This window comes from Podarcis muralis, chromosome 1, assembly GCF_964188315.1.
Source record: "Podarcis muralis chromosome 1, rPodMur119.hap1.1, whole genome shotgun sequence".
Classification (NCBI taxonomy): Eukaryota; Metazoa; Chordata; class Lepidosauria; order Squamata; family Lacertidae; genus Podarcis; species Podarcis muralis.
This window is the reverse complement of record NC_135655.1, coordinates 119,271,646-119,393,541: the sequence shown is the minus strand read 5'-3', so window position 1 is coordinate 119,393,541 and position 121,896 is coordinate 119,271,646. Positions and strand designations below refer to the sequence as shown.

Here is a 121,896-nt window from a genome sequence, read left to right as displayed (position 1 = left end):
ATACCAACATTGAGAGGTATTGTGAATGATCTCTTAGGTTTCTCTAGGCAACACTGGAGGCTATGAAAAAACACTTCTGCTTCAATACTGCACCTAAGTTTCTTTTCAGACACGAATGCTTACAGTCAATTGCCAGCCTTTTTATTCTCTACCACAGCAGTAATTTATTTATTTTTTATTTTTTTGCATTATTAATAGACAAACTTTCATTGTGCAAATCTGTTACGGACAGAGCAGTAATATTTACCCTAATTATCTGAAAGGTATTAGCAGAGACACTACTGTTTCCGTGGCTGCCCCTGTGCAGGCACTAAAGTCAAGATTTCTTTCCCGACAAGTGGCTGAGGAGCGCAGAGACATCGACAATTCTCGGTCTCGAAACTTGAATGAGGTCCGATGTTGTGGCGTGTGGAAAGGGAATGTGGCCGGATACTGGGACGCGGGGCTTTTCCGGTGTTTTGAACCTTCCCATTAGGTGGGTCACCGTGGGCACCAAGAAGAGGGAATCCTTTGGACGACACTTCGTTTTGTATATCTTGACGCCACTAGTCTGGGATTTGTCTGCAAAATGAAAATATTGCTTTCTTATGCACCAGAGGAGCCGACTCCTAGAATATTTGAGGGGGTCACACTTTCCCCCCTCTCAGTGTTAGGATTTTTATCCATTTGTGCTGCTCCAGCAGTAGCACTATGTTTGTTTGTTTTTTTTGTGTGTGTGTGTGTATTACTATAAACACATAATTTTCTTAGCAAACAATATAACATATATTGGTCTTAACACTAAAGACCCAACCTCCAGTCTATTCCATATTTCGATTACATATTACTTATTGCCAATACACACTTTTATCACAATTAAACTTATTCTTAATATATCTAATTTCGTATATCTACCTTGCAACTATTACTGAAGTTCCTCGAATGCTGCAACAGAATTTAAACTAGTATATTTATTTTTCAGATATTCTTTGAAAACCTCCCATTTTGAAACAAATTCCTGTTTCGATTTATTCTTTATTTTTTCTGATAGACCATCTAATTCGGCATAGTCTGTTAGCTTTTGGATCCAATCTTGTACAGAGGGGATTTCATTACTCTTCCATTTTGCTGCGATCAGAACTCTTGCTGCCTCCGTCGCATATAAAAAGATACCCTTCCTCTTTTGTGGAATATCCAAATCAGTTATTCCCAGGAGGTAGGCCTCTGGTTTTTTTATTGAAAACGATCTTTAGCATTTTTTGCAGTTCTGCATGGATACTCTCGCAGAATACCTGTATTTTCCTACGTACCCACCACATATGGTAGAAAGTTCCTGAGTTTTGTGTATATCATGTGAGTGTCTGAGAGAGCGTGAGACAGGAAGTCTCAGTACTGTTTGAGTACTGTTGGAAGTTCGTTTCATTTCTGTTTGTGATGCTGTTCTGTACTGGTGCTGAGAGAGCACAGACATGCTGATGAAGTCTCTGTATATAGACTGTAAAATAAAGTAGTTTAGAGCTACTGATTGACTCTTTCTTCTGCTATGATATGCCAGAAGACGAGTGTGCTCCTCTCAGGAGGGAAGGGTCACTTATCACCGGTCTCTCTGGACTGAGGGAGATTTATAGCCAGGGAGGACCACTGGAGAGATTTTTCCAACACCCAGTTGATGGCCGTTGCCACTCAAATGGTGTGTGTGCCCCCGTCTTGTGGTCAATTTTGTGGGGCGCAGGGCTTACCTGGGACCCTCCAATATTTTATTCAAGTTGGCATCCTTTTTATGCACTGGCAAGTATAATAATAATAATAATAATAATAATAATAATAATAATAATAATACCTTTATTGTCAATGTACAACCTGTGTACCTCCCCCACCCAAACACTCAATTTCATTGCACTCTGTGTGCTTGTCGCAGCCCCGAAAGTCAGTTGCACTATATTATTTTCCGTTCAGCAGCCTAACAGCCCATGGAACAGAGGGATTCTTAAGCTTACATAAGTAAAGCATTTGTTTGTCTTTCCCCCTCTGAACTGTTGGCACCCTTGCCCTACAAAAACTGCCCCTCACTTGCAAAAAATAACTGCTTTGCTTTAGACCAAACTTGGGTCTCCAGCTGTTTTCGGACTACAATTCCCATCATCCCTGGCTGCTGGTCTTGCTAGCTAGGGATGATGGGAGTTGTAGTTCCCCCCTATACAGCTGGAGACCCAGGTTTGGGAAACACTACTTTTGACACACTGTTTGGATTGAGATGCAGCCCAAGCATACTGTACCCAGTTCTTTAATGGCTTTTTGCATCTGCCTCGGTTTGGTAGAACTTGTGTTTCTAAAGAAGAAAATCTGACACACCTGAAGTCTGGTCTACACGCAGGTAATGTGTCTGTCCCCTTCACGTAATGTCTAAAGATCAAGGGCCCCCCAGAACAACAGCTTGTGAAGTGTGAGGGATTGCCACTGGATGGCAGAATGGGCCCCTCAATTCTCTCGATTCTGTCCAGGTATAATCAAACTTTTATTTTATGTATTTGATGAGCTAATAGATATCAGCAGCCCCCCGCCACACATACAGTGAGATTTAACATGCTCGGCTTCTCATGCCCTTTGCTCTTTATGGGTAATTCAGAACTTCCTTCATTTGTCATAATACTGTATATTACCGTAAAAAGTAAGGGGAAACGTGTGTGCGGCTTATGGAGCGAATGCAGGGGGGAGGCAGGCAGGAAAAGCCCCCAAGAGCCACACACAAGCTCCGCGCGGCTCTTGCGGGCTTTCCCCCAGGAGGGAGAAGGGACTGACGCGACCAGTCAGTCCCTTCTCCCTCCTCGTAGAAAAGCCCGCAGGAGCCGCGCGCTCCTGAAAGGGTGCGCAGCTCCTGTGGGCTTTTGCCGGAGGTGGGGGAATTGCCATAGCCGTGCGCAGCCTCTCCCGGCCGGAGGGGCTGCGCATGGCTAAAGAAGCCAAAACAGCGAGCGGGATCCATCCATCCAACAGCGAGCGGGATCCATTTAAAATTGATTTCCCCCTCTTAAAACTAGGTGCGTCTTGTGGTCCGGTGCATCCTATAGAGCGAAAAATACGGTATATAGCTGAGCTGAAAGGGCAGAGCTGTCTAGCCAACGAGAGTTATTTCTGAATAAATTACCTCGTATGTGTATGGGAACTGCAGGTGGCCCTCCGTTTATCTCCAAACTGAAAATTTAAAAGGCAGAATGTTAGTAGTAGTCTTGACATATAATGACAAGCAGCAAGGACAACAAAGGATCTGTGTTCCAATTAAGCAATAGGCATTTAAACAATTACGGAAGGTTGTTTTGAACCTCAGCTCTCATTTCCAAACAGCTGGGACTTTGCTTACTTAAACTTTGCTTACTTAAATGAGTTTCTTGCTGGGGAATGTATTAAGGATCTAGACCAAGGTTTCCGTAACTTGAAACTGTTTTTGAACTACAATTCCTATCATACTTGACCACTGGTCCTGCTAGCTAGGGATGATGGGAGTTGTAGTCCAACAACATCTGGAGGGCCACAGGTTCCTCACACCAAATTTAGGCACCGGTCTTTAACCTCAGGAGAAAAAGAAGAAATCTTATGCACGGCTTGTTATATAATAGCCATTTCCTATTTATATCATGATATGTAATTGTAGCGCTAGACTGTAATCACCTTTCACACAAACTAGAATACGCTGTTGTGTTTATGATTTTTTCTGTGGTTGTACTGGGAAATTAAAAAATGCTTTTGTTTTACAGCGGTACCTCGCAAGACGAATGCCTCGCAAGACGAAAAACTCGCAAGACGAAAGGGTTTTTGGTTTTTTGAGTTGCTTCGCAAGACGATTTTCCCTATGGGCTTGCTTCGCAAGACGAAAACGTCTTGCAAGTTTGTTTCCTTTTTCTTAAAACCGTTAATACAGTTGCGACTTGACTTCGAGGAGCAACTCATAGAACACGGTGTGGTAGCCTTTTTTGAGGTTTTTGAAGACTTTGGTGATTTTTGAAGCTTTTCCAAAACTTTCCCGACACAGTGCTTTGCAAGACGAAAAAAATCGCAAGACGACAAAACTCGCGGAACGAATTACGGTAATTTCGTCTTGCGAGGATCAGTAAGATTTTCAGTACGTGAAAAGTGAGGGACTCAAAACCTTAAAAAGCAAACAAACCATAAGATAATTGAAAGGTTGCTAATTGTTACCTGAGAGCTGGAAGCCCAACTCTTTTTTGCCTCTTAAATTCTCTCACAAAGTCTGAATTTATTCTTGCATCCTTGCTAAGGTTCAGTATTAGCCTCTTGAACAACTTGGGCTTATTCCTACATTGTACTAGCAAATGGCGATATGCAGTTCGGTTGAATGTTAAATATCCCAGAGCACATGCCATAGATGTACGAACCTGAAAAAAAGAACCTCACTTTCAGGTGTCTTTTCCCTGAAGGATTTTATTAAAGCATAAATATATATATAAAATCAATAAAAGAAACTCATCTAAATAAAAACACAGAAAAAGAAAAATTAAAATGGAGAGTTATCTCTCAAAAGTAGAACTTGTCACGCCACAGAAAGTTTATAATTCGGCAGAATATTTGAACTATTTGATATGTAGATGTATAATTTGGAATATTTAATGAGATTTGATTGGATTATTAAATTAGAAAATCTAATAATTTAAAAAAAAAAATTTTAAGTGGTGGATCCTCCCAGCTCTTGCCTGGGAGATTTCCTTTCTGCTTCCAGACTCCCACTGTCTCACCTGGGAGATCTTCACTTCCCTGCCCATGTGGGAACAGGATACTGGACTAGATAGGCCTTTGGCCTGATCCAGTGTCAGGAACTGGCAGGCCTCGGATGACTTTTGTGGGCAGAGGAAAGAGGCCAGGGGATTGACCCAGGAGAGGGGCCAGATATTTATGGGGTTTGGCACTGCGGGGTGGCGCTGTGGGTAAAACCTCAGTGCCTAGGACTTGCCGATCGTATGGTCGGCGGTTCGAATCCCCGCGGCGGGGTGAGCTCCCGTCATTCGGTCCCAGCTCCTGCCCACCTAGCAGTTCCAAGGCACATGAAAGTGCAAGTAGATAAATAGGTACCGCTTTATAGCGGGAAGGTAAATGGCGTTTCCATGTGCTGCGCTGGTGCTGGCTCGCCAGCTGCAGCTTCTTCACGCTGGCCACGTGACCCGGAAGTGTCTTCGGACGGCGCCGGCTCACGGCCTCTAGAGCGAGATGAGCACGCAACCCTAGAGTCGGACACAACTGGCCCGCACGGGCAGGGGTACCTTTACCTTTACCTTTACAAGGCAGGAGCCTGAGCAGGTGTGTGTGTGTGTGTATGGTCAGAGATGGAGATGGGTGTGCAGGACAAGTCAAAGGAAGAGGCTGTTCAGGTAAGGGACAGGCCAGTCGAATCCCTGCCACCCCCTGCCCCGCTGTCTTCTAGGCCTGAGGGGCTTGAAAGAGGAAAGAACAGTGATTGCTTCCACATAGGAGAAGCCTCAGGTTGCATGGGTGCACCCCATCAGATGAGGGTACATAACCTGGAGGGTGTGTGGTCCCACTATTGCTACAATTTCTCTGCAGAACACAGACCCAGGAACAGCTGCCTAGAAGCACGTGTGTGTTTGTATCTAGGGCGTTATGGAAATTGCTGTTAGTGCATGTTTTCCCAATAAAGAATTAACTATCAGACTTGGCTGGGGATGCCTATGACATCCAACAGGGTTCTTCTTAAGAATGGTGAGACCTTGGGTGGGAAAAATGCTATAAGTAAGTCAGAAATTAAATTGTAATAACTAAAGACAAAACAAACCGCTATGTAAAAATAGCATAGAAATTATTTTGCTCTGTGGCGCCATCTGGTGTTGCATGTTTATAATGCATTCAAAACGTTTTTTGTTTTTTTTTTTTACTAATGTAGCTGAGTCCCTTGTAGGTTTCTTGCTACCCTTGGTCAATTATTATATTCAGTCAATTAAAGTGATGGGAATTCAGACCTTCCAGATCCCTGTTTACTGCGACAAAAGACTTGCACGCCACACCCTGGAATGTGTGATCCATGCTGGATCTGGTCTGTTCTTGTATTCTCTACCATGGTGTCTGGGAAGTCCACCTTCCATAGTACCTGTTTTCTACTTAAAGTGGCGGTGGGAGGTGATATAGGTTTAAAAAAGCTGGGGCTAAAATGCAGCCTTGCTTGGTGGCTGGTACAGGGCCTATGAGTTGGCCATTTGTGGAGGATCTTATGTACAATACAGTCTTTATATACAACACAATCTTTATATAGGCCATTAATCAAAAATAATAATTTTTTATCTATACTGGATGTATTCAATTTGGCCCAGAGTCTTACTCATGAAATCGAATCAAAGGCAGCCTTCAAATCAATGAAGGCTGCATATAAGACCCCACGGGCTTTCTTGGCGTATTTGTCAATAAGATGTGCTAAGACAAAACAGTGATCTATGGTGGATCTGCCTTGCCTAAATCCAGCTTGCTCCTCCGCCAAGATGGCCTCAGGGTCCATCCAACTGAGTGAGGTGATATATTTTAAATGAACAATTAATCATTGAACAGTTCCTGCTGCAGTGATATTTTAATTACAATTTATGGTTGTTGTATTTACACCAGCGTTTTCACCAATTTTCCAGGAAAAGACGGCAATACAACCAGCCTGTCGAGTCCATGATCTCTCCTGGATCTCTCTTAAAAAACCGTGTTACAAAAAAGATGGTCTTTAATTGAGCAATCTGAATTTGCTACTATGTGACTGAATATCAATCCAAAATAGCAACAGTCTGGAAGTACCCTGAGAGCATATATACAAAAAAAAACCCTCCACCCTTTCCCATTAATTATTTCTTGTTTTTTATGAAATTAACGCAGAGTGACTAAATGATGGCTTTAAAAGTTGGGTTTTCCCCACCATCACTGCCACCCTTCTAATGTATGCATATTGGCGAAATATGACTTCCAATGTGCATTACTGAAAAACCAATACTGTATATTGCATTCATTTTTGATTAATAATCTTAGGGTAAAAGGAGGTGATTATATTTTGATACTATTAAAGAGTTCACGTTGCTTATTTTCATCGTGTTTTATATTTCAACAGTTTAGTTGCATTAGAAAGTTAGACTGAATGGATCAAATGGGGGGGGGGGACTGAAAAAATAAAATAGCTGTACCTCTTCTTCCTTTGCGTATAAATGATAACAAAGACGCTGGACAGTTCCTAAGCATGTAATTGCTTCTGGAATACCTGCTCTTGTGTGAGCCAAACTAGCCAATAGCTTCCCTATAGAAAAAATAGATAACCGAGATTAAATGTTACTAGTAAATTGAGCTAAAATTATACAAAAAAAGCTTTTTGGTACAATTAACTTCAGCAGACAGATGTCCATTTCTGAACCATTTCAAGAACCCCAGTACAATTTCTATAGCCACACTTTGCAGTATTCTTTTTATTGCACTCTTAGAACATATTGACACTTATGGCTTTAGGTAAAATATGTGCTCCAATGTGCAATCACCATATTTTTCGCTCCATAAGACGCACTTTTTTCCTCCTAAAAAGTAAGGTGAAATGTCTGCGCGTCTTATGGAGCGAATGCGTGGTCCCTGGAGCCGAATTGCCCAGGGGCGAAAAGCAGATTGTGTTTTGTTTTTTGTTTTTAGAAAGAGGGAAGGGGGTGTTGAAACGAAGCCGCTGAGCAGCTGATCGGCAAGTGATTGGAGGGAGATAAGGGACTCTAGCGATAAAGGAGGCTGCCTGGGAGGGGGGAGGTAAAAGCACATGGATCCTCAGGATTTTTGCATTGGGCCACCCCAAACTCACAGTCAAATCACATATCATGTCTGTGGCCACAGCATGAACCACAAAAATCACACATCCACTGTTTTGTTCAGAATATTTTTTTTCTTGTTTTCCTCCTCTAAAAACTGGGTTCGTCTTATGGTCATGTGCATCTTATGGAGCGAAAAATATGGTAATTTAAATGAAGCAAGAACCTTTGCTGTATTGTCGGCTTGGGCAACCAAGTCAGATAGGTGGCATAGCAAGAATAAGAATAAGAATAAGAATAGTCTTGACAGAATAAACACCTGCCTCTAGAGAATAATAGAAACCAAGACAAGGCATATCAACAATCACATCCTACTATTTTAAGATTTTGCACTATTCCAGTGTTGTATAAGCATGCTGCCTTGAAAAACAGTGCTTTTCTTTGCAACATTACTTGCCTATTAACACCAGAGTCGCTGTCTTTTCCGAACATAGCAGGTCGACCAAAATAGAAACTCCTTTTGCAGACAGACTGACTTTATCCTTATCAACTATAATTCTGGCTAGTATAACTATCTGAAATAAAAGAAACATTTTTACACAATGCATTAATATATTAATCAGGCCTCACACATTCCCCCCCCCCCCATTTCTCTGCATTTCCTGCTTCCAGCAAAAATTGTTATTCTTTTTTTGTCCCAGTAAAAAGCAAGCATATTTTAATGAGAATGTGGCTTATGGCTACACAATCATAGGAATGGAAGAGAATATGTTTGTGTTACCTGCGGATGGAGACAAAGCACAAAAGCTCAGCCCTCACACTTCTGAGTTTGCAGAAGCATTTATTAGTCTATGATGCAAACATATGCAGACATACATGGGAGAATTTACACTAGAAATTAAGACATGCGTACACATTTTGCAAGTAAAAACACGACACCTTTTTCCATATTTCAAACCAATTCTTTAAAAATTGCAATTTTCCTATATTCTTTATATTTTACAAAGATATGCTATTGTGCTTATTTAGGTACATATGCCCTTGTTAGTGTATATAGGTTTCTCTGCAGACTAAAAATATGAAACTGCAACCAATGAAGTAACAATAGCAGAAGTACTTGAAGTGGGCACAGATTGAGACATTGGGCATAACTTTAAAAATATTGAGATCACAGGTTCCTAAGCAATGCCTTGAACCTCTCGGGCAAAAATGACTCTTCACAATAGATGAATGGTTGAAGGAACAATTGGGCAGGCTACGTTGACACAAGTCATTGATAACAGAAAAAGCAAAAATAGCCATGGTGGCCTTTAAGAAAAAAATCCAAAATCCACATTACATATGCCTTTATTAGACCAATGAAGAGGTCACAAAATATCTGCAAATTTTCAAGCTCTCCAGAACTCTTCACCAGGCTAGATGGTAAACAGAGTAGGAGTCAGGAGGGGAAAGTTGACTCATATAGAAACTATGGAGTCTTTATTTAATTGTGACAATCTTGAAATGTGGGAGGAGGTAGCAGGTAGTCTAATGAGGCTCTTTTGGGTACTACGCAGGTGTTAGGTTGTACCTATGACACCTGAAAGTGTCATAGGTTGTACCTATGACACTTTGAAAACCTTTCAAAGGTATTCAAAATGATAGATATATCGTTTATCGATTTGAGAAACGGAAGCTATACCAGAAAACTAACATAAGAAGAGTCCTTGTAGATCAGGAAAATGGTCCATCTCTCTTCCAGGACCCTATTCTCACAGTGGCAAACCAGATGTTTATGGAACACCCACAAGGATCAGAAGCTGCTGCCGAAAGGGAGAAGATGCAAATCTCCTTCTCCAATGTAGTAGATTGAGCAGAGTCCTTTGTATTTGAGCAAGAAGACAGAGGCATAGCATTCAAACAGTCCTTTATTGAAAACTCCATTTTAAAAAATGGCACACGCGTGCTTATGCATTCTGGGTGAACTCTCAGCGTGATCTCTGGTTTCGTACCTGAAAGGCAGCCATTGCTCTGTCTGTCTCTACTTCCGATTCCAGGAAAGGTTCAAATATAGACACAGATATTGGTCCGCTCTCTAAAATCAGTAACTGCTGGCTGGGATTATTATATGCAAAAAGGGCGATAGCATTTCCTGCTCGCAAACAGATATCCTTAAAACAATCAGAGAAACAAGTAAATTGTATTGACCGTGAAATATAAAGTACATAAAAACACACACACACACACACACACACACACACACACACAACCATGGGTGGTATTCAGCTACCAAGTTGTGTCAGTGCAAGAATTTCTGCTTGTGCAGTGGGACACAGACTCACTCAAGCAAGCACCCCACACCCTACCCAGACCTGCTCCAGAGGATTGGGGGAACCTTTAGGACAGATTTAGGGGGTGCACTTTCCATGTGGTATTATTAAATTCCAGAGGGTGGAATTACGCAACAGCAGCTGCCAGAATATTGACTGCAAAAAACTGGAAGGGGGAGAAAATCCCATCGCTATTAGAATAGCAAAGCAAACTCTGTGAGTTTGCAGAAATGGCAAAATTGATGGCAGTTATTAGAGGCCACGCAAATCAGAGAATAATTAGAGAGTGGTATGGAGTGAAGGAATACATGAAAAAATATGGTTCCGGAATGGAAATATTAATAGAGAATGTGTAAAACGTGCAAGGGTAAGCAAGAAAATAATAATAGAATCAATTGAACACGTATTAAATTATAACAACACAACAAGATGGAAGAAGTAAAATATTGAGATCACACATGGGTGAAGGGGAGTGGGGGGTATATGGGAACCTATAATATCATTTATAATATAATTTGTTAATTGTGTTGTATTTACATATAGCAAAGGGAAGCCTAGAGCAATTAGATATATTCTAATTTAGGTAATCTATGTAATAGGCTTATGTTAGAAAATGAATATGGATTTTGAATTTGCTGTTTGTAATTTTTTTTGGTTTTGAAATAAAAAATAAAATAAAATAAAATAAATTCCAGAGGGTGGCTGGGTAAATTTGTTGCAGTATGAAGAATGGAATCTTGCGCACTCTTGAAAGCCGACACATTTATAGCGGCATAAGGTTTCACTTGTTTGTTTTTCGGTGGCTCTTCAGGCAATCCTGTACCTGTGTTTACACATCAGGGAAGGGACAGTGGTGACAAGCATGGTAGCTCTGCCCCCATTCCCCTTCAGGACTTGGAAGGCGATCTTCTGAAATGGGGAGGCTTGTGAAGGCTGTCTGCATGTTAAAGGTAAAGTGACCCCTGACCATTAGGTCCAGTCGTGACCGACTCTGGGGTTGTGGCGCTCATCTCGCTTTATTGGCCGAGGGAGCAGGTGTACAGCTTCCGGGTCATGTGGCCAGCATGACTAAGCCGCTTCTGGCGAACCAGAACAGCACACAGAAACGCCGTTTACCTTCCCGCCAGAGCGGTACCTATTTATCTACTTGCCCTTTGACGTGCTTTCGAACTGCTAGGTTGGCAGGAGCAGGGACCGAGCAACAAGAGCTCACCCCGTTGCTGGGATTCGAACCGCCGACCTTCTGACCGGCAAGCCCATGTTGCAGAACTATAAATTTCCAGCATTCCGGGAAAGGGGAGAAGCTCTGGAGCCGCCTGCCGCTTCACAGGTAAGATTCACCTTCTGTTGTGTGGGCAGGACTGTCCCTCCCCTTACCTGGCCAATCCCCTGGCAACGCCTCCCCAGGCGGGATTGGGTGATTGGCTGAGGTAGGCGGAGACCTTCAGGTATCCAGCCTAGGGAGGATGAAGCCAGCCTGGACTACCAGGAGTAGCACTGGGATCCGGGGGGTTGCGCGTGACCACGCAAAAGGCGCCCCCATTTGATGTGGGGAGCGGTCATTGCAGAACTATAAATTTCCAGCATTCCTGAATAGACAGGGAACCTCCATAAGCACAGAAGGCTGCCCACTTCTTAAGTTTGCCCTCAGGGAGGGCAATTTGACTGGTGCTGGCGGGGGGTGGGCAGAGCTAGCTCTCTTGTCCCCAGTGCTCCCACTCATGTTAATACCAATGCAGCACACCTGAATATGGCTAGAGTGTGTCAGTGTTGTCTGTAGCTAGTATGATAGAGAGAAGGAAGAGGCGAAATGAGGCCATGAAATTCCATGCTCACTAAGAAACAATGGATCAGGATGACTGTACAGTGGTACCTCAGGTTAAGAACTTAATTCGTTCTGGAGGTCTGTTCTTAACCTGAAACTGTTCTTAACCTGAGGTACCACTTTAGTTAATGGGGCCTCCTGCTGCCGCTGCGCTGCTGCTGCACGATTTCTGTTCTCATCCTGAAGCAAAGTTCTTAACCCAAGGTAATATTTCTGGGTTAGCGGAGTCTGTAACCTGAAGCGTATGTAACCTGAAGCGTATGTAGCCCGAGGTACCACTGTATCATCATCATCATCATCATCAACAACAACAACCTCATTATTAAAATTTGTATACCGCCCTGTACCCGCAGGTCTCAGGGTGGTTGCAACATAAAATCACAGTACAAAAACACAAAATACACACTCAACAACAACAACAACCCCCCAATAACACCCCTCTCCACACACGCTCACATTTTAAAAGGGCATTGGATGTCAGTCAGCCAAAGGCATGGTCAAAGAGGAATGTTTTTGCCTGGTGCCTAAAAGGTGTATAATGAAGCTGCCAGGCGAGATTTAAGTGAGATTGGAATAATAATGGCACACGCTCAGATTTGTGATTTTTAAAATCGTTTGTGGCTCAAGTGTATCAGGAATGTAGATGCAGTTGCAAAGCATGGGTGAAGGTTAATTGTTAATTGTGCACTTCATAAGTGAACTAAGACACACACACAATCATGTAAAGTCTCTGTTCCCCACACCGTTAAGCCCAGGGTCTAGGATAGGGTTTCTCAAAACTTGTGTCTCCAGCAGTTTTTGGACTACAACTACCATCATCCATAGCTAGCAGGAAAAGTGGCCAGGGATGATGGGATTTGTAGTCCAAAAGCAGCTGGAGACCCAAGTTTGGATCTAAAATTTACCTAGCTGCATCACATTTGGCCGGTGCATATACTCATTGGCCCTCCAGCTTGCGGTGAAGTAAAGGAGGTCCCCTTTAATCTCTTGTATGTGTGCACTGGCTCTTCTATTCTAATGGCGGGAGCAGATCTGTACATGGAAAGGAGTATTTGCTCACAGCTTTGGGGAAAGGATCCGTTCCTGTAATCAGGCACTGACATTACAGTAGTTGAAACAAAGAAAGAAAGAATGCCAGTGCCTTATTACAGCATGAAGTGTATTTAATCTTTTCTCTTAAATGGGCACTATGATGTTCTCCAGTAAAGCCAGTACCTTCTCTGGTGCGTAAAGGAGCCCAAGGACGTCAGAATAACTAAAGCCTTCCTTCTCTCGCAACACACTCTGCAGGTTATCGTTCTTTAGAACAATGCAAGCCAAAGAATATGCAACTTCAACCTAAATAATCAGTTGAATGGAAAAGCAGAAGTTTAAAAAAGAGAGAAAATATCAGTTTTATATAATAGATTATATCCTATCCTATTCACATCAAAGTTCAGAATGGGATTCAGACATATACACTGCATATAAAGAACATTTTTACTGATTTAATAGGTGATCTTGAACACATTTTGTTGTTTAGTCGTTTACTCGTGTCCGACTCTTCGTGACCCCATGGACCAGAGCATGCCAGGCACTTCTGTCTTCCACTGCCTCCCACAATGAACACATTGGTTAAATTCAATTATTTTTTAGCCCAATACCAAATTTTCAGCCCCATTCCAAACGTCCTTCAGAGCTTGCTGACTATCCCTCAGTCACCAATGAACAATCCCTTTAAGTAACATGTAGCTGCAGTACAAGGACATTTACACCATAAAAAGCCACAATCTCGTCCAGAGTTGTTATAATATGTGCACTTAATATATAACAAACTGGACTCATGCTGTACCTCACAGCACAACAGTTCCACACTGCTTAATGGAGATTTTTGTCTTGCCCTGAGGTTTCCAAATATATTTACTGATAAACATAGTTCTCCTTCCCCTAATTGTATCCTCACTTGCATCCTCAGAGTTCTCCTTCCCCTAATTGTATCCTCCTTGTCCATGCAATTTTACCAGCCAAATAGCTAATGCCCCAAACAGCATCCTAGCACCTAATTCTCTCCCTTTCCCCACAACCTTCCCATAACCTCTAGTGAAACTTGCCACATGACATGGTCATCAAAATGCAAATCTCCCCATCCTTGCTCCACATAACTGGGTGCCACTAGTGGTTGAGTTGTATGATTAGAGGTCACAGGGGAGATGTTAGATATTATAGGGGAGAGAAGATGTGAGGATATCAAGCCAGATATGGGGATGTTGCTGTTGGCAGCTCCTTGTCTACAATAACATTGTCTACAATATCATCTTTAAGAACTGGAATGTAGCAAACAAAATTATTATAGCCATGTTACTTTTGTGAACATCAGCGTCATACAACTCTAACCAATTAGGTGCCAGTTTCCAAATATGGTTGGCTGTGACCAGCAGCTAGTTTCTTTGTATAGGAACATAAGAAGCTGCCTTATACTATGTCAGACCCTTGGTCTATCTAGATCCTCATTGCCAACACGGACTGGCAGCATCTCACCAGGGTTTCAGGTAAGGGTGCTTCCAAACCACACGGGGAGCGTTTGCATGCAAAGCACCAGCTCTGTCATGACTGAGTTGCAGCCCTTTAGCACCGCGCAAAGATGTATTAGCTTATATTATGTGCTGAACTGAAAGGACTACTTAAACCTACTCAAGAATCAGGGCTTTCCCCGCCCCCCCTGCTGGAACTCAATGGAACTCAGTTCTGGCACTTCTCAGATGGGCACCATTGTCATTATAAGAGAGTTTATGGTGAGTTCTGGCACCTCTTTTTCTAGAAAAATAGCACTGTCAAAAAGTGTTCTATCCCCAAGGATGTGCTTTATGGAGAGCTGGCTTCAGGTACCAGGCCTGTTGGCAGACCAACTCTGTGTTACAAAGATGTTTCAAATGTGACACGAAAGCTGGCAACATTAACCCCACCATCTGGGAATTCCTTGCAGATGACCAAAGTGCCTGGAGATAGACAGGTCACATATCTCCAGCAGTAACCAGAGGAAAAATGACTACCGGGGGAGCACAGAGAGAAGAAACACCATAGTTCATCTGCAGCAGCACAATCAGACGCCTTCATCTTCTCCAGCTGCAACAAAACACGTTTCTACAGCCACAGCAGGCGCTGTAATTCTCCAACGGTTTGACTTCTCCGCCGATGGCACACTTTTCCACTGTCCTCCGAGAAAGACAGATGCCAGCACTTAAACCTACTCAAGAAATGCTTTGGAGGAGGTCATCTCTATACTGAATAAGGCTACCACTTAAAACCCACCTTTATGTGAAGGGAACTATGATGTTTCAGTAAGTGGACCAATATTGGCAAGGCTCCTTCATCTACTACGTTGTCTTGACTGATTGGGTTGTTTATGTTGGCTTCACCTGAAGGTCCAACAAGTCAGGCAGAGAGCCCCACATAAGGAGCACAGGAAAAATTGAAAAGATAATCAGAAAATGTAATGTCAGTACAAGCAAACCTCATATTTGTAACTATTCTGTGTTCTTAACTCTTTAGACAAGAACGTGTTCCAAATGGCTACCTCAAGTCTAGGGAGCATTATCACAGAATGTGGAAGACCTGGAAAATTTCTGTGCCGTTTGGTGGGATTTCATTTCTTATGTCGAATTCAGACATATGAAACCCTGGGATCATCCCTACTTCTCCATGTCCAGCCACTTTCACTTGGGAAAACCTGCTCTTTACCGCTGAATCAGAACAAATGTCAATCAGGTTTTCCAGGAATTGCTGTTTGCTCTGATTTAACGGTAAAGAGCAGGTTTTCCTGGGGAAAGCAGAAAACCGCCCAAACCCGTGCTTTCAGGACAAGTGAAGTGTGAACGAGCCCTCTCTTCCTCCAAAAAATAGCAAAATTTGGCTTTCATTGTGTGTTTTGCTGCTTTTATTTTTCTACATTATCTGCTCCCTACATATTTGGAAAATGCAAAATGGGCAAACAGTATGGAGGCTATAACTCTGACTTGTTTGTTTGCATTTTTGATTTTACATTAATGAAAAATAACAATGAAATAAGATAAAAATAAAATGTGGGCTTTATAGAGTTTAGGTCCAGATGTGAGGTGTGTGTTCGCAGATAATTCTATTTTTGCCCTGAACCAAAAAGACCAAAAGGACCAAAAAGAGACATGGAAGGAAACTTCCTCCTCTAAGTTGGTGATTCAGTGTCAATTAAGCCTGAATTAAGCCAACGAAAACAATTCAAGGTAGCCTCTTGCTGGCTGTTTGTGTGTATTGGCCCATAGATAGCAACTAGGTTAGAGAGTGACAACGGTCCATGTTTCATAAAGCTCACACATCTGCATAGTCATGCAGTAGAAAGAGGCTCTATGCCTGCTCACCAACATTGTCCTTATAAAAATTTGGGGCACAAGCCAAATGCAGGTCACCAGCCATGGGTTGGCCGACTAGGCCTTCTAGGTAGTTAACAATAGGAAGTCAGTTTTGGTTTGTCTCCATTTCCAGTTTTCCCCATCTTAAATTCAGTTCACCACATTTCCACATCTGCTTGTGATTAGGGGAAAAAAAGAGTCCTCATGAAAATTCATCAGCAATCTAGTGTGAATTTCTTCGGCCAATATACACATTTTAATGCAACTTTGCCTAATATGCACATTTTTTGCCACCCACTTGTCCCTATTATTTTTGCATGCTGTTTTCACAAACATATGCATTTTTATGCAGACTAGTAAAAATGCATTTTTGTACCCATCACCTCGCTGGAGAACTGCATTGCAAAATTCAGAGAAGTGTGACTTTAGAAGGCTGTCTGTGTTCGCGTTCACCTACTGTTGCGAAAAATTGAGAATTGGGCAGGTTTGTCTTCTAATGTCAACTGAATCACATTTCTCCCCCATCCCTACTTGACAAACTCTTCTTGCAATTACAGACTGGCAAAACCAGGAGATTTATCAAGGCCCTGGTCAAATACCATACGCGCCTTTTGTTAATGGAAAAGACTACTTATATCACTAAAAATGTATTAGGGGTTATATCCGATGACAGTCCTACTTAGAGTAGATCCACTGAAGTTCATTAACATGACTAGCGTAGGCCCATTAAATTTCAGTGGGTGTAGTCTGAGAAGAACTTAGTTGTATACAACCCAACTTCCAAAGTTCTTGCATTATTCTAAACTGCTTAATTATTGTTAACTGTTATAATAAAAAAAACTGCTCCCTTTCCCTTATGGGGTATTCCAGAGCCCGCGCAGAGTCCTTAAGTGAGTTCCCTATCAGTAGGAGGAAACAACAGAGGCCAACCAGAATATATTTGAGAAGCAAAGCAGCTAGTAAGCCCCAAATGGGGGATTGTTATGAGAATTTTAAGGTCTCAAATATAGAATAAATATTCATAAATCCACACATATCTAAATATATGAACCATGTATCTGAAATAGTGGGAGAGCATTCCTGAAGCCATTTTGACTCTCCCAATGACCTCAAATATTCCTCTGCAGTAAGGGAGGCAAATGGAGAAAGCTTTCCAATTGTCGTTTTGCTTGCAAATCGTGTCTTAAGGATGTAGTTGTGTATGAATAGGGTGAGCCTGTGACCTGGAGTCAGAAACTAAATTATTAACCATCACAAAAGAATGGCCAGACTGCCCAGGTAATGCAATCAGTGACCATGATCAGGTATCCTGGCAGAAAGGATTTCTGCTATAGACCATCTCCTTCTGTTATTTCTGCTGTAGACCACCTCCTTTCTGTGATGTATGCATGGTGTTTTTGGAGGCAGTCTTGGGCTACCGGGTGGGCAATTTCAAAAGTCTATATAAGGGCTTGCACACCATTGTTCAGGGTTCTCCTCCCTCCTGTATGTGGTGAGTGGGGACCCTATCACAACAGTTTATTTTTCCTTCAATAAAGATCAGGCTTACTAGCCACTTTGCTTCTCAGATATGCTCTGGTTTGCCTCTGTTGTTTGCTCCTACTGATAGGGAACCTACAAGGACTCTATACAGGCTCTGGAATACCCCATAAGGGAAAGGGAGAGGTTTTTTCTTATAACATAACCTAAGTACAACAGAAAAGGAACTACAAACCAATACAAATGGTCCCCAAGGCTCTGATGACACTGAGCAGTGTGCCCTCTGCTATCCTTCCACTCCTCAGCAGCCGAACCAAAGGGGAAATTCCATTCCCTTCGCAGATCTGGTTCTGGTGAATTTCGCTCTCCTTGCTAAGAGCTATGACGGCTTCACCTCCTTCCAAAACAACCACAGCAACACACAGTTAGCAACCTTCAGCCCCATGCCCAGTTTTTCTTTCAGAAATGTAACGGAAAAGGTTGATGTCATGTCAGGGAACTGCCATCGGCTCAGAGGCGAGAAATAGAAGGGCAGTTGTGTTACAGGGAGCCTCTGAAAATCTTGCGAAGCAGTTCCTATTCCGGGGAGGAGGAGGAGGAAAGACCCACCTCCAGTGAGGATGAGGTGCAAGGACCAGAGGATGCTGGTGGGAGCCTTAACACCGCTTCTGGGCAAGCTGGTCAGGAGGGAAACACGCCCTTGCCATCGCCCATCCTGCGCAGTAGTTTGAGGCGCAGAGAAGGGGGGAAACGGTTGGGGGTAACGAAACTCTTATGTTGGGGGAGGTCCAAAAAAAGACCTCTCCCGGATTCTGCTAGCGACTGAGCCAGACATGAACTTTGGGGCTCTTCACTGTAAATAGTTTGCACCAAAATAAAGCCTGTAAAACACAGGTTGGAGTCCTGCCTGGTTACTCTCGAGCAACCACAACAGCCACCTGACAGTTGACTTACCAACACACTGCATTTTATCAGAGGGTGACAGCAGCATATCGATAATAAGGTTGTATCCAATCTGTTCTGCCATGTATTTCTGCTGCTTCAAGGTTTGCCCTGCCAGGGCCCAAAGTGTGGCAGCACCTTGTTCTTTAACTTTCAGGTGAAAAGCCTGCAGATTGGGCAAAATAATAATAATAATAATAATAATAATAATAATAATAATAATAAAAAAAAAATGTTCCTGGTTATATTTCGAAGCGTTAACGTCTGAGAGGATGTAATCCCAAGCAGGCTTCATCGTCAATAAGCTCCACTGAACTCAGAAGGACCAAGCTACAAAGTTATCCGGTGAGGTCAGATACCAGCCTCCTCAGCTGCTCTACAAATCCCAGAGAAAAGATGGGAAAATACTTGCCTTCAGGAGCTTCAAAAGGAATTTGGTCACAGACTTGGATAGAAATCTCATCTGGATGTTAGTGTTCCTTTCAGCGAGTGCCTCGATCGCCATTGCTCCTTTCACTTGGACGCTGATTTTCCTTCCTCTGAGAAGTTCAACTAGAGGGGTAATGACTTGCGCATCAGCAATGGCGTTCTGCATTCTAAAATTCCCTCGAGCAAGTTCTGCAATCGCTGCCGAAGCCACGGCCAGCAGCACATCTTTATGCAGAAAAAGATAACGAAGCAGTAAGAGCCAGCCACATGTAAGACCACAGCAAATAACAGCCCTGTTACTGTTTTCGCTGTTATTATTTTACTTTTCATTTGCAGATCAGAGATTTGATGTAGTAATAAACGTCTAGTATTCTTTTACCTAAGACAATGTTTGTTAAGCAATACTGCAGGGATGGGAGAGTTCTCATCGGTCCCAACCAGATAGGCCAATGGTAAGGGATGATGGGAGTTGTAGTCTGACAGCATATGGAAGCTCACAGGTTCCTTATCCCTGCAACATAGGCTCTCAACCGAGCCAGTAAATCCATAATCCATGTCCATGTGTAACCCAAACTTGCTACTTGGGCCTCACCCCTCCTTGATTTGCCCCCTCCCCTAAGAAGCAGCATCTCTAGAAGTTCTATCTCTGTGCTCAGGGGCAGACCTTGGTAATATGCCGCCCTATGCAAGGCCATTCACCGGCTTAAGCTGGGCTTTAGAAAAGAGGCACGAGGTTATGGCATGGTCCTAGGGCCCTCCTCCCACCTTCCTAAAGTCCAGTAAGTACTTGTCCAGCTTTGGGAAGGAGGCAGGAAGAAGAAGAGGAGGAGGAGGAGGTGTTTGGACTTGATACCCCACCTTTCACTCCCCTTAAGGAATCTCAAAGCGGCTAACCATCTCCTTTCCCTTCCTCCCCCACAACAAACACTCTGTGAGGTGAGTGAGGCTGAGAGTCTTCAGAGAAATGTGACTAGCTCAAGGTCACCCAGCAGCTGCATGTGGAGGAGCGGGGAAGCGAACCCGGTTCACCAGATTACGAGTCCACCGCTCTTAACCACTACACCACGCTGGCTCACAGGAGGATTCTAGGACTCTGCCAGAGCCCTCACACCTCCTTCCCAAAGCCAGGCAAGCATTTAGCAGGCTTTGAGAAGGCACCCTTCTCAACTGAACGCCTGGTGTGACTGCACCAATTGGACTGCCCTAAATCTGCCCCTGCTGCACCCCCAGTAGCCACTCCTTGCAGCTTAGATGGTCTGTTGCCCTCCTCCAAAAAGGGGGTCCAGGAGAACGTGCACTGTGCCCACTCCCCTGTGTATGGATAGCAGTCCTTGTGATTCTGCATTTTGTTCCTTTGCTCTACCTGAATCTGACTGCAAGAAGTTGACAAGTGGCTCAATGCCCCTGGCATCTTTCACTTTCAACTGGTTCTCATGGTTGTTAATGCACATTACTCGAATGCAATTTATTACGTTCACAAGCAGGTCTTCTATGTTGTACTGCAACAGATTGACAAGCGCAGGAATTCCACCCTGCAGGAAAAAGAAAGAAAGAAAAATAGTGTTGAAGAAAGCAGCGAGATCCATTCAGTCACATATATCAAACTGTCGATAGTGCAGACACGACTCTTGTTCTCTGTTCATCAGAAGCCAACTTTGAGAATGTTCCATCTTTATCTAGCCACAATTAGTAAATACATCTTCACACCCTCTTAAGGCTAACCAGTACTTCTCTTAACCTGGGATCTGAATCTCTTGGCTTGACGTGGGTTCCTAATCCTGGGTTTAGGAACAGAGGAGACTGGTGTTTATAGGGGCTGGTAGGGCAGAAGGAAAATCTCTATGTGGGACAAGAAGCTACAGTTAGAACTGGATATGGAACAACTGATTGGTTCAAAACTGGGAAAGGAGTACGACAAGGCTGTATATTGTCTCCCTGCTTATTTAACTTATATGCAGAATTCATCATGCGAAAGGCTGGGCTGGATGAATCCCTAGCCGGAATTAAGATTGCCGGAAGAAATATCAACAACCTCAGATATGCAGATGACACAACCTTGAAGGCAGAAAGTGAGGAGGAATTAAAGAACCTTTTATTGAGGGTGAAAGAGGAGAGCGCAAAATATGGTCTGAAGCTCAACATCAAAAAAATGAAGATCATGGCCACTGGTCCCATCACCTCCTGGCAAATAGAAGGAGAAGAAATGGAGGCAGTGAGAGATTTTACTTTCTTGGGCTCCATGATCACTGCAGATGGTGACAGCAGCCATGAAATTAAAAGACGCCTGCTTCTTGGGAGAAAAGCAATGACAAACCTAGACAGCATCTTAAAAAGTAGAGACATCACCTTGCCAACAAAGGTCCGTATAGTAAAAGCTATGGTTTTCCCAGTAGTGATGTAGGGAAGTGAGAGCTGGACCATAAAGAAGGCTGATTGCCGAAGTATTGATGCTTTTGAATTATGGTGCTGGAGGAGACTCTTGAGAGTCCCATGGACTGCAAGAAGATCAAACCTATCCATTCTGGAGGAAATCAGCCCCGAGTGCTCACTGGAAGGACAGATCCTGAAGCTGAGGCTCCAATACTTTGGCCACCTCATGAGAAGAGAAGACTCCCTGGAAAAGACCCTGATGTTGGGAAAGATGGAGGGCACAAGGAGAAGGGGACGACAGAGGATGAGGTGGTTGGATAGTGTTCTCGAAGCTACCAGCATGAGTTTGACCAAACTGCGGGAGGCAGTGGAAGACAGAAGTGCCTGGCGTGCTCTGGTCCATGGGGTCACGAAGAGCCGGACACAACTAAACCACTAAACAACAGGGCAGAAGGCAGGGAATACAGCAAAAGGTGGAGCCAGAGCCAGAGCCAGAGCCAGAAACAGGCAGAGCCAACTAATTCTGGTTTTGACCCCATTCCCCCTACTGAATTCTACAAAGGAAACACTGAGACTAAGGAGGAAGAAGCTGACAACCCAGTGCTTAGAGTGCCACCCACAGTAAGTTAGGGGCCAGGGAGCATGGTGGTGGCTCATGGCAGAATCTCGGAACAGCTTCCACCACTGAGGAGAACTCTAGTTACTTGTCAGGAATGAGCCAGCTGCAAGCAAAGGTTTGCAGCCAACTGCAGAAAGCAGCCAGGAACAGAGGGGCTTAGATGTTAGTCAGGCAGGGGAGAGCCGGCAGCTGCAGACCAGCTCTTCCTGACTTTGATGAGCAGGCTGATAAGGCAGTAGCTGAGAGCAGGCTGGAACACAGCCAAAGCTCGCAGGAAGTACAAATAGGCGCGAAAAGACTCAGAGTCAGCCTCACAGAACAGGAAGAGGTTGGAGCTGATCCACTGAAGTCTGAAGAGTCGGCGAATGGGAGGGCTGCTAGATAGGAAGCAACACAAGAGACTTAAGGGTCGTAAGTTCAATATCTTCTGTCAACGCCGGAAGAAATATTCAGAAGGGTCATCTTGAGTAATGATGCCAGAGGCTTTCTCAGACCTTTCCGAAGGTATCTGTTTGTTTTTGCAACAAATCCTCCTTTTTAATTACCTACGATTACTGTCTTATCAAGTTGGGAACCTGGACTCCTGACATTACTATTAGGAACCTTAAGCACAATTAAGATTAGTTTCAATGTACCTAGATGATCCTCAGGGTCCCTTACGGGTCTACAGTTCTATGATTCAAAGGAAGAAAGGGGAGTCTCTAAGGATACTTTTACAAATTGAACATACCTGAAGTAAAAGCAAACACTTTATTATTATTATTATTATTATTATTATTATTATTATTATTATTATAGTACATTTTAAAAAGGAGGGAATGAAAGACAATGCTAAGGTGGTGTTTTTTTTTTAGGGTTAGGCTTACCTGTTCAGCAATTATAACCTGATTGTTATCCAACTGGGCAATATCATATAAAAGGACAGCACAACGGGAAAGCAATTCAGGTTCATGAGTTGACAGTAGCTTAATTAACACTGTGATGCCTCCTGCTTCTACAAAAGCTTTGGCGATGGACTCGTGGATTGAGATGTTACTCAGAACTCCCACAGTGATGCACTCCAGGTAGATGATGCCACTTTTTAACAAGTTGATTAACGAGGGTATGGTACCTGCGGTGCAGAGCGCAAACGAAGGGTCAGTTACAGTTTTCTTTCACAAACACAACATCCTATGAATCACTTGAAAGTTCCTGACTTGTTTAGAAGAGAATAGAAGAATCTGTATGTGTTGGCAGGGGAGGGATGTATGAAAGATCACAAAAGCCCTACTTGTGCATGTAACCCTACACGTGAGCAAGACAGGGTAGGATTGAGAGCATTATGCTCCTTACACCCCTAACCTCACCATCCTTCTCGCTCTCAAACCCATGGAGGTTTCCTGCTCAATGGAAAATACAAAAGAGGGCTTTAAATCATGTGGGGACCCCTCACATTCTTTCACATGTGGTGGACTTGTAAAAGGGTTAAAGAGTATTGGGAAATAATCCACAATGAATTGAAAAAAAAATGTTTAAAATAACTTTTCCAAAAACAAACAAACAAACACGCAGAGTCCTTTTTGTTGGGGATAATTCAGATAGAAATTCCCATGTGTCAGAAAAGTTTGTTTATGTATGCCACTACTGCGGCCCATGTTTCGTTAGCCCAAAAATGGAAAACGAGTGAGGTCCCAACTTAAGAAGAATGGCAACTTAAACTGATAGAATATGCGTAGCTTGCGGACCTAACTCATAGAATAAGAGAACAAGAAGAACATACATTTAAAGAAGATTGGAAAATGTTTATTGAATATATGGAGGAAAATTGTGCACACTTGAAAACGTTGGCAGCATTAAGATAAATTCAACAGTGTAAACGAGTTTTGATAGATGTAACAATGGAATACTGAATGGTTTAGTTTATGCAGGGATTTATAATATACAAAACGAACCATGGAAAGAGAAGAAGGGAAGTCATTGACATTTTAAGGTTATTTAAATGAATATTCTAAATGGTAAAACAGAAAATTTAAATCTATCTATCTATCTATCTATCTATCTATCTATCTATCTATCTATCATCTACCAGCTCCATATGGTACGCAGGCTGAGACCCTACCTGCCTGCGGACTGTCTTGCCAGAGTGGTGCATGCTCTAGTTATCTCCCGCTTAAACTACTGCAATGCGCTCTATGTGGGGCTACCTTTGAAGGTGACCCAGAAACTGCAATTAATCCAGGATGCGGCAGCTAGACTGGTGACTGGGAGTGGCCGCTGGGACAACATAACACCAGTCCTGAGAGATCTGCATTGGCTCCCAGTACGTTTCCAAGCAGAATTCAAAGTGTTGGTGCTGACCTTTAAAGCCCTAAACGGCCTCGGTCCTGAAGGAGCGTCTCCACCCCCATCATTCAGCCCGGACACTGAGATCTAGCACCGAAGGCCTTCTGGCGGTTCCCTCATTGCAAGAAGTGAGGTTACAGGGAACCAGACAGAGGGCCTTCTTGGTAGTGGCGCCCGCCCTGTGGAACGCCATTCCTTCAGATGTGAAGGAAATAAGCAGCTATCTTCTTTTTAAAAGACATCTGAAGGCAGCCCTGTTTAGGGAAGTTTTTAATATTTAATGCTGTATTTTTTTAACACTTGATTGGAAGTCGCCAGAGTGGCTGGGGAAACTCAGCCAGATGGGCGGGGTATAAATAATAAATTATTATTATTATTATTATTATTATTATTATTATTATTATTATTATTATTATTATTATTATTATTTACAGTATCTATCTATCTATCTATCTATCTATCTATCTATCTATCTATCTATCTATCTATCTATCTCTCTCTCTCTCTCTCTCTCTCTCTCTCTCTCTCTCTCTATCTATCTATCTATCTATCTGTCTCTCTCTCACACATGGGGGTCATTCACAAGTACAAGAGGCCTGGTTCCCACCATCTCCCTCCCAAGCTTGGAGGGTGACGTGGAGTTCACTGCACTCATAGGATTGGGTATGTGGTTGGCATTGCACTTTTTGGAGGGTGGGGTCGCTTGGGATGGGGTTGCCTTGTTCCTCATTTATCTCTGGATCAATGGCTGAAGGATCACAGAAGCTATAGCATGGCCTTATGCTGAGAGAGTGCAGAGATTAGTGCAGAATTCATGGGTTTGAGAAGGAAGCTTAGAAAGCAAGGTGTATTGGGATTTCCTGCCTGTGCCAACAAGCATAGCTGGTTTTACTAACACGCATAAACCAACTACTTCAGGTATCCTGATTTTTGTAAATGAGCTCACAATATTATTTAAGATGGTGAGTTTATTTATTTGCATAAGGCATGACTTGTCTTCCTACAGGGTGCTTGAGGCAATTTATAGCAAAACTAAAAAAATACTGAAACTTAAATATTAAAATATCATTTTAAAGATGCCATTTTATTTATATATTTTAAAGGTTTTATTTATACTTTTCAAGTTTATACATTTCATTAATTTTACAATCAATTTAACATTTTAAAAATTGACTTCCTTCCCCTACTTTCTGCGGTTCCTTAAAAAAGTTTTTTTAAAAATATCTTCTGCATATCTAAATTCATTTAACTTGCTCATTTAATTATCTACTGTAAATATATGCTCTTGTGAAACTGCAGGTTATTACAATAATCCTGCTAATGTTTTTATCTGTTTGCAATTTATCTGTAAATATTCAATAAACCATTTCCAGTCTTTTATAAAAAAGTTTGTTATCTTGATTTCTTATTCTTCCGGTAAGTTTCGCCATTCCTGCATATTCCATAAGTTTTTGTATCCATTCTTCCTTTACTGGGACTTTTGCTTCTTTCCACTTTTGGGCAAGTAACATTCTTGCTGCTGTAGTAGCATATGTAAATAAATTTCTATACAACTTAGGTAGTTCTGTCCCTATAATTCCCAAAAGAAAAGCTTCTGTTTTGTTTTTTGAATAGAAGTTGTTTTGAACATCTTTTTCATTTCATTGTCCTGCCATTTTAAATCCATCAAGCCAATCTCCTCCCAGCAGCAAGGTTTTAGGGGAGGCTGTGCCAGAGGAGGAGAAAACTATAGAGTAGAACTAAACTATGGTTTACTGTTACATCTGAATGTGGCTGGTATCTACAAAAAAGTGAGGATACTGCAGCCCCCATACAGTTATGAACTGGGGCATTATAATCTACTGTTAATTCTGCTGAATCCTGCCCCCAGTGGTTTCTTTCAGCGAGGACATTCAGTCTTTCACAATTTCATTTAAAAATGTATTTGAAGAAGATGCTTCCAACATGTTAAGAGCTGCCTCCAACAGTTCACTTTATTTAAAGCCGATCTACTCCCAGGAGCAAAGAAGCAGAGAACTTTCCTGGAGTACACCCTTGTGGGATTTGCAGCGGATGGTGCTGCATAAATAACAGTTTAAAAATAAGTCAACACAGCTTAGGTATATCACCGAAAGAAATGCGGCAAGTTTGTCATAGCTTCTTTTTTTTTTTTTAAGATATTTATTAAATTTTCACAAATAAAAACAAACTTCACCATACAGAATAAAGAAAGAAGAAAAAGAAAAAAAAAGAAAAACACCACTCAAAATCAAAAAGAAAAACTCAGTAAGAAAAAAAACCCATCAATAGCAGTAGGAAAAAATTACCTAAGCCGACATTAATAAGAAAAAACCAATTTCTCATATGTTGTTCTCATAGCCCTCTTTCCGGACTCCCTCACATCTCCCTTTTCTGCGTTCCTTTTTACAAAATCTTATTCAGCAATACCTCATCTTCTTTCACATCCTATTTCAAACTATACGTTTCCGGTATTATGTCTCCAATTATATCCCATTATTTCCTTTTGTTTAAGTTTGACATAATATTGTTCTGGCTTCACCTTTGTTCTATTAACCATTTTTACATATACCTTTCAACTATATCACTAATACCATATTATCTTCATATCCCGCATCATTCTAACATTCATACAATTTACAATGCTTTTGCAAATATTCTTTAAATTTCTTCCAGTCCTCTTCCACCAGCTCATCTCCCAGGTCTCTTTTTCATAGTTATCTTTAAATAGATTCAAATTTTTAGCCGTCATATTCACCCCTAAATATTTCACCTTTTTAACCACATTTAACTCTGTCTCATTCTGAAACCTTTCTTTTTCCACATTTGTCAAGTTTCCCCCCCAAAATCTTAGTTTTTTGTTTATTTAGTTTAAACCCCGCCACCCGACCAAATTCTTGAATCAGTTCTAAAACTCTTTTCGTACTAGATTCTGGCTCCTGCAATGTCAAAACCAGGTCATCTGCAAATGCCTTTAGTTTATATTGTTTGGCTCCGACCTGAATTCCTTCAATCAACCGGTCCCTTCTGATCATGTTCATGAGCACCTCCAGGACCGAAATAAATAACAATGGAGAGATAGGGCAACCCTGTCGTGTTCCTTTCTCAATTTTGAACTCTTCTGTCACCACATTATTAACTATCAATTTTGCCTTTTGTTCTGAATAGATTGCATCTATACCATTTTCAACCCCCCGTCCCACTCCCATCCCTTTAAGATTTTTCTTCATAAAATTCCAAGAAATATTGTCAAAGGCCTTCTCCGCATCAATAAAAATCAATACTGCTTTTGTATTAGTGTTCATTTGTAATAGTTCCAAAATATCAATAATGTTCCTTGTGTTGTTAGGCAAATGTCTGCCTGGAAGAAAGCCTGCCTGATCTTTATGAATCACTTCATTTAACACTTTTTTTAGCCTGTTAGCTAAAATATCTGCAAAAATTTTGTAATCCACATTTAAAAGGGAGATGGGACGGTAGTTCTTAAGTTGTGTCTTTTCAGTTTCAGATTTAGGTATAAGTGTGATGAAAGCTTCTTTCCACGACTCCGGTGCCTTTCCCCCCTCCATAATCTCATTGCAGACCTCCTTCAGTGGTTGTATCAGCTGGTCTTTCAGAGTCTTGTAGTACTTGGAGGTTAGCCCGTCCGGCCCTGGAGATTTGCCCAGTTGCATGTTCTGAATGGCCCCTTCAATCTCTTGTTCTGTTATCTTGTTATTCAATAATATCTTATTTTCTTGAGATAATTTTGGTAGTCCATTATTTCTTAAAAATTGGTCTATCTCAGTCTCTTTTTGTGGCCCTTGGGTATAGAGTTGTTTAAAATATCTCTGGAAGCACTTTTGGATCTCCACAGGGTTCTGGATGTTTCTCCCTTCAATCTCTAAGTTAGTGACTGTGTTCAACTTCTGTCTTTTTTTCAACTGCCATGCTAGCAGTTTTCCACATTTGTTTGCCGATTCAAAAGTCCTTTGTCTCATTTGTTTAATTTTCCACTCAACTTCCTGGTTTATCAATTTTGAGTATTGTGCTTGAAAAAGTTTAATTTCTCTCAGAATCTCCTGTGACTTTGGTTTCGATCTTAGTTTTTTCTCTCCTTCTTTTATTTTTTCCAAAATCTTATCTTTTTTCTCATTCCGGGCTCTTTTCTTTACCGCATTCTGTTGTATCAGAAACCCCCTCATGACCGCCTTACTTGCATCCCAGATTACTCTTTTTTCAACTGTAGTTTTCAAATTTATTTCGAAATAATCACACAAATTCTTTTGGGCCTTCTTAACTATCTCCTGGTCTCTTAGTAAGGTATCATTCATCTTCCATCTATAGGAACCAGTTGAAGTTAGTCTCATTTCCATCTTTACTGCATTATGGTCGGAGCAGGTTTTTGGGCAGATTTCCACCTTTCTGATCTTTGGTGCCAGACCTCTAGTTATCCCTATTTGGTCGATTCTTGTCCAAGTCATTTTGGCTTCAGAGAAGAATGTCCCCTCTCTTCCTAAGGGGTTCTTTGTTCTCCAGATGTCGATTAAGTCCATATTGTCAGTTAATTCAAAAAAAGTCTTTGGTAGTCTGCCTTCTTTTGTTATACTTTGACTTTGTGCTTTGTCCATGTTCGTAGATACCACCCCATTCATATCGCCCATCATAATGATGTTGTTATAGTCCATATAGTCCAACATTATATCATGCAGCTTCTTGTAGAATTCCGATTTCCCCTCATTTGGTGCATAGATGCCCAAAATAAAAAATTTTTGCCCTTGTGTTTGAATTTCAATTGCCAAAATTCTTCCTTGCTCATCTTTAAATAGAAATTTAGGTGACAGGCCCTCTTTTGCATAGATCACAACTCCTCTCTTCTTCACTCTGTCAGATGAAATAAATTCTTGGCCTAGTCTCTTATTAATTAGCACTTTCCTGTGAAGCCTAATCACATGTGTTTCCTGTAAACATACAATGTCCAATTGTTCCTTTTTTAATAAATGAAAGATCTTCCTTCTTTTCTCTGGGGAATTAAAACCGTGAATATTCCAGCTTAAAAGTTGCAGAGACATGTTGGGCTGTTTATTCTTTCAACTGCGGTGGTATCACTTCCAATTCGTCAATACCCTGAGGTGTAGGTATCAAACTTGATGGTTCAGGTCCTAAGGCTCCAAGTTCTCCAATCCCTTTCTAAAGGTCTTCTCCGTAGTTGCTCAAAAATTTTTCCTTGTCGTCCACTGTCTTGATTTTAACTTTCTTTCCCCTAAAAGTAAAGGACAGTCCCTGGGGAAACTCCCACCTGAATGCAATTCCGTTGCTTCTCAGTAGTTTCGCCAAATCTCCTTAGCTAGATCTGAGATCCAGTAAGTATTTTGGTATATCCTTGTAAATTTCCACCTTCAAATCCTGAATTTCAAGTGTCTTTAGAAAATGTGCACTCAGTATCTTGTCTCTCTCTTCCTTTGTTCTGAGAGAGATCAGGCAGTCTCTAAACTTGCCTTTCCTCCCTCCTTTCCCAAGTCTGAATGCACTTACAATTTTAAAGTCTTTATCTTCTTCCAAAGACCAAAATTCAGTAAGTTCTTTTGTCAAATATCCAATTAAATCTCCTTTTTCGAATTCTGGAACTGATCTCAGTCTCAAGTTGTTTTCCTTACTCTTTAATTCTAGCATAGACAGGTATGCCTGGTGTTCGCCAATCTGTTTGCGCATAGGTTTTACTTCCTCTTGCACTGCCTCTGCTTTCTGTTTTGCCTCCTCGGCAATCTTACAATTTTCTGTAGTGGCCTCCAGTAGTTTCCCAATTGATTGTGCATTTAATGCCACTTGTTGAGTCAAATTGTTAACACTGGCCGTGTTTTGGTCAATTTTAGATGATTGCTCAGTCACTTGTTTACTCAGGCCTTCCAATTTTTCAAAGATTTTTTCCAATACTGAGGGAGAGTCTCCTCCTGAAGCCATTCCCTCCGGCCTGGTTAGCTCTAATTCTTCCTCTTGTGTCGCAGAGACAATAGGAACAGATGATCTGCGCAACTGTGAGATTAGGGTAGTTTGTTGTGATTTAGCTTTGGCTGATCTTGTTCTCCCAGTTCCACTCATCACACTTCTGTCTATGCGTCAAGGTCAGTCAGATTGCAATTCCCATGGGAATCCACAAGTCCACAGATAAACAAAGAAAAAAAACACAGTCCCCAGTAAGTGTAATTTCCCAAGCTCCTCTAGAGGGAGTTTGATTGTATCTTTAAGGGAAAAGCAAAGTTGTTACTTGTGCCAAGTTTTTCAAATTTCTCCAAGTCCCTTAAATGCTAGTAACGTTCATAAGACAGCCCAAAGTCCCAAAGATCCTCTAGATTTTTTATCTTTTGCAGAGTTGGCTTAAAGTACTTACAATGTCTCTCAGTAGTGCCAGTTTCAAAGTATCAGTTCAGTAGCATTCCAATGTAACAATCCAATGATACAAAGTCCAACAGTCTGACAGCTCTAGTAGTCAGGCAGCCCGACTGCCTGGGTTTCTTAAAAAATATTTGTAAATCCCAAAAGGAAGAGGTAAAACAGAGGAGTATTCAGAAATATAAGTGTAAAATCCACAGATGGTAATACGAAGTCCATTCAATTGATGCACGGGTTGTTTCCTTTTAATACTCTCGACTTCAAAGGTATTAGAAACTATTAAAGTCTTTGCTTAGAATCTTTAAACAGTGCCGGGAGACGGACTTCCTGGTTGCGTCTCCCGCAGCAGCCAAATCTTAAGTTAACTTTAGTCCCAAATTAACAAAGTTCCCCCTACTCACGGGATCCAATTTTTTAAAGCCGATTGTTCCCAGGAAGAGGGTCAGCGCTCACCGACAGCAGCTTTGCGGCTTCACTCCGCAAAAAGAGCGATCGACGCTCAGCACTGCGCCAGCCCTTCCATGCTCCGGAGCCCCTTACGGGGTTCCTTCGGCATTTCTGGGGGCGCTGATGGTGCCAGCCGAGTCCCACAGCCACAGGCTATTGCTGCCTGTGGTTTTTCAGAGTGGGTCTCCGCTTCTCCGTAGTGGACGACCCGTTTTTGCGGAGCTTCCCCTTTACAGAGTAAAGAGGACCGCCATTGCCGTTCGTGCCGCCCCGGAAGTCTTCAAGTCCTTTGATTTTTAGTGGGAACTAGGTAAATTATAAACAGATGAAAACATTGGCAGGATTATTGTAATAACCTGCAGTTTTGTAAGAGTATATATTTAAAGAAGATGAGTAAATGAGCAAATTAAGTTAATTTGGATATGCAGAAGATATTAAAAACAAAATTTAAGGAACGGCAGAATGTGGGGGAAGGAAGTCAAGTTTTGAAATGTCAAAATGATTGTAAAATCAGTGAAATGTATAAACTTGAAAAGAACAGATGATAGATAGATAGATAGATAGATAGATAGATAGACAGACAGACAGATAGATAGATAGTTGATTTTTAGTGGGAACCACATTCGTCTGGATCCAACTCTGTGTGTACCGTTTGCTTTAAAAAGGCAAGGATGGAAGGAAGAGGTACTATGTCTTCCTATGCATTCACATCAGGCTTGGATTAATCTCTTTTATTGTCCCCCCCCCCTTGTTATTATAATCGTAGAACAGTAGAGTTGGAAGGGATCCCGAGGGTCATCTAGTCCAACCCCCTGCAATGCAGGAATCTCAACTGAAGCATCCATGATGACAGATAGCCATCCAACCTCTGCTTAAAAACCTCCACCCCCTTCCAAGGGAGTCCATTTCACTGTCAAACAGCTCCTATCACCAGAAAGTTATTCCTGATGCTTAGTCAGAGTGTCCTTCAATGCTTGAAGGCATTGGTTTTAGGTCTTAGCCTCCAGAACAGGAGAAGACAAGTCTGCTCCCTCTTCCATGTGACAGCCCTTTAGATATTTGAAGGTGGCTGTCATTTTCTGCTCTTATCCAGGCCAAACATACCCAACTCCCTCAACCGTTCCTCATAAGGCTTGAAATCACCTTATATGGGCATTTAGTAGCTGCTGCACAGATACTTATATCAAAACCTACAACAGGAATGGGGAACCTCTGGCACCCCAAGTTGTTGCTGGACTCCATCAGCCCTAGCCAGACAGGCCACTGGTGAGAGGTATTATTGGAACTGTCATTCAACAGTATCTGGGGCCCCTCCTGACCTATAGCATAAAGACAGCAACATATCTTGTTCTGCTTATCTCACCTGCATCCAAAATGCACTTCCAGTAATTATCTTTGGCGAGACAAAGGACTTCCAAACACCGTATAGCCATTTCTTTCCTTTTCTGCTCTTTGCAGTCCAGCATACCTGTTGAGAATCCCCAAAGCAACCTGAAGACACTTGCTGGTTACCCCCAAAGGATGTATCCAAGCTGAACCTTTTTGCAATAACTCCAGTTTGCAGAATTGTTTTTCGTTGTAGTTTATCCAGCCAATAAATGGCCAGGAATGGATTTGTTATGTACTGAGATGAATAGGATCCAAAATGCAGCAGTCTGATTGCTCCTAGAACAATAGATTCAGAATGCAGCAGCCTGATTGGTCTTAGAACAATAGGATCCAGAATGCAGCAGTCTGATTGGTCCACAGGAGCCACCCAATCCAGCTCCACGTGGAAGTGAATCCGCAACCTGATTGGCCCACAGGAGAATCCCTGAATTAGCCAATCACGTGGGGCCCATTGTGTAAATAATGTATATAAAGCAGACGTTCTGGGGGAACTTCCATTCCTCCTCACCACTATGAGCTGAATAAAGAGCATGAAATCCACTCTCGACTCCGAGTTAATTTCAGAGGGGCAATTCGAGAATGAGGTATCAACAGTGATTTTTTTAAATATTTTTTTTGCATTTTGCCCTGAATGATGGTCAGGGGTGCTGCGGGCAACACTGGTCGCTGTTCCTCTTTCGTTCCCTCCCTCCTCTGATGCCCTTTTGCGTTTCTGCCTCCCAAAGGCTTGCATGGCTGTTTATTGCAGCAGCCCTGGCTACAAGCTCCTCAGGCAAATGGTGCCTCTGGGAGGCACCTCTCTTTGGGGCAGGGGTGGGGCAGTTCAGAGACCAGGGGCTGCAGCTGCAGCTGCCTGGAGGACTCCCAAGGAGAGGGGAGAGGAGAGGAGGCTGAGGGAACACTCCACAAGGGAGGGTGTTCGAAAAAGGGTGAGAGGCTGGCAGCTCTGCAGGCAAGGGGTGACGTAACTGGGCTACTGAGCCCCAAAGGGTTGCTGCAGAAAAAAATGTAGTCGGTTAAGGGAGCCGTGGACTCAAAAAGATTGAAAACCTCTAGATTATACCATTTCAGACTACAGTTGGCAGATTTTATTTCTTTTTAATATCCCCCTTCATTAAAATAGTTCCTTTTCTACTCAGAGCAAGCTTTAAAAACTTGGAGGCATTCAAAAGAGGTATCCCTCCTCACCATTATCCTGAAGCAGTACAGTTCATTCAAACAACATTTTAGTCTACCCAGGTCTTTAGTACTTGATGGCCAACATATTCAACAGCTAAAACTGTGTGCGTTTATTGTTATTTTGTTTTAGTTTTGGTAGTGTTGCGGTTTAGTCATGCTGGCCACATAACCCGGAAAGCTGTCTGTGGACAAACGCCGGCTCCCTCGGCCTGAAAGCGAGATGAGCGCCGCAACCCCATAGTCTCCTTAGACTGTATTTAACCATCCAGGGGTCCTTTACCTTTACCGTTCACCTTTTTAGTGGGTTAATATGAAGCATTTAGTCTGCCAATATTTCCTTGTCAGCCTGCTGAGTCCTATGCTGCCACCACGTGGTAGTTCAAAGTCCCTTCTGACAAATCCGTTACGGTGTGGGGGCTGCTATAGGACAAGTCTTTACAGAGTTCCCTCCAGCTTCTGCCTCTATTCCTATCCTGCCCTACAGCATCAGGTGTGTTATCACTGGGCTGTGGGAGCTGTTGCATCCTCCATGACCTGTTGCATCCTCATGAACTGAAACATCCCAGTGAGTCAGGGCCACCTAGAACCACTTTGCAGGGAAACGAACTGATGTGCTTACCAACAAGAGTTTTCCAAACCGGAAGATCAGGGTTGTGCAGCTCAACTAGATGCTTCAGAACCTCCGTGTGAAAGTTCAGCACCGCCAAATGAATGATATTATTTCCTTCGCTGTCCTTTTTCAGCCAGTTGGCTTCGAGAGAAAACAAATGCTGGATCGTATCTAATGCCCCAGATGTAGCCGCAAGCAAAAGTGGGGTGGAGCATTTTCTGTAGGAGAGAGGAGAAACATCACTGCGATGCAGATAAATACTCAGCGAAATAGGATGATGAAATGGATTTTATTTCATATACAGGACAAGCCTTGGTCATAGTTCACGGTTAGTCCAGAGAGAGCTAAACCCTTGGCCTGGAGTCATACAAGATGCTAAGCCAAACTATGATTGTGATCCCTTTCCCAAAGAAGAAGAAGAAGAGTTTGGATTTGATATCCTGCTTTATCACTACCCTAAGGAGTCTCAAAGCAGCTAACAATCTCCTTTTCCCTTCCTCCCCCACAACAAACACCTCTGTGAGGTGAGTGAGGCTGAGAGACTTCAGAGAAGTGTGACTAGCCCAAGGTCACCCAGCAGCTGCATGTGGAGGAGCGGGGAAGCGAACCCGGTTCACCAGATTACGAGTCCACTGCTCTTAACCACTACACCACACTGTCTATCTGCACATCCATGTGTTCGTGGTAAGCTATGTGCAAGCCAGGGCATTGCTTCTGCAAGTTAGCTGCCAAGTGACAGTAGAATCCTGCACACATCTATTCAGAAGCAAGCCCTACTGAGTACAATGAGATTCACTCCCAGAAAAGTAGATGAAGAATTGTGGCCAAAAATGAACAAATAAAAGTATGCACATCTCCCTATGTTCTCTAATAAGAAAAGCCCTATCATGTTCATTAGGGCTTGGTGAGATATCGATATATCATCAAAAACTGGTCTGAAGTCCATATTGTGATATCGGGTTCATCGTTTTTGACCTGGCAATATATTGCAAATCATGAAGGGGCTGGGCAATATAATCACTCAAAACTGGTTTCAAGTCCGTATCATGATACTGGTTTCATAATTTTTGACCTGGCAGCATATTGCGGATCTTGATGTGTGCGTGTGCGATGGAAAAATCACAATGTGGGGAAAACCGTGAAGCCAGCCAATGCCTCTAGATAGCTCCATCCTTATTTCAGACATTGTGATATATGTTAGGATATTTCCGTTCCACCTTAAGAGAGAGCAGGCTTGTGAGTCACAGAGTCTGCGTATTTCCTGTTGAGGATGTTTATGTTTGCTGTTTCCTTTCGATTTCAGTCGGTCGGAGTCACTGACTCAGAACGGTCATGTTTTCCCTTTGTTCTGTTCAACGCTAAATAAAGTCTGAAAAAATATGCTCTTCTGTGGTGCAAGCTTTCTGGCTGTGTTTTCTGCTGATAAAGAACAGTGTGCACAAGCCTGGAATGTGGCAATCTATTTCTGAGGCTTCGTGTCGCTAACTGCTGGATCTGCCTGGCTACGGGAGATCGATGGACGTCCGACAGCCGGCTTGGGGCCATGATGGACAATATCTCCCTGGCAGTTTCCCAACAACAAGGTTTCGGGCCCAGATTCACAGCACCTACAGGAGAGTAAAGCTGCAACAGACTGCGTTTGAGAGGTACGTGGGAAAAGCGAAAGGAAGGGAGGCTTTTCTGTTTTACCTCGGACGGAGCCTTTGAACTCCGGCAAGGCTTAATTGGCCTGGGAGCCGAGCCAAAAGGCATCGTGATTAATGAGCTGCCAAGATAAGGAGTCTCTGAATTTAAAAAAGACTCACGGCTAAAGCAAAAAGCTGGAAATGGAGTTTTTCCAAGCTTCTGAGGCAAATGCTGAATGCCTTAAGTTACATGGGCAGAATTATGAAACCTGGGCAAAATGGTGTGAGAGTTTGCTGCGTCAGTTTAGGGTGTGGCATACCGTGAGTGAGGCCCCCCCAGTTCCTCTGACAGAGAGATGGAAAGCCGATGATTCGAAGGCGATTGACGTAATAGTCTTATCCGTATCTCTTGAGGAAATTAAGACGCTGGCTGGCAACACCACTGCACGTGGAATGTGGTATGCTTTGATGAAAGCTCACAACTCAGTCGTCCCAGCCCAGAGTGTGAATGCATCGGAGGTCCTGGCTGTTTCCCAGAATGCGAGTGAATGCAGGGATGCTGAGGGCACCGGTTGCAAGCTGCAGGGGGAGCAGACTGTGATGTCATCCCAGGCAGCATTCCAGCCTCCAGGGGGAGCCAAGGAGTCGGCAGCTGAGAGCTCTGTTTCTCGTGAGAACCAAGGTCATCGCCTTTGCAGAGGCCGGAAAGGCAAAGGTAAACAGGCGTCTGCAGATGGCCAGAAGCAGAGGGAGGGTGAAGAGCCCACGCCAGTGGAAAACAAGGCTTTGTTAGCTGGCACTGCTTCACCAAAGGCTAAAGGCACGTCTGCTGACCAGAAGCAGGGGGGCAAGCTGCAAAAGCCCACGCCAGTGGAAGACAAGGCTATGTCTGCTGGCACAGCTTCACCAAAGGCTAAAGGCACGTCTGCTGGCCAGGAGCAGCAGGGGGGCAAGCTGCAAAAGCCCAAGCCAGTGGAAAACAAGGGTTTGCTTGCTGTAAAGACTGCTCCAACAGCCAAAGGCAGGTTTATTATCGATTCAGGTGCCAGCCGCCATATTTCGAAGGATCGCCACCTGTTTATCTCCTTCAAGCCTCAGGAAGGTGAGATCCACCTGGCTGATGGAAGGACGTTGCAAATTGCAGGAGAAGGGACTGTGAAACTTGCAAGTTTGCATACAACCATCAGTAATGTACTGTATGTTCCTGGAGCTGCAAGCAATTTATTGAGCGTCCCGCAGCTTACTGGACGTGGTTTTCAGATTTCCTTCAAGAGGAGCGTCTGTGTCATCAGTAAAGGCAAAGAGGACTATTTGCATGCAAAGTTTATGGATGGTTTGTTCCATATAACTTATGAGGACACTGCTGTTGTATCTAATGCTGATTCTTGTTGTGTTGCACAAACTAACAAAGTTCTTCATGCAGGTTGCATTCATGAAGCGCATCGAAGGTTTGGTCACCTCTCTTGAAAGGCACTGGCCAAGATGCCAGAGGTGGTTGAAGGTTTGAACATCAAACCCTGTAAATTTCATATGAAATGTGTATCTTGTGCAGAGAACAAGGTGAAGGTTGCTCCAAAAGGCAAAGTGTCTAGCAGGCAGGCTTCCAAGCCCTACCAGCTAGTGCACGCAGACCTAGTTGGGCCACTTACGCCCTCTTTGGGAGGAGCAAGGTTCTTCATGGTTCTAATTGATTCTTTTTCTAGGTACATTCATGTGTTTATGCTCGAGCAGAAATCGCAAGCGTTTCCTAGGTTCAAAGCATTCTGTGCTTGGTTGGAGAATGCTCACGGTAAACGTATTTCCTGTCTTTTTACCGATCGAGGTGGGGAATTCACTTCTCAGCAGTTTGAAGCTTTCCTGACTGAGAAGGGAATCCAGCATGACATGTCAACCCCCAGATCGCCATGGATGAATGGGCTTGCGGAGAGAGCAAATCAGACATTGCTGCAAGGAATGAAAACCTTGTTGCATGATGCCAATCTCCCTGATAAGTTTTGGGGGGAGGCTTTGGGGAATCTGGTTTACTCCGTTAATCGCAGATTGTCATCACCCATTGGTTGTACCCCCTATGAGAAGATGTTTGGCAAGAAACCCAACACCAAACACATGAGAATTTTTGGTTCTGACATGTGGGTACGCACCCCACAAACCAACAAGCTTGGGAAGCGTGGGGCACATGGTTTGTTCATGGGGTACGAAAAAGGTGCATACAGGGTATGGATGACTGACTCTAAATCCATAAAGTTCACAAGGAGTGTTGAGTACAATCCTAAGTGGGGGGAAAATGTGGGAATTTTCCAGAGTTACCCAGAGGAGGATGAAGGTGATGTCAAGCAAGCAGCTAAAGCTGAGGAAGCTGCTGAGGATGATGATGATGATGAGGAGGATGATGATGATGATGATGATGATCAGAGTTCGGATTCCAGTTCATTGGGCGGCGCTGCTGCTGATGTCAGTGAGAGTGATGACACAGCAGACTACAAGAGTGCAAAGGCCTCAGTCAGACCATCTGATGCGTCTGACAATGAACTGGAAGAACCACTGTTCACCATTGGTCACTTTTCTCCTAAGAAAGAGGAGATGAGTCCAGAAGACTTGCGTCTAGTACGTAGGTCTGAAAGGGCGACCAAAGGCAGACCTCCTAAGAGATATGCTGATGAGTTTGCTAAGACAGCAACTGCTGTTCTTAGTAGCTCAGAGAAGGTGTGGGAACCTTCAAGCTTCAAAGAGATTCAGGAGTTAACCTCTAAAGATGCTGAGCCTTGGCTTAATGCCATGAAGGCTGAAGTTGATTCCTTGAACAGGAACCAAACTTGGGAGCTGGTACCGGTAGTCCCAGGTATGAGACTGGTTGGCAGCAAATGGGTCTTCAAGGCTAAGACAGACCAGAATGGCAAGGTAGTCAGACACAAAGCCAGATTGGTTGCCAGAGGTTTTTCACAGGTACCAGGACAGGATTACCACGAGACCTACTCACCCACAGTCAAATATGAGAGCATTCGGCTGATGCTCAAGATTGCTGCGGAGGAGAAACTGCATGTTTCCCACCACGACATTAATACAGCTTTTTTCTACGGGATTTTGAACGAAGAGCTGTTTATGCTTCCACCTGACGGGATGCAGATACAGAAGGGAATGGTCTGTAAACTGCGGAAATCCTTATATGGTCTCAAGCAGAGTGCTAGGTGTTGGAACACAAAACTCACTGAAACATTGCTTTCTCTAGGTTTTCACCAGGGCAAAGCTGATCCATGTGTGTTTGTCAAGGAGGAGGGGCAAAACAAACTGTATTGTTTATGTTTTGTTGATGATCTTCTGATGTTTTGGAAGAATCAGGCTTTTTACCAAAGCACCCTAGCTCAGCTGAAGGAGCACTTTGACATGAAGGATCTTGGTGAGGTATCCAACTATCTTTCTCTGCAGGTGGAGAAGGACCAAGCAGGTAATTTTCTGGTACACCAAACACAGAAAATTGCTGATGTATTAACCAGGTTGAATTTGGTTGATGCAAACCCAGCAGACACACCGATGGTGACAGGTTACCAGGTAGATAGTACTGCTGAAGCGTTTTCTGATACAACGCTGTACAGATGCATTCTAGGCAAGCTGAATTTCATTGCCAGATGTTCAAGACCTGACATAGCTGTAAGCTGTAATCTGCTTAGCAGACATGCCAACAATCCTACGGTTCAGGATTGGAAAGCTCTGAAGCGCATAGCCCGCTATTTGAAAGGGACTATGCACTACAGGCTGAGGTTCACCAGTCAGAAGACTGGAGGTCTTGAAATCTTTGCAGATGCAAGTTTTGGGAGTGACACCACAGATGGTACAAGCACTTCTGGAGTATGCTACATGTACAACCACTGCCTGTTTGACTGGTTGTGCAAGAAGCAAACAACAGTGAGCCTAAGTTCCTGTGAAGCAGAACTCAATGCTCTGTCATTTTCACTCATGGATTGTGAATGGTTGATGCAACTGTTTAAGGACATCGGGGTTTCTGTGAAATGTCCTATACAAGTGTACCAAGACAATAGATCATGTTTGGCTTTGCTGAACTCCGAGAGTTGCAAGCAAAGAACCAAGTACTTGCAGATTAAGCTACATCGTGCAAGAGAGTGTATTCAGAAAGGACTGATTCGGGTGTCCTACATGGCAGGAAATGAAATTCCTGCTGATCTGTTGTCTAAGGTTGTTAACAAAGAACAACTTAAGGTTTACACACAGAGGTTGCAATTGGGTGAACCACAGCTACTACAGGTTACACGGAAAGGGGGAGGATGTTAGGATATTTCCGTTCCACCTTAAGAGAGAGCAGGCTTGTGAGTCACAGAGTCTGCGTATTTCCTGTTGAGGATGTTTATGTTTGCTGTTTCCTTTCGATTTCAGTCAGTCGGAGTCACTGACTCAGAACGGTCATGTTTTCCCTTTGTTCTGTTCAACGCTAAATAAAGTCTGAAAAAATATGCTCTTCTGTGGTGCAAGCTTTCTGGCTGTGTTTTCTGCTGATAAAGAACAGTGTGCACAAGCCTGGAATGTGGCAATCTATTTCTGAGGCTTCGTGTCGCTAACTGCTGGATCTGCCTGGCTACGGGAGATCGATGGACGTCCGACAGCCGGCTTGGGGCCATGATGGACAATATCTCCCTGGCAGTTTCCCAACAATATATTGGTATATTGTGATGTTTAACTGGGGATATATCACAGTGTTGAAAACCAGATACTGGCCAGCCCTAATGTTCATTGGGATCTACTCACTGGAATATAGGATTTATTGTTATTTTATCCTTCCAGACAAATTGCATGTAACAGAAATGCAGTTGAGCTGAACCGGGCTGTGGTGGGATAGTTTCTTTGCCTGCCTATCTTGCTCTCTTTACCTTCCCACTTTGCAACGTTGATTGCTCTAAAAAGGACTCTTATCAAGGATTCCAGGCTTGAACCCAGAACATGAAGGTGAACGTTGGCCTAGACTGCATTCTTAGGCTATCTGAAGGTCCTCCACGCTCCCAGTAGACTCTTCCAGGAGGATTTGATTGATATGGGACCTTTAGATTGATTAGAAGTCGACATAGCAAACATTTCAAAACATGTTCACACCCTAGAATAGCCTGTTCCCTTGCAGGCAAATGTAAGACCAGATAGTTATGTAGCCAGCTGATGGGCACATTATGAACCCTTGTCTCAAATTGATTGACCCAAGATTGGGCAATTTGGTGTTACATTATGCATAATCACTAAGCTTCAAACTCTGAAACTTGACAATATTTAGAGTTCCTTACTTGAATTCCAAAAGGAAACAAGGCGGCGTAAATTCCCATGCTGTTTTCTGCTTACTTACTCATTTCGTGTTTCAGACTCTAACGAAGCTGGGTGTTTTCGGTAGAGAATTGTGAAGCAGGTAACATTGTCATAGAAGGCAGCGTAATGTATAGGCAGCCACCCATGTTCATCAGGTATTTCGTAATCTGCTTTTAAGGCCAGGAGGAAATGGAGGGCTTCGACGGAGGAGCACTGAGCTGATAGGTGCAAAGCAGTGGGACCAAAACCTGACAGAGGGAACAAGACGCAATAGAATGAACTACACCGGGGTCAGCAACCTTTTTCAGCCGTGGGACGGTCCACCGTCTCTCAGACCATGTGGTGGGCTGGACTATATTTTGGGGGGGAAATGAACAAATTCCTATGCCCCACAAATAAGCCAGAGATGCATTTTAAATAAAAGCACACATTCTACTCATGTAAAAACACCAGGCAGGCCCCACAGATAACCCAGAGATGCATTTTAAATCAAAGGACACATTCTACTCATGTAAAAACACGCTGATTCCTGGACCGTCTGCGGGCCGGATTTAGAAGGCAATCGGGCCGCATCCAGCCCCCGGGCCTTAGGTTGCCTACCCCTGAACTACACAGACATGGTATGTTAAGTTGTGGGTGAACATATCAGACGACACAGCGATTCTTCAAACAGTTCTTGCTTATTCACAGGCCAGGACAGAACTGAACTGAAGGGTTCAGTCAGCCTGCTTATATAGAGCTCCAGTACAATGTAACTAACAATTTTCTAAAACTTTCCAATCACTGAACGTCACTTTCGATCCCTTATTTGCATAACTATCTACAGTATCCCCCTGCTGGCCTAGGGTGAGAACTTCAGTACATAACATGGTACACTTCAGCTGGCAAAATCTAAGGCAGAGCCCCCAGTGTTTGAATAATTATTTGCTAGTCGTAGCTTGGTTGCTGAATGCCTTGGAACTCATACGTTGCAGCTCCTGAACAATCGAAAACGGGAAGTGAGTGTTCTGGTTTTCAAACGATTTTCAGAAGCCGAATGTCCAGCGCAGCTTCCTCCAGCCAACCAGAAGCTGCACTTTGGTTTCCGTATGTTTTGGAAGTCGAACGGACTTCCAGAACTGATTCTGTTTGACTTCCAAGGTATATGTATGTATGTGTTGAATTTATAGCCCTTTTCTCCAAAAACCTCAAGGTGATGTCTTTGCTTCTCCCCCCCTCGTTTAAAAACCACGACAACCCTGTAAGGTAGGTTAGTCTGAGAGGCAGGGGCTGGCCCAAGGTCACCCAGTAAGCTTGAAACCTAGTGTCAGGGCCACCCAAGGTCCCAGCTCACAAGAGACCAACGCCCAGTCCAGCTTATATACAAAAGCTTTTATTGAAGAACAACATTGTCAGTTCACAGCCGAGGCGCGTGGCCCCACGTCTGTTAGGCTTAGACCGCTGAAGTCCCCTCTGAATCAGTCCCGCCTCTACACCAGTTTAAGAGGCTTGTGCTGGACCACCTCTTCCTGTCCTTCCTTTTCCGCAGGGTCTTTCTGCCCCCCTGGGTGCCCTCCCTCCGGGATTCCCCAGAAGCTGAATCCGCTGACGCCTGCTCCCCCCTCCTTCGTGCTTTGGGACCAGGCTCCTCCTCCGGGCTCTCCTCACTTCCGCGCGCCTCCACATTTGAACTTGGCGCGCGTACGCTGCTTCTGACCTTCCTCTTGACAGTTACACTGCTCTCGGTACTACTCTCCGCCCCTTCCGGCAGGACGTCTTGCCCCAATCTCCTTCCCCTCTCTGCTTCCTGCTCTGCTCCGTCTGACACACTGGGAACTCCACCCCCTTCACTCCGTTCCGGCGGAGAAGCCGGTCCCGATCTCCAACTTCCACTGGGGGTTCCCCTGCTGCTGCCCTGCTCCTGGCTACTCCCCCCTGTGGCTCCCCTTGGCCTGACCAGGGGCGCCCCCTTTTGGGAATCCTCCGATTCACTGGAAAGACTCATGGAAACCCTCGAGTCATTGTCATCCTCTTCCTCGTCGCCCTGGGATCCTTCCCCCTCGCTCTCAGTCTCCTCCCTCATCTGCTCCTCTCTCCCTGAACCCCTGACACCTAGTCTCTCTAAGGTCCTAGTTTCACACTCTCACCTCCCCACCACGCTGAATTTTCACAGAATCAATATTGTTTCTCTTTCCAGCACTAGAAAAATAGCATGTGAATTTATCAGATTTTAAAAAAAGCATCGAACATGCCATGCATTGTAGCATTAAAAATGGAAAACATAGCAAAATCTCTGCCCACCCCTGAATATGAACAGCATATAGCCCAGCCTTAGTGGAGAGAGAAAGAGCAACCAATGGCAACAAACTAAATAATTTTCATCAGCGTAGACTATAAAAAGGTAATGCTGTGGTTTTTTGCAACTCACCACTTTTCTCTCCTGCAATGTCCTTATCTTGGAAGCTCATTGTTCCTGAAAGAAAGCATATTTATTTAATCACTCCAAGCATGACATCCCTACATGCCAGTGTGATATATAGACATAGGTTTTTATTTTAAGATTAATTATATCATAGGTTCCAAAGCTATTGGCTATGCAGAATTTCCAGTGACGAAATACTATCGACTTCAGTGCAATCAATCTTTTTAATTATTATTATTTTATGTGTGTGTGTGTGTGTGTGTGTGTGTGTGTTTACAATGTAATCTCTGCATTAAATTTACTCCCAGAACAAAATTACAAAACTGCAACATGCTTAATGGATTCCGAAGAGATTTTCTTCCGATTGGGCTTACCTGTGCACCCCTTAATGGCAAGAGCAAAGCTCCCACTAACTCAAATATTTCATTGAATGAACCGTTCTAGTTACACTATAGAGCATTATCTCTTAAGGTACAGAAGCTGCAAGCCTTTGCCCTTAAACTTATAGCCCCTAGTTTTCCTAAAGCTAGCACAACTTTATTTTGTATACTTATATATATTACAAAAGTCAGAGGACAACAAATTATTTATCACTTACCCTTTGTATCAGATTTCTGGGGACGTTTCCCTAGGAAAAAAATGTATTTATTATGATTTGGCTATTGCGTCTTTCTTTCTTTCTTTCTTTCTTTCTTTCTTTCTTTCTTTCTTTCTTTCTACACTATCCTGCTTCTCACTCTAATGATGAAGGCCTCCTCCAAACAGTTATTTCAGAGATGAAGAATCTGTGGTTCTCCTCTCCAGGTGTTGATGGATTTCAGTCTGCAGGGCCAATGGTCAGATGATGGGAGCTGTTGTCCAGCACAGCAGCATATCGTGGGTTGCCAATGCCCAGGGTGGGTGGGCACGTATGCCAGGCGGGGGACAGAGACCGCTGCTCCAGCCCAGCGCCAAAGCAACCCTCCACTGGAGCCAAGTGGGACCACATTGCTCTGCCTGCTCGCCCACACAGGTATCTGAACTGGAGTCAGTAACAGGTCAGATGAGGGCTAACAGTGATGTCTGGAGCAATTAAGCATCTCACACACTTCAGAAAAGAAAATTGGAATCAAGAGGGATCTCCACAAAGGTGAACGAAGGCTTCCTCAAACTCAGCCCTCCAGATGTTTTTGGCCTACAACTCCCATGATCCCCAGCTAGCAGGACCAGTGGCCAGGGATGATGGGAATTGTAGTCTCAAAACATCTGGAGGGCCAAGTTTGAGGAAGCCTGATTTAGATATCTCTGGTTCTTGCACAGAGTCTTTTCTACAACCAAGAAAGGGGACAGGGGGGATGCTTTCCTTGTGGGAAGGACCCCTGGGAGTTGTGACTCTAATAACTTCTCAGCATATACTATTTCTTACCTTGGCTAACTGGGATGCTGCGCCTCTGGTTGATTGTCAGATATGATTTAATCAGCTGGCATATGATGGACACACGGTTGTAGATAGCAGCATAGTGGATAAGACCGTAGCCATGATCGTCTGAAAGAGCAAGGCTGGAGAGGGATGTCTTGCGGCAGAAGGTGAGGAAGATAGCAGCCAACCCTCTTTCAGCAGCAGCCCTCATGCCAAATGGCAGGCTCTAAATGTCACACGCCCAAAAGGCACATAGAAAAACAACAAGAATAGGAATACAGTGATTTTTCACTCCAGCTACTTTGATTTGGGCTGTGTGTACCATGCCCTGAAAGAAAGAGAACAGTTAAAACTCTGTACCAAGATAAATTGACTCCTGAGGCCAGCTGACTGCGGAAAGACACAGGGTCTCTCTTATTCTGTTTCGCATTATATAATTTTGTACTTGTTCTGTATCACACGTTCCATCCTGGCTCGTTAGATTGAATGGGCAAGGATGTATACAGGCCACTGAAGTCTTGGCCCCAACCACTGGATGCCAGTTTCAGTACTCAAATTATAGGGGGAAATGTAGAGAGGCCCTTAACAGAATCCGCAAGATACCCCCCCTCAACAAATTTTAGCCAAATCATCACCCTGCCAGTGGCATGCGGTCAGTGGAGTAGGGGGACTAGGCTAGTCCCCTAAATGTTCCCAGTAAATTAGAGTATTAAAGTATTAATACTCTGGTGCCTGCTTCTCAAAGCCTGGGAAGTTTCTGCTCAGCTTAGGGTGGGAGACATGATGCTCTGACCGGGTCCAAGAGTCCTCCCATCACGGAGGCATCAGGGCTCCAGCATCCTTCTCAAAGCCCAGGAAGCTTCTACCCGGCTGTCAGGGCCTGGGCAGATGAAGGAAAGTGGTGGAGACCACCTTCCCAGGAGTCTTCCAGAGAGGATGAAGGGGCATTTAGTATAGACCTCCATGTTAGTATTTTTCATCCTCCCATTGCTGTTGGATCTCGTGATCCACACTGTTTACATTCCATTCTTCTGGAAGTGTGAGAACGGAAACTCAGACACCGCATTTCCGTTCTCTGTGCTTTTGTTTTAGGCTCTTTGTTCTGTCTCCCAGACAGACAGGATGTTTGTGTGAGCTGCTCCTTGCGCTGTTGTTAATTTCTTTATTATGATTTGGTTTGATTTGATGTATAGCAATAAAATTAGCGATGCTACATATTTTTGCAGCCAAGCTTTTGTTTACTCTGCTGTTTGCATGCTCATATGAGCAGATACAGCATCTTAAAAAGCAAAGCAGAGACATCACCTTACCAACAAAGGTCCGTATAGTTAAAGCCATGGTTTTTCCAGTAGTGATGTATGGAAGTGAGAGCTGGACCATAAAGAAGGCTGATCGCCGAAGAATTGATGCTTTTGAATTATGGTGCTGGAGGAGACTCTTGAGAGTCCCATGGACTGCAAGAAGATCAAACGTATCAATTCTTAAGGAAATCAGCCCTGAGTTCTCACTGGAAGGACAGATCCTGAAGCTGAGGCTCCAATACTTTGGCCACCTCATGAGAAGAGAAGACTCCCTGGAAAAGACCCTGATGTTGGGAAAGATGGAGGGCACAAGGAGAAGGGGATGACAGAGGATGAGATGGTTGGACAGCGTTCTCGAAGCTACAAACATGAGTCTGACCAAACTGCGGGAGGCAGTGGAAGACAGGAGTGCCTGGCGTGCTCTGGTCCATGGGGTTACGAAGAGTCGGACACGACTAAATGACTAAACAACAACAAATGAGCAGATATGAGTCGCTGAGATACAGGACTGCTGCCAAACTCTTCATGAGAGTCCTGTTATCGGAGGGAGAGGCCCCATACTCCAGAAGTGGTTTGGCAGAGGGCACACTCCAGAGGAAGATGAGGGCAAAAGTTGGGAGATAATGGGAGATGAGGAGGAGGACTTTGAAAGCATTCAACAGGCAAAGCTTGAGCAGCAGTTGAATGAGACGCTGTCACTGGAGTGTCTCCCAGAAAACGTAGCTGCCCCCCAAACCAGGCGTTCGCTGAGGTTAGCAGAGAAGAAAGCTCAAAGGCAAGCAGCCCTGACCAGCCAGAGGCAGAAGGAGTCTGATAAATAGGGAAGCAACAGAGAATGGGCTGTTTGGGCCATTTCCACTAAGGTTGCCACCTTTGTTCTGGCAAAATACTGGGCAGGGTAGGGTGGGGAGAGAGAGGCGTTGGAGCGATTTTCTTTTCCACCTGGTGCATAAATGAACTCAAAGCAATCCATTACAATCTGTGGCAGCCTAACAGGATGGCTTCTCTGGAATTTGTCACATGCACAGAGACAGATATGCATGAATTTGTAAATCTGTCTGAGCTTTGCTACCTGTAACTTAAATACATGACTTTCACACACCCTTTCACACAGATAGATTTGGAGAGGAGCCCTAACTTGGCAGAGACAAGGGGGGGCAGGGGAGTGGAAATACAGGACAAACTGCACCCTGTATTGAATCAGCACAGGACATAGTATTTTGCACTATCATACAGGACGATCCTGTATTATACAGTGTTATGTATTCAGTGTTCTGTGTTTGCCTGAGCTTGAGTCTGGACTAAGGATTTTGAGTTCCTGTGTTCTGATTCGATACATGATATCCAATCACAGAACATTTCAGGATTTGGGCCTCTGCCATTGGCCCTTAAACTCTGAGTCATGATTCGCAGCTTGGAAGTTTAGATAGCCAATCACGTTGGGAGTGGGAGTGGCCCAGGCCTTCAGAAATGTATACAAGCAGTTGTTTGCCCCTGCTGTCCAGTTCTGTTAGTTCAATAAAGGTTCTTGCTGTTATCATTGTCTCTTGTCTCGTGGGAACCTATGCTTCATACAGGGTGGTTGGCAACCTTAAATTTTCCACCTGGCCTGAGAAGCAGGGCAGTCGGGTTGACTCCATCCACAAAGGCTGCTGTAACTGGAATGAAGCATGATTTTGAGCGACAGAGGGAGAGGAGCAAAACTGTTCTGAAAGAGCTGTTAAAGGAAGATGACCATAAATGTGGTGGACCTCACAGGGTCCATTCCCTTAAAAAAACAAAAACCATACCTTGCATTTAATAGCCTTCTTATAGCCAAATCTTTTCTTGAATTGGTCCATTGCTTGAATATCAGTTAATGGAAGCCTTTTGGGTTTAAGTGTGCTTACTACTTCGTTTATGGCTCCCCACCATTGGCTCTTAAAAAGCAGATAAAATGGTTCAAGTTCGATCCCGATTACATAATAGCTGGAAAATGCAGGGGGTGGGGGGACACACACACGCACAGTAGAAACTGGAATATTTTAACACATTATTTCATAGCCTATATTTCACAATGCCTGTAAAGTGAGCCTGAGAATCCTCTGACCCACCAAACCAAGGACATCCCAACCGCTTAATATGGTGGTCCACCAGGGGCTTATAAATATATATTTATTGCTGTCTCCGAGACTGCAAAATTGGGATCGTGGTTAAACACTAGGCAGGCCACAATACACAAAATCAGTTGCTGGGAGTCACAAGTGCTGTTACACTCATGTTCTGTTTACAGGCTTCCCATGGGCATCTGGTTGGCCACTGTGAGAACAGGATACTGGACTAGGTGGACAACTTTGACCTGGTTCAGCAGGTTCTTATGTATAGGACTTTATTAAAGAAAATCAAGCAGTAGTTGCTGCATTTAGCTCAGTGGGCCGCAGGTTGTGTACAGCTGTCTAAATTGGACCATGGCATACCATTATAATTCATTTTAATCCTGCCTTTCCTCTCAGGATGGCATACAGCAGCATACCCTCCTCAAAAATTATCCTTGCGACAACCCTGGTTGTTTGGGTAAGAGAGTGTGACTGGTCCAAGGTCCCCCAGTGAGCTTCATGGGTAAAGTGTCAATTTTAATCTGGGTCTCTCCATCATCCTAGCCCAATGCTCTACCCACTGCACCACACTATTTGTACAGTGGTGCCGTGGTACTCAAACAACTTGGAACCCAAACACTGCAAACCCAGAAGTAAGTGTTTGGGTTTGGCAACTTTTTGGAAGCCGAACGTGCTCTGTTTTGAGTGTTACGCTTCTGTTTTGAGTGTTATGCTGAGGTCTGTCTGTTTTTGCTATTTATTTTGTGTTTTTGGTTTTGCATCTCTTTTTGTTTTGTTTTTGTGACTGTGTGGAACCCAGTTCAGCTACTGATTGATTGATTGATTGATTGATTGTGTGACTACAGTACATTGTTTGTTGCTTTTGTTTTATGGATCAATGATCTCATTAGATAGTAAAATTCACATTAAATTGCTGTTTTAGGGGTTGTTTTTAAAAGTCTGGAATGGATTGATCCATTTTGCATTACTTTCTATGGGAAAGCATTCCTTGGTTTTGGAACGCTTTGGTTTTGGAACAGACTTCCGGAACGGATTAAATTGAGAACCAAGGTACCACTGTAGTATCCTTTTAACATTGCTCTAGTATCTGGGCAAAAGGGACGCGGGTGGCACTGTGGTCTAAACCACAGAGCCTACGACTTGCCGATCAGAAGGTTGGTGGTTTGAATCCCCTTGACGGGGTGAGCTCCTGTTGCTTGGTCCCAGCTCCTGCCAACCTAGCAGTTCGAAAGCACGTCAAAGTGCAAGTAGATAAATAGGTACTGCTCCGGCGAGAAGGTAAACGGTGTTTCCGTGCACTGCTCTGGTTCGCCAGAAGCGGCTTGGTCACATAGCTGTCAACTTTTCCCTTTTTTAAAGGGAAATCCTATTTGGAATAAGAGAATTTCCCTTTAAAAAAAGGAAAACGTTGACAGGTATGCTTAGTCATGCTGGCCACATGACCTGGAAGCTGTACGCCAGCTCCCTTGGCCAATAAAGCAAGATGAGTGCCACAACCCCAGAGTCAATCCTAATGATCAGGGGTCCCTTTACCTTTTAGTATCTGGGCACTGTAAAGATCACTAAAGTGTATGTTTCCCTAAGCCTGAAATAATGGAACCTAGGCATAAAAGATGGAGCAAAGGTGGTTCTGGGGGCTGGGGGGGGGGGACTTGATAGAGTAGAAGTACACTGTAGGCAAACTCAGCCCTCCAGATGTTTTGGGACTACAACTCCCATGATCCCTAGCTAACAGGACCTGTGGTCAGGGATAATGGGAACTGTAGTCTCAAAACATCTGGAGGGCCAAGTTTGCCTATGCCTAGTTTAGACTAAAGGGCTAACAGGAAGCACAGAAAATATGATTGTGTCATGCTTTATGCCAGACTGGATTCCATCTACAAGATTTTCACTACGTGACTGGATTCCCTTTATGATAAAGCACAGTGGGCAAAGAGCTATGGTCAAAATAATTTGTTTTTTAAAAGCAGCAAAACTCAATTCTGCATTCAATTTAAAAATCTCAATGAATAAATAATAAACATCCGTACTCAATCGTCAGTATGTCTTTTAGGCAAACTTATTTCTAATCAATTATTATTGCATACTGTAACATCTGCTGCATGTACACAAGTGTTTGCTGGCACTTATGTATGAGCCACTTTTTGACTCTCAACCATTAACTAGTGTTACGCTCCCAAAAACTCAATCGAAAGCCATCTCACGTGCTCTTTACCTCTTGCCTTGAAAATCCATTATTGGTATGGGGTAATGTTCTCTATAGGGTGCATCTGGGTCCAACAGCTGAGCGAGGTGATTTGCTGCACATGTATGCATTTCGTCATAGGCAGCCTACAATTAATGTTAAAAACAACAGACCCTATTTATGCTTGCAAAGCCTTTAAAACTTCCTGTATCAAGGCCAAGCACTGCTTTAAGTAGTTAAAGCATCTTTTCAGCAAAATATGCAGGCTCAAAATCTGCTAAGAGCTGAGAAGAGCTGAAAAACCCAATGGGTAGAGAACCACAAGTTCAATTCCTGTCTGGGCACATGGTGGAAACAGGTTTTTAGTTTCATAGAATCAAAGAACCAAAGTTATTTGACTTCCAACCCATAACATGTGAGGTTACAGTTCTACAACAGTCCTGTTCTTGCTACCGTCAAGTGATTACATGCTGAATTTCTTCAAAGTAAATGCTCTTTAAAATAAAATAATACAGATAAAAATAAATGTATTCTCTTGTAAAATATATTTTCTTGAAACAAATCAGAACTGAAGGGTGGTATTAAACTAAATTTTGCTCAGACTCATTGGCATTCATGAACACGGCTAAGTTAGACCCATTTATTTCAATGGATCTGCTCTGAGTAAAAGGAAGCTGACAATCACCTCCTACAATTTACTTTTCATGGTGTCATTTAATAATTATGTATGCACTTTAAATATGTTTATACTGCCTTTGCTTGAGAATGAAACCAGGGGCATTTACAATGCTGATATTGAAAGCAATTAATTGCAATAAACAATAACAATAATCATAAAAAAACTAGCAGACAAAATGCTAATCAGCTCTAAAAGGTTTAAAATGCTTAGAGTCCCTTCAAATCTCTGAGAGGTGTTTTTTGTTTTTGTTTTGCTTAATGCCTGAAAGAATGTAAAGTTGCTAGCAGGAGAGGATGCGCATGTTTTCATCATGGGGCCACCACAACAAAAGACCCTTCTCTATTTGCCATATGCCTAAATATAACAAGGAAGGTGCAGAGAAATGGGCCTCAGTGGATTACTTCAAAGTACAGGCTGTTTGATATAGGAGAAGCTGCTCCTTTCACCCATCCTACATGATGATGATGATGATGATGATGATGATGATATATGATCAAGGTGTCTCTCCTGCCAGGTAAGTAAGTAACAGGAAAACAGGAAGACACAATGAGAGATAAAGGAGGTGCTGTGGGATTGGTGGAAGTCAATGTCTTGTGGTTATTGTTTTAGTGTTTATAATATTAACTTATAAGATATGGATTTGTTTTTTTTGTTTTGTGTTTGTTGTTGCTTTTTTAGTTTTCGAATGTTGATTTTTGTGTGTTGTGTATTGTTATTTTCTGATATCTTTCATGTTGTTGTTGTGTGGAAAATACTAATAATTTTTTTTTTATAAAAAAGATAATGATAATATATTATTTATACCCCTGGGTAAAGAAATGCAACTCTAGATAGGCACTCTTCTTTTGTCCTATCTGAGTGTCCAGCTTTACCCGGCAGTAATTTCTACATGTACCATTGCACACCACCCTGGCCCCTCTGCATGCATTGAGGGAAGGTCCCCACAATAACCATAATTTTATTGTTTATATGCCGCCCATCTGACTGGGTTGCCCCAGCCACTCTGGGCAGCTACCAACAAAGTATTAAAAGCACAATAAAATGTCACCCATTAAAAACCTTCCCTAAACAGAGTAGCCATCAGATATCTTCTAAATGTTGTATAGTTATTTATCTCCTTGACATCTGATGGGAGGGCATTCCACAGGGCGGGTGCCACTACCGAGAAGGCCCTCTGCCTGGTTCCCTGTAACTTGGCTTCTCGCAGGGAGGGAACTTCACTTCTCGCAGTGAGGGAACCGCCAGAAGGCCCTCAGAGCTGGACCTCAGTGTCTGTGCAGAACGATGGTGGTGGAGACGCTCCTTCAGGTGTACTTAGGGCTTTAAAAGGGAGCACTAGTACTTTCAAGGGGGCTCCAAAGTGAATTGGCAACTAGCCGAACTGTTTTGACATTTTTCTGAGGTACAACCTGAACAAGAAAGTACCAAGGGAAGCATCCAAACCAGCTTCAAAGGCAGCCCCAGATGGAACATTTCACAGAAATCTGAAAAAGAGGTTGTCAGGGCATAGATGACTGGTTAGATGGCCTGTCTTCTGGAGAGGTTGTAGCTGCTGAACCAGACCCAGCTAGTGGTAGGACGAGTTTCTGTGGTGTCCATGCTACATCTTTAAAGCACATTTGAAGCAGGTTCTTTCCCTCAAAGAATTCTGAGCACTGTAGCTTTACCTGTCACAGATTTACATTTCCCAGAAAATCTTAACATTATCTACAGTGCCCAGAATTCTTTTGAGGGAGACTCTGCTTCGAATGAGCTTTAAAAGGTATAGTGCATATGCAGTCTTCATGAGCTTCCCATGACAAAGGAGGCATCCTAAGCCGTAAAGCTGAACCTTCAGTGGGAGCAAATTATTATTTTCCAGAGCAGGTGGAATGTACCATAATCCCCTGAAGCTGTAAATCCCCAACCCCTACAATCTCTCCTTATCGCAGGCTAAATTATTTCGAAAATGCCGATTTAGTACCTTAATCTCATCTGAAAGGTCTTCAACTGAAGGAGTACCAACATCATATTCAATGCCACCGTGGAGATGGAAATACTGATTCTGGGTGTATAGAAAATGCTGGCACTTAAAATCTGGTCCGAGCAAAATTGGAGGCAGTTCCCGTTCCGTTTTGACTTTGTCGTCTACAAAAAGGAAGAGCTGCTTTTTACCACAGAGGAGAAGGCAGCTGCCACTGCTCTCAGCGAATGACACGAATGAATGACATTACTAATAATATAAAATTATATGCCCAAACTTTAAGCAGCACTTTCAGAAATGCAGATTTCCCGTAGTTTCATCACATAATAAGGACTGGTTGGTGTCAAAAGAGTATGCTATGTAAGAGTTCCCTGGGAAGAGGAGTTGATTGTTAAACCACTCTGTATCTCCATGAGAGGAACGTGGGTCTCCTCACAAAACCATAAACTACAATTCTGATTATTCTTTGGGGAAAACCATGGCTATCTGAAGTGGTATAATATTGCTTTAAATGTATGGTGGAGATAGAGCCATAGTGTACTCTTTTGACATTAAGATTGACATTTTGGATTAAGAAGTAGTTCCAGTTCTTGTTCATTAGGAACAAATTTCATGGTGACTGGTTCCCTTTTATTTCCTTTATTAATTCTTGCCACAAGGAACCCCAATCAACAGTTATTCATTCATTTGGAGGGGGTCTGGTACCTTAATTTTAGCAGACCCTCCAAGTGTCCCTATTTTCAAGGGACAGTCCCGGATTTACAGAAAACTGTCCCAGTTTCTCATCTGATCCTGGAATGTCCTGCTTTTCCTTAGGATGTCCCTATTGTCATCAGAGAAATGTTTGAGGATCTGGAGTTATCCAGCCCCTGAGCCATCCGAAGGCAGCCCTGTATAGGGAAGCTTTTTTTAATGTTTTATGTGTTTATATATTTTTATATACGTTGGAAGCTGCCCAGAGTGACTGGAGCAAGGCTGTCAGATGGGTGGGGTATAATAATTTATTATTTCTACCCTGCCCATCTGGCTGGGTTTTCCCAGCCACTCTGGGCAGCTCTCAACTGAACATTAAAAACACAATACATTAAACATTAAAACTTCCCTAAACAGGGCTGCCTTAGGTGTCTTTTGAAAGTAAGATAGTTGCTTATTTCCTTGACATCTGATGGGAGGGCGTTCCACAGGGTAGGCGCCACTACCGAGAAGGCCCTCTGCCTGGTTAATAAATAGTAGAATTATTATTATGGAAAAGGACGTCCCTGCTTTTATCAGAGAAATGTTGGAGGGTACGTTTCAGGTGCATTGCCTCTTGTATGCTTTTGTTAACACAAAATTTCATTTGTTTTAGTCCATTGCAGGGTATACAAGCATGTCATGTCGATTGCCTGGCTTTTGTTTGTTTGTTTACTAAGCGTTACTTGCATTTCTCCTTACTTTTCTTTATGCTACTGTTGTCTAATGTGGATTGTGTGTGATGTATCATTGCTGGTTGGACTGATTGTAAAGTTGTTTGTTTGTTTGTTTTAAAAAAGCAGTTCTAGTTCTCACTGAGCTGTTAAACCTGAATCAGGACTGTACCATTTTAGACAACTGGTAAGGGGCTCGTAAAGGGACGCGGGTGGCGCTGTGGGTTAAACCACAGAGCATAGGGCTTGCCGATCAGAAGGTCGGCAGTTCAAATCCCCGCGACGGGGTGAGCTCCCGTTGCTCGGTCCCTGCTCCTGCCAACCTAGCAGTCTGAAAGCACGTCAAAGTGCAAGTAGATAAATAGGTACCGTTCCGGTGGGAAGGTAAACGGCGTTTCCGTGCGCTGCTCTGGTTCGCCAGAAGCGGCTTAGTCATGCTGGCCACATGACCCGGAAGCTGTACACCGGCTCCCTCGGCCAATAAAGTGAGATGAGCTCCGCAACCCCAGAGTCGGTCACGACTGGACCTAATGGTCGGGGGTCCCTTTACCTTTACCTAAGGGGCTCGTATGATTGTTCTTACAGATATGGCCTATATCGTGTTAATGGATTAAAAGCAATCTCTCAGCAAAAGGGTAGAACATAGACTTACCTGAATATGGCTGAAGAAGCCGACTTAAATTCGGGATTTTATTTTTCCTTTTTAAATTGATAATAAATGGAATAAGAAAACTCATCAGCTTGAGATATGCTATGTTTTTCCGGATCTCGACCTTTTTTTCTAGGTATTTCTTCACAAGTTTTTGTTGAAGAGCTAGCCTCTGCTGCAGCCTCTGGTACCCATGCATACTGAGGGTATCCTCAGTCATCCTTACCGCGTTACAAAGGTTGTATGCTGCATCAAACTTGAACACATTTTCATACTGCTGAACCTCTGTGGTGGCAAAAGTCAACTTAAGAAATATGTAGTCCGCAAACTGCATAAAGAATGCCTTTTCCTCTGGACTGTTAGGGTCATACGTTGGATCTTCATTCAGGTTTTCCTCATAGATTCCTTGGAAATCTGGTTCTTTTGAAATATCCATTAGACCTATATCATACATATGTACACAAAAAGATATATAAATATATGAAATAAAAACAGATCAGTTAAACTACAGATATTCCCTGTCCTACATGGATAAGGACCAGACAGTTAAGTCCAGTCAAAGGCGACTATGGGGTTGCGGCGCTCATCTCGCTTTCAGACCAAGGGAGCTGGCGTTTGTCCACAGATGGCTTTCCGTGTTATGTGGCCAGCATGACTAAACTGCTTCTGGCACAACGGAACACTCTGATGGAAACCAGAGTGCACGGAAACGCCGTTTAGCTTCCTGCCACAGCGGTACCTATTTATCTACTCGCGCTGACGTGCTTTCGAACTGCTAGGTTGGCAGGAGCTGGGACAGAGCAATGGGAGCTCACTCCATTGCGGGGATTCGAACTGCCAACCTTCTGATCGACAAGCCCAAGAGACTCAGTGGTTTAGACCACAGCGCCACCCGCATACCTTTTTACCTACATGTGTACCTACTTACACACATGTATATATATATATGAGCGCAAGTGAAATAACTGTAATTAGTATGTAAAAAAATCTAACACAAATAAAAGTTCACAGAAGTGGCTTTTTAAATCATACAGGATAACCTTGCATGTCAAGAGAACTCATTACTCCTCCTTACTTTAATTTTTGTCAGGGCTTTTTTTCAGCCAGAACTCACCAGAATTCAGTTCTGGCACCTCTCAGGTGCCGTTATAAGAGAACAAGGGAGGCATTCATGGGGAGTTCTGGAACCTCTGTTTCTAGAGAAATAGTGCTGATTTTCGTCAAGGAGAAATTTGGAAACTATTAAATTCCCATTTACTTCTGTTTTAAATACAGGCACCCAAATTTAGCAAGCAGCATTCCAAGGCACCCTTTGGTGGGTGTTGCCAATGCAGATAAGAATTTGGATGCTCCTCGTCTGTGCCACAGGGCTTATAACTAGTATGAGTAGGTACAAATTTCTACTTTAGGCAGCAACTTTTTTGTCCGGGCTTTGGATTTTCACCTCCTGAAATATGGCAACCCTCTCTTACCAGCTTGACAGAACTCTGCACAGGCAGTTCTTTCTGTTTGAGGGATGCCGTCTGCGTCAATATCCATGCTAGAACGCCACAGTTCAGAGAATCTGACGCGTTTTTCTTTGGGCATGTATGCCCCGTGCCACAAGGCTTTCAGCATGTAATCCACTGCGATCAACATTTGTCCGATTCGCGTGTCAAAGTACGCTGGAGGGAGGGAGCAAGAAGTACTTTGGTCGTAATTAGCATCCAAACTGATGGACGGAATTTGGTTCAGACAGTAAATCCCAACAGACAACTCTCTGATGATCTGATGGATTTCTCTGCAATCCAACTCTAAGTCGGGCTCCACGGGTGTTAGAAAAATAACCGTTGGGACATTTATGCTTTTCATTTGTCTCAGCAGCCCAGTGGGGAGGTCCAACGTTTGGCGCAAGTTATCTTTGGTTGCCAGCCAGCTACAAAACGAAGTGGTCAGTAGTTCCTGAAGCTCGCTTCGCTCGTACTTCTCAAAGAAGGCACTTGCGTTTCTCTGCGCAGCGAGGTGGGCTAAATAAGTCGCCTCATCTGCTTGCTCATTCCTAATCGCTTGCTTTTTTAGTGGTCTCAGCATCATATTGCCTCTTTTCCTGTTCTATTGTTTCCTAAATACTTTAAAAAAAAAGAGGGAGAGAGAATATGTAATGCACGTGAGTTAATCAAGTGGTTTATGGGTTGTTGGAACAGAAATATTCCTGTGAAGATAGGACTAAAACACAGAGCCTAAGTAATATATTCCTTGACCTTTAACAAGGCACATTTCGGAGCACAAATCAAAGTGTTGGTGTTGACCTTTAAAGCCCTAAACTGCCTCAGGCCAGTATGCCTGAAGGAGTGTCTTCACCTCCATCATCCAGCCTGGATACTGAGGTCCACCTCTGAGGGCCTTCTGGCGGTTCCCTCACTGTGAGATGTGAAGCTACAGGAAACCAGGCAGAGGGCCTTCTTGGTAGTGGCACCCACCCTGTGGAACATCCTCCCATCAGATGTCAAGAAGATAGATAACTACACAACTTTTAGAAGACATCTGAAGGCAGCCCTATTTAGGGAAGGTTTTTAATGGTTGACGTTTTATTGTGCTTACCCAAAGGCGCTAGGGGTGCGGGGCACCTGGGCGCCGGGCTCTCAGGGGCGCCAGGCCGAGAGTCCGGGGCCCGAGAGTTGAGTGTGGGGAAGACCCCGTCTGTCAGTCGGAGCGCCACAAGGGGCTTTTCTGCTGCGGGCGGCTCTGCACCGTGAGTTTGGGGGCGACTGAGGCTGCGAGATGCTGAGGCCAGCTCCACCTTCCTGCACGCCTGGGACTGAGCAACCTGGGGGGGGGGTGCCCCGGGCAGATCTTTGCACCCCGGCGCCACATATGCTTAAGACAGCCCTGCTTTTAATACTTCATTGGGAGCAACCCAGCCAGACGGGCGGCATATAAACAATAAAATTATGATTATTGGGGTGGGCATGCTCTCAATGTATGCAGAGGGGTCAGTGTGGTGTGCAACGGTACATGTAGAGATTACTGCCAGGTGAAGCTGGACACTCAAATAGGACTAGAGAAGAATGCCTCTCTAGAGGTGCATTTCTTTAGCTTTGGCCCAACCTTATTTCTGCGATTGTAATATTTTTTTTTTGTTTTTAATATTTTAATATTAATATTTAATATTGCCTTTTAATTGCTGTAATCTGCACTGGGGGCTTAGGGTGGATAGCAGGCAGTAAGTAAATAAATAGTAGAAGTTTGTAATAACTAAGCAATTTCTTATGGGACAAGAAAGTCCCCTGCCCTGACTAGGGTTGTCATATGTCTAGATAGCTGGGATTTGGCCTTCAGAAGCTGCGTCCAGGCGGAAATCACTGAAAATGTCCTGGGAAATCTGGAGGTAAGGCAACTGCCATGTTGGTATCGTAGATTTTGGCGAACTCTCTTAAAAATACCTCAAAAATGTCTCAACAACTTGGGGCAAAACTTTAAAAAGCTTGACAACTTTGCCCCCCTGCTCCAAAAAATACCTCAACAACTATGACAATCCTAGCCCTGACACCATTTTGAACTGGGCCCTTATGAAAGCTGCAACAATATTATTATTATTATCACCATTTCTATTTAAGCATGACCTGAAAAGTAAGGTAAAAGGGAAAGTCTACTTGGTTACTGTTTTTTTCTTTTTAAACTACCCACTGGAACATGAAAAGACTCAAGGGGAAAAACCACCTGCGATCTTGAACACCCATTCTAAACTGTATGTTTTCTGGATTGCGGGAGGTGGGTGTAGAGGGGGAGAGAAACAGAAGATTGCCGTAGTTAAGAAAGAAAGTGCAATATTGCCGAAATCTCAGAAGGAAAAATAGAAGCATAACCAGAAAAATGCTTTCCCAAATCCAGGCGGTGCATTCAAAAGACAAGTCTGCGCAGGTACCAACCAGCAACTGTGAGGCCTTGTCTCTTGACCCAGGTCTAGGGAGCACCCACTTTTGTTTCCCTCAGCTGTTGTGCAGTAGACAATGTGGGAAGAGAGGCTGCTGACTAGATGTGGTAGCCATGGAAACCAAAGAACAATGAGGGAAGTCAACAGTGAGGGAGCCTGTGGGATGGAGTCAGTAAAAAGAGTATTTTTACTGGGCAATTTCCACCTTTTCTGTGGGGGCAGACAGCTCTTCAGTGGACCCAGACAATGTCAATTGTATTATGTGCTGTTTCTGAGTGTCCCTTCTACAGTTCAGTATGAAATAAGTATGCTAGGAACTTCACTGTGCTCGTCTGCTTGCATCCAATGGGATTTCTGACTCTGAAAGGCTGCCCTCTTCCCTATTTCACACCAAACAGCTCGCCCTTTCCAAATAAAGAAGGATATTCGTGGCCACACTAGAATTTTCCATGGCCTAATCTAGGCAGCCTAGTCCAGGCATAGGCAAACTCTGCCCTCCAGATGTTTTGGGTCTACAACTCCCACCACCCCTAGCTAACAGGACCAGTGGTCAGGGATGATGGGAATTGTAGTCTCAAAACATCTGGAGGGCCGAGTTTGCCTATGCCTGGCCTAGTCAGTATATATACTTCAAATTCTTTGTGGTTCTGCCAACAAATGCACAGCTGTTGTTAGCAAGCTGAAAAATGACTCCTAAGAAATGAAAATCAGAGGAGACCCGAGCTTTCGGCAAGGAGCCATCCCGCTCATGCTAATCAAAAAAGCAAATTTCCTTCATCCTCAAGGCATTTCTTCCTATATCACCTCCTGTGTTGCAATCCATTCTACAAAATAGCTCCAGATCTGCCATTTAAAAATATTAAGAACGTCGGGTCAGCGTGTTCCATGAGTTTTACAACCATTAATTTTATTACGATCAACAAATCTCTTCAGATTACTTACAACCATTCCACTATTGAAAGAGAAATGTCTCTGCCATCAGGAGTAATCTTAATTTTATTTCAGGATCCCATCTCCTCCAAAAGATATTATTCCTGTGGCATGTTAACATAGAATCATAGAGTTGGAATAGACCACAAGGGCCATCGAGTCCAACCCCCTGCCAAGCATGAAACACCATCAGAGCACTCCTGACATATGGTTGTCAAGTCTCTCCTTAAAGACCTCCAAAGGAGACCCCACCACACTCCTTGGCAGCAAATTCCACTGTCGAACAGCTCTTACTGTCAGGAAGTTCTTCCTAATGTTTAGGTGGAATCTTCTTTCTTGTAGTTTGGATCCATTGCTCCGTGTCCGCTTCTCTGGAGCAGCAGAAAACAACCTTTCTCCCTCCTCTATATGACATCATTTTATATATTTGAACATGGCTATCATATCACCCCTTAACTTCCTCTTCTCCAGGCTAAACATGCCCAGCTCCCTTAGCCGTTCCTCATAAGGCATCATTTCCAGGCCTTTGACCATTTTGGTTGCCCTCCTCTGGACACGTTCCAGTTTGTCACTGTCCTTCTTGAACTGTGGTGACCAGAACTGGATACAGTACTCCAGGTGAGGTCTGACCAGAGCAGAACAGTAGGTTTTAATTCTTGAATTCAAGATTGCATTCATCTGCACAAAAAAAGTTGTGATCTGTTTCATGTTTTCCCCCAAGGCCCACACTGGCTTTTTAGTGAATTTGGGTTAGCTAGTAGATTACTTCTGGAATTAGTTACTACAGTGGAATTCTTCACTCTGCTTTCAGTTGCCTTTGTGCTGCTCTTCAAACATCAGTTGCATAATTTTCTTCCAGCTCAAGTGGGGAGTTTAGGTATAAGTGTGGGTCAAACAACCTGGCATCTGATCACTGTTGCAACAGTAATTTATTATCCACATTGAACAATACGATGACTGCAGCAAACCTTTGCTGATATATTCATTCTAGTGAGGTTTTCTTGGCGTCTGAACCAGTTTTGTTGTCATTTACATCAACATCTCTGCCAGCAACTGCACCATATCTTTATTTCAGGTGCAGCTGCAGTATGGATCTACCCAATAAAAATGCACTCCGATCTCGGACCACCACACCATCCTTCCCCTCGCTTATGCAAAGGAAACTGGTGGGAGCAAGACAGCAAGCAGCTATGATGTCCTTGAGAAGAGAAAGAAGATGGAACTGTCCATCATCAGACTCTTCTCCTCTAGCGCCCCCGAGGGCAGCTGCCAAAATTTACGGGCAGTATACTTTAGCAAAGATGCTAAGCAATTTTGGTCCTATTGGAAAATTCAGCACACCTGATCTATAGCCTTCATCACACAGGTACATGCTGCTTCTACACTCACAGAAGTATTTATTGCCAGTGGTTTTCATAAGTAATTTTTATTTGATTTTACAAGTGTAAAATTATAACAATATCAAATACACACTATTGTCATATTTTTCAACTGCATCTTATTTCTTCATCTGTATTTTAAGTCTCTCCATGTTATCCAATGTATTTGTTACAAGCGTTGTTAAAATCCTAAAGTTTTCATTTGCTTACAGTGGTCTCTTACATTATAAATCTTTCCCATTATTTCTTAAAACTTTTGCCTTCTTGGTTCCTGAGTGTTCCCGTCGGTTTTGCCATTTCGGCATAGTCCAACAGCTTAGTTTACCATTCTTATCTGCTAGGGACTTTCATCTTCTTTCCACCTCTGGGCTCGTAGCATCTGTGTGGCTGCCGTTGCATACATGAAAAGTATTTTCTGACAGTGGCACCCTGGGGTGTCTTGAAGGGTGGTCAGGGTGCCACGGGCAACACTAGCCTCTGTCTCTCCTCTGATGCCCTCTTGCATCTCTGCCTCCCAAAGGCTTGCACAGCTGTTTGTTGCAGCAGCCCTGGCTACAAGCTCCCCAGGCAAATGGTGCCTCTGGGAGGCACCTCTTTGGAGAAGGGGCAGCTCAGAGACCAGGGACAGCAGCAGCAACTGCCTGGAGGACTCCTAAGGAGAGGGGAGAGGAGACCGAGGGAACACTCCACAAGGGTGTTTGAAAAAGGGTGAGAGGCTGCCAGCTGGTCAAGGGAGATGTGGACTCAAAAAGGTTAAAAACCTCTGCTCTATGTGAAAGACATATTCTGCAGGAACAAAAAATGTGCACTGGGAATAACTGTACAGTGGTAAAAGGTAAAGGTAAAGGTACCCCTGCCCGTACGGGCCAGTCTTGACAGACTCTGGGGTTGTGCGCTTATCTCACTCTATAGGCCGGGAGCCAGCGCTGTCCGCAGACACTTCCGGGCCACGTGGCCAGCGTGACAAGCTGCATCTGGCGAGCCAGCGCAGCACACGGAACGCCGTTTACCTTCCCGCTGGTAAGCGGTCCCTATTTATCTACTTGCACCCGAAGGTGCTTTCGAACTGCTAGGTTGGCAGGTGCTGGGACCGAACGACGGGAGCACACCCCGCCGCGGGGATTCGAACCGCCGACCATGCGATCGGCAAGTCCTAGGCGCTGAGGCTTTAACCCACAGCGCCACCCGCTCGGGTTAAGTACTTAATTCGTTCTGGAGGTCTGTTCTTAACCTGAAACTGTTCTTAACCTGAAGCACTTTAGCTAATGGGGCCTCCTGCTGCCAATGCGCCGCCGGAGCACGATTTCTGTTCTCATCCTGAAGCAAAGTTCTTAACCTGAAGCAGTATTTCTGGGTTAGCAGAGTCCGTAACCTGAAGTGTATGTAACCTGAAGCATATGTAACTTGAGGTACCACTGTACAAGTATACAGAGCCAGCATTGACCAATGGCTCCTTATGGAGAGATACTTGGGAGCTAATACACTGGCATTGTATAACACTTTATTTACAAGGGTACAGCTTAAAATGTCTGCACACAGAGCAGCTCTATAACCTTTCAACTACTTGCTGGTTCCCTTTGTGGAATCTACTTGAGTGTCTGCTTTGATGCCCTTGGCTAAGATGTACGACTACATTAACGAATATACAGAGTCCGAGACTTTTAAAAAACCCTTTATTTTCGTTCATGTTCACAACACACAAACATCATTCAGAAACCAGGGAACATCTAGCTAGCTAGTCATGACAACGTTCCACTGAAGCCAACAGAATATCGTGGGTTGTGAGACTCCATACATTTGTTCTCAGCGGGATCTCTAGCACTGATCCTGCACACATTAACTCAAAAGTAAGTCCCAGTGCTGATCCCACTGGGGCTGACTCCCAATTAAGCACACTGGCTGTATCTGCCATTTCCTGGATTGTGACTACCATGTGATTGAGTTCATAACAGGCTTCCCAGAATCCTGTACGCAGCTACTCGACTGGAAGTGACTGGAGTCTTGTGCATTTGTCAGATGCCTTTTCGCTGCTGTTTTCCATTTTTGCAATCCTGGAACCAAACTGCATGGCCCTCTTTGGCAGGACCGACGAGGCTGTCAAGCCAAGCTGAGCCGCTGCCAGGCGGAGAAGCAATTTCTCCCCGATGCCTCGACGTAGAGTCAAGTTTGCTTTCTCCCAGATGGGAAGAGAATTGAGAAAAGATACTACTTCTTCGTCAAGAAACGGAAACCTAAAACAAAAAGAAAAGAAAACCAAGCAAAACTTATTTTTCAAGAGAATTCAAAAATAAATTGCGAAGAATCTTTTTGGAAAAATCCTTGAATCGACTTATTTGGCGGTTACAATCAGAGCTAATTAGTAGTTTCCATAAGTATCCAAATGTGTGAATTATTCATAAAGGTAAAGGACCCCTGACAGTTAAGTCCATTCGCGAACGACTCTGGGGTTGCGGCGCTCATCTCGCTTTACAGGCCGAGGGAGCTGGCGTTTGTCCGCAGTTTTTCCGGGTCATGTGGCTAGCATGACTAAGCTGCTTCTGGTGCAATGGAACACCAAAACCAGAGCAGCGCACGGAAATGCCGTTTACCTTCCCACCAAAGTGATACCTATTTATCTACTTGCACTTTTTGGCGTGCTTTTGAACTGCTAGGTTGGCAGGATCTGGGACTGAGCAACGGGAGCTCACCCCGTTGCGGGGATCCGAACCACCGACCTTCTGATCGGCAAGCCCAAGAGGCTCAGTGGTTTAGACTTCAGCGCCACCCGCGTATTCATACATACACATATTAAAAAAACCAAGCAGCTCAGAGCTAGACAAGCATACAGTGGGAAACTGTGGAGAGACACATCCTTCTGAGATGTGTAAACTGAAGGTCAATCCAGATAAGACAGAGGCACTGTGAGTGGGCGGTTCCTTAGACCGGATGGATGGGAGGTTGCCTGCTCTTGATGGGGTTACACGCCACCTGAAGGAGAGGGTACGCAGTTTGGGGGGGTACGTCTGGATTCCGTTGCTTGAGGCTCAGGTGGCCTCGATGACATACAGCACCTTCCATCAGCTTCGGCTAGTGGCCCAGCTGTGCCCTTATCTGGACAGGGATAGCCTAACTTGTCACCCATGCTCTGGTAAACTCTAGGATAGATTACTGCAACACATTATACGTGGTGCTGCCTCCGAAGATGGATCGGAAACTTCAGCTAGTGCAGAATTCTGCAGCAGGTTGCTCAACAGGGCAAGATGGTTACACCGATCCTGGTCTGAGCAGGCTGCCAGTAAGTTTCTGGGTTCAATTAAGTGTGCTGGCTTTGACCTATAAAGCCTTAAACGGCTCAGGACCATGATACCTCTCCCCATATGAACCAATCTTGAACCCTGCAATCTTCGTGTGCCTCCTCCACAACAGGTCTGGAAGACGGCAACATGAGAACAGGCTTTTTCTGTGGTGGCCCCCTGTCTGTGGAATGCTCTCCGGAAGGAGGTTCAGCCGGTGCCCTCATTGCATATACGGTGGTACCTCTGGTTACATACTTATATTGTTCTGGAGGTCCGTTCTTAACCTGAAACTGTTCTTAACCTGAGACACCACTTTAGCTAATGGGGCCTCCCACTGCTGCCGTGCCGCCGTCACACGATTTTTGTTCTCATCCTGAAGCAAAGTTCTTAACCCGAGGTACTATTTCTGGCTTAGCGGAGTCTGTAACCTGAAGTGTATGTAACCTGAAGTGTATAACCCGAGCTACCACTGTACAGTGGACGCTTGGGTTGCAAAAGTGATCCATGCATGTTCGCAACCTGCAGTGGCGTGTCTGCACATGCGCGAGTTGCAATTCAGCGCTTCTGCGCATGCGCGACCACCAAAACCTGGAAGTAACCCGTTCCGGTACTTCCGGGTTTCGGCAGTTCGCAACCTGAAAAAAACGCAACCTGAAGTGTCTGTAACCCGAGGTATGACTGTAGTTAGTAAAGGTAAAAGTCCAGTCAAACTTGACTATGGGGTTGCGGCGCTCATCTCGCTTTCAGGCCGAGGGAGCCAGCGTTTGTCCGCAGACAGCTTTCCGGGTCATGTGGCCAGCAGGACTAAACCACTTCTGGCGCAACAGGACACTGTGATGGAAACCAGAGTGCACAGAAACGCCGTTTACCTTCCCGCTGCAGCAGTACCCATTTATCTACTTGCACTGGTGTGCTTTCAAACTGTTAGGTTGGCAGGAGCTGGGACAGAGCAACGGGAGCTCACTCCGTCGCGGGGATTCAAATCGCCAACCTTCCAACTGGCAAGCCAAGCCCAAGAGGCTCAGTGGTTTAGATCACAGCGCCACAAGTTCCTGCATGTATTTAGGTGCCAGGCAAAAACATTCCTCTTCTGTCAGACCTTTGGCTAATTAAACAATCTATGGCCTTTTAAACTGATGGGGGTGGGGAATTGATTTAGTTTGTTATTATGGTATGTATTTTTTTCCTCTTTTTATATTAAAAACCACCTTGTGATCCTCGGATGAAGGAGAGTATAGAAATTTAATAAATCAACATCAACATCATCACTCCAACTTGCTGCACCTGAATGAAGTCATGATGCTAACAAAATATCCTGAGTTATGATGATTTTAAAAGAAATAGCCCAATAACTTCCCCCTCCAAACAGCTTACCTAGCTTCTTTGCCATGATCCCCAATAACTCTATCATCTCGGCCAAGGTTCCTAGATGAAATTCGCCCCAGTTCCATTTCCAGTTCTTCATTCAATCCCTCCAAACCATGTTTTTCAAAGCAAGCCCGGTGCCTAGAATAGCCGGCAAGCTGCTCATCTGCTCCAATTCCAGTAAGTACAATCTGCAACAGAGCACAACTTGCAGTCTTAGCATTTATTTACTCAACCAGCTGTACCCTAAAACACTTTTACTCTGCAATATTTTGCATTTACTTTGGTAAATCTAATTATAGCTACATCCAAATTAAACTCTATTTAGATTTAAATAAACAGTTTTATAAGGTTCAGTTCTGTTCCAATGAACAACTGGCAATCTATTTAGACAGAACAGCATTTTATTCAGCTGGAAATATGCAGATGACTATTACGACTGTGCCAGATTTCCATCCCATTTAAATCATAGAGCCATCATCATTACAAAAAGAATACAGTAAGCGGTGTTCAAAACTCCCATTGCTCTAGGTGCACTTCACAACTGGGAATTTCATTAGTGCAAGCAGATTCTGAGCTCTGGGCACAGTACTGCACCTAAGATTTCAGATTAAAACTGCAGTGGAAGGAAAGGAGGACCTTTTTCTGCCTCCCCACTTCTAGCTACTCTCTGCTGACTGGAGAAGAGACCCTCTTAAGAATATTAGTGGGGTGGGCAGGAGAAGGACTCAACCATGTGAAAAATGAACATATTTTAACTGCAGTTCATTCATTTTCGGCTTGTATTCTTGTTATAAAAAAGCATGCCTAGACATTCCGTTGTTGTACCCATAACTTAGGTTTAAGGTGCCATTTAGCTCCTAACTTTCGTATCCCAGTTTCTATCAGTGACAGTAAGCCCGTAGCTTACTTACACGCATCTAACTTGTCCACATTCAATTTTACATGTGTGGCAAAAGAGCTAATAAAATAAAAAGGAACTGCAAAGTTATGCCTGCAGTATAAGCAGGGCTCACTCCCTTGTAGGCTTAGGATTGCAATATCAACTATGCAGTAAAAACAGATGTGTGTTAGAGAGTCGTTAGTCATAAATCAATAGCTAGCTTTATACCTTCGCAATGCTTTTATATGGCCTTATATCTCCCTGACTGGTAATCAGGCCTTCTCCTCTGGAAGCAAACCACACAGCACAACCGATGCTATCATCCAGAACAGTGCCCAAGGGATAAACTAAATGACTTATGTGTTGTTGTCTCATTGCTTTTAACTCCTCAAGTGTAATGTTGATTTCCACGAAATTCCACGATCTGGAAGGACTGATGGTTTTCAGTTCTTCCAGCCCTGCCTTGCCAGTCATTCTGTCAGGCACGTTAAAAGATGACGAAGAGCCACATTTCACAATACCGGTGTCATCGAAGCATCCCTGACTAGGGGGCGACTGTTTTTGTTCCTTGCTCTGTTTCTTGGTGGAACTGCTTTGCCTTCCTTGGTCTGTTACCTTGAAGGCCACATTGAGAAGATCAATGGGTTCTTCTGAAGGAACGTGCCTGTCAGCAAGGGCTGCTATGAGAATGGAATCAATGCCCCCCGAAAAAAGCACCGCAACATGGGGTCTCCTCGGAGCTGCTCCTGACATTTCTCCTCTTAAATGATCGCCCTCTCTAGCCAGACATAAAACCCGTCTCTCGACTGCTCTACTCAACACGTCAATAAACTGGCGAACGAGTTCCTTCTTATGGTGCTCTGCAAGAAACATCTGCAGAACTTCCACATCTGCTACCTTGTTGGTAAAATCAAATAACCGGGACTCCTCCTGTGTGTTAAGGGTCTCCTTATTTAACGGAATGACAGGCGCTACCAACGTGTGTGATTCATTCACCACAAGAGACACGTAACTTGGGGAATATTTGGAAGCCATATTTAAGTCACCAAGGACAGCTTTCTCGGTAGCATTCTGTCTGGAAGGGTATTTCCAAGGATACAGCATTAAAGTCACCGCTTCAGATACAGCGCAGGCCTTGAGATCCAATCTGAAGATTCCTGATGCCGGAACTTCCTGCCACGGATTACCAGAGACGGCACTTACGGAAGACAGAACGAGAACTTTGTCTGCCTCTTTATTGAACTGCCACAGCAGACTGCGGCGGCCAAAGAAGTCTCTGCCGAACCACAAACAATGCTCCGACGCCTGATAAAAAACAAAAGACCATGGACCCTGAATGGAAGATAACACTGACAAAACATCCGATTCACGGCGGCACGTGCAAAGTTGCCGAAAAATAATTTGAGTGTCGTTCTCTTCAGCCGTTACAGGAACACCGCTGAAGATTTCTCCATTCCAAAGAAACACATTGCCAGTCGTAGGATCTTCCACAGGCTGTGGAGTCAACTGTCCCCTTAAGTGAAGCACGTGGCCAGAAAATAAGCAGTGGTACGGAAGCTGGGGTACAGTCTTTATCAGTTGTTGACTACTATTGGGTCCTCTTCTCCTAAGATTACATAAAATATCCTCTTTCAAGAAACAGCCGTCAGGGGGACGTACAGACAAGCTGACCACACAGCAAATTCCACACATCGTAAATGCGTGTTTGAGGCTTATTTCTTGATTTTGACTTTCTCCAAATTCTCCATTTCCTGATGTGCCTTCTTCAGTTCATCTAATGTGTCTGTAAAAAAGAGAGGAAACCTGTATTTAGCACATCAGCAAAAAACTGCAAAATAAAAGCGTTATAAAGTATTCTAAGCAGTCCATAACTGCATGCTCTAGAAGTCCAATTACTGCCAAATTTAATATGCACACTTTCAACTGCAGCCACGATCCAGAAATCTGCAATAACAAGTAGGAGGACAACTCCTCCAATCAAATGGACTGGGCAGGAGCAGGGAAAGGGGGGTGCCAATATGTAATCTATGTCCCAGCTAACAGCAGGGAAGGAAACACAACAGTCGCAACAGAAGACTCATTCTGCTAGTATTCTCATGGGCATCTGCACCAGAACCTGAAAATTCAGAGCTGAGGGTTACAGAACCCGTTTGAACACATGGTGAAGGTATGAATAAAAAAAAAAAAGAGGACAGGAAAACAGGAACTTGCATCACATAACTACATAGCATATTTTTCCCCACCAGATTTAATTTCATTTCTGTAAAGTTTAGCAACAGCAATATCTGAGCTTGCTATATTCCAAATACTGGTATTTTTGTATTACAGTAATGAACTCCTTTCAGATGATTTATGATCACATCCCCATGCTAAAAACTGGTATGAAGACAGTAGCTTCTTTTATATGAGAATTTACATTTTATAAAGAAACCCATCCATCATTTCACCCTGTATATTTTGTTGAGCTAAGCTAACTTCTTAAGTCTACCTTTTAAACACCATTCTAATTGATTTAACCTTAATCTCAACCACATATGAAGAATATTTCAATCTTCTTCCTTCTTAATATCAGAAACCCCGTAAATATACATCCTCAGTAAACCTGAGCTTTCTGATCTATCTATCTATCTATCTATCTATCTATCTATCTATCTATCCATGGCTATTTTCAGACTAGTGATATGCTTCGCACCATCACACGACACACTTTATAAAGGTCCAAGGACCAAAAATTCCTAACTGGTTCATGAAACACAGGCCCCGTAGCACTAATCATCATAAATATTTCTGGATGGTTGCCTACATTCTAATGATGATGATGATTACTACTTGTATTAAGGACATAATTGGGCATATATAAAGGAACGCTATCTGTACAAGTGCAATACCATGTAAAATCCGTACTATGTAACATCACGCAACTTCTCTACACCCAATCACAAATAAAAAATTAAGAGAGCCAAGGAACATACTTTTGCATTCGGATAGTGTTTGGGTTCTGTCTGCTAGAAAAAATATGTTGCTGTTGGGCTGCTGCCTGTAAACTTTCTGCAAAACAAGAAGAAAACAAGTAGGTTTAACTACACTGGGGAAAAATAAGTGTTCTTATTTCTGAGGTTTTTGTTATTGAATTTTGGTCTTAAATTACAATTGATTTTTTTTAAAAAATCAGAAACCACCTTATTTCTCTACCATTTCTCAGGGAGGGGGTGTATCTTACTAGATTATAAAAGTCTATAAGCAGGTTTAACTTAATTTTTTTTTACAAAGCTTTGACACAAGAGTAGCGTGTCATGGTTTTCATTGATTAGGATCCCACTCATTCAGCAGGCACAAAGGATGCATGTGTGATTAAATTTCCTGTTTCGACATTTCTAGGGACCCACGAAGTAGTTGCTGCTTTGCAGATATCTTTTAGAACAAAAGTGGAAGGTACGAAAGCTATCACAACTCAGTTTACTCTGTGCACTGCTGCAGTTATGCGCAAATCTGGACACCACATTTTCAAAGCTCCCTGGTTTCTTCATATACAGTTAGTTATAATTTAGCAAAAGGAATTACCCGGTTCTTCTTCAAGTTGGAAACTTCATCAACTACAACTTTTTGCTCTTTAATCTGCAACAAAAGGGAAAAGAAACTGAGAAAATGCAAATGTCCTGCTACTAAATTCAATACCACCAATACACTTGGACATTACAGGAGCACATAATAATAATAATAATAATAATAATAATAATAATAATAATAATAATAATAATTTTATTATTTGTACCCCGCCCATCTGGCTGGGTTTCCCCAGCCACTCTGGGCGGCTTCCATAGAAACCAAAAATACACTAAAATATCACACATTTAAAACTTCCCTGAACAGGGCTGCCTTAAGATGTCTTCTGAATGTCAGGTAGTTGCACAGCATGTGGATGGCCTTGAAGGCACACTTTTGAGTTTCTTTACAGCATTAATGGGAAGAAGCAACGTGGTTGCCCCTTCTGCAAATGCACAGTAATAGAAATTCTGCTTTACTGATGTGTGTTTCTGTGTTGAAGGCAGCAGCTATGCCTTTAGAATTACCAACTCCATTAATTACCGTATTTTTCGCACGATTGGACGCACCGGACCATAGGACGCACCTAGTTTTTTTGGGGAGAAATAAAGGGAAAAAATTTTCCCTTTATTTCCCCCCCAAAAGCAGGTCAGGGAAACCGAACCAGGTCGAGGAACAGCGGGATAGTGGCGCTGCGCCTCCCTGCTGTCCCCCGAGCTTGTGGGGCTGGCTGATGTCTGCCTAGCACGTGGGCGCTCTGCTTCAGGGCGCCCCACCCGCCGGGCGGCAGGCTGCTATCCGCAGCGTGGGGAGCCTTGCGGGGAACTCCTGCAAGGCTCTCCACGCAGCGGATGTGTTCCCGAAGCGCCGGGCGCTCTGATTTCAGGGCGCCCGACGCTCCGGGAAGCAGGCTGCTGTCCGCAGCTTGGGGAGCCTTGCGGGGAACTGCTGCAGGGCTCTCCACGCTGCGGATGTATGCCTGGTGCGAGGGGCGCTCTGCTTCAGGGCGCCCCTTGCGCCGGGCGGCAGGCTGCTATCCGCAGCGTGGGGAGCCTTGCGGGGAACTCCTGCAAGGCGCTCCACGCTGTGGGTGTGTTCCCGAAGCGCGGGTGCTCTGCTTTCAGGGCGCCCGACGCTCCGGGAAGCAGGCTGCTATCCGCAGCGTGGGGAGCCTTGCGGGGAACTCCTGCAAGGCTCTCCACGCAGCGGATGTGTTCCCGAAGCGCCGGGCGCTCTGATTTCAGGGCGCCCGACGCTCCGGGAAGCAGGCTGCTGTCCGCAGCTTGGGGAGCCTTGCGGGGAACTGCTGCAGGGCTCTCCACGCTGCGGATGTATGCCTGGTGCGAGGGGCGCTCTGCTTCAGGGCGCCCCTTGCGCCGGGCGGCAGGCTGCTATCCGCAGCGTGGGGAGCCTTGCGGGGAACTCCTGCAAGGCGCTCCACGCTGTGGGTGTGTTCCCGAAGCGCGGGTGCTCTGCTTTCAGGGCGCCCGACGCTCCGGGAAGCAGGCTGCTATCCGCAGCGTGGGGAGCCTTGCGGGGAACTCCTGCAAGGCTCTCCACGCTGCGGGTGTGTTCCCGAAGCGCGGGCACTCTGCTTTCAGGGCGCCCGACGCTCCGGGAAGCAGGCTGCTATCCGCAGCGTGGGGAGCCTTGCGGGGAACTCCTGCAAGGCTCTCCACGCTGCGGGTGTGTTCCCGAAGCGCGGGCGCTCTGCTTTCAGGGCGCCCGACGCTCCGGGAAGCAGGCTGCTATCCGCAGCGTGGGGAGCCTTGCGGGGAACTCCTGCAAGGCTCTCCACGCTGCGGGTGTGTTCCCGAAGGGCGGGCGCTCTGCTTTCAGGGCGCCCGACGCTCCGGGAAGCAGGCTGCTATCCGCAGCGTGGGGAGCCTTGCGGGGAACTCCTGCAAGGCTCTCCACGCTGCGGGTGTGTTCCCGAAGCGCGGGCGCTCTGCTTTCAGGGCGCCCGACGCTCCGGGAAGCAGGCTGCTATCCGCAGCATGGGGAGCCTTGCGGGGAACTCCTGCAAGGCTCTCCACGCTGCGGGTGTGTTCCCGAAGCGCGGGCGCTCTGCTTTCAGGGCGCCCGACGCTCCGGGAAGCAGGCTGCTATCCGCAGCGTGGGGAGCCTTGCGGGGAACTCCTGCAAGGCTCTCCACGCTGCGGGTGTGTTCCCGAAGCGCGGGCGCTCTGCTTTCAGGGCGCCCGACGCTCCGGGAAGCAGGCTGCTATCCGCAGCGTGGGGAGCCTTGCGGGGAACTCCTGCAAGGCTCTCCACGCTGCGGGTGTGTTCCCGAAGCGCGGGCGCTCTGCTTTCAGGGCGCCCGACGCTCCGGGAAGCAGGCTGCTATCCGCAGCGTGGGGAGCCTTGCGGGGAACTCCTGCAAGGCTCTCCACGCTGCGGGTGTGTTCCCGAAGCGCGGGCGCTCTGCTTTCAGGGCGCCCGACGCTCCGGGAAGCAGGCTGCTATCCGCAGCGTGGGGAGCCTTGCGGGGAACTCCTGCAAGGCTCTCCACGCTGCGGGTGTGTTCCCGAAGCGCCAGGCGCTCTGCTTTCAGGGTGCCCGACGCTCGGGGAAGCAGGCTGCTATCCGCAGCCTAGACACGGCTAGCGGAGCGCTAATCCCGAAGCTTGGGGCGTGCAGAGCTCAGCGCGCCCCAAGCTTCTGGGTGCCGGCAAGGTCTCCGCTAACTGGGTCTCCCACGGCTAGCGGATAGCTTCCTGAAGCCTGGAGAGCGAGAGGGGTCCGTGCGCACCGACCCCTCTCACTCTCCAGGCTTCAGCGAAAGCCTGCATTCGCTCCATAGGACGCACACACATTTTCCCTTGCTTTTTAGGAGGGAAAAAGTGCGTCCTATGGTGCGAAAAATACGGTAGACTCTCATGATTTGCAAGACATAGTGGTTGCATCAACAAGATGGTACAAGCACATGTTTCCTCAGAAGTAAATCCCACTGTGTACAATAGAGCTTTCCTTCTAATAAGTGTGTTTAGGGATTCAGTTGTAAGATAACAAACTGTTGACATCACGATGTTAAAATGTCACAGCAAGTTCTTTTATCTCTCGCTTGACAGCAGAGCTTAACGCCTGCTCAAGATTCTTCCACCAGAAACAATGCAAACACAGCAACAATTTAGGGCACCTCTGTGCGGCAGTTTCCCATGGACTTGGCGCTGCTCATGAACAGCGTTAGAAACTGAGATATGAAAGCTAGGAGCTAAATGGCACCTTAAACCTAGGTTATGGGCGCAACAACGGAATGTCCAGGTGCGCTTACAAACCTGAAAATGAATGAACTGCGGTTAAAATATTATGTTCATTTTTCACATGGTCTAGTCCTTCTCCTGCCCACCCCCCTAATATTCTTAAGAGGGTCTCTTCTCCAGTCGACAGACAGTAGCTGGAAGTGAGAAGGCAGAAAAAGGCCCTCCTTTTCTTCCACTGTGCAGTTTTAATCTGAAATCTTAGGCGCAGTACTGTGCCCAGAGCTCAGAAACTGCTGGCGCTAATGAACTTCCCTGTTGCAAAATGCGCCCAGAACAATGGGAGTTTTGAACACTGCTCAAGCATACAAGTTTTATTTTGTAAAAAGAACTGTTATTGTTTTCCACTAACAATATAACATCAACCAAGTGTAGAGAAACAGCAGAGCACAAATATTGCACCAATATGCTATATCAAGCCATACTCATACAAGTGGAGGTAGCTGACCGTTGCAGCTGCCCACCTCACAATGGAAAATTGCCACGATATATTTATAAAGAAGGCATGAAATGAAGGTGCATGCAAGTTTTACGCAACATCCACACAACGCTGTCTTCATGAAAACGCTGCCCCTCATTATTTCCCCCTTTAATCTGAGTTTACCATTTGCACAGAAATCCCAGCAAGTCTCAAAACAGCAGCAAAAAACAAAACAAAACAACAACAGCAATGGAAATGCTAAATCCTAATTAAATGGGGAAAACCGCAGCTTGGCCTTTAGGTGAGGACAATAACAGGTGGATGCTGCAAATAAATAAATAAAAACCAAAAAAAACCCCAAATCCCACATCCCCAAACCCCACTTGCATGCATGAACAGCACCGATTCCATAATAAACCAAAGTGTTGGATGACCATCTCCCTCTGTTAAGGTTATGCCTTTCCCATTCACCTTTCTGTTGAGCTCCTCTTTGTCATACAGCTTCATCTCCTCTGCCTTTTGTGGTATCTGGCTCGACATCTGCTTCAAGTCCGTGATATTCCAAGGCCACTCGCAGTCCTTCTTCGGTGCGATCAGAGGTTGCTTTTTCGATGGATGAAAATCGCGCCTCAAAACCAGCCAGGATCATGAGATCTGAAGGAAAAGGAGGGGGAAAAGCTTCAGGATCAAGCCAGAGGCCCATGTAGTCTAGCATCCTGTTCTCACAGTGGCCAAACAGATTCCTGTAGGAAGCACACAAACAAGACCTGAGCAGCGCAGCGCTCTCCACACCTGGGAATCACAGCAACTGGTACTCAAGAGTCACAATGCTTCCCACAGTGGGATGGGGAGATGGGTTACCAAAAGGGGCATCTGAACTGCAGTGACCTTGCTGCTGCCTCAGCCCCACTTCTTCCCCTCCTGCCTCCGTTAAGGGGGGGAGGCCAAGCAAGCAGCATCACCCAACTTCTGAGGGGAAGAAAAGCCAGTGCGAGTTTGCCAACTAACGCAAGATAAATTTAAACTAGAAGGACGGGATGAAAGAGGCACTCATGCCATGAGATCAGGGTTTCCACAACATGGGCCTCCGGCTGTTTTTGGACTACAATTCCCATCATCCCTGATCACTGATCCTGCTATCTAGGGATGATGGGAGTTATAGTCCAAAAGACAGCTAGAGGCCCACGTTTGGGGAACTCTGCATACTAGATTAACAGAAGCAGATTTAGGGGAGCGTGAATGGTTCACTCGCACTGGGTACCAAGCCGGGGGGGGGGGGGGGAGCACCGCAACAATAATGTAGAAGAGAAAGTGAGGGCAGGGGGACCAAATTTTGGCATCGCACAGGGTGTTGCTGAAAGCCCAAAGTCTGTTGCTGATATTAAGCAGGAAGACTTTTGCTTATGGTGGAAATGGGTTAAGGCTCCCTTTCTTACATTCAAAAAGAGACCCGCCCCAGCCCAGTCCATTTATACAAGCTGGATCTGTGGAAAATGACACCGTTTTTGCACATGGTGGAAAGTAAGGAAATGCAGCTTTCTGAATAATAATAATTTTATGATTTATATGCTGCCCATCTGACTGAGTTGCCCCAGCCGCTCTGGGCAGCTCCCAATGAAATATTAAAAATACAATAAAACATCCACTATTGAAAACCCTCCTGAACAGGGCTGCCTCCAGACGCCTTCTAAAAGTTGTATAGTTATTTATTTCCTTGACATCTGATGGGAGGGTGTTCCACAGGATGGGTGCCACTACCAAGGAGGCCCTCCACCTGATTCCCTGTAGCTTCACTTCTCGTAGTGAGGGGACCGCCAGAAGGCTCTTGGAGGTGGACCTCAAGTGTCCAGGCTGCATGATGGGGATGGAGACAGTCCTTCAGGCTGAATATCCATTTTCCACCTCCCCTCCCAGGCTAGAACTCCGGATCGCTTCCAGACTCCATCACAGGGCCGGCCCTCCCATGAGGCACACTGAAGCGGCTGCCTCAGGAGGCAGAACTGGGGCAACCCACTGGAAAACCCGCATGCCTTTGGCAGAGGAGTGGAGCGTTGGAGGCAGCAGCCATCACAATATCAAATGATTCTGATGTCTATGGCTGCAAACCTATTGCGCCCAGTTATCTGGGGAACAAGTCCCACTTGAACTCAGAATCTGATCCAACGAGCTCAGGGTTGCCTGAGACCTCCCTAGGGTTTCCCCACGGGCACCTTACATTTCACACGTGCAGCGTACCCGGCGCTCCGCTTCTTCCGCCATCCAACGACCCTCTCCGCCCACAGTGACGCGCTTCTTTCCTTGGGCTGGGAAGCAGGGTGGATCCATCGCGGTGGTTCTTCCGATTGGGTCGGAGGGATGACGGGCGTGTTGGAGAACCTATGAAGACGGCTTAAATCGGCTCAAGGGGGGGAGGGAGGGAGAAAATATGCAAACGGAAGGAAGGACTGCAAAGGGTCGCTGCGCTTTTACGCACGGAACGCAGTTAGGAAGTGGCAGGCTGGTTGGGGAGGGGACCAGTTTATAAGACTTTTAGATGGATGATTGCTGGGAATCCTGGCCTGCAATGTGGCCGGTTTGCAGGCTGCCGTTTACACTGGGTTGCTTTTCCTTCTGGAACAAACCCCGGCGCGTTTTTGCATGCAAATCGGTGGCTGACGCTGCAGCGCTCCAGATTTCGCTTTAGATTAGATGATTGCAAGGAATCCTGGCCTGCAATGTGGCCGGCTTGCAGGCTGCCGTTTGCATTGGGTCGCTTTTCCTACTGGAACAAACCCCGGCGCGTTTTTGCATGCAAATCGGTGGCTGACGCTGCAGCGCTCCAGATCTCGCTTTTTTAAACGGATTCGTTTGTTGCTCTAGCCTCGGTGTGCTTTCGTGCGAGGGACTCTTTTGGGTGGGTAGGGGATGCAAATCCCAAACAGCCGCTGTGGAATCGTAGAGTTGGAAGAGGCTTAATCTGACCACCCCGAGGCTTGAGCAACGCAACGCGTTGTGGCAGGTGGGGTGTTTTGTTCGGTGAAGGTAGCCAGCATAATTCAAAGATAAAGTTCGAACAATATTTTGAACTTCCAAGCTAAGCAACAACCCTTATCCCTGACACCTGTAATTCTAGGTGAAGCATCTTGCATGTCCCTGTGCTCTGAAATGGTACAGCCAAACACAGGCTTACCACTTGAAAGAAAGACAGGTTTGGAATATTAATAAATGGCACTTCATATACATTTCGAGGCAATTTACAACCATACAATAAAACACCTAAAGATAAGTTTAGGAATAATACAAATAAATGCCCGAGGCAGAGACTCTTTCCTCCCCAATCCTGCTGAAAAGGTTTGTCAGAAGAAAATGGTTTTTAATTTTTCCCCTGGAAATTACAAATAGGAGGCAGCTGTTGTGTTTCAACAGGTGTGCAGTTCCACAAAATATTCCCTTGGGGGTCCCTTTATAAATAAGATGTCAAGAATCATTAAAGAGAGTAGGACTACTAAAGTACCTAATTGATTTTAATGGCATTCTATCAGCATTTGGGGAGTGGGATAATTAGCTGGCAGAAGTCCCTTTTCGAACCACTTGAAAAGTTAGCTCAGGAATCCCTAGCCGTCTCTTAATACAAGTCTGCAGTGCCGTCTAATGGACGCCTTGGGATCATGTCAGGCTGTCAGCTTTAGAGCTGTGCGCAGGCATACCTAAAAACTGGAAAGCTTTTGAGATTTTTTCTGACGCAGGGTGGATAAGTTCTGCTTCTCCTCCCTTCCCCTCAAGGAAAACACGCAGCCTCTAAATCGTTTGCCTCTTCGCCCGTGTAACCCATACTTCAGGTAGAATACTTGACCCGTTTCTTTTCTCTGATAGTGTTTTTGTGTGTGGTCATCTGGTCAAATTTTAGCTCTTATGGCTGGGCTTGAAGCAGTGGCGTAGCGTGGGTTGTCAGCACCCGGGGCAAGGCAAGTAATTTGCGCCCCCTAACCCGTGGATTTGCGCCCCTAACCTGTGGATTTGCCCTAACCCCAGATGTTGCGCCCGGTGCGGCCGGCCCCCCCTGCACCCCCCATGCTACGCCACTGGCTTGAAGCTCTTGGAGATCTTTGCAACGAAGCCATGATGGATGGGTGGGGCTTCAAGGGTAGCAGCGAAACTGTCCCAAAATCAAACACATCTTGGTTTTCTTTTTAGCAAGTACGGTAACTACTGATTTGCAGCATAGCCATGAAACTTGCTGCATGTCCCCCTTTTGGGGAGTTCTAGCATCTGTGCATCAATAGAGTTTGATTGCACTGAAAAAGAGAGCTACATATGTTGTGTGTGTGAGAGAGAGAGCATTCCTCAGAAAAAGGATCTGTCTTTTGTTGTTAAGCTGTACAGTTCCCTGCACATTAATGGTAATATATATACGTGGTCAGTAGACTACATTCTTGGAGGCAACATACCACATGTAAAAGTCCAATAACACCTGCATAAAAACCACTCCATCAACACTCTGAAGTATCGCAAACTTAACAACATGAAGTTTTAAGTGTTGCAATGCGGCATAATTAACCCCTGTTCAGGATTCTGCCAACCCAGTCCATTCTTCCTCCACCCTCTGGTTTTCTGTTTCCTTCCCTCAACAGTCAGTCAACATTCTGTGGGGAGTGAGCTCAATCCTCTTTCGAATGGTTTTTTTGGCAGTGGGATGGGACTTTTTTTCACTGCTATGAGTTTGTGGGTGCCAGACTCCCCTGAATTCCCGGGTCCAGTAGGTGTTACAATTCAGAAGGCTTGGGGGGTTGAACTGGATTGTAGACCCAGCTTTCTGTGTTCAGGGAAATGGGACATTACAAGAACAAAGGAAAGGTAATGAGTCACTGAGAAATCAAAGACCCTGTGGCAGATGACAAATCAACTCAGAATTAGTTAGAAGACAAAGCCAGAGCTTGAATTAATGTCTTTAAGGTTGGCTGTGATGTGACCTAGAGGGGAAAAGGTTGCAGGCTGGTAAAGGGCAGCAAGCTGGAAAGAGGGTCAGAACAAGATGGTTGACTTATATCTGAATCTAAGGCTGCAGCTATGGGAGAAAGAAGACCATTTTGGGTGTTGATGCTGTCAACCCCTTCACCATGGGCTCAGGATGTATATGTGTGTATATAAACCATATATCATAAAGACACCACAGTCTCTGCTTTGCCTCATTTCCAAAAGGAAACATAAACGATGGGTAAGCACCTGGAACGCCTGGAATCTTGCCCCACTCAGATATTGTGGTGGTGTGCAACACTATTCTGAAAATCTAGGGGTTTCCTTAAGCCACTTGATACCTCCCTTTTTATGGGTGGTCCCATTATGGATCCATATATTATTAAGCATGGCATCATGTTTTTCCTGCTCTGGTTTTATAGGATGAAAACATTTAGTATCACCAGTGGTTATTTCAACATTACAACATAATTACAACGCAATGGGTTGGTTTTTTTAATGTCTCGATTTTTAATTTTTTATTATTTTTCAGGTTTGTAAAGGTAAAGTAAAGGTAAAGGTACCCCTGCCCGTACGGGCCAGTCTTGCCAGACTCTAGGGTTGTGCGCCCATCTCACTCAAGAGGCCGGGGGCCAGCGCTGTCCGGAGACACTTCCGGGTCACGTGGCCAGCGTGACATCGCTGCTCTGGCGAGCCAGAGCCGCACACGGAAACGCCGTTTACCTTCCCTATTTATCTACTTGCACCCGGGGGTGCTTTCGAACTGCTAGGTTGGCAGGCGCTGGGACCGAACGACGGGAGCGCACCCCGCCGCAGGGATTCGAACCGCCGACCTTTCGATCGGCAAGCCCTAGGCGCTGAGGCTTTTACCCACAGCGCCACCTGCGTCCCATTTCAGGTTTGTACATTTCACTAATTTTACAATCATTCTGACATTTCAAAACTTGACTTCCTTCCCCCTCTTTCTGCAGTTCCTTAAATTTATTTTTAATATCTTCTGCATATCCAAATTAACTGATATAACACAAAGGTTATATCAGTACAGATGGTTGCACTTTTTGTAGAAGGAAACCTAGCCACAACCAGCTAGGTAGTTTCTTCTCGGTTATTAGGGACAGAGCTGACATCTGCAACAGCCAGGAGCAGAACCCCTGTGTAAGGGGGGGGGTGCCCCTGGTATTTCCATTTTTTAATTTGCTTTTATGAAACTGAAAACTTGACATATTTATTATTATTTACCTTGCTTTTCTGTTTCTAAAAAAACCTGAAGCCTTTCTTTTAGGAATTCTAGGGGCCGAAATCCTAAGGGAGCAGAAAAGACTATTTATGTATGTGACCACGGCTGCGCGGATGTAATTAGCTGGGAGATGGAAATAAGATAAAGTCGCTACCAAAGAAGAACGGCAGATCAAGTTGATGGATTATGCCGAAACGGCTAGAATGACCGGAAGAATCAGAAATCAGGAAGACCAAAATTTTAATAAGGAATGGGGGAAATTTATAATTTGTCTTAAAAACTATTGTAAACAGTTAAAATCGTTAGTAGGATTGGAATATCACTTGTAGTTTAATGCTGAATTTTGGACACAGTGGAGAGGTAAAAGATTTGGATTATTATAAAAGATGCAGGAGGAAATGATTAACAACTGGACTCATAAAGGAGAAAAGGTAAGTCCAGGAGAGTCTTCGGAATCTTGTTTTTATGTTGTATATTCGATATGTGACAGTAAAATTTTAATCTGAAAAACCAAATAAATTTATTTTTAAAAAGAAAAAAGAACCTTGCCTTTCTGTTTTTTGTTTTTTTTTTAAAAGCACTTCTTGCAGCATAAATAGCAATAACAAGCATACTAAAAAGGATGTAAAATAAGGCTGGGTTCTGCATTATTAAGCAAACAGCCGTCATTTAATGGATTGTAACCCCCAAGCTTTAGTGAACAAACAGCATACAGAAATAAAACCAAAATGGCATGTAAAGCATCAAAGAAAACAAATCAAATGAATTTCAGATGATTTTCACACAGCTACACAATTCCTTTTCTGTTGCAAATTAGAAAATGATGTTTAAATCTAAAAGCTTAGCAAATACTTTCAAGAGTCACTCAAAGCAGTCAAAAAGTTAAAATAACATATTTTGAAAGCTGGTAGTTTTCTAGTTCAACATTGAACCAGGTTGCTGAAATTATGCAATCAGAGCAAGAAAAATAGCATGATTAATTTATACCCTTTGTGGTTTTCTGACAATGTTATTTACATCTGGAATTAAGTGTACATGACTGTTTAGATTTTATTTTCTCTCAGGCTACAGGAGCTTTGCAAATAAATCTAATATCATTAAGAGCTTTTTTTTTTGTAAACTGAAAAGTGCATCATTCAGTGACTAGTTGTTGATCTGCTAAAATCAACTTCACAACAACACATCTATTTCTTTGAGTCAAGCGGAAGAAAACATCTCGGCAAAGAAACAAGTTTCCATGCCACATTTGCAAGGGATTATTTGCCTTTCTGATAGGAAGGACTTTAATTCGTTTTAAATTCTATAATGGACCTTACTTTGCCATTTAAGCACTTGACTCAGGCATTTAAACCTAAGGCAAAACAGAGAAAACAAAGACTTGGGGGCCGTATGTTGAACCACATTAAGAATGGGACTGTAGAACCTCCACACTAGAGCATCTAAATTGCAACGGAAAAGGTCTCAAGTCTTATATTCAGCATCTTCAGGTTGACATCTCTGGGTCCAGGTAGGGGTGTCTGAAGAGCTGCTGTCAGTTCTGTAAAGACTGTTGTGCTAGATGGACCAATGTTCTGACCTGGTACGAGGTGGCTGGCTTTGTCTTATAGTGAGGTTTCATATCCTGAGGATGTTTTGGTGCCTGTGGGAAAAATAAAAATAAAACCCTAATGGCATCCTGCTTAGTGGTATGAATAAACAAAACAATTAAACAACTGACCACTTGTTGTCCTTTAATGGTACGCTAAATCTGCTGTCCGAGATGGGCTCCATCTCCCTGACTTATCATAAGGCTGAAAATCTGTAACAATAAATATAACTGATTGCTGATTTGCAGCTTGTCCAAGTTCAAGGCTTTATTTTATTCTATTTATATACCTGAAGTATACCTGAAGGAGAGTCTCCACCCCCATTGTTCAGCCCAGACAGTGAGGTCCAGCGCCGAGGGCCTTCTGTGAGAAACAAAGTTACAGGGAACCAGGCAGAGGGCTTTCTTGGTAGTGGCGCCCGCCCTGTGGAACGCCCTCTTGTCAGATGTCAAAGAAATAAGCAACCATCTGACGTTTAGAAGATATCTGAAGGCAGCCCTGTTTAGGGAAGTTTTTAATGACTGATGTGTTAATGTAGTTTTAATCTTTTGTTGGAAGCTGTCCAGAGTGGCAGGGGAAACCCAGCCAGATGGGTGGGGTATAAATAAATTAGTAGTAGTAATAGTAGAATCTTGGGAGAAAAGCAATGACAAACCTAGACAGCATCTTAAAAAGCAGAGACATCACCTTGTGAACAAAGGTCCGTATAGTTAAAGCTATGGTTTTCCCAGTAGTGATGTATGGAAGTGAGAGCTGGACCATAAAGAAGGCTGATCGCCGAAGAATGGATGCTTTTGAATTCTGGTGCTGGAGGAGACTCTTGAGAGTACCATGGACTGCAAGAAGATCAAACGTATCCATTCTTAAGGAAATCAGCCCTGAGTGCTCACTGAAAGGACAGATCGTGAAGCTGAGGCTCCAATACTTTGGCCGCCTCATGAGAAGAGAAGACTCCCTGCAAAAGACCCTGATGTTGGGAAAGATGGAGGGCACAAGGAGAAGGGGACGACAGAAGACGAGATGGTTGGACAGTGTTCTCGAAGCTACCAGCATGAGTTTGACCAAACTGCGGGAGGTAGTGGAAGACAGGAGTGCCTGGCGTGCTCTGGTCCATGGGGTCACTAAGAGTCGGACACAACTAAACGACTAAACAACAACAATAGTAGAATACAGGATTGTCCTGTACAGTATTTCAATGTAAGATGCTATGTACAAAGCCATAAACAACCGGAACCCTGGTTCCCTATGCTCTGACTTGATCAGCAAGATCTGCTGGGTTACTTTTCGTGATCCCTGATGCCCCTGAGGTTTGGATGGTGTCCACCAGGGACTATGCCTTCAATGTGGCAGGCCCTTTCTCATGTGCCAAGGAAGTGGGGCGAATTTGCCCATCCTGTCCTCCTGTGCCTTCATCCATTCTACTCCCCTGTGTGTTTGGGGGTGAGGATGTGGAAGTAGAAACCTGTGTGGGACAAGAAGGTTGTCAAAGAGAACGGAATGGAAGATTCAGTGGCTGCACACTCCCCGGTTACCTCAGAGGACTTGGAGGCGATGGAACCAGCATCTGAGGGAAGAAATATCAATCCAAGGCAGTGTTTGGCACAATTATGTGCCGTGCTGTGCCAGCGGCTTACCTTATTTGGATTGCTCTGCTGCTGAAACATGACAAAGGTTGCCCACGGAGCGACAGAGCCAAGTATAATTTCTCAAGTCATTATTCTTCGCCCATGCGGCAATAAACATCACCCATGTGTATTAATGGATAAATCATCGCTGATAAAAATGACCAAACCGCAAGCGGAACGAAGACTCTGGACCTGAGAAGGAGTCGTTTAACGTCTCTCCCATTCCCACATTTATTGATGTTTCCAACAGTTCCGAGTGCAGAGGGAAGGTTGGAAAGTCTTTAAAATAAATGCATTTCTAATGAGTGACTAAACGTCATAAATCACCACACCTCAAACAGCCATGATAAGCTAATGGTCTTCTTTTTATTTAAATACAATATATAACCAAGCAGAGTTCCCTGAGCTACAGGGCAATGTTGAAGCAAAGCGGTTTCTCCTTTCTAGGCCTTGAGCCTTAAGGCGGCCGTACACACCCTCCATTTAAGTAGGATATGAGTCAATGCAACACGTGTGCAACTGTGCTATTAAGTCGCCCTGTCCCCCTTCTGTGGGTATAATTTCAGGACCATAGTGTGTTAAACCATCGTTACTCATCCAGGTTTCATACAGGTGTTGGTAATACAACAGGGGCTGTAGGGTTGCCACCTGTCCTGTATAAAACAGGATTGTCCCGTATTTCAATGTAAAGTGCTATGTCCTGTACTGAGTCAAATACAGGATGCAGTTTGTCCTGCATATCCATTTTGCTGCTTCTTTCCCTCTCCCGCCGCTCTCTCTTTCTGCCAAGTTAGGAATCCTCTCCAAATGCCCATCCCAGCTCCTGACTTGGCTGGAGAAACCCCTTTATGCTTCTTTCCTCTCTCTCTCTCCCCCCCCCCACCTTCTATCTCTCCTCATCCTGCCCCCAAGGAGGAGCAAACCAGGGCAAGGATTTCATGTCGTCGCTTCCAGTTCTCATCCGCAGAGCTGCAGCATGAGAACACTGGGGCCCGTCCCTCAGAAATCAACAAGTTCTGGGGCTCCAGAATCAAGCAGTTTTGTGCCAGTGTAGCCCAGAAGCCCCCATTATGAACATAGTTACCTGCATGGTATTTGAGAGAGGAAGGTGGGGGAGAGAAGCAGGTCCCCACAAGACTTGCCCTCCTCTCCGCCACCTAATCTTTCTTTCCTCTCTTTCAGAAATTTAGCATGTGGAACAAAGTTTGTCCCTCACAGCGGTTCTCAACCTGTGGGTCCCCAGATGTTGTTGGACTACAACTCCCATCATCCCTGAGCTCTGGCCTTGCTAGCTAGGGGTGATGGGAGTTGTAGTACAACAACATCTGGGGACCCACAGGTTGAGAAAGGCTGCCTCAGCAGAATGTGCCCTCCTATTTCTTTATTTTTTGCCCCGACCTGCATGTCCTGCTGTACAGTACTGCATGCGTGCGAAAAGAGTTATGTGGAAAGTCATGAATTTCAGCTCTGGGTAGCAAAGCACAGACAGATTTACAAATTTATGTTTAGGTATGTGTGCGTGTGACAAATTCCAGAGGGGCCATCCTGTTAGGCTGCAATGGATTGTAATGGGTTGCTTTGAAGTTACTTCAGCACCAGGTGTGGGGGAAATCGCACCCCCAAATCTCATACCATCTTCCCGTTTTTTTTATCGCGAGAGCACGGTGGCCATTTTGCACCCCAGTCCCCCCCCCCCTTTTAAAAAGCACTTTTCCAGGCACAACACCCAAAAAGATCTGGTTGTAGTTATCTTAGGCTTTCTGACACCCATTCAGCAATGTTTACAGAGATTGCATGTTTTGTCCCATGGGCATACCTTTATACGCATGTATGACTAGAGTCAAAAAACAAGTGCCTTCCATGGTTGAGATTTAACTTGTAGAGACCTCACTTTGTTTTAAAAAGAAAGATATATCTATTGGGATCTGCTGCCCTTGTAGATCCTGCTGTCTGAGGCAGTTGCCTCACCTTGCCTCATGGGTAGGCCGGACCTGCTCCAGTTGGCATGAAGCTGGTTTGAATAACCATGCATTGAACAGTGGGATTTCACAACACAACAATTGTGTTTTTAATATTCTGTTGGGAGCCGCCCAGAGTGGCTGGGGTATAAATAATGATGATGATGATGACAATAATATATTATTATTATTATTACAGTCATACCTCGGGTTGAAGTAGCTTCAAGTTGAGTATTTTCAGGTTGCGCTCTGCAGCGACCTGGAATTAATGGAGCGCGTTACTTCCAGGTTTTGCTGCTTGCGCATGCGCAGACGCTCAAAATGACGTCACGCGCATGCGCGGAAGTGGCAAAACGCGGCACACCAAAACGTCTTACGTTTACTTCAGGATGCGAACGGGGCTCTGGAATGGACACTGTTCGTATCTAGAAGTACCACTGTATTATTATTATTATTATTATTATTATTATTATTATTACAACAACAACGAAAAAGATACAGTGGTTTACCAGAGACAGGTAGGAACTGACACTGATGAATAGGACAGCAGGATGTGTGGAGCAAATGATTGTATGAGCAGTTTTCTTCTTCTTCAAGCTGAATACTGCAATGTAGCCTGGATCTGTCTGCATAAACAGAACAATGTGACTATCTAGGTAACTTACCATCAAACGAGGACATACTTCACCACAGACTGAGACAATTTACTACAGCACGAGAAGCAGCGCTTTAAATTTTCCATTGCTTGGGCGTGAGAAGTAGGGCATTTCAATAACGCCGTGCTCCTACCTTCCTCTGTTTCCTTCTCATAAAGTAGCTTCTCGAGTGCTTCGGCTGCACACTGCCCCATGCCCCATGGCCCAGAAAGGCTGAGGGGAAGCTTACCTTTCAGCTGTTCCTTCATTTACAACATGTGAGTCAGGTCAGGATACAAGAACAATCAAGTATGCGCTGCCTGCTTGCTATCATTAACATTCATGAAGGGCAGATCAAAGTTCTGGACATTAGTTATGAGGAAAAATTGGGTCAAGAGAGCAACAGCATGGAAAGGGGGTCTCCATTAGGGTGCTTACAGACACAGACACCCTAACTGAGCTATTTTCCAGGGACAGTCCCAGATTTACAGAAGCCAGCCTGGTTTCTGATTTGATCCTAGAATGTCCTGCTTTTCCTTAAGGTAAAGGGTAAAGGGAACCCTGACCATTAGGTCCAGTCGTGGCCAACTCTGGGGTTGCAGCGCTCATCTCACTTTATTGGCCAAGGGAGCCGGCGTACAGCTTCTGGGTCATGTGGCCAGCATGACTAAGCCGCTTCTGGCGAACCAGAGCAGCGCACGGAAACGCCGTTTACCTTCCTGCCTGAGCGGTACCTATTTATCTACTTGCACTCTGATGTGCTTCAAACTGCTAGGTTGGCGGGAGCTGGGACCGAGGAATGGGAGCTCACCCCGTCACAGGGATCCAAACCGCTGACCTTCTGATCGGCAAGTCCTAGGCTCTGTGGTTTAACCCACAGCGCCACTCACATCCTTTGCTTTTCCTTAGGGTGTCCCCATTTTCGCCAGAGAAATATTGGAAGGTACGGAATAGGATGTCCCTATTTTCATCGGATAAATGTTGGAGGGTATGAAGACTGGGGCCTTACATCTCAAGCAGGTCACTCAGAACAGCCCCTCCAAGTGTCCCTATCTTTCAGGGACAGTCACAGAAAATACAGAAGCCATCCCAGTTTCTGATTTGATCCCAGAATATCCTGCTTTTCCTTAGGACGTCCCTATTTTCATCAGACAATCTAACCTCCATGCAAGCTTTGTGCAAGCAAACTGGGACGAACACTCAGTAAACAGGTAATCGGGATGCTATAAGGCTTTCAAATGAGTGATAAGTAAGTCCTGCACAGGTCTTCAGTGCTTTTTAAAAAATCAAGCCTGATGTTTGTTGCGTGATTACAACCCGCAAGATAATCCCCCACACTTACCATGTAGAGATCTTGAGAGGATGGCATGATTTGCACAACTCTGTAATATAATAATAATAATAATAATAATAATAATAATAATAATAATAATTTATACGCTGCCCATCTGGCTTGGTTTCCCCAGCCACTCTGGGTGGCTCCCAACAGAATATTAATAATAATATTTAAAATGTGATAAAACATCAAACATTAAAAACTTTCCTAAACGGGGCTGCCTTTAGATGTCTTCTAAAAGCCAGATAGTTGTTTATTTCCTTGACATCTGATGGAAGGGCGTTCCACATGATGGGCGCCACTACCGAGAAGGCCCTCTGCCTGGTTCCCTGTAGCTTTACAGTCATACCTCAGGTTGAAGTAGCTTCAGGTTGAGCGCTTTCAGGTTGCGCTCCGCGGCGACCCAGAAGTAATGGAGCCATTACTTCCGGGTTTTGCCACTTGCGCATGTGCAGACGCTCAAAATGACATCACACGCATGTGCAGAAGCGGCAAATTGCGACACGCGGAGATGCGGGTTGTGTTCGCTTCAGGATGTGAACGGGGCTCCAGAACGGATCCCGTTCGCATCCAGAGGTACCACTGTAGTGAGGGAACCACCAGAAGGCCCTCTTATGTAAGCCAAACCATGTCTACCAGGACTGTACAAACATGCAGGCTCCCAGAGAGGTGTTTGCAGTTCTTATGAGCTTCCTTGGTCCTTTTTTGTCCCATGACACTCTGAGCTAAGCCAAAGTTTGACTTAAGGCGTGTTCACATTACCACCTTAAAGTGCAGCGAAGCTGTTTTTTTACCGGTTTCACAGCACTTAACCCTCCCCCCTAGCTGTTCACATTAACACAAATTAGTGTCAGATGATGTTTCAGTTTGTATACGCACCAGGGGGCATTGACAGGGTGGGGGTGTCTTGATCCTCATACCAAGGTGCTCATGCCTTGGCTGCAGACAAATTAGGAAGACTCCAATCTCGGGCCAGTCCAAGACATTTTGGCAGCTGAGGTGAAGTGCAAAACAGCACTCTGTGTGAAGCTGGTGCGAAAAACAATGCATTGTGCAGTAGTATTTCACAACAAAGTACAGGGTGCAGATGCATTTTAGAGAACATTATGTGAACACAGAGTAAAAACCCGGCACTGTGAACACCGCATAGCTATCAAGTGTCCCTTATTTGAAGGGACAGTCCCTTATTCCAGCGTCATGTCCCGCTGCTGTCCCTTATTGATGGATGTCCCTTAAATGTCCCTTAAATGATGTCCCTTAAATTTCAAAGGAAGCAGCTCCTCTCCCTCCCTCCCTCCCTGCCGGCCAGGGAGGAGGGAGGCTCCAACTGTGTTGCTTGGCTGTGTTGCTCACCCAATAAGAAGTCTAAGAACGACTGGGGGTGAAGCTTGCATGCCTTGTGTGTGGCTAGTTAATGCAAGCTGAGGGGGGTTTTGAATGCTGGACGCCCTTTTGTTGCACGTGCTGCTGCAAACTTTGCAGTGCAAAGCCAGGCCGGGGAGCCATCTTAAGTTGAGGCTGCATAGGCCTTTTGGTGCATGTGATTCAGATTCTATTCAGTTGAACCTCTGGTCACAAAGTTGGTTGGACAGTGTTCTCGAAGCTACCCAGCATGAGTTTGACCAGACTGCAGGAGGACAGGAAGACTGGAGTGCCTGGAACAGGTGAGGCTGCAGGTCCCTTATTTTGGCTGCTGGTCCCTTATTTTCAAATCTGTAAGTTGACAGCTATGGAACACCGTGAGTGCACAGTAAATGAGAGTGTGAACACAGCTTGTGTTGTCCAAACTCAGACTCACAGTTAAGCTCTGTGCTCACCAACCGCAAGCTGTAGCCAAGATCAAACTGGATTTGTATGACACACTCAGTAAAACCAAAAACAATCAGGGAGGAACAAAACAGCTGCAGGTTCATCTCCCGGAGCCTGCATGTTTTGTGGATTCCAGGTGAGCCCTAGTTTGGCTTGGTATCTCGTGCGAACTAGGCCAATAGCGCCTACAAACTGGGTGTGCCTTTGGCGTTCAGCAATCTGTGGGGATGGGTATTGTTTGGTATTGGGAGTCGCTGGAAACAAAATGACTAGGTTGTGCTCAGGCGAGGAAGAAACGAAAGTGGTGGCAGAGAACACTCATCAAAGTGTCACAACACACACCTCTCAATAAAATGCACGAATGAGCTTCTACACCAGCAGTGCCTGAAGATGCATAGCAGGTTATTGTTACTATTTGTATTTTCTGTGATAAGGGGAAATCTGGATTATAATATTAAAAATACTCTGCCTGTTTCTCCTCATTCTTCTGTACTCTCAGCTCTGACCTGAAATGTCCGCATAGGAATATCATGGATAGGTGTGTAGCTGTGGCAGGGATACTTGGGTCCACATTGCTACATCAACATCCTGTGATTGACAGGTCAAGCCGGTTTGTCCTGCTGTGCTCCCTTGGCAATTGCAAGTGTTTAACTCCTTGGCAATTGTGTCCATGCTGCCTCGTTTGTTTTCGTATTCTTAAATCTATAAATCCCTACATTCATAAATACACAGCAAGGGGGTGGAATGTAACATATTAGGATGAAATCAACAACAGAGCTATTAAAACATCATTAAAAACTTCAATAAAACAAATAAATATCAATAAATGCAGACTGATTAAAAGAGGGGAAATGACTTTCATCACAGACTTGTCCTGAGCCTTTCGGGGGTTCCCTTGCAGTATTGTAGTTTTGTCTGTTGAAACAATCTCTTGATTGAGTGCTAAAGAGTGGGGGTTTTTTTGGGGGGGGGGAGTGGCAGAGAAAAGGTAAAATTGCTTCGACCCATGCCTAGAGACAAGTGGGAAACTGCTCAAATCAATGCTTTCTAGGCAGAAGTGTAGACAAGCCCCCTAGCGTTTTTCTGATGAAAATAGGGATGTCCTATTCTATTATTAATAATATTATTATTAATATTATTCTCCCATCTGGGCAGCTTCCAATATATATAAAAACACAATAAAACATTAAACATTTAAAAAAACAGTGCTGCCTTCTGACATCTTCTAAGAGTTGTATAGTTACTTATCTCCTTGGCTCAGGGGTCACATAACTCCATACTCTCCAATATTTCTCCACTGAAAATAGGGATATCCTAAGGAAAAGCAGGACATTCTGAGATCAAATTCTGTAAATCCAGGACTGTCCCTGGGAAATGGGTACACTTGGAGGGTTTGCCTTAGTCAGTATAGATAAAAATGGATGAATCTATGGTCTGGCTTGGTGTAAAACAACTTCATATGCTGTTTTTAAATTATCCTGTTGTATCTCAACTGACTTATGAACTTTTGGGCTGAAAGCCAGTCTATGTATGTAACTTAAAACACAACCCTGTACATGTTTACAGTGGTATCTCAGGTTACATACGCTTCAGGTTACAGACTCCACTAACCCAGAAATATTACCTTGGGTTAAGAACTTTGCTTCAGGATGAGAACAGAAATTGTGCTCCGGCAGCACGGCAGCAGCAGGAGGCCCCATTAGCTAAAGTGGTGCTTCAGGTTAAGAACAGTTTCAGGTTAAGAACAGACCTCCGGAATGAATTAAGTACTTAACCCGAGGTACCACTGTACTCTGAAATAAGTCTCACACTGTCCATTTGGCCTTACTTAGAACACATATACTGCAGCCTTTTAGAATAGCGTGACTGATAGAAGCTTTTCTCCAGCTGAGATGACACAGTAATATATATTATGCCTCCTGGTCTCAGAAATTTGGCCTTTACACCCTTGTGCAAATTAATTGAAACAAAGCATGTTTTCTATCTTACTCATAATCCTGTACTCAAAACAAACACGAAAAGTCAGTTGATCATTATGGTGTTGGAATCCTGCAGCCAATAGAAGGAATGATGCACTCGCCGCAATATATTGAGGTTCTATGAAAGAGTTATTCCAGAGCTGGAAAAGAGATATCCTGACAGTACTGGGATATTTTCCCCTGTCACACATTGAAAGTGGTGAAGAAATTCATGACAGAGCAGCAAATACAGGTACTTGACTGGCCAGGGAATTCCCCGGACGTAAATCCCATTGAGAATTTGTGGGCTATATGCAAAAGTCGCCTCCGTGCTGCAGACTGTACGACTATGGAGAAGCTCATTCAGGCGCTGATTCAAGGGTGGTACAGGGATCTGAAAATCAACAGTGACTGTTTGAAACTAGTAGACTCCATGCCAAACTGTATTCAAATGCTGCTTTAAAATAGCGGAGGTCATATCCTTTACTAATTTACATATATGTGAGTTTTGTACAATAAACCACAGTACTTTGTTTGTTTAAATTAATTAGCACAAGGGTGTATGTATTTTGTGAGGAAAAGCATGGGAAATAACCTAGAAACCTAAGCTGATTCCTATATGTATATTGCCATCATTAATATTGCTATGGGTGCTGCTGATTCTTGGGTCTGTTAATATTCTTTTGTCTGTTTATAACGACCATTGTTTAAGGCAATGCGTTTCGTACAATGGCCCCACTGTTTCCCTTTCTGTTTCTGCTCTGCATCTCTATTATAAAGATGAGCTTTATGTGACCTGAATGCGATTAATAATTCTTCAGTCTCTCACAGGAAACTTCTCCCCAAATTTCCAAAGGCATTCATCGAGATTAGTCAATTTTAAACCTCTGCTAGTCCTATAAAATAGCTACTTTCTCATCTTTTATAAATAAACGAAGAAACAGTAGTTATGCTGTTATTAGCAATATTTGCAATTATGTGCACAGATATGGACTTTTCACTTTTTCCGTGAAACAGACTCAGGAGAGGCTTGGCAGTTCCTCAGGAGAAGCAAATATTTTCGATATGTGCAGTGTCCTAATTTCTTCTAATTCAAATCGCTCTCCTCTTTCTTGTTAAGATGTACACATTATTTATTTAACAAGATTTATATCCTGCTTAATAAAAGAAAATCTAAGCAGTTTACAAAAGAATGATAGGGAAGCTATTTTGTTATAGCAGCCCAGGAAAGAACCACCTAGAAAAGTTGTTACTTTTATAATTTGATTTGCAACTTGATCCTGTGCTAGTTCCTACTGAATTCAATGCTACTTATTCGCAAGGAAGTGTATCTATTCCTGTTGTGGACCAGACCGCTTTTTTTCCAGTTTTGCAGACAAGCTGAATAAACAGAGATAAGCTTTCTGAACAGCTGAGCTGCATTTAATAACTCTCACCACAAACCTGCTATAGCTTTATCCAAGCGCTTTGCTTTCAGTTCTTCTTCAACTTGTTGTGATCTATGAGGAGGTTTGTGTTTATTTCCATATATGATTAAGATCTCAAATATGTGTGATTGTTGTTATGTGCTGGACAGGTTGTGGAAGATGACTCAAATGTCAATTCTAGTCAATTGAAATAGTGCATTCATTCTGAAAGAAGACGTTCCAAATAGGTTCTATGGAGCTATGATGTTTCAGAATAAGGAGCTATTATGTTTTGGAATAAAGGTAAAGGTAAAGGTACCCCTGCCCGTACGGGCCAGTCTTGACAGACTCTAGGGTTGTGCGCCCATCTCACTCAAGAGGCCGGGGGCCTGCGCTGTCCGGAGACACTTCCGGGTCACGTGGCCAGCGTGACATCGCTGCTCTGGCAAGCCAGAGCCGCACACGGAAACGCCGTTTACCTTCCCTATTTATCTACTTGCACCCGGAGGTGCTTTCGAACTGCTAGGTTGGCAGGCGCTGGGACCGAGCAGCAGGAGCGCACCCCGCTGCGGGGATTCGAACCGCTGACCTTTCGATCGGCAAGCCCTAGGCGCTGAGGCTTTTACCCACAGCGCCACCCGTGTCCCTATGTTTTGGAATAAGGATGTTTAAATGAATGAATGGCATCTCAAAATAAAAGAGAGAGAAATACAAAAATAAAGGATGTCCTAATAGGCAGAGAAGGGTCTCTGAGTTCCTTCTCAGAATTGGAGATTCCCAGTATGCCATGCTCTCAGTTCTTGAAGGCAGGATGGAATATTATACGATAGTAAAATTCATTACAGTGGTACCTCAGGTTACCTACGGGTCAGGTTACAAACGCTTCAGGTTACAGACTCCACTAACCCAGAAATAGTGCTTCAGGTTAAGAACTTTGCTTCAGGATGAGAACAGAAATCGTGCTCCGGCGGCGCAGCAGCAGCAGGCGGCCCCATTAGCTAAAGTGGTGCTTCAGGTTAAGAACAGTTTCAGGTTAAGTACGGACCTCCGGAACGAATTAAGTACTTAACCCGAGGTACCACTGTACAAATAAAACTTGAACAGTTAACATGCAACTACAACTCTGCACCTCAAACTTACACTGGTCATTTTACCAACACAAATCCCTTTTAAATAAAAAAGGGAATACTCCCCCCCCCTCCATTAACTGTATTTGTTTTGGATGGCAGATCCTACAAACTTAATGAAGTTGTCTTGTACAGTGCTGGCTCATTAGTCTGTCTAAACTGGTAATGCCTACTCTGACTGACAACAACAGTTTCCCCCAGTTCTGTGAGCAGGCAGAGATCTCCAGGGCAAAGGAGATGGAACATGGGACGAGGTGTTTTGTTGTTGTTGTTTAAAAAGAAAAATATTTATATACCAGAGAGAGAGAGAGAGAGAGATTTTACAGCATAAAACCGTACAATAACAACTGGAGAGGCAGTTGAAGCTTGGTTCAGCACTGATGATGGGTTAGCTTTCCTTTTTTTTTTTAAAAAAAAAAGATATTTATTGAAGTTTCAAAAGTTATATAAAAGAAAAAACAATAATACAAACAAAACACAGACAAAAACAAGTATAACTTCAATCCCTTATTTTCTTATAACTTACTTCCCCGACCTCCTCATACCTCCCCTTTCTGTATTCCAATTTCTAATTATTAGTTCAGCAAATCCTCTCCCTTAATTTTTATTTAATTTTTAGTCTTTCTTTTCTTCTTACTTAATCATTACAGCTGGAAACCACTTAATTTCTAAACCACCATCGTTCTAACATTCATTAATTTTGCAATGTTTCCTAAGATAGTCCTTAAATTTTTTCCAATCTTCTTCCGCCGTCTCTCTTCCCTGGTCTCGGATTCTGCCAGTCATTTCTGCCAGTCCCATATAGTCTATCACCTTCATCTGCCATTCTTCCAAGGTGGGTAAATCTTGTGTCTTCCAATACTTTGCAATGAGTATTCTTGCTGCTGTTGTAGCATACGATGGGTTAGCTTTCCTCCCTACATCTGATTTAGCAAACTGACTTAGGGGGCACATGCTAGATTACTTAGTGCTGCTCCCATCCCCCAGCACTAGCAAGCCACATTCCAGCAAAGGGGACGGCATTTGGGAGCTCACTTTAAGCTCCCAGTCGTTGCTTTGTAGCCATGTCGGCGCCTGGCCCACACCTGCCATGGGGCAGGTGGGTATAGTTTAGGGAAAATCACCTAGCAGGCCAAATTTGGCCTGCGTTCCACAGGATCCCCACCCCTGCTATGCATTTAGCACCATGCACGCCAACTCTGAGGACACGCCACCCCCAAAGTATGTGGGGATGGGGCTGAGCTCCCCCCAATCATGAGGGGCCCTGCCCAGCCTCCCCATGTTGGCAGAGGGCCCCACCAGGCCTCTCCGTGGTGGTGGAGGGCCAGGCTGGTGTGTCGCACGTGTGACATCACATGTACGCGACGAGCCCCTCCAATCTCGGGCAGAACTCGGCACCTCTGTTTAGCGCCCTGATTAATTCAGCCCTGCGTGAGGGCACTCAACGGGTTTAGGTGAACATGCCCAATGACTTGAAAAGGACAATAAAGCGAGATATGGGTAACACAGCACCTGTGTTCCTCTACAGTAATGCAGTGCGCTTGATTTATTGACTTATTTGCACATTTATTGTGCCAAGTGCTCAGGTGAGCATACCAACACGACGGACTGTTAATCATTGGTGAATTTCAACTCCCATCTTTAAGGAGCCTTAGAATTAGCTTATTAATTGATGAAAAACTTGTGGGTAAATATTATCTTTGTTTACAAATTTTAATAAGAGAGAGGTTAAGCAAGTCTCCCAAGTCAAGCACAATGAATCACTCAGATCCAGAATTATATTTTAGGGAGTGTCTGGCTCATTGCCCTTTGGTCTATCATTAGGCCAAACCTCTTCCTTCCTCCCTCAATGTTCCCAGGATCTGCCCTTTCCATGCATCTTCAGTTTCTTTCTGTTTGGGTTCTGCTGCGCTGGGTTTATAATATACCATTTCTTCATTCTTTCTTAATGATCTCATCATCAGGTTTTTATAATACTCTTCCCGCTGCATGTTTCTCGTTGAGACTGTTATTTTGAGGACCATTTGTTGCACTGACCTCCTTAACCATCCTTTCGGCATTTCCTTTGCATTAAACGTAATAGCAATTCTGTGAATGGTGCATTTATAGCTAAGTTGTTTGTTTTCATTGTAAGTTATTTCACTCATTTGCATTAAAAGCAACAGCAGTTTTCAAAGGAAGGTGTCTTCTATATACTCTTTAAATGCATATGTCATAGGCTAAAAACTGCAGCTTGCCTTTTTGTGAACGAGCAGCTCTAATGTCATGGAATATTCTCGCGTATTCCAACTGCTCAGGCTGAAAATCTCACAGCCAGAATGCCTACAAATTGCAGATTCTGTAAGGGAAAAGATGGGTGTCATGTACAGTTGGGTAAAATAGATGTGAGGGAATGGAAGCAGGCAGTGTTGGAGGCTGAAGGTTAGGAAGCTGAGCTAGAATGACTGAGGCAGTGTCAGATGCAGCTCAGCAGTACATTTAATTCTTTATTCAGGAAAATGGCAGGCAGCTCAGCAATGCCTCCTGGCTGGACCTGCTCCAACTGAACAGTTGCCAGGACTGAAGATCTCCACCATCTCCTCTCCTCTAAGTCTCCTTCTCAGCCAGACGTTTCCTAAGCAGCCTTATGTTGGGGGAGGGGAGGAGGGAACCTGTGCTCTTTGTTCTGCTACACGCATAGCCCTCATGACTTTGGAGACACGAGGGGAGGGGAGCTTAGTACAGTAGGAACGGCAAGCTCCTGGGCTGCTTCTGCAGACACTGTCCCCTCCTCTTCTGCTTCATCTGCTTCATCTGCACTGCTTTCTGCACCTGGCTCTTCTTGCTCACTTAAGCCTGTTGCTTCTTCAGTATCCAGTCATTCCTCCCTGCCTTCACCCTTGGACCTGTCCTCAGTGTCCCACCACCACTCCCCAGGCTCTGAGCTGTGAACCCAGCTGGTGCGTCATCCACACTCTTTGTCATCCAGGCAGTCAGGGACCTAAGGAAATGGGAGCCCAGAGACATGGTGGCTGAAGGAAGTGGGGCATGTGTGTCCTTGTAAGCATGGACATGTGTCAGCTTGTGGGTTCGACAGAAATAGACAGAAATTCAGACCATAAAAGGGAGGAAGATACAACTCAGTTTTATTAAACCGTAAAATAAACACACATTCCAACCATAACATAATATAATTAACAAGCAACGATGGTCCTCTGTTTGTGGGCACAATTAATGTCTTAAATAAATGGGGGAGGCTGGTTCCTCTGATCTTCAGATGGAAGTGAAACCTGGACTTTTCTTAGTCTGCCCTGAATAAGTCTTTGTTGATGGAATAGACAGGCTATCCTAGAGCTGCCTTGAGAGGAGCTCTTCATTAAACGCCTTGCTATCACCTTGTCTTCACCATTACAAGTGGAGCTAGTTGTGTTAGAAAGTTCTCGCCTAGAGGTGTCCTTCTGCTAGTTGTCCCTAACTTGCATGATTTCCAGCAAGGCCAGCCTGCGGATCTGCAAACCACTCCCTATGCTATCTTGCAGTAATTAAGTCATCTAATAACGTAGTGCTGTCAGAAAATTAGTTTTGTCAGCAAAACAGTATAGTAAGATCAACAGAAGAATGTATGAAGACTAACAAGTTAACCCACAAACGTCCCAGCATGTCCTGGGACTAGGATTATATTTGGGTCTCAAGAAACATCTTAAACCAATTATAGCCCCTTAATAATTTGTTTAACTCCTTTTTTATGGACTGAGCTCTCTCCACATCCATATCTGTGTCCCCTGCTCATGTCAACAGCAATTATCACATCGCAATCTACAGGGCAGCAAGCATTGATCTGATAATGCAGCTTTCTTTCTTTCTTTCTTTCTTTCTTTCTTTCTTTCTTTCTTTCTTTCTTTCTTTCTTTCCATGCTGTGTGCACAAAGATCTTTACAGACAGTCCGCCCCCTTAACACAGGTGTCTTACCAAACAGACTCCCATCTTCTGCAGAGGCCTGGGCCTTAACTCTTAAGAGCATAGAAAAAGACAGAAAAAAATAACTTTGGAGATTTCGTTATCTGGAGTCAAGGCAACAGGTAGGGCAGTGGGTTAATAATGAGTCTGAGCTTCACATACCTATTTAAATTGGGGTGGGGGGAATACTTTAGGTCTGCTGTATATAACACTGTTGTATATATGGAGGAAAGAACATCTGGGAACACCTGTGTTTTCAGAACTGAAAATTACTAGAACGTTGTAATGTTTCCTAAATCCACTCGGTAGTCAACAGTGTTTGGGGGCAAAAAAAGTAACCTGTAACTTTTTCACTGCTAGTCAGGAGGCACGTTAAAAAGGCACAGGGTTAGCGGAGACTGGAATTGGCCACCATCCAGTTGCATATGACTAGCCTAGGCCATGTTTTCCTAATGTTTGTCGTGCAATAGTTAATGGTTGGTGCTTCTTCACTGACATTGCTAAGAATGCGATCTGGATTCACGTGTCGTTTGCCAAGTGGCAATCATTATATATCAGATTAGAAATATAGGCTGCTGCCTTGCTTTAGCCTATACCTTTAAAGCACATTCAAAACACATTCCTTCTCTCAAAGAATTCTGAGCGGTACAGTTCACTCCTCATAATTCCCAGCAGCCCTTAAAACTACAGTGCCCATAATTCTTTGTGAGGGTACGTATGTTTGTGCGCGCTTTGAATGCATACCCTCCAACATTTCTCCAATGAAAATAGGGATGTCCTATTCAACAACAACAATATTACTATTTATACCCTGCCCATTTGACTGGGCTGCAACAGCTACTCTGGCTGGCTTCCAACATATTTTTGTTTAAAATAATAATAATAATAATAATAATAATAATAATAATAATAATAAAACAAATACACATAATAAAACAAATTAAACATTAAAAAACTTCCCTAAACAGAGCTGCCCTCAGATGTCTTCTGTCAGATGGGATCTGTTCTGGAGGCCCGTTCACAACATGAAAAGAGTGCAACCCACAGCGGCGCATCTGTGCATGCGCGGGTTGCGATTCACAGCTTTTGCATGCGTGTGACGTCATTTTGCGCGTCTGCGTATATGTGAGCGGCGAAACCCGGAAGTAACCCTTTCCGGTACTTCCGGGTTGCCGCGGGACATAACCTAAAAGAACGTAACATGAAGCAAATGTAACATGAGGTATGACTGTACTTATCTTCTTGGTCGGGGATTGCATAACTCAAGGCCCTCCAACATTTCTCCGATGAAAATAGGGATGTCCTGAAGAAAAGTGGGACACTCTGGGAGCCAAATAGAAACCAGGACAGCTTCTGTGAATCCCACACTGACCCTGAAAAATGGAGACACTTGGAGGGGCTGTGAATGGGCTTCAGAAGCATAGTGTGTGCACACCCTCAATTGGTCCACCTAGCTCAGTGGTTTGTTTCTATTAGCAAAGGGTCTCCAAGGCCTTCATTTGCTACCTAAGCCTGTTAACTAGAGCTGTCAGGGACCGGCTGTAGGATCTTCTTCATGTAAAGTGTATACTCTGTTAGCTTACTGCTGTACTGTATCTTTTTTGGGGGTATGTGTGTGATTTTTATTATACCTGACATTGCCTATAAACAACAAAATCTGACCGGCTGACTAGTTAATGGAAGTGGTTCCAAGTTCTTCTAAAGGAGATGAGCTGTAGCACGATGGCAGCTCAGTTGGTTAGATTGTGGTGCTGATAACCCCAAGGTTGCAGGTTCAGTCCACGTGTGGGACAGCTGCATTGCAGGGGGCTGGACTAGATGATCCTCAGGGTCCCTTCCAACCCCACAATTCTATGATTCTATGACAGAGCACAGGCTTTTGCATGCAAAAGGTCCAATTTCAATCCTTGGCATCTTCAAGTAGGGCTGGGGAAAATTGCTGCCCAAGACTTCATAGAGCATGGGTAGGCAAACTAAGGCCCAAGGGCCACTTCTGGCCCAATCGCCTTCTCAATCCGGCCCGCGGACAGTCCTGGAATCAGCGTGTTTTTACATGAGTAGAATGTGTCCTTTTATTTAAAATGCAGCTCTGGGTTATTTGCGGGGCATAGGAATTTGTTCACCCCCCCAAAAAAAATATAGTCCGGCCCCCCACAATGTCTGAGGGACAGTGGACCGGCCCCCTGCTGAAAAAGTTTCCTGACTCCTGTATAGAGTCACTGCTAGACTACTGAGCTGGATGAACCAGTGGTTTAACTTTGAGCTTCGTCCTCAAAAATGTATCTAAGACATTCTTGCCATCTCTATGCTCTAAGCCTAATGCGGAGTTTGGTCTAGACAGTTTTAGACTGATAAGGCCAAAAATACCCCCCCCCCCCCGCCGCCCCATTTAAGTAAATGATTTATTTTGCTTTCAATCTTTGGCAAATAAAGGAAGGCCTACAGGATTGGTTGCCAGTTTCCTAAAGGGTTTTTCTTTTTCAGGTGTAGGTAGTCTTGGCGGTGAGACCGCAATTTTTGCGGTCTCGGGTGGCGGTTTTAGGCCTTGAGTGGAATCCTTTAGTCTATCTTCCCTAAATGGGTGGGTGGGTGAAGTGGTGACTCACCCCCCCCCCCCCCCGCGGCGGTGATTCCAGGGTCCCCTCTTAAAGTGGGTTGTATATGAGAGTCACTGAAGGAGCGTCTCCACCCCCATTGTTCTGAGGTCCAGTTCCAAGGGCCTTCTGGTGGTTCCTTCACTGCGAGAAGCAAAGCTACAGGGAACCAGGCAGAGGGCCTTCTCGGTAGTGGCACCCGCCCTGGGGATCACCCTCCCACCACATGTCAAAGAGAACATCAACTACCAGACTTTTAGAAGACATCTGAAGGCAGCCCTGTTTAGGGAAGCTTTTAATGTTTGATGGATTACTGTATTTTAATATTTTGTTGGAAGCCGCCCAGAGTGGCTGGGGAAGCCCAGCCAGATGGGCGGGGTATAAATAAATAATGATGATGATGATGATGATGATGATAATTCACTGAAAGGCTTTCAGTGAACTCCCCTGTGTTGTGGGGATATGGGGTGGGCTGCCAGTGTACCCAATCATCTTGCTGTGCACCCTCCCATATCCCATCCACCCTGAGGAGCCCCAGTTCTTCCGGCTGGGGGGCTGGGAGGGATACATGGGAACCCAATACTCAATGCCTAAGCCAAGGTCTTCCTACATCTGAAAGGTTTAATAAAGTTGTGGCCAATTTTTAATTCCATAACACGTTGTCACGAGTCATTATTCCTTCTGGTGGTCTCACGGGGGTCTCAGCCTGGGCACGCAAATATTGCCCCCCTCCCCTTTAAGTAAATGATTTATTTTGCTTTCAGTCTTTGGCAACTAAAGGAAGGTCATCCTCCGGATTGCCTTTCTGAACCCAAAGACATCACTATGAAAAGTAAGGGATGCTAAACAATCTGTGGTCCGATTCCTGCAATACAGGAATACATTGTTTTGTTCAGTCTTGTTTTTCAGGCAGATGTGAGTTTCTGCTGGGTAGGAGCCTATCTTGATTATAAATATATATAGGGAAGTCTGAACGGGTGTGAACTGATCCCAGATAAACACAAGCAGAGAATGTTTACCAGGCAATGCTATAACCAGAGTGTCGGACTGGAGCAGGAGGCATAGTGATGCATTTAACCTCAAGCAAACACAAAGCTTAAAGCAACATATAATTATGAGAGAAGATATTTTCTCTGGCTCATCTCCCCACTAATTCAGGCTTGCTTCAGTCCATCCTGAAGAGCAAAGTTGCATCATTCATTCATTTCCTCCCTTTCCTCTAACCACCCTGGGACAGTCTCTTCCCTTTTAAGACGAACCCTATAATAATAATCCTCCTATGCGATGGCGGATACGACATTTCTTGTCCGCTTTGTATTGGTAATTTCACAATGACAACTAACTGCTTAATAGCAGCTTAACGTTATTACCGTGTGCCTGCAAATCTTAAACGTCTGCGGAATAACTTATCTCATACTCTTTCTGCTCATGGAATGTTTTATATCATTGTGGATACGTAGCAGCAATCATAATCAAATGCTATATGCATCATACAGGACACCCAGGCGCAGATATTAGCATGCCCGCCTTTTACCACACCCTAGTCTGTTTCATGATAGGAAACATAAATAGAGAGGGGCTGACCATTGGAAACAAGAGGATTAGAAAACGGGACCTCACCACTTGGAATAGTTAACCTCCTGCTCATGTTTGGCTAAATCCCTCTTTGAACTGGGCCAGACTCTTCAAGTGTCTCTGTTTTCCAGGGACAATCCTGGATTTACAGAAGCCATCCCGTTTGTGATCCTTAGGACATCCCTATTTTCATCAGAGAAATGTTGGAGGGTATGGAGGGTATGGAATAGGACATATCTATTTTCATCAGAGAACTGTTGGAGGGTATGCTGGGCCAAGGTCAAAAATGGTCTCATATGCCTCATGACCCGGAAACTACAACTAATCCAGAATGCGGCAGCTAGACTGGTGACTGGGAGCGGCCGCCGAGACCACATAACACCGGTCTTGAAAGACCTACATTGGCTACCAGTACGTTTCCGAGCACAATTCAAAGTGTTGGTGCTGACCTTTAAAGCCCTAAACGGCCTCGGTCCAGTATATCTGAAGGAGCGTCTCCACCCCCATCATTCGACCCAGACAATGAGGTCCAGCGCCGAGGGCCTTCTGGCAGTTCCCTCACTGCGAGAAGCCAAGTTACAGAGAAACAGGCAGAGGGCCTTCTTGGTAGTGGCGCCCGCCCTGTGGAATGCCCTCCCACCAGATGTCAAAGAGAACAACCACCACCAGACTTTTAGAAGACATCTGAAGGCAGCCCTGTTTAAGGAAGCTTTTAATGTTTGATGCGTTACTGTATTTTAATATTTTGTTGGAAGCCGGCAGAGTGGCTGGGGAAGCCCAGCCAGATGGGCGGGGTGTAAATAATATATTATTATTATTATTATTATTATTATTATTATTATATTACTCTGCTCAAGGAAACAGAGGGAAGGACAGGCATAAGAAAGTAAAAATAATGGGCCGGGAAGGTGGAACCTTTTCTGCATTATTATACTACTTGAATGCCTGAAAGGGGGTTAGATAAAGCACTGGTTCTTAATTTTTAATCCACTGGCATCCACCAAGTAAGTTGTGGAATTCCCTCCCCACAGAGGTGCACCTGCCATTTTCATTGCACAGCTTTTGCCGTATGTTGGAGATGCACCTCTTTTGACACCTGACTGTCTCTCACACACACTGTCACTGTCAGGGACTGGGCAGAGGATGAATGGTGGAGACCACCTCCCCAGCCTGACCCTTCCAGAGAAGAGGAAGACAGTTCAGAATTACAACAGGGGTTTGAAGGAGATCACAGCTCAGAGGCAGACGAGAGGAAAAGTTGGGAAATAATGGGAGAGGAGGAGGAAGAAGAAGAAGCACCATGGGAGCGACAGCTGATGGGCACAGTGTCTTTAGAAAGCATTCCAGACCCCCACCCTCTCCTAGAACCCGGTGAGCCTTGAAAGTAGGAGAGCAAAGAACTCAAAGACAGAGGGCACGTAGCAGCACCCGTAGAGGAGGTGATGATGACAATGAATGAGGAAGTAGGAGAGACGGGGTGGTGGTGGAAATTCCCTTGGGACATTATCCAAGAGGCTGTGTTCCAAAGTCTCTCTCTCTCTGTGTAAATACCGAATGGAAAGTGGACGGTAAGACACTTTCCTTGTCTTTGTACGTTCCTGGGCAAACAACCTTGGGAGTTGCTCGCAGCTGCCTCTCTCTCTCTCTCTCTCTCTCTCTCTCTCTCTCTCTCTCACACACACACACACACACACACACACAAAGATCTTAAGATCCATCATATTCTTCTGATTGTAAATTGTTTCAACTGATACCTGAAAGATACCTGAAAGATATCAAACAACTGGTACCTGAAAGATAATAATGAAGATGCCAGGCAGAGGGAATTATATCATTTGGGGGTGCCGCTACTGGAACAAAGCCGTTTGTGTTACTTACGGCCCCCTAATTTCAGAAGACAGGGATGTTGCTTAGAATTGTGTGGGTGCAACCAACCAGGTAGTCTAAGTAGCATTGTTTATTGTTATTGTTATTTATTAAATTTTTATGTCTCAGGGCGGTTGACAGGATAAAAGCATGATATAAAAGCACAGAATACATAATCAAAACAAAAACACCCCCCCCAATACATTTTAAAAGGGCTGTCAGTGATAGTAGTCAAAGGAATATAGCAGTCAGCAACATGGCATCTTCTATGACTTAATTTTGGCACCTGGACTACCCTGCCCAATAAGCTGGCCAGCCCTAGCCTCCCCATAAGCAGAGAGATAGTAGCAGTACTTGCTATGTAGAAATTTAGCCTTCCTCCTTTTGTTAATAAAGGAGGTGCTTTTTTATGGAGAGACATTTTTTTTTATTAATACTAAAGTCCCTGAGCAATTAATTAGCATTCAAAGTAGAACATCGACTTTTTAAACAGATAAGAATGGAGAACAGCCTCCTGGTTCTTACAGCGTATGTTCAGATAGAAGCTCCTTGCAAAATGAAGCTATTTCCATCACTTGAGAGAAGCGTTCATCACATAAAAGGCCTTTAAAACACTGGGACTTTAAAACACTGCATTGCTCAGGGCTATGATTCAGTTATGCCCTTTAGGCAACATATTGCAGCAAGTTTTATCCAAGAGGAAAGAACAAAGAACAAAACGGAAAAGGATTGCACCTGAATTCCTGTTGGTATTCATACGCTTTTGTGGCTCTCCAGAGAAATTGTGTTCTCGTTTGTGTTACTGTTTTTAGGCTGCGTTGAGAGAAAGATCCACTTTCAGAACTACCATTACCATCTGAGACCAGATTCTTATTGGCAATGTGGGATGCTTTTTTAAGAGTTAGGCATAGCCCTACCATAAGGCAGAGTGAGGGAGCTGCCTCAGGTGGCAGATGCTGTGTGGTAAGGTGTTGGAGGACAAAACTGTATGTAATACACGGTGCCTTCGAAGGAAACCTGTTGCCTTCAGCTGTGGCGGCGGACATTGTCTCATTGCCAACGGTGAAGTAAGATTCAAACGGCCACTCTAGTACTTTTATGCATGTGGAATTGAAAATGCTCTTTTGTTTTACCTCGGGGAGCAAAATGTTTCAGGCCAGCCTTGTTGACTTAGGGCCCCTCCAGAATATGACGTCATGCGCCCCACGGCCTTGGAACCTGACTTTTGGTGTTGCATCGAAGGCTTTGTGGTGTGGGTGCTGAGCACCCACAACAAAATATTTGTACCCAGGGCCCCCTATAGTTAGCGTCCCTGCAACTTTCTTTGTTGTTCGGCAAGGCTTCCTTAATATGATTGCCTAATTGCTGTCTGATAGCTCACTCTTATGCTACAGCTTGGTAAAAGTGGAACCCAGTTCCCTATCAGAACATTTGTAGCATAAAAAGTTCCGGGATTTCAGCAAGAAGACATGGACTAACTGGAAACAAAGCAGTATGCCTGTCCCAAAAGCTTTGCAGGTACAAACAGTATTAAAAGCAGCTTTGCATATAACTGCCCTGATACCATCATGTACACAATTCATAACAAATACAAAATAAAAAGGACTTCTGGGAAGACATGTGGCACTAGAATCACCAACTGTTCCTGAATAAAAGATGGTGGCTTTTTTTCTTTTAGAAATGGATGTTCAGAGAGTGTCTGTACCACTAACACTTTTCTTTTTGGTAATACAGTGGTACCTCGGGTTAAGAACTTAATTCGTTTTGGAGGTCCATTCTTAACCTGAAACTGTTCTTAACCTGAGGTACCACTTTAGCTAATGGGGCCTCCCACTGCTGCCGTGCCGCCACCGCACAATTTCTGTTCTCATCCTGAAGCAAAGTTCTTAACCCGAGGTACTATTTCTGGGTTAGCGGAGTCTGTAACCTGAAGTGTATGTAACCTGAAGCATCTGTAACCCGAGGTACCACTGTAATCCTCAAAATGTACTCACATATTGATCTGGCATTTAAGAGAAGTTTTGAAACTCAGGTTCAATGAAATGCCAGCCAGGCTTTACATATCCCAAGAAATGTAAAAAGACCAGTACAGTGGTACCTCGGGTTACAGACGCTTTGGGTTACAGATGCTTCAGGTTACAGACTCCACTAACCCAGAAATAGTACCTCGGGTTAAGAACTTTGCTTCAGGATGAGAACAGAAATCGTGCAGCGGCAGCGGGAGGCCCCATTAGCTAAAGTGGTACCTCAGGTTAAGAACAGTTTCAGGTTAAGAATGGACCTCCAGAACGAATTAAGTTCTTAACCTGAGGTACCACTGTATCCTAAAAATGTTCCTCGTTGGTTCATCACCACCCCCCTCAAAAGCGCTTTAAAAACCCCCACAACTATTCAAATTTATTTATTTCTTACTAAAATAGATTCCAAAATTCAATGTGCAGTAAGGGGGGGGGGGCGGACCCACATCCTATTGGGACAATATTACGGTATATAAATAGTCAGATCCTACAAAAATTGTCCAAATACCCTGAAAGCAGATCTAGGGTGGTAAGCGGAATTTGTGCAATACACAGGAACTGCATTGCTTCTCTGTTTTGCATCCTGCTGGGTCTCTGATGCATCAAAGAGTTGATAATTCCAACCCATTGCTTGCTGACTGGAGGGTTTGCACTTGGCGTGGAGTCCTAATGCACTCTGGGAACACCATTGTGCCGCGCTACGACTCAGCATATCTTGCTTGAGGTGTTTAGCGTGGAATGCTCCACATAAGGGCTTTATTGAATGACCACGTCGTGTTTACTCGCATCCGATGGGAGGGTTGCGGTGGTGTGGCCGTCCTGTTTTCCTCCCACAGAAAATCTGCCTTTAAAACAAGAGAAAAGAATGTAACAGGTGTGGGTGCTCCTTGTGGCTATTTCCCACTTCTTCTTTTTTCAAGGCTCTTCCTGCTGGTTTCCATCTATAATTAATTCCACATTCCACCACTGCTAACCTGATCTGCAGCAGAACAAGAGCGTCCCAGGGTGTTTCCAGGTTGTCACCGTTTTCGGGTGGGATTTAATCACATCCCAGCAAATGCTGTGCAATTAAGGCTGATTTGAAGTTCTTGTGAAACCATCGTTTGTGGTGGACCTGTAAAGTAGCCAAGGGATACTGGGAGATGATATACAATTACTGTATTTTTTGCTCTATAAGACTCACTTTTCCCCTCCTAAAAAGTAAGGGGAAATGTGTGTGCGTCTTAGGGAGCGAATGCAGGCTGCACAGCTATCCCAGAAGACAGAACAGCAAGAGGGATTGCTGCTTTCACTTCGCAGCGATCCCTCTTGCTGTTCTGGCTTCTGAGATTCAAAATATTTTTCTTCTTGTTTTCCTCCTCCAAAAACTAGGCGCGTCTTGTGGTCTGGTGCGTCTTATAGAGCGAAAAATACAGTAGTTAAAAAAGATATACCGTACTTTTCCGTGTATAAGACAAGGGTTTTTTTTACTCTAAAATAATGTTAAAAAACTGGGGTCGTCTTATACAGAGATAGTGCATGGGGGGGGGGGGACAGGTGATTGGTTGCATCTGTGAGCTGCAGCTTGTCAGCGGTTATTTGGTGGGTGATTGGTTGCTGCGGCAAGGGCTGCTTAGGATTGGCTGCCGCTGCGGCAATTGGGCCTGCAATTGGCGGCTGCTTTTGGCGAGTGGGCAGGCGCTTGTTGGCTTCTGCGACGTGAACAATTGTCAGCTTTTATCAGTTGGGTTAGTGATTTTCTGCATCCCCCCTCCCCCCAAAAAAGGTCAACAACTTTGGGCCGTCTCTCTCCATTTTCTTAAATTTGAGTCCCCAAAATCTTATACACAGGGGCGTGCTATACATGGAAAAATACGGGAGTCAAGATATCTCCCCCCAAAAGATCAGAATCCTTTCTTTTAGGGATAACTGGATCCGATGTACCAAAAAACGCCAAAGGAATTTGTTTATGTATGCGACTACTGCAGCGAAAGTATTATATGCCCCCAAATGGTGTAAGGAGACAATACCCACGAAAGAGGAGTGGCAGTTGAAATTGATGGAATATGCAGAATTAGCAAGTTTTAACTAGTAAAATCAGAGAGCAAAAGAAACAGTTTTCAAGGAGGAATGGGATGTCTTTGTAGATTACTGTAAAAATTATTGTAAACGTGTTAGCACGCCAGCAGGTTTGGTGTAAGTTCAGCAGTGGAAGTTATTTTGAGAATAAAGCTGAGGGAAAAAAGGTATAGATTAGTTACAATATGCAGCAGCAAAAGATAATCACGAGAAAACAATGGAAAGGTAGGAGGGAAGTTGGATTTTTAAGTGAATGTATACTGGAAAATGTTTGGTCAATTGTATTTTATTTATGATAATTTATATATGTATTTGTATAAATCAAAGTCAAATGTTGGAAATGTAAAGAGAAAAAAGGTACTTTTTCCACATGTGGTGGTCTTGTAACAAGGGTAAAGCTTATTGGGAAATAATGTCTAATGAATTGAAAAAGATGTTTAAGATAACATTCATTAAAAAAACCCAGAAACTTTTCTTTTGGGAATTGTAGGATTTACCCAAACAGTATAGAAATTTAGTTATGTATGCAACTACAGCTGCAAGAATATTATTTGCCCAAAAGTGGAAAGATGAAGAGGTCCCGAAAAAAGAAGATTGGATACAGAAACTAATGGAGTATGCAGAAATGGCAAAACTTACCGGAAGAATAAGAAATAAAGACAACAATTTTTTTTAGAAAGGAATGGAAGTGGTTTATTGAGTATTTACAAACAACCTGGAAACAGATTAAGATGTTGGCAGGATTATTGTAAAAACCTACAGTGCTGCTGTTGTTGTTTTAAAAGATGTATGAGATATATATTAGAATAGACAAATACTGTAAAAGAATAAGTTAAGATAATTTGGAGTATGCAGGAAAATAAATGTAAGGAACCGCAGAAAGAGGGGGAAGGGAGTCAAAATGGAAATGTTAGAACTTGGCAAATTAATTGTTATAATGTATATAAATTAAAATTTAAAAAATTCAGCAGTAAAGGGTGGGTTTTCCCTGGGAAAGCAGTGGGGCAAGTGGAAAAACTCTCAGACCCTTGCTTTCTAAGTGCAGGAGAAGCGAAGAGTGTACGAGCCCTTAGAGTGCACTAAGAGGAACACTTTGTTTGGAAGTACCCAGGTGTCAGGAGTCCAGTCCCCGGCTTGATAACACAATTAGCGCAATTAATTAAAAGGGATGATTTATTGTCAAAACAAACAGATAGCTCCAGACCGTTTTACACAGCCTCCGCCACCATCAATCAAGATGACCCTTCTGAAGACTACTTCCGGCGAGACCAGAAGCAACTGAACTTTCGCTTCATATGTCTTTTGTTTTGATTCCTATCTTGCAGCCCTCCCATTCGTTGAGACCTCAGACTGAGTGGGTCAGCTCCCTCCTCTTCCCCATTCTCTGAGAGGCTGTCTCTTAACCCTTTCCTGCCTGTTTGTGCTTTTGGCGAGCTTTGACTGCGTTCTAGCTTGCTCTCCGCCATTTCCTTATCAGCCGTCATCCCAAGGGGCGGGGGAGTTGGCACAAGCAAATGCTTATCCTGCATGGCGGTTAACCCTCTCTGTTGCTGGCTGCTTTCTTCAGTTGGCAGCAACCCTTCCCTGGGAGCTGGCTGCAAACCTTCCCTGGGAGCTGGCTCATTCATGACACCAGGATGTCGGATGCAACAGGGATTTTGTAAAACTGTATACTCTGCCCACCCCCACTCCCCCCATATCAGAGGTTCATGTGGGAAGCTGTAGCACAAGCTGTAGCACCTTGTCTGGAAACCCCAACTCTTCTTCTCATTTGAAGTGCAAGACAACACAACTCCAAAATGACTTTTGGAGTATTGGCGGTTCTCCTTGCTGCAGTGGTGTATTTTGAACTCTTGATATCATTTTTTCCCCCTAGACGAACCTTAGGAATCCCCATAACAGTTCACTTCCAGGCAACCCGTCGGAACATTCGTCCTGATTTGCTTTGCAACAAAGCTTCTGTGAAGGTTAAACAATATCGACTCTTTCTTGAGTTTGCATTCTGATTTCTTTGTGGAGAGGTTATACAAAAACCCACTAGTTAGTCAGCCTTCAGACTAGCATGTCTGCACAGAGGTTATACAACTTCCTGTCAATGGATTCTTATCCCCTCCCTTCCCTCGCCACTTAATGTTCTCACAGTGGCCACCCAGATCCCCAATTAATATACAATTAGCATATATTAATCGTCCATCACCATTATGAGATATCCTGGAAGGTTAAAAAAATAATGAGGAAGCAACATGGTTGTATTGTGTGGAATCATATCGTCAAATGCAGAGGTTCCTTCCTGACAAGGAGGTGCTCTCTGTACAAGCTCCTGCCCTTTATTTCTGAGGCACAACAACATTTTCACTATCTCTAAGTCCCTTTCAGTCCCCTTTCAACACCCAGCTCTCTGTTCACTCCCTGCACAGTTCCATCCATCGGTGCTGGTTATATTGCCCCTTTGCGGAAAGCCACACATTGGGAAAGGCTTTGTTCATGTGTCTTCCCTCCTTCCTTCCTTCCTTCCTTCCTTCCTTCCTTCCTTCCTTCCTTCCTTCCTTCCTTTCGTCTACCTATCTAGATATAGATATATATATTCATGCCGAATACACGTGAGTTCCTTGTCTACACCGGAATACATAAATGGATTATGTTAAGTAAAAAGGGTGTGAAACCGCCATTGCTTTAGCGGACACAACAGCTTTATCTTTGTGTACGATATTAGCTTGGTCATAGATGCAGTGGACTGTTACAGAACAGCATCTAGGGCCCCTTGTGCCCTTGGCATGGAGCTGTATAGGCACCCAACACGAGAAATCACTCTGCCACAATAGCCACATTAGAAATGACTACATGACGCCTGACCCAGGTACTCGAATCGTTCGGTGTGAGGGCAAGGTGAGGAGGAAAGGCAAAGCAACAACAACACACACCTTTGTGCTGCGATGCAAGAAGGACAGGAAGCCTCCCCCACATTTTGACCACACCACAGCAGTGGTGTTGCATCCCCGCAATAATGTACTGTACGTCGTACACTCCATAGTCTGATAGGTGATGTTTGTGTGTGCCCCTGGGCCTGCACCCCAGTTTCACCAGCCCCTAGTCTCTGGAATGAGCCAGCTCCTGGTGGAACTTTACAGCCAGCTGCAGAACAGAGAGGTGTAGAACTGATGCAGGATGAGCAGAGGCCAGCAGTAACTCCCCATTGCCAAGGGAACAACTGAGAGCGGGCTGGAACACAGCCCAAGCTCTCAGGAAGCTCAAACAGGCGCGAACAGACACAGAGACAGTCTTTCGGAACAGGCTGGAGCTGATGCAATAAGTCTGAAGAGTCGGCGAATGGGAGGGCTGCTAGACAGGAAGCAAAACAAGAGATGTAAGGGGCGACGGTTCAATATATTCTGTAGGAACCGGAAGGAGTATTCAGAAGGGTCATTTTGAGTGATAATGCTGGTGGCTTGGTTAGAGCCGTCTGGAGCTATATGTGTCTTTTTTTTTGCAATAAATCCTCCTTTTTAATTACCTACACCTACTGTGTTATCAAGCCGGGATCCTGGACTCCTGACACCTAGGTACGCCTCTGACCTGCTAAAATGTAGTTGATGATGTTAACCTTTATGTCAAGGGTTACTAATGTGCCATCCAGATGGTGATGGACTCCAGCTCCCATTATCCTTGACCAATGACTGGGGCTGATGGGAGTTGGAGTCCAACAATTTGCAGAGGGCACTAGGTTGGCTCCCACCTTCTACTAATCTGGACATAAGTCCCATTGAACTCAACGGAGCTAACTTCTGAGGAGACTCTATGTGTCTTCACATGGACCCTGTTAGTTTTTTCTTCTTGTTTCTTGGACAGCCTTTTTTATAATAAATAAATAAATGCCAGAATATATCACAGCATCACATGGGAGCGACACACGTGAGCATCCTTAGGGAGAAAGGATGTGGTGTCACAACATGGAGTGCAATTTAAGGGAGTGACCGAGTTGTGCTAAGCAAATTATGGGCAGTAATGAAAACAAGATGCCTGATGATAAGGCAGGGTATTAACATTCCTGTCCTGAAACTGAATCCTTGAGCAATAGATTGGGGGGGGAAACAAACAACTAAGGATGAATAAAGCCCAAGGTCACGTGACTTCCAGAAAATCAGTCAATTTAAGCAGACAACAGTTCAGCAGCAATTCCCATGTGTGCTTGCTGTGAACTTGCAACTTTAACAAATTCAGAGAACTGGAGGGGATTTGTTTTAAATACCCAACCTGACCAGTGCAGGTGCAAGGATTAAAAAGGGATTCAAAAAGATTCTGCATGATATTAGGAACTCTGCTTTTCATTGTGGTGCGCCAGCACTGGTGCTACAAAAACAAAGAACTTTATGGGCGTAAAAGACATGGAAACTTCCAAGTATTTAGTTAGCGTAAAGAGGCTTGCTTTTCTAGAGAGCTAAGCTATGCTCACAAAACATGCCAGTGCTTGATATTACGCGGTACACATGTTTTGTATCTATGTGTTTGTGTCATAAAACAAGTGCATATGGTTTAATCAGATTAAGGCTAGCTCTTTGAAAAAAACAACGCACTGAAATCTTGAATATTAAAGACACTGCCTAAATAACAAAAACAAAACTGTGGATCTGAATGTTATGTGAGAATTAATGTAATGTGGTGACTTAAGTGTTACAGTTGAACCTGAGTTTGGAACATTTACTGAGTCGCAAAGCTTAAGGGACCCCCTTGGGCTAATCGTTCTCTCTCAGCCTAGATAAAATGGAGGGAAAACACCAATCTATGCCACCTCAAGTTTCTTGGAGAAAGGGGAGGATGCTAATGTAATAAATATCTAATATTAATTTATTTATTAAATGTACATACTTCCCTTCAGCTGAAGGTCTTATTGTGATCTTATATACCACCTCGGCCGGAAACCACATGACAACATTTACCTCACAACATGTCAGTGTGTCAGAATTATTAATATTATTTGCATTTGTATTTGCTAGGTGCTGTATGCAAAAAAAGAGAGAAATGTCTCAAAGCAACTAAGCAAAATACAAACAGATAAAATAATTTTTAAAGCCAATTTTTAAAAAGAAGATGATGTACACTATAGTTTTCTTTTATGGGAAGGCTGCCTTATGGAGCAGAGGGCCTTCTCGGTAGTGGCGCCTACCCTGTGGAACGCCCTCCCATCAGATGTCAATGAAATAAACAACTATCTGACTGCTAGAAGACATCTGAAGGCAGCCCTGTTTAGGGAAGTTTTTAATGTTTGATGTTTTATTGTGTTTCTAATATTCTGTTGGGAGCCACCCAGAGTGGCTGGGAAAACCCAGCCAGATGGGCGGGGTATAAATAATGAATTATTATTATTATTATTATTATTATTATTATTATTATTATTATTATTTATTATTATTATTCTTTACCTAAGATCACCAAGTATATGTCCTTAGTCAGAGCTAACAATCTGTCTCCCAGGTCCACAACTACTTTCTTTAGTCGCATCCACACCATTATTTTAAAACACATTTAACACACATTTAAAGCCCATGGTTTCTCTCTCTCTCTCTCTCTCTCTCTCTCTCTTTCTTTCTTTCGAAGGGGATGTAACCATAGTTAAACTTCCCTTCTTGGAAATGATGCAAAATGTCTTCCCATGAACAAAAACAACAGCACTCACATGACAGCAGTCCACAAATTAAAGTGTGTGGCTTTTTTGTTACTAATGTGTTATCCTGCACCCACAAACAAGGGATGGACCTTCCTTCCCAAGGAGGCTGGAATTCTTCCTTGGTTTCCTTTGAATTATTGAGGTTGATATAAATCGAAAGCCTTGCGGGTGTCTCATCCAAAGACCCACCCTGCTGCACTCACATGCCATTGCGGTGTACCAACATTGTGCAAATAATGGTTGTCGCAAGACTCCTTACTGTACCTTGCTTGCGCTAAGCAAAACAGGAAGTTCACCTCGTCTAACTTCCAGCAATTGTCTCCTCCTTGGATGAAATCGAAATTGCAAATTGGAGGTTGCGAAGAGGGCATTGAACTCATGACCCAGCAGCGAGATGAGATAGGCATCTGGAAGACTCTCGGTGGTTCGAAAGACAAGAAACATGCTCAAGTGCTGAGATGGCAGATCTGTGGGAGGACTAGATCTGTACTGACCTAACAAGAATGTTTGCTGGATTTGCTAGGCTTCATAATGTATGAAACGAAACTGAGATATATCTACTGGGATGGAAGCCTGCTTCCCTGTGAAAATAATATCAAGATACCAGTCCTGAGTGATTATACCGTAATGTACTTCTGATGTGGGCACTGAGGCATGGGGACTAAAATGAATGATATAACCTTTCCTCACAGGGGAGATGGTCCATCCCCTTTTTGTTTGCCCTTTTTTATAATTATTTTTTATTAATTTTCTTTTTTATAACAAATTGACTTCAAATTCAAATTTAAACATATTATTTTTAACAAATGACCTTCCCAATTCACTACATCGTTACCTTATATATTAACTTCCCACCCTTCCTCCATGGTCTTTTTGTTCCCGCCCTTTTCTACTGCCTCATATATCATATCATACCTGTCCAAAAATCCCTCTCATAACATTATTTTTTATTTACGTCCACTGTTGATAACCCAACTCCTGCTTGCGATTTCCTTAAATTAAAATACTTTTGCAGATCATCCAGAAAAGGCTCGCTTGCCTTCTTCTGAACCTTTTCAAGCTCTATATAATGTCCTTTCTGAGGTGAGCTGGTCAGAACTGTACACTGTATTCCAAGCGTGCTCGCAATAACAATTAAATGGCAGCTTTTGAGTCCTCAAAATGGAAAGAAAGCTCATGAATAGGACAATGACTCTCAGCACAGGATGGTGTGATTTAGGGTAGTATAATACGCAAGCCATTTGAATGTGTGAGTTGCCTTAATGTGCAGCTTGAGAATGTATAGCTCACACAGGAAGCAAACGCATTACGCCCCACAAAAATGCTGTGAGGAAAGTTTGACCCCATTCAGTCATCCCAAAACTTGGTTGTGGATCACAATGCAGCTCCAGATTGGATCAGACACTTCTCCAGATTTAGCAGGACATATTTTCCATCAAAATGTGTATAAAATGCTTATTTTATGGAGGAAAGCACTGAGGAAAAAATGCACACAATAATGAGTATAACCAAGTGAATTTCTCGTACATTTTTTTTAAATGCACAAAATGGGGCTGTACAGACCAAAATGAAACGGGACTGACCTGTCTCTTTACAGTGGCACAAAATGTACATAACTTTTCGAAATGGTTAATATGATCCCAGTCCCAGAGAAAAAGGTTGCGAACATGTGTGTGTTTGCTTTATTTAAATATGATACTGAATTCACGTCACAATATTTAGCGTTGTTCAGTATCGATAGAGATGCTGTTCTTTAGCAGGGAAGGTTCTTCTCATGGCAAATAACATTTGTGTGATTCACCAATACTAAATGTAGGCGCCAGCTTAATGGCAGAAATGTTTTAAACAGGAGCTTCCCTAAGCAGAGCAAATTAGTGGTCCATACGCTTTTGTAGCTGTGCCTCTAGCAATGACCTATAAACCTAATTTGGCAGAAGATGCCCTTCCACAAATGATGCCAGCTTAGCAATATCATGCTGGAGAAATACAATATAACACCTGCCCCTCCTTATTAAGAGTTACTTTGGCAGAACACTAAAATGTGGAACTCGCTGGAATATGGCCCTGATCACATCTTGTTTTACGTGCTTTCTGGAACCACCACCAGATTTCTAGAACCTTTTAATGAGGGTGAAAGAGGAGAGTGCAAAACATCAACATCAAAAAACACACACACGAAGATCATGGCCACTGGTCCCATCGCCTCCTGGCAAATAGAAGGGGAGGAACTGGAGACAGTGAGAGATTTTACTTTCTTGGGCTCCATGATCACTGCAGATGGTGACAGCAGTCACGAAATTAAAAGACGCCTGCTTCTTGGAAGAAAAACAATGACAAACCTAGACAACATCTTAAAAAGCAGAGATATCACCTTGCCGACAAAGGTCCGTATAGTTAAGTCTATGGTTTCCCCAGTAGTGATGTATGGAAGTGAGAGCTGGACCATAAAGAAGGCTGGTCGCCAAAGAATTGATGCTTTTGAATTCTAGTGCTGGAGGTGACTCTTGAGAGTCCTATGGACTGCAAGAAGATCAAACCTATCCGTTCTGAAGGACAGATCCTGAGGCTCCAGTACTTTGGCCACCTCATGAGAAGAGAAGACACCCTGGTAAAGACCCTGATGCTGGGAAAGATGGAGGGCACAAGGAGAAGGGGACGACAGAGGACGAGATGGTTGGACAGTGTTCTCGAAGCTACCAGCATGAGTTTGACCAAACTGCAGGAGGCAGTGGAAGACAGGAGTGCCTGGTGTGCTCTGGTCCATGGGGTCACGAAGAGTCGGAGACGACTAAACAACAACAATTTTTCTAGAAAAAGAGGTGCCAGAACTCACTATGAACACTTCCCTTGTTCTCTTATAATGGCAACGGCGCCCACCTGAGAGGTTCCAGAACTGAGTTCCAGTGAGTTCCGGCTTTAAAAAAAAAGCCCTGCATCTAGTCTAATCTCTTGCTCTGGGTAGGATGCAACTACAGCTTCCCCGACTACTAGCCCTCCAACTTCTTCTTGAATTACCTCTCTGTGTCCCACTGCCAGGCAGCTTTCACTATTAGGAAGTATCTCCAAAAAAGCTGCTTCCTTGCAGTGTACACACGCTCCAAGTTTTGTGCTCTAGAGCAACTGACAACAAGTCTGCTCCATCTCCTGGTGGTCTTCGGATGTATGAAGACACCTTAATCTTCTCTTGTCAGGCCTCAGTTTTCCCAGCTATTTTGATCATTCTTTATAGGTCATCTCTGGCGCATGAAAAATGATGCCCCAATAAATTTCCTACACTGTTAGGCGCCACCTCCAGATTCTTTGTTATTTTGACACTTTGACATACAGTATATGACCTTATCGCACATTAGAAACTGTAGACTTAATTTTCTTTCATAAGTACCAGTTTCCCCTTATTTTATTCTCACGACGGATGCTAAAATTGGGACCTGCAAGTTCAAACATGAATATACCACCATCCCAAGAACATTAACTTGGTACAAGAAGACAGTGATTTCAGTGGTAGGTCAGGTAAAGAGACCCCTGACCATTAGGTCCAGTCGTGACCAACTCTGGGGTTGCGGCGCTCATCTCGCTTTATTGGCCGAGGGAGCCGGCGTACAGCTTCCGGGTCATGTGGCCAGCATGACTAAGCCGCTTCTGGCAAAGCAGCGCAGCGCACGGAAACGCCATTTACCTTCCCGCCAGAGTGGTACCTATTTATCTACTTGCACTTTGATGTGCTTTTGAACTGCTAGGTTGGCAGGAGCAGGGACCGAGCAATGGGAGCTCACCCCGTCGCGGGGATTCAAACCGCCAACCTTCTGATCGGCAAGTCCTAGGCTCTGTGGGCTTCTCTAATGGGTCCATGCAGGGCCTTCCTTGCTAGAATGGATTGACACATTTCGAGGTGAGGCATCCATGGAGAATCCATCACTTCCCATGACCAAAGTGAAAGTCTAGAACTCTGTTGCCAAACCAAAGAATCTGTGTGGTTTAAGGTTGATGAATTACAAGTATCAGAAAGGTGCATGTGAACGTCCTGATCAGAGATGGGACAATTCCAAGACCCAGGCCTGATCTACCTGCATCTTATCATTGGCAGGTCCCAAAGGGTCATCCAAGGAAACCAAAACTTAAGTAAAAATCATTTTGCGCATGCGTGCACTTTGACTCTGTAGCTGACTTCTCTTTCTGTGCCTTGCTTCTTTTCTGTTTTTCTATATGTCTAGGGAAAGGGTTTCGCTAAGTCCTTTTTCTTGTGGGCATCTGTTGATAATACATGCACCCATTGCACCAGGACTAAATTTCAGAAGGGGGAAAGACAGCAGAGATGGCATTGCCTTAACCTTGTTCTTACCCATTTTATTAAACTGAACTGTGTTGCACAAGAAATGATCTCTCATGAACTCTCAAACTGAGGTCAGAGGACAAGGATCCTCACTCTAAGGGTGGCCAAATTCTGTGCGACTGCCACAAAACTTAGGGAACAAGCTGTGCTACCGTAATGACTAAGGCCTTAAATGACAATTTTAGGTTATATTTTAACCCTAACTCTGTTATACCTAATTGCAAATTCAAATGTATCCCTATGGAGTTTTATGACTTCCCTGATATTGTATGTGAGCTGGAACTGGTCAGTGACCGAAATTCATTCATTCTCAAAATGAGGAATTATACTGCATCTTGAACAGCCAGAACTTCGGCCTGGGAAAGACTGTTGTTACCAGTGCTTTTCTTCTAGAAAAAGAAGGGCCAGTACTCACCATGGAGTTGTTACAGTAAGTGCCACATTTTTAACCAGTGCTCTCCTTCTCGAAAAAACAAACAGGCGATGGCACTGCGTTCCCATGAGTAAGTAAAGGTAAAGGTACCCCTGCCCGTACGGGCCAGTCTTGACAGACTCTAGGGTTGTGCGCCCATCTCACTCAAGAGGCCGGGGGCCAGCGCTGTCCGGAGACACTTCTGGGTCACGTGGCCAGCGTGACAAAGCTGCATCTGGCGAGCCAGAGCCGCACACGGAAACGCCGTTTACCTTCCCGCTAGTAAGCGGTCCCTATTTATCTACTTGCACCCGGGAGTGCTTTCGAACTGCTTAGTTGGCAGGCGCTGGGACCGAACAACGGGAGTGCACCCTGCCGCGGGGATTCAAACCGCTGACCTTTCAATTGGCAAGCTGAGGCTTTTACCCACAGTGCCACCTGCGTCCCTCCCTTGAGTACCCCCCCCCCCCCAAAAAAGGCACTGGTTGTTAGTGATTACAGAAAACACATGCATTTTTCTATTCTGTCTCTTCCCATATTGCAGAACTAGGGTTATCTCTTGGGCATTTACTCTTTTGTGTGTGCCCATTATTTGAGGAAAACTAGGACCCCTTTCAACAGAATAGTTGCTCATCACAAAGTGCCACTGAACTGCCTAGAAAAGGCACCAAATCTCCTTGGTGAGAAACATTTACACTGTGCACTTAACTGTATTTTTCCATGTATAAGACAATATTTTTTTTCTTAGAAACAATAGGCAAAAAATTCAGGTCGTCTTATACACAGATAGCAGAGGGGGGGACGGGCGATCGGTGTCAGCAGCCAGCAGGAGATTGGCAGCGGCGATTGGGCATGTGATTGGTTGCTGTGGCAAGACCTGCTGACGATTGGCTGGGGCTGCAGCAATTGGGTGGGCTATTTACGGCAGCGGCGAGGCGTATGTGCAATCGGCTGTGGTTGCATCTAGCATGCAGGTGGGCCTTTGGCAGCAAGCGTGCAGACGACTGTTGGCTGCGGTGATGCATGCGAGTTGCATTGTTGGGCAGGCTGTAGATTGGAGGCAGTGACCCCCCCCCGGAAAATAACCCTCAACAACTTTGGGCAATTTCCCCCCACAATTTTTTTTGTTGCCATCCAAAAAAATTGGGGTCGTCTTATACATGGAGCAGTGGCGTAGCGTGGGGGGTGCAGGGGGGGCCGGCCGCACCGGGCGCAACATCTGGGGTTAGGGCAAATCCACAGGTTAGGGGGCGCAAATCCATGGGTTAGGGGGCGCAAATTACTTGCCTTGCCCCGGGTGCTGACAACCCACGCTACGCCACTGACATGGAGGCATGTTACACACAGAAAAATACAGTATTTATCTGTTTGTATCCACCAGTGCTTCTCAATCACAGGGATTCTCAAAATGTTTAGCACTGGAATACATTTATAAATATACATACAGGGGACAGGAGCAACCAATCACTATAGCAGCAAGCAGAAAGTTCCCTTAGAGTTCACATCCCAAAGGACAAACCAGAGCAAATTACATAAAACACAAGATACGAATTTAAAGAAATGGGTGGACCTGAACAGGGTGCATGCTTATGTGAGTGATAGAAGAACAAAAAATTTCAGGATGCTTCCTATAAGCTGCTAGTGGCTTAAGCATCCTCTCCCACAGGCACATCAACATTCTGCATGTTTTAAACTGTTTTTAATATGGTATTTTAAATGGTTTCAACCCGCCCTGGGACTTACAGTGAAGGGCAGGTAAATAAGTTGTAATGGCCATGACGGCAACATCCTGGATGGCCGCAAGTCATTTATTCAGGCTTTGGTTTGGTTTTAATTTTTAATTTTTGCTTTAATTTACAAACCTACGGACTTCCGGTTACTTAGGAAGTCCCTCAAGTACATAGAAACACTAGTTTATTTCTGAGTGCTTTTCAAGCCAACAGGACATTCAACCACCTAAGTTTGTTTCTACTGTATTCAAGTGGGTCCTGCAACAAAATGTTGTGGTGTTTCCCCAGGATTGCCTGAGAGGAGATTGATATTTAAAGTATTCAGGGGCACAGGGCCGTACACAGATTCAAATAAAAATTGCATATGGATGTGCATAGATGTCTCTGTGCAAAAACAGATGGTGGTTGGCTGGAATCTTACCTGCACGTTGCTGTGCAGTACAGCAAGGGACCCCATCAGCAAAAATTTTATTACCGTATTTTTCGCTCTATAAGACGCACCAGACCACAAGACGCACCTAGTTTTTGGAGGAGGAAAACAAGAAAAAAAATATTCTGAATTTCAGAAACCAGAACAGCAAGAGGGATCGCTGCGCAGTGAAAGCAGCAATCCCTCTTGCTGTTCTAGCTTCTGGGATAGCTGCGCAGCCGGCATTCGCTCCATAACATGCACACACATTTCCCCTTACTTTTTAGGAGGGAAAAAGTGAGTCTTATAGAGCAAAAAATACGGTATTTTGTTTTATTTTGAAAAGGGAGGGAAAGAGGCCAGAGATCTGGAATCCGGCACAAAAGTCATGGGGCTCAGAATCTCTGGGCCCGGCAAATACTGGAATAGCTCATTCAGTGGAGTAGGAGACTCTTAATCTCAGGGTTGTGGGTTCAATCCCCATGTTGTGCAGAAGATGCCTACATTGCAGGTGGTTGGACTAGATGACCCTCGTGACCCTTCCCCTTCTGTTTGGGACTCCAGCCAGTCTGGGATAGGAAGCTGATAGTCCTGGTTAGGCCTCACGGAAAAGATAGGAATTTTTGGGCGGCGAGAAAAAGGACGTTTTCTTTATAGCTCTAAAGCATGGGTAGGTAGGCAAACTAAGTCAGGATCTAGCCCAATTTCTTTCTAAAACTGGCCCACAGACGGTCCAGGAGTCAGCATGTTTTTACATGAGTAGAATGTGCCCTTTTATTTAAAATGCATCTCTGGGTTATTTGTGGGGCATAGGAATTTGTTCATCCCCACCCCCAATATAGTCTGCCCCCCCACAAGGTGTGAGGGGCAGTGGACCAGCCCCCTGCTGAAAAAGTTTGCTGACCCCTGCTCTAAAGGGCTGACAGCCTTGAACCTGAGCATTTTTGGAAAATGGAAAAGTTGGATCTTTCCCTTTCGTTCCCCCTGAAACATCCTGTTATTGTTGAAGTTTGTTCTCAGCATGCTTCCATAAAGTCCATTAACTGCCTGCCTCCAGCTCCAGGATGCTCAATATAAGCAAATAGGCCTTAATTATGGACTTCAGCAGACCAGTTTCCTCTGTACCATTTTCCTCCCCTAACCCTGCCCCACTTGCCCCTAATATTCCATGACTTGACTGCTCTCAGCAGCTGACTGAGCTCACAGACATGCAGAGTCTGCCCAGCTTCTGGTTCTTTAAACCAGGGGTGGAGAACCAAATATGGCCCTCAGATTCCAGATCATAGCTGTCAACCGTCCCTTATTT

At 44.3% G+C, this 121,896-nt stretch overlaps 2 protein-coding genes across 2 annotated transcripts; both read right to left on the bottom strand.

Moving 5' to 3' along the window:
• Window positions 1-218: 218 nt before the first annotated feature.
• ANKAR (ankyrin and armadillo repeat containing) lies at window positions 219-57,470 on the bottom strand. Its single transcript, XM_028707832.2, has 22 exons — window positions 56,873-57,470; window positions 55,404-55,841; window positions 53,346-53,509; window positions 50,734-50,849; window positions 48,213-48,390; window positions 45,128-45,347; window positions 41,362-41,569; window positions 34,408-34,616; window positions 32,584-32,688; window positions 22,952-23,196; window positions 20,460-20,628; window positions 19,080-19,321; window positions 18,680-18,833; window positions 17,961-18,122; window positions 15,174-15,280; window positions 13,101-13,223; window positions 9,743-9,901; window positions 8,209-8,326; window positions 7,155-7,264; window positions 4,174-4,370; window positions 3,106-3,171; window positions 219-533 (listed from the first exon to the last, which is right to left on the bottom strand). The coding sequence occupies exons 1-22, from the start codon at window positions 57,468-57,470 to the stop codon at window positions 317-319; spliced, it is 4,305 nt and encodes a 1,434-aa protein (XP_028563665.2). The 3' UTR covers window positions 219-316.
• Window positions 57,471-63,278: 5,808 nt separating this feature from the next.
• On the bottom strand, window positions 63,279-74,912 carry ASNSD1 (asparagine synthetase domain containing 1). Its single transcript, XM_028750342.2, has 5 exons — window positions 74,841-74,912; window positions 70,707-70,760; window positions 67,374-68,928; window positions 66,272-66,453; window positions 63,279-63,853 (listed from the first exon to the last, which is right to left on the bottom strand). The coding sequence occupies exons 3-5, from the start codon at window positions 68,835-68,837 to the stop codon at window positions 63,598-63,600; spliced, it is 1,902 nt and encodes a 633-aa protein (XP_028606175.2). The 5' UTR covers window positions 68,838-68,928; window positions 70,707-70,760; window positions 74,841-74,912; the 3' UTR covers window positions 63,279-63,597.
• Window positions 74,913-121,896: the final 46,984 nt, after the last annotated feature.

What these genes read in the sequence shown, in the direction of transcription:
- ANKAR (XM_028707832.2), bottom strand. Translation starts at nt 57,470, where the DNA reads ATGCTGAGACCACTAAAAAAGCAAGCGATTAGGAATGAGCAAGCAGAT. An exon ending in ATAGTTCCCTTCACATAAAG is followed by an intron (nt 13,224 to 15,173) that starts GTGGGTTTTAAG and finishes CTGATTATTTAG; the next exon opens with GTTGAAGTTGCATATTCTTT. An exon ending in GGTAATTTATTCAGAAATAA is followed by an intron (nt 534 to 3,105) that starts CTCTCGTTGGCT and finishes TGGCGTCAAGAT; the next exon opens with ATACAAAACGAAGTGTCGTC.
- ASNSD1 (XM_028750342.2), bottom strand. Translation starts at nt 68,837, where the DNA reads ATGTGTGGAATTTGCTGTGTGGTCAGCTTGTCTGTACGTCCCCCTGAC. An exon ending in CATATAAAAGCATTGCGAAG is followed by an intron (nt 66,454 to 67,373) that starts GTATAAAGCTAG and finishes GCTCTGTTGCAG; the next exon opens with ATTGTACTTACTGGAATTGG. An exon ending in GATCATGGCAAAGAAGCTAG is followed by an intron (nt 63,854 to 66,271) that starts GTAAGCTGTTTG and finishes TTTTTGTTTTAG; the next exon opens with GTTTCCGTTTCTTGACGAAG.